The following is a 141,425-nucleotide window of genomic DNA, read 5'->3' as shown; positions in this document are numbered from 1 at the left end:
CTTGAATTAGGAGGCTTTACTGCTTTCTAAGATCGTGCCCGTTAATGCTCATCTCAGTTCTATTATTCTTCACTTAAATAGTGTTTACAGGGCAAGTCGGTTGCGTTTGTGAGACAAATAGTTGTTCAGTGGATTTGGTCTTCCCTCTTCGTCATGTCAAATAACCTGCAAGTGCTTGAGAGTATTTTAATCTGTTAAGCAAAATGCCCTGTTTAGATGTATTTCAGTGGTTCATTTAGACTGTTGCCACCCGCATAACGTGTGATGTATTTGAGGTGCATTATCAAGTGTCTTTTGTTCCTATGCGTGGTTTGGAATCTCTGTCGGGCTGAATGCTGTTTGTGTCAGCATGGCACACGGGTTCAGGGATGTGCTGACTCTTGATCCAGGCATGGCCTTGAACTGCTACAGACTGCAGGAACAAATGTGTCCTGTGCTCAAAGCCCTTGTAACCTGTAAGGGACTGTAAACCACAAATTCTGGTTTTCTGGATGATGCATTGTTTCCCCTCTAGTGTCTGAACCACACAGGAAGCTGGGGCTGGTAATGCTGGTAGAGCAACGGCTCATGTGATGGAGGCCTGTGATTTACTGAAGGCTTTGAGCAAGTCCCCACTGTTGATTAAACTTGGAAGGTCAAACACATTTGCTTCAGCTGCTTGACTGTGTCTATAGAATTTCCATTAATGAGCAGTTGCTTCTTGACTTTACACGTGTGTGATGGTTGATTGTGCAGGATTATCTTTCTGCAGCGAATAGACACCTTCTAAAAAGGGAGTAATCCTGTTAGAAGTGAAATCTCATCCAATTGTTAAACATGGTGTGCTTACAACCCACTTGTCAACTCTGCTTAATTCAGCATGCAGGTCTCTGTCAGAACTTCTATTGATTCATTGGGATTGCTTGGCATCTTTGTAGATATTAATCTTGTATGTGTGACAAGCTACTGGGCTATTTCAGAAGCAGAGTTGGTCATAAATGCTACAAGCTATGGTGTCTAGTTGATTTTGCGTAGATGCCCTGACTCTTCTCCTGTGAGCCTTCCTGTGTGGGTATCGGTACTCCTGCGGGGTGCACAGCAGCCAGCACGTGATTGCTTCCTCCTGTGAACAGGTTTAGAACAGCTCTGCTGTGTTCTGGGCTTGGTGCTGGTGAATGTGAATTTTTTTTCTTTGCTTTGTGTAACACAAGCGGGTAACTTTGTGGAACGAGGCTCTGGACTTTGTGTTACGGTGCAGGTCTGGCTGTGGTGTGTTACAGCAAATGCACCACTTGTGTGTCTGCGGACTTGTACAACTGTCTGGAATGCCGGGGTTTCAACCCCAAGCCCCAAATCAAGGTTGACATGTGGGTGATTCCCACAGCCCTTCCCAAGGGGGGTGAGGTTCCCTTTAGGCTTCCCCCCAGGGTGGGCCGGCCTGGCAGACAGAGCCATTGGGTAAAGGAGCCCCAGGGGTCCCGCAGTGAGTAACCCGAGGTCAGGTGTCCCCCCGAGGGATAAAGCTGGGACCCCTGCAGGAGGGGCAGTGTCTGTGTGTGAGGTGGGTGCCCTGTGCAGAGTTCCCTGTTGGGGAAGGACCTCCCGCCTCCCTGGGACTGGGCTCCACTCAGCTCTGGCTGTTGTAAACGCGGGCTGTGCAGAGATTCAGTCTGTGGCTTCCTTGGTCTTACGTGTTTGGCTGGTTGACTCGGTTGTCTCCCGTCCCTTCTCTGGCAGACTGCATGTCACCATTTATTCCCCCATTGCTGGTTGTGCGGTGTCGTTGTTGGGGTCAGTGGGATTGATGTCGATTATGGATAATCTGACTTGTTTGTACCCCCAGCGCTCACCCACGTGCTGACCCTTTTGTATCAAATACAATTTGGTTATTGGTTCATCTTTCTGCTGGCCGTGTCCTTCATGCTAGCCCTGATAATTGGCAAAACACTGACGTGTTTCATGTGCCTTAGAACTATGGTGAATACCCTGGTGGTCTGTGGAGGAAGGTGTTTCACAGGTGAAAACAGGCAGTGTGAGGTGACAACCAGTCTGTGAGCGAGGGGACAGCTCACCCGAAGGGGTCACTCGGGTTGGTGTTGAGTGAACATATCCAGTGGGGATTCGGCTCACTTGGAGCATGGGATTGATGTGATGTTCCTTGCCAGCTTGAGATGTCTCTGAGTTAATGAGCTCTCTTTAGTCATGCCGGTAACCCACAGTAATTGCTTCAAAGGAAAAATTCCTAGCGATACATCTCTACCAATTTTTCTAGTCAGTCCAATTAATCAAGGTGGCCACTCTGGTCTGTGCAAAGTAATATGTAGCTCTTGAACCTTTCATGTCTGTCCAGACAACTCTGTGCCCCTGTTGCTATATGGTGCTGCTTTTTGGAAGGAAGCCTGGAACAGTTTGGGTATAAGTCAGTGGTGCCAAATAGTCCTAAGCGAGGCTAGGATGTGGGAGAGTACCTGTGGATTTTAGAAACTTGCTTGTGAATGTAGTGAATGCCAACGGACAGAAGGCGAAACGTTCTCAGAGGTGCAAGAAGGTGCATCCTCTAAGGGTATAGGAGATGTCCTCCTTGCTGTAAACACACCTACTTGTAGAGGCATAGGGTACAACATGTCGGTGTTTGTCAGCAGACACGCTCTTCTGTGACAAGACTGTCTCTGACATGTCTTTGCATGCATTTATTCGAAGATGTCTGTGAGGGAGTATTGCAAAAGTTCTAACTCTTGAAGGATGAGAGGAGGTTAAATGAAAGTCAAGAAGTTGATTTTATCCAGATCTTCTGGGATTTTCCAGTCTGGCAGATTCATTACTTTCAGAAATGATAACTGATTGTATCTGAAGAGGTGAGGGGAAGAGTCATTTAGATGATGTCCATTACCTGTCAGCAAATAATGCTGCGTGCAGCTGTGAGGAATGAAATGAGTGCATCTGACTGCTACTACTGGTGGCTCTCTTATTTGACTTTTCAATGAGAGTTACTACTTGGGCTTATTTTTTTTTACACATACGTGTTTCAGGAAAATTTCAATTATTGTAGCTTGTCTCTTGGTAGGGAGAGGTACCTGTGGAATGCATACAGTGAGTGCTTATGGATAAGGAAGGGCAGTAGATCAACTTGTTTCATAGTAAATCTTACTGTAAACACCTATCTCCTCAGACACTTTAAAAACTGGCATGATGCAATATTCTGATATGTTAATCACGCTTCTATATGGCAAACAGCTTTCTGAAGTATCATTTGAACTCTAGCTCAAAGCAAATACATGTTTTTGAAAATAGCTAACAAAATATGTCCACATTTAAGTAGCTTCTGTTTCCCTGTTAACAGAAGTCATATATATTGCTGTTAATTAGTCATAGGAAGAGAATAAATACTTATTTGAGGGGATAGTTTACTCTGATTTCACTCCTCACTGTGTGCTTATACAGGTGTTTAGGAACTGATGCTGGAGAAGTCAAAAAGTTGAGAACAGGGTAGTTCTTGTACTTTAATCTCCTTCTGCCTTGTCCTAAGGATGCTGAGTGTGTTGGCAAACCAGCTAAAGTCTGACTGGAAGAGTCATCAGGAACACATATATCTTCCAGTAGAATGTGTTTGAGATTGCCCAGCAATTGGTGTGCAGGTACGCTGCTGGGTTTGGGTAGGCTCAGCTGTTAACAGCGGTGACAGGAAACCAAGTGCATCCAACTAGTTCTCCAAGAGGCGAGTGTCCACGGTGTTGTTTGAATTTGCTATAACAGGGGCCACTTAACTTCTCTGTAGTTTACTCTGCTGTTCCGTTGCGCTCTTCTAGTCCCCATCTAGCTTTGCTGATTGACCTTTGCCAGGTCCTGGAAATTTATTCTGTGGGACTAGACTCTTAATCTTCACATGTTAACACATGTGCACTGCGCTTTGTATAAGATGTGGTGAAAGCCCTTTCTGGCTTGCCTTTTCCCTCTCTGAGTGGAGTCAGGAGCATAGTGCAGTCCTGAAAAACTGCACTGTCAGCCTGAAGGGCCGATGGGACTCGCATTGGAACCAACGTGTTTTATTATGTCTGAATGTTCCAGCTCCTGTGTATGGAACTTGCCTCTCTACTCTTTTAAAAGTCAGATTTCTGCGGTGGTGCTGTGAGACTGATTAATAAGTACAGCTCGAAGTATTTTTCAAGACTTTTTATGGGAATAGCTCTCAGCAATCAAGAGATAAAGAGATCGTATTTTGGTTGACTTCCTTATGAAATAAAATGCACAGTATCTTGTGCTCAGTGTTTTGAGGGTGTAAAACTTGTTTACAATGTGTGCAGCTTGTTATATTGTATGTGCAGTTTTACTTTAGCAGTGTTTATGGAGTGAATATTAATAGAGAAATAGCTTTGAATAGTAGATGGCATAGTACAAAACACCGTCAGGTTTTGCAAGGGTTTGCATGGGACAGTTCTCTTGCAGAGGCAAAAAAAAAAAATTCTAAAGGGTCCTGGATTCTGTCAGCCTATTAAATGCCCAGATTTTGGGGTAGAGACATGTCAGTGTACTTCAGCAGAAAATTTTCCTCTTTAGTCTTAGTATTCTCCCGTTAAATGAACCCCCTAGCCAACTAGACCTTCCACTGGACTCTGAAATACCCGGCATCCATTCATTTAAATGTGACTGCTGGGAACGTGACATTTGCACAGTACATTGGAGGTCTACGTTAAGGGTTGCAGATCCAAATCTGCACTGTAGAACTCTTATGAAATAGAAATGACGCTGACAGACATGGCAGGAACAGGCGAGACACAGTTTAGCTCTTAAGGTTTGAATGTGGCATTCTGCTCATCTCTCGCAGGCTGCTCTCCTTGGCAGGAGGGGACAAGGAACGAGAACCTAGTGGTTCCTCTGCCTTCCTCTATCTCCTGAACAGCTTCACAAGGGAGAAGCCTGTCATTGCTGCTCCCATGGGCTCTGTTTGAAAATGCTCATGCTGTGGCAAGGGTGCAGATAACTCTGCCTTGGGGCATCTGAATAGGAAGAGTTACCTGAGGAAGAAGGGCCTCCATCTTCCCAGGAGACTGTGCTGAGCAGTGTTATCCTTCATATAGAGGAAGACCTCTACTCTTATGTGAATGGAATACAAAGCCACTTTGCTACCCATTCCATAATTCATTAATTGAGGTGAAGAGAAAGGGACAGAGAGGTGCATTTTCTAAGTGGGGGATGGAAAGCGGGGTATCTTGCTTTGCGTGGCAGCATTAAGGCCCTTGAGGAGGAAACCATGAGTTCATGAGAAAAGTGCCATTAGCATTTTCAACTTGAGATGCTGAAACTTCAGTCTATAGAAAAAAAAATATTGGTGAAGGTTTCATGGACTGGTTTGCAAACGAGCCTTGTGGTGAAGCCTGGATTCCCTTAGGATGAGGAGAGTGCTGCCAGGAGCATTGCTCCCGAGGGCAGCTCCTTAGCCTGTCCGTGAGGTGTGCTGCCCACACTGGCCAGCTTTGTCTGAAGATAACTGACATCCTGAAGGTGATTTTTGTCTTTAATATTTCTTCCCTGCTGCCTTTGGATGCTATTAGCACGACGTGGGATAAGGAGAGTGGTGGTATATGAGGAATATAAGTCAGAAGCAGTTGTTCTCTTGCCCTTGGGAGTCTTTCAGACCATACCTGAGCCCACAGGAGTTTCTTAGGTGACAACCTGTTTTGCACTTGTTCTCTTGTAGCATGCATTTACAGTTAATGATTAATGCTGATAACTCTTGTTTCATCTAGGGATCTCAAAACCATTTGGAAACATCAGCTAACTTCACCTTGTGAGGTGAGATTCAAGAGTAATATTCCCGAATTCAGTTCTCGAAAACTGGCATTACAGAAATGAGACGGATGGCTGGTAAGAGGGTGGTGCCTGAGCTGGGTAAGGTGTTTCTAGGCTCTTCAGCCTGTTATATGGGTGTTCCTGTCTTGTGCTGTAACATGACGTGGCCTCTATGCACGAAGGGTGGTAGGTATCCGTTGTACACCTGCAAAGCTGATGTTTTCAAACGTAACTTGCTGGAAACGCACCACGTTTGTAGCTCTGCCTGGCGTAGCCAGCAGTGGTGATGATTGTGGAAGTTACTATTATGTTAACATTGGATTCTAGCTGGGAAAAAAGTCTTTATTACACGTAAGTAGAGGTGCAACCTTAATACCAGAAAACAGTGAAGATGGAACAAATGTCAGCAAATACCCTCCTGCGGCACTGACAAAATGCAGACGTAAGTCTGCTCTATTGCAAATATAACTTTCTGCAGTAATGGGATTTTTTAAAGTCTCCCACTTCAGTTAGTGATCCAGTTTAAGTCTGTTTAGCTCAAGAGATCTCATACAGTCCCAGTGCATGGTAAGGCAGCTGGCAGCTTTGATGTTCAGTGTTGATACTGCTGTCTTTTTTAAAATACACTTGTGATGGAAACAGAGTGTTTTATAGAGGGCTGTTAGTATTACACTAATTACTGCTTGCTGTTGCTTACACAAGAGAGGGGAAGCGTGTGCCTCTGGGGAAACAAGCGTGGTGGGTATATGCATCTGCTCTCGTGAATAAGGAAAGGCTCAGAAGGGAACAATTGGCCAGGAGGAATGGGAGACCAACAGGACTCGTTTTCTGACTTGGTAACTCTGAAATTCTCTGTTCTTGGCTAAGATGGGTTTTTCGGTGCTTGAAGAAAGACTGTTAAAGACCATAAAAGCTGTAAGTTCACCTTCATTTACATGCAGGTAATGACCTGTTTCCATGGCTAGTTTCAGGTGATATGTGGAAGTGTTGCACGCTGACAAAAGCCTGTCTCTAGCTGTAAGGTAAATGTGTTAAAGAACATAGAAACTGTCACGTCTAGTAGCACTTCTAAGGCTCACTTTCCTCACCAGGAGCTGGCTCGAGATTTGCTGTAACATGGGTGGTTGGAGCACAGGGCCCAGTGAAGTGGCTGAGTAGCTTTGTATGAGGAGGGCCATAGGGCACAGAGCTGTTAGTTGTGTAATTGGTTGTAGCAATACGAAAATGATCAGATGAAATGCCAGAAATAGATTAATCTAACCCAAGAGGAGGTCTAAGTTGCCTTTAGTGGTGGCACCCTTGAGCACTGAATATGATTTGACCTATTCTGGAATTTTATTGTCATTCACCAATCTGTTCAGACATCTTCTGAAACTATTTTCCGGCTTTCACAGCATTATTTGGTAAACTATGTGTAGTAGGTAATACTAACTGTGCATGTGTAGTAATGTTGTGTGTGTAGTGTCAAGGACATTTATTTTTCCTGGTTTTTAGTATCCTACCTGATGTTTTAATGAGCTATGTCCTACTTTGCTTACTGTGGAATTAAATTCCCCATTTACCTTGCACATACTAGTGATTTTGACAGATGTCTGTTAAACCATTGTTCTTTAGTTTTCCTAGTGAAGTTTAGATTTTGTCTTTATCTTTCTTGAGACCAACTTTTCCAGTGAAGTAACCAGAGATGAGAATATTTGAGGGGGTTATATGGGCAAGGGTATTTTTTAAATGTAAACAAACAACAATAAACAAGCAGATTACCCACATGCATCTGTTATCCTTTCTGAGTATTTGAAGGATGATTGAGTGCAAAAGTACAAAGATAATAAATATCACAAACTGAGGATGGAATTCTGGAGTTGAGGGCACAGAACAAGATGGACTATGCTGGTGGCTCGTTCCAGCATGGCAAAGGAGAAGAATCATACTCTGCCCACGTAAGGCTGGAAAGTAGCTTTCTCCTGAATGTAGTATAGCTTTGTATTTAGTGAGCCTGAGATGTTTGGCGGAGCTGAGGGGGATTTATTTACATGCAATTTTATTTTCAGACTTCTCTTTACTATTTTGACACCTCTTGGCAATTTTCCTAAGTGCTTAAACTGCACATTACTGTGAAGAATGTTTTTAAGCAGCTACATGTTTAAATTGGGTAAGGCTTATTTACTGTTTGACTTCTGGCTCTGACAGCATTTATTTCTCTAAACGATTTCTGCTAAATGAGTTATTTTTCAGTTAGATTGAGCAGGTTCCCACTCTTGCATCTTCTTTTCCATTTGCATTTTCTTTCCTTTCTGTCAGTGTCAATCACGCAGCTCCCTAGGTAAAGGATGATCTTAGAAGTCAAATGTTGCTTGACACAGTGTGTGCAATAGAAGGAGCCAGAGGGGGCTGCAGAGGACCTTGCAGCCTTGAGCTATTGACTGACATAGGCAGCTGAATGGGAACAACTGTATTTCATTTAATTGTTTTGTTTTCTAATGAGTGAGAATGTATTGATGAAGCTGAGGAGATAGACACGAGCCCAAACAATGGTATTTTTAGAAAAACACTTTAGGTTGCAGGGAGCTTTCACATACCTGAGATCCTTACCGCACATCAGCACTGCTCGTGAAAAGAAATTGAGTCTACAGAATTGCTTAGATCTCATTTGAGGGGCTGATGGTGTGTGTTAGCCTCCCCTAGAGCTTCTGACTCCTCCTGCATTCTGGGGTGGAGTGCATACCAGCTTCCTTAGGACTTACTGCCCTTGGAGAGTTGAAAATACTCTAAGAATGATTCTCTTGTCTCTTCTGGTACTTAAACCCCCCCTGGTTTATCTCTGAGCTCCTCTTGCCTTAGATGCAAACTGTGGAAGGGTTCTTGCTAAAACAGCTCCAGCGTCACTCTGCATCTCATGGTGGGTTTCATCAGTGAGCTGCTGCCTTGGCACGGCCTCTGCTCCACGCGGTCGCCGCTGTAGCAGCGTGCTGTGAAGCTGAGCTTTGTACTTGGCCTGCAAGTTGCTACAAAAGACCTGAAGAGAGACGGTTTGGCTTGTAGCTTGTTTTATTTCAGTAAATTACTTTTTTATGTAAGGAAAAGCTGCTGCGTTGTTTCAAGATTATTTCTCCCCAGTGTGCAGGGAGGACTTAATCTTCATGCTAACCTTTCTGTTATTGTACGATAGATTCCTTTGCACTTCATGAGCTGAATTCCTCTGTTCTTGGTTCAGGAAGAAATGTGTTATTCAGTTCAGGCAGAAATGTACACCTAGTAAGTCATATTTGTTAAAGAGATGAAATAAACCAAACTTGAGTTCTCAGCGCTGTATGTGAGACTTGGCTAGTAAATTGTTTACTGCCTACGTACTATTTCCAAACGCTAAGTGAAAAATACTGCGTATCTAACAACGGAGCACGGCCTCCTAACTCAGGGTGAGAAAGATGCACTTGTTAGATGTTTCTGTTGAAGGCTTTACTGTCTTGTTTCCTACAGTAACCTCCCACACAGGATTTCTCTTTATGTGAATCCTATCCCTTCCCCTCTGTTACACTTTCAAACACTTAAAATCATTATTGGGCTTGGAAACATCTTGGGATAAGTCTGGGCTACTCAGAAGCAGGCAGATAACATCCATGTACCTCAGAATGAAAGCTGACCTGCTGTCCCCTTCAGGGATGGTATTGATTGGGGGTGGCCAAGACGTATTTTTTAGAACTGTAATTGTGATGAACCCTGTTTTGTTGTCTTGGCCAGAATATCTTTACAACCTGAGTTTAGCAATGCACTTCTACCACAGCATTGTACAGACCTGAGATCTCTTGCCTCCAACAATCAGAAGCTGAGCAAAGGAAAAAAGATAGCTTTTAAAAAGGCTCCCCAAATGCCAGGCTTGGGTTTTTGATTTTTTGTTTGTTTGTTTGTTTGTTTTCCTGAGTTTTGTCAGAAGAGAGCTTAAACTTCACGCTCCAGCTGAGAATGTTTCTCAGCAGAGGATGGACGGTAGGAGTGAGGACTCCTCTGTGTGGTGATGCTGCTGGGATTGAAAGTTTGGAATTGGTGAGTGGTGATTCTGAGAAGTCCCCTCTTGGCCCTCCCAGTCAAAAGGGGCTTCTGGCCTAGACCCCTGTTGACTAGCCTGGGAGGCCATGTCAGAGCACAGCTGCTCCCTTCCTCCTCCTGAGTTTCTGTACCGTAAGGAGCTTTTTCATTAATGGGCTGCCTGGTGTCAGGATGGGCCGTAGAAAACCCTCATAGAACTAGAACTTGCCTGATTCTGGTGTGGAGACAATGCCTGGATTTTGGCACAGGTAACTGTACACAGCAGCTGTAGGTAGAATTTACCTCCTGCACTTCTGTTGTTTCTCTTGCTCTTGTGGCACTTTGGTTTTGTAGAATTGTTAAATGCTGCTTTTGCTGTTACCTGTGAAGCTACAGCTTTGCAATAGCACCTCCCCGTCTAGGGTTCCTCGCTGATTTGCTTAAGGATAGTCTTGGCTCTAGTGAGAGTGCTCTGTGAGACTTTTAAGTTAGTTGTCCATGAGGACTCTGGCAACCTTCTCGGGATTTACTGCCTCCCAGGATGTGCTGTTCTTGTGGTTAGTCTGTGTTGCTCTTGGCTGACTGGTTAATTTTTGGCCCTATTTCTTATAACTGATTCTTTTCAGTGTTCCTGATCCCCGCTCTTTGGGGCATCTTACTAGTTGTGAGCTGTTACTCGCTTTTCCTGACCTGTAACCTTGCTTGTCCTTTTCAATATGTATAGGAGTTTAATGGGACCTGTTTCACTGAGCTCTGCTGTTCAGTCTTTACAACTACATTCAGAGATGTAGCTGTAAAGATAGGGGATTTATGGGCTGTTATATCCATCTGGGCTATAATTGTGACTCTATTAAAAGGAGCGCTGCTTCTTTAAGACTGCCTTGCTTAGCAGAAAAATATTCAAACTCAAGTTTTGAGCTAGGAAAACTCTGCTCCTTTGGTAATTGGAAGTTTGCTTCCAAACAATCAATAACAAATGTCATAAAGTACCGATCTATTCAGAGAATTAATTGGAGATACTTAGGAGAAATTAATAATGAATGTTCAAGTGATAGTTCCTTTTTAACTTTGCAAGAATATTAAGACAAAGTAAACATCAAAGGAATTATAGCAAAGCAGACAAACTGTGTGGGGAAAATTAGTATGCAAACTAGAGAACTGCATAAATCTGCATGTTATTAATTGGGGGAGAGTTCCTGAAATTATCCTATGGGCTGAATATTAAGTATAATAAACACAAAAATGAAACGAAGAGGTGCTACATGGGGAGAAAATGGTACCGTGTAGGGGAGGAACAATTGCAGGCATCCTTCAAAGGACTGCAGCTTTTCATGGTGATTGATAACATACATGATGTGTGTAATATTTTAAATGTATACTGTTTCCTGTATATGCAAGAAGAAATGTTCAAAGGCTGCAATAACCAGAGTAACTCTTTATTAGAACTTCCATAATCATAGAGCTATTGTATTTTACCTCCTACAAAGCAGGCTTTGTCTTGAGGAATTTTAGCTTAGAAGCGAGTAATTCCCCTTCTGGCTTGCTTCTGTGCGTGCTGAGAACAGCTCCTGCAGGACATTCTCTAAATGCTGCACCTGCTGAAATTTTGGAGGTGTTTTTTCAGGTGCTTAAAGCACTCCTTAAGGATTCAGTGAAGAAGGACCTTAATAAATTTTCTGAATAAGAAAAAAAATTTACCAAAAAATCTACCTCTTTGAGATTATGTGGATAGGATGCCTTAGAGAATATCTCCTCAGAGAATTCATGATTGTACAAAGGACTACAGTATGTTTTTAAATATTTTTTGTAAACCAGTCACTAGGCCGGGATCTATAATCAAAGCTTTATCTCAGGGCTTTGGTAGAATTGTCAGGTGTGGGATACCTTAAGTACAGTCTACATTCTACAGCCTTCATATGTTACTGTTATCTTGCACGATGTCATTAGGTTTCCTGGAAATGCTTGAGAATATCGCTGCTTGATAGCTGGTAAAATTCTATTTAAAATTCAGAGTTTCACTGAATCTTAAATAACGGTTCCTAAATAAATTGTAAAATTGCTCTGTCAGTTGTTACTGCACTAAAGCTGTTTGAGATCTCTGATCTTCATCAGCCTAGCTGATGAGTTCTTCCTGCCTCTTCTCTTCATATATCTCTTTCCCTTCTTCCCCCTTAAGGCACAAGGGTGTTTACTGAAACGCTGAAGGACTTGGATTTATTTCCAACCCATCATTTTGTGATAAACTTGCATAATTCATAAGGTAGCATCTTCCAATTTATCATTTGCAAATAGTGTTCTTCAGCAGATGCACATCGTGAGGTATCCAATAATGAAACTGTCATGCTTAGAATTACTTCTAGCTTGATGTTGTTAATAAGAGTCTGCAAGTGGCCCTGTCTTAATTCTTGTGTGATGAAGTTAAGCAAGGGTTTAGCCTGGCCCTCTGGAAATTCAGCAGAAGTGTTCTGTATTACAGGTGAAACTGGAGGAGAGACAAGTAGAGAGCTTCAAGCTTGGTGTGACTGGGCTGAATTTAGTCCTCTCTATTTGCCCGGCAACAAGCAGCTTTGGGCTTGGCTGGCATCATGTGCTGTGCATATGAATGCGGGACCCGGACCCCCGTAAAATGGGGACTGTCGTGTTGTAGCTGTTAGGCTCACGCATAGCAAACAGGGAATTTGCACACAAAGGATAGGAAATAATTTTCTCCGAAGACTTGTGGAAGCCTGCAGCGGAGCCTTGCCCTGTGCCTTAACTATGAGGCAGGATCTTTGGCTCTGGGGGAAAAAAGACTTTGTTTTGTACTGATCTAATTACTGTAATTGCTCTTCCTGTTGCGTAGGAAGATAGTAGTTCTCGTGCCCAGAAGTCTTTCTGCCTCTGAGACGTTGGGCCATCTGAAAGAATGGTTTTTACCATGGTCTTTTCATGCATCTGAAGCCCAAAGTCTCTCCAGAGCGCTGGGGAAATCTGGAGAGAGTTGTGTCCCTTTGACTTGTAGAAACACATCCTGTAAACATCTGAACCATCTTAGTTTCTGTATTGACAGCTGGGGGGGGGGGAGATGCTGAGTGTCCCACCTTCAGATTATGCTTTTTTGATGTTAAAAGTTTAAAATGGCCAGTAGCTGCCATAGAGTTCATTTTTTTTCAGAAAACCATTGGATCAAGCAGTAAGGGCACAGGACTAAGTCAGAGGTTCTGATCCTGTGTCTGCTTCCTTTTTGTTTTGTGACCTTACGTGTGTTGCTTCCCTCTATGTTGTCCTGTTTTCCTATTTGTAAAAATGATTCTCACTGTTCCAGGGCTGCCAAAGCCCTGATGGAAAAAAGAATGTAAGGCTTAACTACACTGTTACTTTTGAAAAAATATTATGTTTTAGCTTCTGTGATTTTGAGTGTACTTCTCTCTCTGTAACAGAGGAATACCCTAGAGATGCTGCTGGCCAGATCACTTACGTTGTTTTTGATTAATGGAATCATCTCCTTTTCTTGATGTTAATGTATTAGTGTTGCACAGCTTGCTTGTCTCCATGTTCAGACTGTAATTGTCGCACTGAACGCAATGGAAGTAAAAAGCTATTTAAGGGAGTATGGTGCAGCAAAGTACACAGCAAATGCCTGACTCCTGTTGTCATTCATAACTGGTATCGAATCTCCACATAGTATGTGTTTTTTCCAATTAAGTTCGAAGTATCGCTTTCATTCTTCAAGCATGTATCTAAAAACTGAACCTGCCAAATACATGGCTTGAGTGAACTCTTCAGGGAATTCTTTTTGGCTTTATGCATTCCTCTGGAAAACTTGCTTTTGTGAGAGCTATTGTAATTGATTAAACAGGAAATTAATGTGTGGATACGTTATAGTAAGTGTGAAGAGATTAAATTTCTGCTGTCTCACATTTCATTATGAGCTTGAAATATGACAGTGTTAAGATATTAAGGAAAGTGACATCAGGATTCGTGAGCAAGCTTCAGGAAGGGTGGGAAATAGAGCTGGGAGAGAGTCCAGAAGGGACCCTTCTTATTGGCATCATTCAGCCTTGCACTTGCTCTCCCCTTTTCTTGTTGGGCGCTGTCTGGCCGCTTATATCCATATGCAATGATGTAAAACTTACACTGCTTTCCTTTGACACAGACCTTCATTTTCTCCAACTGCAATGAGAAAAAAGGCAAATAACTCAGTAGTTTATTGGCTAGATGTCAACGCTTGTTTTGCATTTGCAAATTGAGCACGTTACAACATTGTCAGATTTATTACTGCCTTGATATTGATAGTTCAGAATGGATATCCTGCCTGACTATTGCTCCGTTAAGTCAAACAGCTTTGGGGTGGCATGTTAAAAGCAGTGGTGTTCAAAGTTCACGTTAAAAAGGGATGATTGATTATGCAGGGAGAAGTTTCTAATCGGACACCTTGTTGGACAATGACTCCTCTTAAAAGAAACTGCTGGGGACTTCTAATAGAAAGAAATTGGAATATATATATATATATTTATTTACTTTTTTAAAAATCTGATTTGAAACTGCATCTCTGGTAGTAATAGAATTGCTCTTCCTGGAAAAGCTTCATGTACATCCAATAGCAATGGCAGCACCAGCTGAGGTAAGTTCTGTTTCTACAGGTTTAAGAGCTACCTGACATCTCAAAGTCAAGCTTTCCCCAACCTTATTAGACCCAACCTTATTGTGGCTTTTGTGCATTGCACCAAATGCCATGGGGTGTGCTCATATCTCTCTCAACTGAGGTTTGAGAGTGCTTCAGTGTCACCCTGTAAAATGTAGAAAACACATAAATGAGGACAGGCATATCCAGGTGTAGGTTGAGACGACAATGGTTAAGTGTGCAAGAGGGCTGGAGGAGTTCTGGAACAAAGACAGAGGATCTGGTAACCAGCTGGCAGTGCTGTCGAGTTGTCTGTGTATCAGGATATCTAGTTGCTGGTTGTTCATGACAGTCTTGGATAAATGTCCCTCTCTAAGGGACTGTGCATCACTAGTGGTGCCGAGCAGCTGGTGTTGTATAACTAAGACAAAAACAATGGAAGACTTTACCCCGTAAGTTCAGACTGATCTATAAAATCCAGCTGCAAAGGTGACTGGCTGTCATCCTCAAGGATTCATTTTGTTCTCTAAATTCCAGGCATTAAAAATAATGTGAAGGTGTTGCAGCAGGTGAGCTATCATCGTGCTGGCAACACAGCCTTGAGAAGATCCCTCTTAGTCTTCCTTGAAAGGCTGCGGACCTGGAACCGAACTGTACGCGGGTTCCCACATGAACAGAGGAATGATGCTGCAGCACGAAATGGTTTGGAAGAGTTGAAGTGTAAGAGGTAAAACACGTTATGTAACAACCTGCACTATGGATTGGTGAACTGTAAGTTGGAAGTTTAGGTGCTCTCTCCATGTGCCCTAATTTTTGGCCAGTGTCAGGAAGAGTGGTTGAGTGGTTTTTGTTTTGCTTTGTTTTGGTTTTTTTTCAAGAGTATGAAGTTTTTTTATAGTTCTGAGAACTGGGTAATCACTTAAGAAGGTCAAGACTGTGCCTGAACGTGTGATGCTTTTCTGCTGCGTAGTCAGAATTCTATAGTGGCAAGTCCTGAGATTTGCCAAGAAAAAGTCACACAGTGGAACTGTATTTCCTTACATCTTTTTTAAAAAGATGAGATTCTCTGCTGCCCATTTGTGAGATAATTGACTTCTTGTGGCTCTGCTTTGACACTGAGTGGTTATGGCAAGGCTTAACCTTTCTCAGCTCCAAAAGTGTCTCTGAAATTGTTTAGTTTGCTATTGACTCTGTGGAGACTCTCCCTTACAAATGGGATAAAGAATTCACATAGTATTTTAATGTGCATTGCTTTTTTTTTTCCTTCTAATAGTTGTTTCTTGCATGGTTTAACTGGCTAATATGCCTTTTATCCTTGAGATGTTGAATGTCAGTGATCCCTTCAAACTCCAGCCTGCTTGAGATTTGGCCTCTGGTTTCTCTGCGCTGGATCTGAACATAGTTTTTAATGTAGTGTTAGAGCTGAATGGGTTTGGTTTTTTTTCCTACTGACAACACTTTTTTTTTTTTTTTAAAAAAAAGTAGCAGGAAGCACAAAAATACCTGGGGGGAATATGACTTTCTGAAGTAAGTCTTTGAACTATTTGCATTTCCTTTAGTCTGTCTTTCTTTGGTTAGAAGTTTGTTTTCTCTTAATGAACCCCAGAGCTTCCTGATTTTAAAAGAAAAAGAATGCTTTTATAAAGCCCCTGAGCAGGTATTTACTGTAGCATGGTGTAGGCTTTATATCAGGGCTTCACATTCCAGATAAGCCTCCTGAAGAGAAGTTGCCCTAGAAAAGTTCCATCTTTACAGGTTAGTGATTACAGCTTCAGAAGGAAATGTAAGCTGAGATAAAGGTAAGGACAGTACCCCTAAGCATCATCTTCAAAAGTGACCAAAATCCACTGATGTAAGTCTGAAGTGAGCTGCATTCAGAGACGTCAGTCTGGCTTGATCTCGAGTCCTTGCAATGAGTGAATGTTACACCTGGGAGTAAGACTCAGACCTCCAAAACACGTTGAGGGTTGCTTGATTTCAGACTCCACTTCATCCCAGGTTTTTCCTAGCAAAACACTGTAGACCTCACCAGTTTTGTGTAAAACTGCTCCTTCCTTGACTGTGCCAGAGATCTCTCAGCTCTGAGGTGGAGAGATGCAACGTGAAGGTGCAGGCTCTGTGGCACTGGATTGCCCCTGTGGAAACTAAAGGACCCCGCAGTAAATCCTGCAGGACTGTTTCAGAGCCTCTTGCCCAATGTTGTTCTCCAAATCCCTTTGCTGAAACGCTGTGCAATCCATCTGTGGGCTGTCTTGCTGGAGGTGGAACAAGGAAACAAAAAGCTTTTTTAGCTGTTCAGCATGCTGCCTCTGTTCCCCTGTGACCCTCCTGTAGCACCTAATGTGTTTGTAAAGAGAGAGCAGACCTGGGGCTTGTTAATTAGTGTCCCTGCTTGATCTGAGCGGCTGACCTTCTGCTTGTCAGGTCAGATAGGCTGTAAAATCTAGCAGAAAGTGCTGCCTTTCTAATGAACTGTTTAAAATAAGTACCAATTAAAGCATTAAACAAGCTCTACTCCTGAACCAGCCAGACATTTTTTTGTTGGTGGTTATTAAATTACAGATCGCAACAAAAACCATCAGCAGGGACCATTTGTAGCACGGTGGCGTTGCTCTTGGTTCGTGTTAGCTGAAATGGACAGGAGGAGAGATAATGGCTTGTAGGATCATGATTGCATGATTTCACATTTCATTGTAAGGCTTAACGTTAACTGGGCTAGAGTTTCTGTAATCTTTTAAAGAAAGGTTAGTCACAGGCAGTTGTTGCTTGGCTTGAGTTGGGTGTGAAAGATACACTTAGCGTTTGCCTCCTGAGAACTGAACTGTTGAAGCAGGTATTTAGTTTGTGATCTAAACTTACTCGGATGATGATAAAAATGCTGTCCGTTGTTGTTGAAAACCACTTGGCAGGCACGGATCAGCGACTACTATCCAGTGATGAAAATTCCCTAGTTTTGAGTCTTTCTGCTGTTTTATTGATCTTGTAGGAGCTGGCGTTGTGCTGTGTTCATCTGTAGCTGATAGCCATGGAAGCAAGAACAACAGCTGCTGTCCTTCACCCTCAGCTCATGCAACCTCTTCATAAGAGCCATTTTTCTGGCAAGGTTATGTCGGTCATTGTAACCCTTGCAGCAAATTGTTGTCAGTGCAGCAGGCTGTAAAAAAACAAAAAACAAAAAAAATCAAAACAAACAAAAAACCCCACAACCAACCAAACAAAAAAAAAAAAAAAAAAACACCTCAAAACCCCAGATGTTTCCTGAGGCTACTTCATTTAGATCCTGGGCTACTTTGCTTCTTTATTTTCAGTTGGATTAATACTTCAGAGGGAGTGTTTGACAGTGAGGAAGGGAAGAGATGCTGCTTGATGTTTTTTTCAGTTTGGTTGGACTAACAATTCTGTACTGTGTAAAATGAAAAGCTCACGTAAATGATACACTTGCTCCCAGCTTCTCTAGGCACCGTGCGTAAATCTTGGTGCACGGTTTGTTGGTTCATTTCTATGCCTCTACAGGCCACCATGTTCCTGTGCCTGAAACTGTACGAAGAACATGAAACTTTCTGGAATACCTCGTGCTACCTTCGGAAATTAGGCGGTTATATACACCGCTATTGCAAAATGCTGTGGAAAATTTATTTTTGTAGTGAAACTAAATTTAGTAGCTCGAGTGTGAAGTTGTTCTAACTTGTGGTAATTGAGCAGGAATTCCTAATTGCAGAGAAACTCTTCATTTGTGAATGCTCTTGTTTGGGAAGGTTTAGCAGGGTCAGGAGTTGTAATACAGGCAATCTGTTTTGTTTTCCTTTCAAGTTGATCATCTGGGAATACATTGCTTGTCTGATTATTTTTGTTGTTATTACTTTTATTTCTGTAGCTCCCTTCAGCCCAGTGTTTATTTGAGAGGAAAAAGAACCACAAAACAGAACAAACAACTTACAAATATGTATCTGCACAGGGGAAATAATTGTGGATAAATAACAGAACTGAGGCTTCCTTTCCTTTGCTAGCATGCTATCTCTGAAATAATGGACTGAGTTAATGCCACCAAATCAGAATGCTTAGCTTAGGCCTTTAGTACTAAAGGAATCGATTATGGTAATATTTTGTTCTCGGGATTGCTCAGTAATTTGCTAATGCTGCTCCAAACACAACAGTGTATCTGACTGCAGCAAGGAAATATGATCACATTCTACTTCCTTTAGTCTCTCTTCACTGGTTATCAGCTCATTTGCAGTTGATTTTGGCAGGTCTTTTAATTTAGATTTTACTCCGTGTGCTTGGTTTTGCTCATTTATCAGTTCCTGTATTATTATACAAAACCACACATTTATCAGCAAATGACTCTGCTGCTCTCTTGGAGCAGTAGTGAGGAGCAAGAGCCTCCTTCAGGACAGATACTTCACTGCTCCCTTGACTTCTCTGACCTGTCTGGAGCCATTCCTGGAGTCACCCAGACTTGTTTAAACTACCCATTCTGAGCAAGGACTTACTCCGTGTATGTATTTGGGTCTGACCGTGAAGAGATGAGACATGCTGAAGCCCATAAGGAGGGTTTGGGCTAACCTGGTCACAACATGGAGAAGTTTAATAACTGGGAGTGAAATTTGATTGTGATCTTGCCTTTACGATAGGGCAAGAAGAAAACTTCCACACTCAAGCTAGATTAGTTGGATCTTGTACTCTCTTCCTATTCTACAAATCAGTTTATTGAGCTCCCAGACCAGATTCCCTGCTCTCTGTATGTATGAAGGAGGGAATGTCGTTTTAAGGATATTCTCATTCGTTTTCCCTCATCCTCCTGGACTTTGTCCTTGGTGCAAGTGCAGGATTTCGGTGAAACTGTGCCAGTGTTCAAGTGCTAGGAGTGTACTGCTTTGTGAAGTTGATCTGCTGGACCCTTCGCACGCAGGGAGTGCAAGAATACATCAGTAGCCTTATTCTTCCCCTAAAGAATAAATGCAGAGGTTAGATTTCCCTAGGTTTTGCTGCTACATGATTATCTCGTGGTTTATTCTACTACAGGTAACTTACTCTGTGTTAGCTGGAATGCAGTGCACTCTCCAAAAGTAGGAGATGCACTTTTTAATTCTCTTTGGGCCCCTTGCTGCTGTTCTCTCCCCAACCAATGTGTTCTTTTGATTAATAATTGTTCTTGTTGCTTAAAAAAAAAAAAAAAAATTTCATACCTGATGTGACATTCAGGAAAATATAGTATCTTTCTTCTCAACATGTATTGCTTCTGTTTTGGTGGGAGTTTGAACTGTAATTTTCTTGTTCTAATGTATTTGATACTGAAATTGCTTTTGGGCTGGCGGCACATATCTTGATGTTCAAAAGTAGAGACTGAAGAAGAAAATAACCCCCCTTGCTTTGAAAATGATTCTCTTGTACTTCTCATTGAACACAATTCATTTTCTCAGGGTTCTTTCCTTGACAAGATTTCATGGACCCAGCTCTCAAACTTATGTTTTGTTGCTTTTGTCTCAATGTGGAACTTTCTGAGCTGTCAATTAGGCCGCAGTTCAATTTCATGAAGGGTCTCGATTCTTGACCTTCCAATGATTGCAATGTCAAAAGAAAGTCAGAATATGAAAAGAAGCAATTGAAAACATGAATCACCATGGCAGCCTAGCCATCCAGCATTAGGGCTTTGATGCAGACTGGCACTAGGAGAAGAAACACTTCTTATTTCTTTAAGCATTAGTCCTCTAACATGGCATATATTTAGGATTTTACAGGAATGTAAGGCATAGCTATTGGCATAGCTAATACAGCTTTTGACAGAGTAACAAGTAGCTATCAAGTACCTGCAAAATTGGCTTATTTTTCTGTTTAGTATCTTATGCTGCCTTCACTTCTTTTGTCATCTCTTTCCTTAAATACCAACTGCCTGACAACTTTTCAACTACCTTTAAAGGAAGGAGGTGATTTTGTGGGACCATAGCCTGGAAGTCCAAAAATAATTTTCCTTGATGTACTGTGGACACTCTGTGGGATTTTGGACAAGCCTGTTTAACTCCTTATATTAGTCCCCAACATGGAAAAGCCAGATTAACTGTGGCTTCCTAACCACCTAACCTGGGATATGCTAAACTTATATCAGGGGTACTCTCAAGACATAAGTACAAGGTATGTAAAACCTTTGTATCATGCGAGCTACAAAATGCATTCAGTTCCTAAATAATCCCTTCAGAGACAGGATTTCACAATGTATTCATTCTTGATTTTCTTAAAACATGAATGCTTTATTTCTCCCAATGTATAAAACGTCTGCCTATTTCTAGCTTGTCAGCAGCCACTTGGAAATCGAGCCCTGGCCCAAATGACACACAGCAACGCAGGTTTTAGCAAGTTAAGCTTTCCTCTGGTAGCAGGCACTCCTTTAGGAGCACAGACTCTCTTGGCAGCAGTTGGCTTAGTTGGAGCCATCGCGGTAACGCCTTCCTTGCAGCTCTTGCTGCAGTGACCTGTAGATTCACATGTGGAGGTCAGTGACTTGTGCTGCCTACTCACTCTATAACCTGCAAACCCTAGGGAGGAAGATGAAACTCAGGCTATTTGCACCGGGGTGAGTGGCAGAAAATCTGGTCCGGCAACCTAATGCTTCTGACGGGAGACTTCTGTATCTCCTGTATGTGTTCCATTTGCCAGTCTATAGTGAAGCTGCGTGTTATATGGCAGGAGATTTATTTATTTTTTTTTAGTCTTGCTTAATGACAAAAAAGTTTCGAGTCACTCCAGCACTTACTCTTCCAAGCTTTGGTTTACCGAAAGCAGCATATCAGCTCAGTTAATTTATGAGTAAGTGAAGAATTGGTTCTGTTATACGTGGGCATAGTAGTGGGAGATGTCCTTGCATACATATTGAGGGGGGCCAGTCTAAATGCAGTCCATTGATCTGCCTTCTAGTCTTTTGTCAGTTTTAGTGTGGCCTGATGACAGACAGGAATCTCCAGCCATACCAATGTGATGTTTCTGTTCAGTGACAATTCCTTTTTGCCAGGTGAGTGCCCTGACCAATTCTGTATTAATTGCTCTGACAAGGCTTAGTTTCTTAAGGCTGAGAACTTGATAAAGATATCAATTTTCAAATGTTGTGTGTAGCTATAATTCAGTTAGCTTGCAAGCCCTCTTTGACTGAAGGCATAAAGCTTATCTTTACTGTGCTTGCTTATTAACTGGGAAGATTTTCCAGACTATTGCTGAAGTATCACCCCATAGGAATGTGCTTCTTACTATTGTACTTCCCTGTCTTAAACTAGTTCATATTAATAGGAAATATTGTTAGCAAGGAACGAAAAACTGATTTGGAAGTGTTGGTGGGCATGAATAGTGCAACCTGCAGGTACTGATAATGTGCATTTAAAAGTGTCTATTATCTCTAGAGGTCCCTCCCGGCTCTGGGATTCTTTGACTTTTTTGGAGGGGAAGTTGAGGTTGTCTTAACTTCAGTGTCCTTCAGACTTCACACAGTTCTCTCTCTCAGCTGTGCTTCTCCTCTGCTTTCCTGAGTGCTGCTTTATCTTTGGTGGCCTGAAAAATAGATTTCTAGGAATGAAGATAGGGATTTTAAGTGACTTTGTCCCTTGATGCAGGAGATGAACTGTAGCATCGTAATGCCCAGTGGATGTTTTAATCGGAGTAATACAGGTGTTCCTGATCCTGCTGAGCTGATGTTTAGTGTGTTGATGTGTCTGAAATTGTCTGCTCAGAGAAGAGATAGCTCTGATTCTTTCTGAGATGTAATATCACACTTGGTATATCAAAAACCCTGGTAATTTGATAAAAGCTTTCACATTGATCTCATAATTTTCTGCTATTTAAAGAAACTGTAGTGGAAGAAGATACTGCTGCATGTTACTTGCTCTGTCTTGCAGGAAGTGATGCAGCTGGTGGAACCTATTGAGCCTAAAGTAGTGGAGACGTGGTCACAGTTTGCAGAAAACATCCTTCCTTCTCCATAAACCCACGTCTTGATGAACGAAATGCTTGGTGAAGGTTAAGAGTAGAGCAGCACGGATATGGACAAAGCTTTATTGTCCCCTTTAATTACTACAGAATCGTAAGCTGGGATGTACAGAGCATGAGCTGAGTGGTAGTAAGGCTGTGGGAGCTGAGGAAAGCAGTGGTTAAAGGCCACAGGAGTCACCCTTGATCGGTAGAATAGTTCTACTGCCAAGGTGTGTTGTGTCAGCTGTTGGGAAAGCAGCTCTGGATTTAAAGTTAAATACTTCTGTTTAACACTCCTGGCTTCAGAGCAGAGGCCAGTGATTCTTCAGTGAGGACTATACTCCAGGAAATCCTTAAAATCCCTGGCAAATTTCGTGGAGTTGTTTCATAATTACATTTTATAACCTTTTCTGGAGTAGAAGCTGGCAAAATTCCAGTAACAGTAGAAATGTGCAGAGCTGTCCTCTGAAACAATATCTTTTCTCCTCCAAACCTCCCTAGCCCTACCGTACCTTGATGTATTTGTCTTGTCTCAGTTAAGCAATGATTTTAAACCACTTTAGCACATAAGCAACTCTTCTTAAAAGCATTTGTCTCGCTGCAGTCAAAGCTACGTGTGCATCGAGTTGTTTGCATTTGTAAATTGGAGTGTGTTAGTCCTGTGGGACTGGGACACGTATGCCTCTAGGAGCGCTAAGCACATCAGAACTCCAATCTAATACAGCTTGCAGGGAAATGGTACTAGTCTTCCTCCTCGATTTATCCAGGGTTAGGGCTGTTCAAAGTCCTAATTCTACTTCAGGACTTTAATCTATGTCCGTTTTGGATTTGTTGTACTAGAAGTCTCTGTAAAGTCCTTTAAAACAGTTTAACCAGTGAACAGCTCAGCCAAGCTCTAAGCCTATGGAATAATTATTAGCTGACTCCTTTTGGCTAGCACAGATAAACTGAGAAATAGTCCAGAGTCAAAAACTTGGCTTTAAATAAATATTAAAGATTATGTTTTAAATGTTTTTTTGACAGTAAAAGCTGACTTTCAGTTTGTACGCGCGATGATCGCATCAGATAGAGGAAACATTGAGGTTGCACGTTGTTTCTAAGGCACTAAGGGAAGACTTGTTTCTCATCAGTCATGTCCCACAAACAGCATGAAACTTGACTCTGCAAAAATTGAGGATTTAACATTATTTTACTTTATTTTACTAGTACATTATTAGTACATATTGTACATTATTTTACTGGTGGTCACCCTGATTTAACTATGCTTTAGTGGAAGATGTGGCATAGCAAGTTCTCAGTCATGTAGTTAACTCCTTATATATTGGTCTACAATTTCACTTTTTCTGGGCAGTTTCCTCAGAATAAAATAATCATTCTTTTCAACCTAAAGAGATGGACAAGTATTCACTAATTTTAAAGGGACGCTTAGGTAGTTTTTAGTATTTTGAGAATCTGACATGTGTGCAAAAGCCTATTGATCGAAGACTATTTTTGAACTTGACTAGCAAATGTAATACTTGATTTATTTTTTCCTGATTCTGCAATGATAGCATTCCAAATCACTGAATTTTCGCTGGCTTTCATGTCCTGCTATAAATCAACTCTTCGCTTTAAAACGACCAAAACCTGTATGCCAGGTTTTACAAAAAAAAAAATAATCCTAGGGCTATGAAAGTTCTTTGAAACACAGCAGACTTCTGCTGAATTGGATCCAACTTCATAATAATTCCTTGAAATGGGGCCAGACTTCGTGTTTGATGGCTCAGTATGAGACTTTCTCGTGCTGCTTTTGGATAAGGGCTCACAACACCCCAAAATGAAAAAAGTGGAAGTGTGGTGAATATCTTACAGATCTCAATTTCATAATCCAAAACAAAACGTGTAAAGTCAAAACTGATGAGAATGAGAATTTCTGGAAATAAGCAGCTATATAGGGTCCAAATAGTTCCCTACTGTGACACATAATCCTTCACCGCACATTCTCCTAGTTCTCTGCATTTCTATCCACTTAACCTTTACTTGGCTCAAAATAAAGTGGTTTAAAGCAGTAACTTGCTAGATCATAAAATCCTGATTCGCATTCTAGTGAATGCCCTTCGGTAATGTTAAAAATCAAACTAATGAATTATTCTGATCTTGCAAGCCTTGCTCAAGCCAACAAAGTAGAACACCGAAGACTTCTGGAGAAGTGCAAAAGAATGCTTGAAAAGGGCAGCTGAGGGAACGAAGATGATATGGATAGCACCTTCTACTCTGCGCAGCCATTAACGTGCTTGGAAAAAAGTGAGCATGGGTCACTGAGTGTGTGTGCTTGTGGTGTCCTATTATACCAAAATAGATAGGCTCAAGTAATGGCAAACCTGGGACTGTGTTTTAAAATAGCCTTTTGTTGTCAGATGTGCGAGGGGAAAAAATTGCGTTGTGTACAGAAATAAGGGAATTCAGGGAAAGTTGAGTTTCTTCCTGGGAAATGTTAGATGCGGCGACTTGAATTGGGACATAACCAAGTTCTCTCTGTGTGAAAGGTGCTGGGATGACAGATCTACTTACTGGCCTCTCACTGTCTATTCATTGCACATATCAGACAATATATGTTTCATGTACTTGACTTTGACCTGTAATGAGAATTAAATTTCATTGATTTAGTGTTTGGCATCTCTGCTGTGTTTGCAGATTAAAACGGCTGATTGCTGCCCACTGCGGGGGAGGCAGTGGACACTTACCGTAAAGTTGTACCTAACGTCACTGAAGAGCTGTCGGATGGTAAAGCTTTTTGGTTACTGTTGCTGTGAGCTTCTTTCATTCTCGTGACCGTACACTTAGAGGCACCATGCCTTGGTGCCGCTCCCCTGAGCTTGTGAAGCCCTACACTAAACAGAACGTGTCACTTTTTTCCTGCCTTGTTGCTAACGTCAGTGCTGGTAGAGATGGTCGAGTGGGACACTTCCAGGTGTGGAGACTTGAGATAAAAGGGGCAGACATTCTGTGCTTTTCCTGGCTTGGAAAATGTTGGAAGGCAGCGCCAGTTTGGAGTTCTGATAGTGCTGTGAAATGCCAGCTGCAGTCTGCTGCGCGTCGGAATGGATCACAAAGGGGGAACTGGGTTGAAAGCCAAACTGGTTTTCACAACAAAAGCCACAGCAGTTGGTGGTATTACAAAGCGTTTTGGCTGTGGTCTGGCTTCACAGAGCTTTTCAAAATCTACAGTGAATTATTTGTGAAGGTTTAATCAATCAGAAGATTTTAAGATAGGAATGCTCTGTACCTTACAAGTGTCAGTATTACCTGATCCACTTTATGGTTGTGTTAGGTGAGAAGGGAACCTGAAGCAGAGAGGTGAGGTGGCAGATCTTCCCTGGCCTTGCCACCGCCGTGCAGAGCTGCACTGCAGAGCTGCTGCTAAACAAGGTACCTGCGATGCTGTTATACAGCCGGCTAGATCAGAGTGTGCTGTGCTACAGGAACATCTTCCCTGTTACCTTGCTCTGAGTTTGCAGGGAATATCTGAGCTCTCCGCTGTGCGGGATGGACATGTCAACTGTATCCTAGTGGCAGCAAGATCCACCTCAGACCTGGATTTCAGGTTTTGCTTGTTTGAGTGTTGGGTGGGATGTCCTATGGAGTAAGATGAGGAAAGAACCCATGAGCCTTATCTCTCAGCCAGCTGCTCAGCTGGCAAGCTGCAGATGTCCCCTAAGAGGGATGCTTTTGGAAATTTCATATGCAAACAATAATTAAAGCAATAAATGTTCTGAATACAAATTCTGTTTAGAGCTGGCTTTGAAAATTTTTTATTTTTTTCTCCTTGGAAGGGGGATGGAGAAGGGAGAACAATTAAAATGAAAACCATCTTTTCACAGAAAATTCTGTGTGAATAACTTTGTGGCTTTTAAAGGAAAACAGCACAAAAAAACCCTCTAAATACAAAATGCTTTGAATTTTAAGTGGAATCGACACACATTTTTCAAATGTAAACAAAATGGGTAAATATCTAGAGAGAAAACAAGGATGTCTGCTTCAGTCCTTCTTCTCCCTACCAAATGTTTTCACTCAGTGCAATTTCACTAAGTAATCTTTCTCTTGCTAGATTTTCTTACTTGAAGTTCCAGTATGTGACTGGTATTTTTCCTGGAAATTGGTGAAACAGTCTTTCTAGGTAAGCTGGGTGACTGGTAGTGAGTCCAGCTATTAGAGACACTGACATTTCTTCCTGTGAGAGATCTCCAGTCATGATGTCTGTGGAATCGTAACACTTGCAAGTCTTTCAGGGCTAAGCTGTCCAAATATGTTTGGGTCAAGGAATATGTGGTGAGGGAGAAGTCGTATCTGTAAGTTTTATTTTTTTTATTTTTTTTGACTAAAAGTATCCTAATGAAGGGGGAGTTTTAATAAATAAGGGCTCAAATTCTGTCATGCTTGCTCATGATGAAGCAGAATGGGTAGAAGAATAAGTAACAGTGGATCACTGGCCCAGATAGAGTTTCCAAGTGTTAAATAAAATGTCCAGATCCATTTCCATGGCTAAAGAACAAAGTGATCCTGGAGAGTAGGGAAGGAAAATATGGCTACCTTTGTTCAGCTGCAAGACTTCCTAGAAGGGAGATGTGATTCTTGTAAAGTCTGTGCTCGAGTAGAGGGCCTCCTCTACCTGAGTCAGACAAAATCTCCTTGGATTTTTCCATTTGTGCCAGCTTAGTAGAGAATGAGAATAAACTGATGGTGGCTGGAAGGAGAAGGGATCACAGCCTAAATGATCTCATGAGGAAGGTGGTAAGACAGGAATGGCAACGCTGTAACAGGAAGGGGCTGAATGAAAATAAATGAGGGGGTTGAGACAGAAGAAAAGAGTGAGGGGAGACTTAAGAATTTGAATCAGACTATGTGTCATGGTTGAACCCCAGCCAGCAACCAAGCACCACAGAGCCGCTTGCTCGCTCCTCCCTGCTCCCAGTGGGATGGGGAGGAGAAATCAGAAAAAGTGAAACTTGAGATAAGAACAGTTTAATAACTAAAATAATAATTTTAATGAAAAGGAATATAACAACAAGAGAAATAACACCCAAGAACAGACAAGTGATGCTCAATGCAATTGCTCACCACCTGCTGACCGATGCCAAGCAGCCATCGGCCCCTCCTGGCCAACTCCCCCCAGTTTATAGACTGGGCAATGACGTTCTGTGGTGTGGAATAGCCCTCTGGCTGGTTGGGGTGAGCTCTCCTGGCCATGCTCCCTCCCAGCTTCTCGTGCACCTGCTCACTGGCAGAGCATGGGAAACTGAAGAATTCTTCACTTAAGTGCTGCGTAGCAACAACTAAACCATCAGTGTGTTATCAACGTTATTCTCACACTGAATCTGAAACACAGCACCGTACCAGCTACTAGGAAGAAAATTAACCCTGTCCCAGCTGAAACCAGGACACTACAATAAGAAGGCAAATAATCTAACTTGGAGGTTTAACACTGTCACAACACTGTAAGATACAAAACTAAACACAATCCCTCCACTGTGTTCAGAAAAACACATGTAGTTCACTTTGTAAACAAGATGAGCTGCTCTGAAAAGAAGGTGTGTTGGTTTTGTTTTCCTAAGGAGGATGCAGCTCAAAAGGGAAAGACTCCAGACTGGGGAGAAGCAAGTACTTAGTTTGCATTTCACAGCAAACATGAAATTATAAAGAATGAAATCAGACAGACTTTGCAATAAAACGTTTTCTTTCTAAAAGGCTTACTTTGCAATCGAGAGCTGACAATCGTTCCTTCACGTTATATGCTGGTCTGTCCGTTTTGGTTTGGGGAAGCTCACCTACTGCCTCAAGTACACGGGAACCGCAGAGATGCGCTGTGGCAGGAGACGCTGAGGGTTTGTCCGACACGGCTGTTGTGACCCTGCTGATAATAGGGAAGCTATGGTTTAGTGTAGTCTTCTCAAACATAGCAAATTACCCAACAAGGAGGAAAAGTTGCAGTGGAATTAATCGCTACCTGGAAAACAATTTCATGCTAGGCTAAACAGGGATTAAAAAAAAATTTCTATGGTCTGGTTCAGAACCCAAGCCTTGGCTTTAGATAGAAAAGAGGGGGGATGAATAACAGAAAGAGTTGCCTCAAGGTGTGACTGCAGATCTGTCCTATAAATAAGACGTAGTTTGGGATGGTCTGAACTAACAAAGATCTGTGGGATGGTTGGCTACTGATTATAAATTTATTAAGTATTTAGCTTCCTGCAGTAGTTTCCTGGGGACATATGCAACTCGACTAGGGGAAAGGAGTGATAATGGAATAGCTCCAAGAGAGCAAATGGCAGCATATATTAGTACCTTGCAGATAAGGATGTAACACAAGGTCCAAATGTAATACACAAACACATAAAACAAAGTTAATTTACCTACTTGTTCTCTGAAGGGCTGTACAGAGTCTCTTGGCCGGTGACAATGTTTCTTCTTTATAATATGTGCTCTGACATTTAAAGGAGCACCTAGGAAAGGGTCTTGAAAATGCAGCGCTTCTGTGGCTTGAATGTTCACTAATAGTGTCACTTTGGGGCTGTTCTGATGTTGCTGGATGGAAATAGCTGGTTGTTTTGGGTTTTTTTTTTTTTTTTCCTTCTTCCCCCCCACCCCGAAGGGAGTGGTAGGGTAGTATGCGTTTGAACCTTGTGCATTTTATCAGGTGCTACGGTGAAATAGATAGCGGAGGGACCTGGTTACTTGCAGAATGTTTTGTTCACGTTAGCAGGAGATCCGTAAGTTCATGAGTTCTGGGACCCTGAGCTCAGTTCCTGCTCTGCTGATGTGTGTTTGGCTCTTGCCTGAGCTCAGGCATGGCACTAAAAGGAAGACCTGCAGAAGCTTTCAGTGTTGCATCCTACAGCACTGCCGCTTTTGGAAGGTAATGGTCATCTAATGGAGCAGAAGCCTCTCAACTCCAGGTGCCTTCTGTCTGCAATTTAAGGGAGATCACTGCAATTGGGTTGGTAGAAAAATTGTCAAACTGCACCAGTATGTCGCAAATGCCTGAAGGGTTACGTGTGTGCCTTGGTTGGCACATTATAGCATCCCCCCAAAAAAATTCTTCCTTTGATGTTTGTCTCAGGATCTCAGGTGTCAAATATAGTTGCTGCCCTGACTCACAAGGACTTTTATGTGGAGAATACTCTGGGTAACATGAGAGCGTTTGTAAACAAATATAATAGCTCTGAGACTACTAGAAACACTGATCCCTGCTATATGATCTTGATCTTTGTTTCTGTTAAAAAAAACCCCACCACACACACACACACAAAACCAAGAAAAAAAAACCCACACAAAAGACCAAAAACAAAACCAAGAGAATTTTTCAATGAGAATTACTAGAATTTAGAAAAGAGATTTTTCATGTTTCTTTTTGCAGAATTTTCCAGACCCGGTTTCTCCATTAAAATTGCCACCAGTTGTGCTTCTTGTTTAATTTTTTTTTCTTTTTTAAGCCTGCAAAATGGATCTTTTGGGAAAAACTTAAATGCACTTTTTATGGCTTCCTGAATGACAGTGACTCAACAGCACAGAGAAAACACTATTATATGCAGCATAGCCTTTGTTCAAAGGAATAGGCTATTTTAACAATAACTTTACAGCTGTCTCTAAGGCAAGAGAAGAAGCTTCATCTCTTCAGTTCCCTGTAACCAGACGGGATGTAGCCCTGGAGACTGTGCTATATTCCCCCTGGAAATAGAGTTGAGATTCAGCAAGTCAGTGGCAAAAGCTTAACAGAAGCTATGGGCAATGGAAAAGAGGTTTGAATTCAAACACTTGAAAGAATGGAGTCTGCACAACTGGACCAACCTTAAGATCTTCAAGTAATTTTTTTATAATTGCAAAAGCTGTCTGACACAAAGTAAAAGTAAGATAAAGTGACGCAACTATCCAGGTGCTTAAGCTTGGAAATGAGAAATAATGGGGTTTGCACATATTATTGTGGAGGATAAATCCATATTGTATATCTAAGACTGTTCTTTTCTTGCTCTTACTAAGACTGTTCTTTTCTTGCTCTTACTAAGACTGTTCTTTTCTTGCTCTTAAAGAACAATTCTAGTTAATGCAAGGCACTTCTTTAACTCACGCTGTACTCGTACAATGCAGCCTGCATAAAACTTCCAGGGATAAATAAGCATCCAAGCGTCTTTGTTCAGAGCTTGCAAAATTAGTCCAGGCCATAGACTGAAAAGACCCTTGAAATCAGGATCCTGTGGTGGTACATATCAGCTCCAGGAGGCTAAAGGCAGTATTTCCTCACAGGGGTTTAGTTTTAGTCTCAGAACAGAACAGTAGGACACGAATGCAGAAAGAAACTAATGCGGTGGGGTCAGTTGCCCAAGGTCATCCCCGTTCCCTAGTCAGTGCGTTCACAGGGCTCTGCTGAGAGAACCTGTTCCAGGAGGCAGCTGAGCAGTTGCTTGGAGCTCCATGGCCAACTAACTGTGTCCTAAGCTGGAAATCTGCCTGTGTCCTAGAAGGCCAGACTCTGCTCTTGACTCTGGAAGAGTAAATTAACACAGCCCTTGGAGTTGTTGCAACAAATGTCAAGGACACCTTTGCCGGCATAGCTGGGGGTGAGTGATGGTAGTGCTGTGACCATCTCTGGCAAATTCTGTGCTGCCCCAAGGCTTGTAGCACGGTCTGTGTCTCTGCGTTCAGGCAGTCAGACGCTGTGTGCATATTTAACACTTTTGACTTTCAATTAAACTCCTGATGGGATAGGACTGGCCTGAAGTTTCTCCTCCTGGATGGACATGTTTGTTTCATCTCTCCTCTTCTTCCAAAGCCATTCATCACTTTAATCTGAATCTGAGGATTCCATTAGAAGCATCTAATTTTTCAGTACTTTAAGATGAAGAGACTGAGAAATCACTGTGAGTGCCTCTGATGGGTTATGTGAGGTTCCTTCATATAAGCTTGCAGCTTTTGATAAATTACCAGCCTGATGTTTTGAAAGGTTTTTTCTTGTCCAGATTTCAGTTACTCTATATTCTGTTGCTGGCACTCATTTCTATCCCTTTTTTTTTTTTTTTTTCCTTTCTAGGCTTTGGCACTTGAGCTGCTAGTTCGGCCTTGGAGACTTCTGATACGGTCCAATTTCCCTAGCTAAAACCTTTTGCAAGGTCTTGGCAGGGTTTAAAAGGGGAGTTACTTCTGCTGCTTCTGGGTGACAGAATTGAGCCTGGTTACAGAAGGATGCACTAAGCTTTAAGATTTTTTGTCCTCTGGAAAAAGAGACTTGCCTTTTTTGAAGGGACAGGTGCCACCCTTTTCAGTATTTAAATCTGTAATGATTATGCTGTTGTCTTTGTTTTGGTACCTACTGCAGGACAAGTATGATTGTGTTAAGAACATAAGCAAAACAATAACGGGAGTGGCGGGGAACTTTCAAATAAAACTGCAAGTTTGAGTCAGCAGCTAATGATGGTTTTCTGCTATAGCAGCAATCTTGTTTTCCAATAACATGCATGATAGGGTCTCAAAAAAATATCTGGGGCTGTTAGAGCCTTTGAAGGTTGATCTTTTCTGGACTCTATGTCCCTTTATGCATATGCAGCAGTGGAACATTGGGGTTATCCGGAGTCCTGTTCTTTGTTCTTCTGTGGTTTGCTTTGTACTATTAAATCAAAGCTATGTTTTCCTAGTAGTGTTTATAGGCCTTTGGACTATCCTATTCTGAATCCATGTAGAGAGAAAGGAGGAGAAACAACACCCCCAGCTGTCATGCTCAACTGACAGTAGTGGTTTTGTTCCATCTTTATTCTACTGATTTCTTAGAAACTCACACGAAGGGACCACGTTTTCCCTGTATTCTCGTCTCCCATACCAGGTTTCTAGTCCTGCTCTGTGGAGAAAGGGAATGTACATACATCTGCTGTCAAGGATGGCGTTTCCAGGTGTATTTGAAGTGCAGCACACTGTACCCAGGCTACACTATTATAGAAGAGTCTACATGGAAGCAACATTCCTTCCCAACAACTGAAATATTCTTTCACCAGTGCCTAGAAACTTAATGTATTTACAGCTATCTGATGTACATCAATATAACAGATCTATGTTTGCTTACACCCTGGCTAATATTTGCCCATGGTTTATTTTGCCCACTGTACCCTATTCACGTGTTGAATCTGTATGTAGTCTGCAGTATTCAAATATCTCCTGTGATGGAAGCCAAATGAAGGTGTGTTTAGGTCTAATTTTGTTCATTCTGCAGCAAGTATGTCAGTCTGAAGACTTTCTCAAGGGACAGTTTTGGATATGCTTCACTTATTCTTCTGCTACCGTTTCCCATATGAACCTTCCGTAGAGTTTTTTGGGGCTATGATTGTTTAAAAATAAAAGCCAAGCCAAAATGATTCCCCCTTTCATGCTACAGTTCTGCAACGGGTTTTAAGGGGCTTTTGTTGTTTGCAAGGTTGAGAAATGTTGCCTTATACAAAATTAGTGAGCGTTTACTGGGAAAGGCTACAGGTGTTGGGGGTTCTCATTTGCTTTAGTGCTAACAGCAATAAATGAAGATCTACTGTTGTACTATAAACACAAAATGAGAAAGGTCTCCTGGGATAAACAAGCAGGCACCACTTCAGCAGCATCAAGTGTTTTATTCTCCCAGCCTGCTAACAGCGGAGATGGAATTAATCCCCGCGCCTGTTTTATTCAGCTCAGCCCTTTCCTGATCCTAATTTGTCCCAGCTTCTGATGTCCCAGCACTGCTCATTTTGCTTTGCTCTCGTGTCAACCTCTGGGTGCCATTGTCTGTCTGTCAAAACGATGCTGTTTATTACTGGGGAATGCTTAGGCTTGCCTGCCTGAGCTTGGACAAGAGACAGCAGAGGACCGGGGCCCTTGAAGCTTGCTCAGGGAGAAGCCAAACCACTCTACTTGACTGCAACATCTAAACAGAGTAATTTAGATGCATTATAGTGAAGCTGTAGAATCCCTATGTTGCTTTTCCAAAATGGTTTCCACGGTGCTGGTCTCGTTCCAGCCTGGGATGGCCCTGGCATGCAAGGGAGCTATAGCTAACCCCGTTTATTATTCTCTACGCTCAGAAATGCTTCCCTTGGTCTCTCTGGCAAGCCTGCTGCACATTTGTCCTGCTTCATCTAGCTAATTTCAGCATTTGCTTGGTTTGGTAGCGAAGCACTGTCCCCATTTCTCCGGGTTCATTTTCTGAAGAGTTTACAATCCAATTGTTCTGCTGAAGCAAGAGGCAATAGCGCTAAGTCAACAGCAGTGATTACATTTTTGTATATTTATTTACTTTTCAGCAATGCACAAAACACATTTGTTAAGCCACCTCCCCCTATGCCTTCCAGCACTGTTGCAGCAGTGGAAACTTCAGAAGGCAGCATTAGCTCTTGGGTGTGATTTCGGATGTCTTCTTTGACAACACACCTCTGTGTGATGTCAATCAGGCTCAGGAACTGGAAGGCACCAGGAGTTATCACTGCTGCTGGGCACACCTGGAAGTGAAGGGTTATGGGCAATCGAGATCAAAAGGGATTTAATCTTTCCTGGACTCTTCTCACTAGAGACTGTGCTGGTTTGGGCTGAAATAGAGTTAATTTTCTTCACAGTAGCTAGTATGGGGCTGTGTTTTGGATTTGTGCTGAAAGCAGCGTTGATAATAGAGATGTTTTTGTTATGGCTGGGTACGCAAAGCCTTTGCTGCCTCTCACCCCACCAGGGTGGAAGGCTGGGGGGGCACAAGGAGCTGGGAGGGGACACAGCTGGGACAGCTGACCCCAACCGACCAGAGGGATATTGCACACCGTATGACATCATGCTTGGCATGTGAAGCTGGGGGAAGCAGGAATAGAGGGGGGGATGTTTGGAGTGATGGTGTTCTGCCCAAGTCCCCATTATAAGTGATGGAGCCTTGCTTTCCTGGAGATGGCTGAATATCTGCTTGCTGTGGGATGTGGTGAATTAATTCCTTGTTTTGCTTTGCTTGTGTGTTCAGCTCTTGCTTTACCTATTATACTTTTTCTATCAACCCATGTGTTTCCTCGCTTTTACTTTTCCAATTGTCTCCCCCATTCCACTGTCAAGGGGTGAGCTTGTGGCTGTGTGGGGCTTAGTTGCCAGCTGGGATCAAACCACGACAGGACAATGCAAAGAAATAAGTTTTCACCAGAGTATAATTTTCATTAATTGCAGTATAATTATATAATCACTTTAACTAACAAATGCTGCCTGAATCCTCTCAGAGTGCATTTATTTAAGAAGGCGTCAACAGAAATATATCCTGTGCCAAAGTGGGCTTTATGAAATTTTGGAAGCGTTGTCTGCCCTGTACCACCATCCAGGGACAGCCCTGGGCTGTGTTTCATAAGTATACATTTCCCAGAGAACATCAAAAGCTGGGGGAGCGTACGCAGAGGCAAGGGTCAGTCTGTTCTTGTTTAGTTGCTTTGGCTCATCTCGTAATACAAGTGTTTTCTGCCAACCCTCGTCAAAAACAGGGTAGTGGGATAAATGCTCTGACCTGCCGTACCAGTTAGCAAAGTGTTTCAATTTGATTTGGGGTCGGGCAGGAGACAGAATTATCTACTCAGCAGGTAGGTATAGAGCAGACCGAGCACTCCCTACCTGTTTGAGAGGAATTAATGACTATGTTGTTATCAACATTTCTCACTTAAGCTATGAGCACCCGTGGTTAAGACAGCTTTTCCCGACTGAGCCTCTTTAGATGAGTGCCTTTGTCTATCTCCGCTGCCTCTTACGCTCTGTGTTTGTACCCGAACGCTGTGAGGTTTTGTTGATACAGCGACTTTTTGTTATTTGTCATTAGTCTTACTGGTCTCTCTCAAAAGTTGTTTAACGTAAGCAGGTTTGATACGGGGTGTATGCAGCTTTGTGTGAAATCTTAGCCCTGCAGAAATCTGGGAGTGTTTTGCTGTTGATTTCTCTGGGTTTAGGATTTCCCCTTTGTTTTCTGCCTCCTCACCCATCCCTGCTGCTGCTTTACACTCTCCTAATCCACTGTGGCCATCTAGACTGTGTTTACTGGAGATGGGAAAGATCTACTGTGTCTTAATCTAAATCGGTCTGAAGATCCTTCTGGTTTTCCGTGTCATAGCATTTAATTTTTCTCTCTGTAGTTTATTGCCTTTGTAAATTCAGCGTTTAAGTTTAGTAGGGGATGCAGTATAGCATACAAGATAACACGTAAAATAAAGCCATGGTGTAATTTTACACTGCTGTTTTATTACTGTTATTTCTCACAGATGGAGGGAAAAACTTTCAGTTACCCAGGAAGGATGGCGCAATGTTGTGTGTGGTTGGCATCCTGGCAGTGATGGTGCTTGAATATGTTTAATATGTCACTGAATTTGGTTGTCTCGGGTTAAATCTTCTATTTTTTGTCATCAGTGCTCAAATTGCTCTAGGACTGTACAACAGGAAAAAAGCCTCTGTATCTCTGCAGCCTCTCTGAGTATATCTGAGGGTTTTGTATCAGCAAGTGTTGTTATTTTGTGATATTCAGCCAGGTCTTTCTTATTCTCTGAGGTATTAACAGATCATTGGGATTCACACATAGGGGGGCACTACAGCAGCCCATGAGCCCCCGGTGAATTATGCATGTGCATAATTGGGGTTTCATGTGTCATTAGATGGGACTTGCATAGTTGCTCTTTGAGGTGTGCATGTTTATATATATATATATATGCATGCATGCAAGAAAGATGTAGCCCTGACTTTGCAGCTCTAAAAGTGGAATTTTAATGTATTAATCCGCAGGCTTCAGAGTACCACTGTCTGCATAATAATAATGAAAAAAAGGAAGAAAAGAGTGGGGGAAGCGGATGGGAGGAGGCTTCACCCTTAACCATCACTGTCATTCCTGCTGTTTTATGAGAAAAAGTGGTGGCTTTAAGTTGAAATGTACTTGCTGTCTCTGTACAGGAACCAATATGTCTTTTGATTCAAAGTCACAGATCTTTTCCTTTTGCGTTGAAGAGAAATCTCTACAAGCTGTTGGTACTATTAGAACTTAAATCTACACAGATAAATAACAAAACTCTTTCTAATGTGAATTCCAACTCCTGCATCATTCCTGCCCTCCCAGTTTTGAGCTTTCTGTGCCTCCTTTCCCCCTGACCTCAAAAAGATGAGCTGGAGGTGAAAGCAGATGTTCAATATTGAGTATCTACATATTTTTCATTTAGAAGATTGACGTTTTATCAAGTTTGATGGCTGAGGAAAATTGCCTACGTGGAAACGGTAACTGATTTCAGGATGACTGACTGTAGCTTTCTGCAAGGTTCCAAGATGTTCCCGTCTCTTCTGGTGCCTTTGCCACAGGAGGGCAATCTTCGTGCCCTAAAGCGGGTAGTGCTGCTGCTTACACACGCGGGAGGTTATTGCTATTGGCAGTGAGCTGAGCAGAACGGTTTTTTGGTGTTCAAATCAAGAAAAATGGTGCCTTCCTGTTTTGTGAAGGACTACTAATATTACAGGGCTGACTGGTTTCTTTAAGGCTGACCAAACGGTTCAAGAAAAATAGGAGCCTTTTCAAATATAGTCAGATCTGCTGAAGCAATAGTCAAGTCATTGGTGGAGAGAAGATGAGTGTGTCAGTTCTGGAAGCGGAGCTATTTTGTATCCCAGAGGAGTGAATATGCTGATACTTGGTAGGCCTCCAATGCCTGCAACTGAGGAAGGGACATGCCTATTTATTTTCCTTGCTGGAATAGTCTTCACGTTTCTGTGCATTGCATCTAACAGCCTAGATTTATAATTCAATCTGCGTCTATTTGTTTCTTGACAGAAGAGGATGAAATAATAGCAAGGCTCTGTTTTCTTTATAGCTAGGAATAGATAGCTATGGCTTACCATCAGTGTAAACTGTACAGGGTTTTGTGATGTTTCAGATGAATGATGCTACTGCTGTGCGAAAGTAAATCGCGGCATCCTGGAGCGAGTCCCAGGTTACGCTGCTGTTCTCGCAGCGGGTAATTTCTGTGGCAGCACAGTTGAAGCACACCGGGGCAGATCCTCCTTCTTGCTAACACCGGGAGGCACGGTAGCAGTCCAGTGGAGGTCAGAACCTGTTCTGAGAGGTTTAGAGTTCAGAAGTGGGAAGCATCAAGAGCTTCATGCTAATGCTAGCGGGCTGTGTGACGTACAGCAAGTCCCTGACCTGCCCAGAGCTCCGGTTCGGGTGATCAGAGGAAGGACCAACCATCTCTGAGCACAAGGTCAGCATTCCACCCCTCAAATGAGACTGCAGGTAAAGAGCAGACCATTTTTTGCCTCACTCTAGCACGTGCCACAGGGGGGAATTTGACCTGTGAGTTATCTCTGCATAAATCTGATAATTATGTAGTTAATTAGGGAACTGGAAACAAGACAAAGTGAATCTAACCGTTTATCTTATCTTTTTTGCCTTCTATTGCATCTTCCATCTTTTCTGAACTTTCTGAAGTTCAAGGGACAAGCAGGTCGAAAATGGGAAGAAAATTAGAAGCACTTGGCCTGGTGCCTGCCTTTACACTGTGTTGATTAGGTTTTAATTGGCAATTCTTGTCTGTAATATAAGATAATTGCAGAGATTTCCAGGAATTGTTTGTAGAATAGGAAGAAACAGACACATCTGAGTTCTACTGGAGGAGTTTAATTAAAGGCTTTATAAAGTGCAACAGATGGCGCTTTGCTAGTTATGAAGACAGGCGTGAGGCCTCTTTGTAGACATTCAGCCAGGATGGTTAGAGCTTCTGCTCCCTGCTGACTGGAGATGCTCTGACATAATCTTACTTTGGGGGACTTGAGCAATTCAAGGATAATGTGCGCTTTATGTTCTGGTCCAAACCGTGAAGATCGTTTTTTTGGAAAGCGAAGTTAGGCAGCCATAGAGTGCAATTCCTTGTGTGCGTGGCAGAAACACCCTTCCCGAAAGAGCTTGGCTTTCCTTGACCTCTGAAGTTGTCCTCAACTCCCTTCTGAAAGGTTTGCAGAAGTGAGAAGACACATCAATAGCGGTGCAGGTTTCTTTATAGATGCTCCAGTAACAGGGAGGAAGGAGGTTCTATTTGGTTTGCAGACAGCAGCACTCCCCAATAATTTCATGTGAGCCAACAACCAACCTTGGACTGGTTCCTGGACTGGAATTGTGTCAGTGTGAAACTTGGAAAACCGAAGAGTTTGGTTTGGTTTGTTGTGTGTTGTTTTTTTTTTTTTCTAGTGCCAGTAATCAAACTATTTCCAAAGCTCTCATTGGTCTCTGGCTTCCAGAATGTTATAGGGAAAGTGGAACAAAGAGAGGGCATTGTAATTTAGAGAATAAAAGATCTTTTCTTTGCAGTCTTCATTGGAGCAGGTAGTGAATCTTGTGGGTTTTTTTGTTATTTCTAAAAGCACGACAATCTGCTGAAAAGTAAAAAAAATCTGTTCTCAAGTTGCACGCTCATTAAATGTCTTTAGGGTATGATGTGCTTGTTTACTATTGCGGTAGAATTACGATTTCTCTTTGTCTCCAGCACTGCCATAGCTTTTATGAAATCTAGCCTTGTGCCTCATCAAAGAGTTATCTTGGAAAAGGAAAAATTAGTTAGTGGGTCGTGCACGTTACAAGGAAGAACCCTCTTTTAGGTAGAGTTTGTCTGGGTTTTCAAATTCCAGGAAGAACCCAAAATTGCAGAACAAAGAACCAGCAAAAAGGGAAAATTTCACCTAGATGTTGGGGAAAAAACAAACAAACAAACAAAAAACCCCCGAAATTTGTGGCCCTGTGGTGTCCTTTCCATGGGGTCAAGTTGTTGGGCAGCCAGACAGATCTGGAGGATGATGACAAGTAGAGTTTCATCTAGAGGATGCTTGAAAGGTATGCGCTGTCTCATGTCTAAATGAGTTTTCTCACTTTTTACCATCAGCAATGCTGCAGGGGAGTTTTCATGGGATTAACTCTTTGGCTTTCTTTTCTTTGTGCAGCTCAGTGTTCATTTCACTTCAGGCTGTATTGGAAAGTGATCACCTGGAAGGGATCTCGTTACACTGGGCTTCAACAAAGGCAACACCAGGTGCTCAAGAAACATTTTAAACATAAGCTCTGGGGTAGTTTTGCCTTTTTTTTTTTTTTTTATAAAGACATGTTTATTTGTCCCCATGGCTAATGCTTTGAGTTGCCTGATTTTGTTTTGTAGCCTTCAGATCTTCCTGAGAGGTGAGTGGGTAACTTTTTCATACAAGTAGACGTCTTTTTTTGTGTTCTTTTCTTTTTGTGTTTTTAATGGGTGCTGATGCTGTTACTTTCTGAAAGCTATAAGGCATTAGAGATGGCAGTTGTTTAGTTCATTCTGGTCATAAACTGATGAGCATGTCTGGCATTCTTTCAACAGCACAATCTTTTTTAGGAATTCATTCAGGGAAGACAACAGGTAGAGAAGGAGGCGGGGGATGTGTTCACCAAGAGGTTTAAATTTTCTAAAGAGAGGGGAAAAAAAATTAAACAGGTCAGTATTTTCAGGTTGTAATAATATCATGGTACTTATATGAGTATGGAACAGATTTTAAAAAAAAAAAAAAAAAAAGCCTGGAACTTTCCTCCCCAACCTGCACACTCATTTTCTTGTTGCTCAGCCACAGGCACACAGAGAAAGCCCTTCGTGAGGAACTTCATGTGAAATCCTTGCTGTTACCATAGTGAAGCTCGCTTTTTTTTTTTTTAAGAAAAAAATGAATTCATTAGGACAGCGGTATGCTAGAATCTAAATCTGATAGGCTTGCAAAATTAAAGAAAGAAATGCATAAGGGAAACAGGAACTCAGTGTTCATTCCATTTTTTTTAAGTTCAGGTTTCATGTATCTTACTCTTTGTCCAGTATTTATCACCTTCCTCTTGTAGAACGTGATGTTAAGAGACTTCCTAAAGCGGGATGGGTGAAAATGTTTTTACTGTTTAGCCTGGATAACTGAAGCAGAGAAAGAAGTAGCATCTTGGTTGAGATTACACAGCATCCCTCGGCTCTTTCCATCAGACTGTGCTGTTTGCACTCTCTTGAAAACTTAGGCTTTCAACTTTCTGGCAAATAAAATACAACCTTTTCAAAAGTTGATAAAGACACGGAAAAGGTTCCCTGCTACCCACAGAGGGTCCTTGGTTTCGTTTGATAAAGCATCTGAAATTGGGATTTCCGCTCTGAAATTTGTGCTCAGAATATTTACCTGGAAATCTTAAGGGAACAGATTTTAATTCGGGAGGAGAAAACTTTCCTTAATTTTAGTCACCAAAACTTAGGAGTGAATGTGATAGGACAGGGAAATAGCGTTGATGGGTGGAAAACCCAGGAATTCAGCTTTATTTCCAGCTTCGGTACACTCTGTGTGCCTTTGAGAAGTCAGCTTAATTCATGCAAGTGCAACAGTAATAATGATAACAAGGAGCTTATTTGATTGTAGAACGTAAGTTTTTCTGGTTCAGCTTCCTTAACAAGGTAGGCTTAGATTAATGTCCTGTTTCTTTTTCAGTCACTACACTGGTGGGATGCTGTGTCCCATTCACAAACACCACTTGTCTATAAAGGAAAAGAATTGTTCTTAATAGCAAAAATTATTGTCTAGGTAGTACTAGTGCCATTAACACCCGTGACAAAATTGTGCAAATATTACGTTATGGCGTAATAATAACTGGTCATTTAGCTAGGAGTCTCAAATGTTCAGTGTACCTTAAATTTTTTTTTTTTTTTTGCTTTCTTTTAGGGACCTCTTCCTTCTCACCAGATTGCAGCACAGACTGCCAGACCCACTGTCCCATAGACTGCAGGCAGGGACGTTACCACACAGCTGGCAACTGCTTGGAATGTCCAACAGGTTTCTAGTAAGTATCCTTCTTTCATCACCGATGTGCTCTGTCTTCCTCAGAAGAAAATCACTAAGACTGCTTTCTCCGCCACACATGGCTCATTTTAAATGAAAGTAGAAGTGGTCACTGAGGAGTTTTCAGACACGATTTCAAACCAGATTTACAAAAGGCAGGTTTTGTACAAACTTGTCTTGAACCCTAAATTCAGGTTACCACATCTCCGACCACGAATTCTGTCCTCGTGTGTGCAGCCCGACTGATACACCCTGAGCTCCTATGTATGAGTTAGAACCCTCTGAGGATCTGGAGGGCTCTGATCTGAATCCATGCTGCTGTGGCTAAAAGAGCATTTGTTTGAGCAGTTGGAGAGGAGGATGTTCCCGTACCTATACACACTCACGTTGACTGGTAGGGGATGCAGTTCCGAAGAAGTGGAACAACTTAATCTTGTAACTTCTTTATTTTTGTTCCAGTTGCCCTGGGGGTCAAGCAGCTCCAAGGAAATGCCCGCGGGGAACAGCCAATGAACTTACTGCTCAAGCAGACATCACAGCCTGCCGGGTAAGCTGAAGGACAAGGGAGGAGAGCAAGTAGGTGAAGTAGTACTTTTTGCCTCTACTACCATGTACTTTGAATCATTTAATTTCAGGCTTTTTCCCAGCTTTTGTAGTCTGCTTTGAATTTTTTTATTTTTAGGAAATTCCTGCATTGTGTTTGGCTCTGATTTGCCTCAGAGAAAGCAGGTTTTCCCTCCAGGTAGACAGCAAGCAGTACTCCCTCCATGTGTTGTTTACACCATTGACAGTAAAAAACATATGTTGGGAGCTCTCGAGAGTAATAGGCCGGATTTTGAAAACGATCCAAGATCCTTTCTTTCTGGCACTTGAGCTGAGGATGTCTGAAACTGCTGGTTTGCATTATTCATGCAAAGAATATGTTTCTGTGGAGTTGATGCTCGCTGTGATCTCGCTGCAGGTTTGTCCCGATGGCTACCTCAGCCTAGAGAGCGGAGCTGGGTGCCGTGCCTGTCCCGATGGCTATTGGTGTGACCCACGCAGTGGCGTGCAGAGGAGCTGTGGTCCTGGGCAGTATTCACCGGAGGGAGAGCTGGAGTGTCAGGAATGTCCGGAGACATACGTCTGCCCGGACGGACGGAGCAGACAGGTACACAGTGAGCATGTTGTTTTCCAAGGGCAAACTTTCTTTTGGACAGGCAGGGCCTGAACAGGAAAGTATTTTCAAGAGAAGACAGGCTTTCCTGGTTTAATTGTAGAATATGGACCTTTCTTCATCAAGGGAAAGCATTCAAAACCCTTCAGTGGTATAGTAGACCTAAGACCTTCCACAAGTGGTCTGTATTAAAAGAAATAAATATTTCTTGTATTCTGAGAATGTTAGTGCTCAGATTATCTGCCACCACTAAAACCCTCCGCCGAGGACTTGAAGCCTGAAGTACCATCTTCTAGAAATGATCCCTGCAGAATGGAGCTGGGAAGGGAGGAGGGGGCAGAGAAGGGGGAAGCATGAGGTAGAATGTGGTGCTGGGCTTTTTCCTGACTCGAGTCTCCTCGGGACACAGCTCTGGGAAGCAATGGCCCCCAGACCTGCTGGTGGTATGAATTTGTGTTCCTTCCCCTCAGCGTTGTTTGGCGGGTCAGCAGCCAAATCCAAGCCGCACTCATTGTGTAACCTGTGCTCCTGGATCCTTCTCAACCGAAGATGCTCTGCTATGCCAGCCCTGCCCAGCAGGTGTGTACATTCACGAACAGCTTCTGCAGTCACTAAAGCACAGAACTTCAGGAGACTGAAATGACACTTTCTTCTGGTAAAACTTAGCTGGCTGTATTTGGAACAGAGACAGGCTCCTTGTGTTACAGTAAAACGAAGTTAAAATAATAGTCCCCGACATAAAGCAGGTGCCACTCAGAAGAGTTAATAAAAAGCAGAAAATGAGAATAAGAGAACACCAAGAATCACAGCTGGGTTTGGTAGTCAGCACACTTGCTGGGTTTATGGGAGAAGTCCAGCTGATGTAGCCTTGGGACATCAACTGACGTGTCTGAGCGTGCAAGTGTTGCTGAGCAATGAGGGAAGCTTTTGTTTTCTTTTTCCACACAGAGAGCGCATCTCTCTCTTTGTGATTTTTAACCGATCATCTGTAAAATTGATTCACACACAGTTCTAGCTTTCTGCACTTCAGGACCTTGATTCACTGGCCATCACAAACACCCATTTATAGTGGGTGCTGTAAGCATTAGGAATCAAATAAGGAAAGGCACACTTTTTTTCACCCAATTTCTCTTTCTGCTTGATACTGTCAAAGAAATCCAGATAAGCCCACGTTTGGGAAATTGCAGTGTGTTGTCGGGGTGTCACAAAACCCTCACTGAGATGTTGGTGCAGAATTAAGCAGCAGGGAAACAGACTAGCAGGGAGTAGGTTTTTGTTGAAAAACTATTATCTTTTGAAATTATGACAGGCATAGAATGTATTTTCACATGATTAATTAGCCAAAAACATCTATCAGAGGAAGTGATGGAGTAACTCAGGAAGCCACCTTAAGTTACATTCTGTGAGTCCTTGCTATTTGTGAATAATCTTGACACAAAACCCCAGAGCTCTGTATTTGCCCAGGCTGGTAGCCTGCCACTCTTCAGTGAGAGTGCAGGTTAAGCCGTTCTAGTACCCAGTGGCTGCTTGGCATAGTTTCCCCACAGAGAGTTATTCGCTGCATTTAAATCCTGGCATGTCCCTTATCCATCCCAGAGCGTGAGTATAGGCCTGGTGAGGATTTGGTGCAGCCCGAGGTGAACTTTCTGTTGTGCTGGTTTCTTGTGACAGTGTGCTACATTAGTACCCCTCCGAGACCCTCTATGTAACTTCTGTTCCACTCTTCAATACGGTACTTGGTAAGAGGAAAAGTTTTTGGTGCTGCAGGTAGCAGCAGTATTGCTGATAATTCCCTCCACGTACCCTTAGACTTTAATTTCCTAACCCACCTGAACCCTAGCAAAAGACCTTATGGGGTGAGCAGGATTCCCAGCTTTTCCACAGTTCTTTACCACAGTTTGACTGACTTTAATTATATATGATCTGTAAAAGGGTATTTAATGTCACTCCAGGGGTGCAGTTTCTGATCTGCAGTCCTACCAAACTTTTCTCTCCCCTGTAAGCCCTGTACTGTATGTGAAGATGAACTATTTAATGAACAGAACAATTTCAGGTGCCTCCTGCAGTCACTAAACTCAGTAACTTGATTCTTATGTCCGTAATTAGAATACTACTTATTAAATAATAAAGAGTTCCTGCACTCTGGGTGCCTTACACATTACACAGTAGAAGGAGAAATGGAGTATCTAAAAAGATCGCGCTAGACCAAAATCTCAGTAGTTTAGATCCAGTTATAATACAAAGGTGAGAGAACAGAACAGAGGGATTTGTCTTATTTCTAGTGCCTGGGGCTAGCTATGAATAGCAAATAATTAATCTCTTGCAGGGTCAGTCATACATGGGAAGTGACGGAGGTTTTTTGGACGTGTATCATAATACCCTTATTGCTTAGTGTGCTCTGTGGAGGGCCAGGGAACTAATTGTGGCTCCATAAAGGAAGGAAAAAAATAAAAAATCAGGCAATGTTGGCTTCTTTGGACTTAGGGAAGTATTTATGAATTGTACTTAATCCAACAATTGAACAGGTGAACAGATAGGGCCATGTTAGAGCATGGATTTGAGTGAGAGATTTGTTACCGTGTTGTTATTGTTTATAGCACGAGATCAGCCGAAAGCTGCAGCCAGGATTCACCTCCGGTATATCAACCCCAAAACCTGGAGAGAGCAAGTGAAAAATCTCCCAGTAGACGATCAACAGGTTAAATATATGCAGAGTAGCCCAGGCTGAAATTCAGCGCTGCGGTGTTAAAATTAGTCCCTTTGTGTTCTTAAATCGGAATAAATCATCCAGCCAATTACAAAGCCCCTAGATGGTAAGGACTTGGGATACCATCACAAGCAGGAGAGGCCTGAGGATTCCCAGCTTTTCCACGGTTCTTTACCACAGTTTGACTGACTTTAATGATATATAATCTGTGTACTTAGCACTGCGTGCATGTGAATGAAGCGTCACTGCCATGCTGATACATAGCAATATATTTCAACATAGCAGTGGCACTTCCATGCCACAGTTAAATCCTTTTTTTATTTTTTCTTTTTTTTTTCCACTCTTCAAATATCCATCTGGAGTTTAGTAAAGCATTTGATAATCAAGTTCTACAAAATCCTACTTGGAAAGAGTAATTAATTCTAGCTGGAGATGAGCATTTCCTCACTAAATATACAACTGACAGAAGGATTTCGAGTGAAATATGGTGTATTGAACAGGGGAGAGGAATGTGGTGCTTAGAGCAGGAACGCTTCAGCTGATCTTTAATCTCCACGATCTTGGAGAGAACAGAAGAATTGGTGTAGAAAGAAAGAATGATTAACTCTGATGTTAACTAATAAAACTAACCTGGATGTTTAACTTGAAAGTTCACTCTATGTTTTGCATTTAAAAATGTCATGATGTGTTAAAGACTTGAATTTTCTTTGTTGGCTCAGCTTTACAAAAGGAAGAAACATTTTTAGACAGGAAATTAATGAGAATTTATTTTCCAAATCTTGTCAAAATTTCTAAAACATAAAAGATTTGGGTTATGTGTGATGTCCTGCTTTTAAATAAATAGAGTGGGCTGCTGTTTTCTTTCTTTGATTATGTCCATGTGTGTCTGCTTATATTGCAGAACTGAGCAATAAATAATCTTCACAGCAGCTTTGTTTGTTTTTGTGAAATGAACACGTTCTTGGATAAAAAACCAGTCAATCATTTAAATGGCAGCCTTCAACAAGCAAGAGCTGACTGAAATGCTATTGAAATTCTAGATCTCAAGGAAAATGTTCATTCAAAATTAAGCAAACCCAGACAAAAATGTAAAATTCTGTAACACCCCGCCCTTTTTTTTTTTTTTCCCAACTTGTGATAAATGCTTAAAATGATTTGTAAACTTAAATACCTGAAGTTTGAAAGTATTACTGAGTTTCAAAGCTTTCTTCTAATTTTTTCTTGGTTAGCTCTAGTAGAAAGTGATGCTCCTGGATTTCTGCCCTGTGCTGCTTGAGCTTTGACTTTTCTTGGTGTAAACACAGGAAGATCCTTTGTCTATTTAATGCAGTGACCTTTTGAAAGTTCAAGTGCTTTAAACATCTTAAAATGTCTTTTCTGGAGCAGGTTCCCTTGCTTCCTCTAGAGATAGCCCTTGCCCCCAATTTAGCTGATGATATATTGACTTAGTGAGTAAAAGGGTTGGAATTGAAGGGGCAGACAGACGCGAATGGGTGAGGCTTATCCATCTTTGACTTCACCTATTACTCAATTTTGCTCGCTGCTGTGGAAGACTATTTTGAAACAGCCTACTGGAATGGCCTCCTTTCCTTGCCTCTAAATGAACCTGCCATTAGGTATAAACCCCTTTTAATGTGTAAAGCAAGCACACTTACCGACCCACCGTCCTAAGCAGGTTGGAGGCTGTTTTCATCAGTAGTGTACCAGCTTTCCAGGGACCATCCTAGACTCGGCCGCTTTTGAGTGCACAAAGCTTAAATCAGCTCTGGGAAACTGTGTAGTGCTGTATCACTCAACATCTGCTTTATTTTACGTCACTACTACCACCTTAACTTTGCCTTGAGCTTGTACTAACAAATCCTTTTCAACTGGACAGCGTTTTAGCTCAGAGTACTGCGCTGACACAATCGGTTCTCCCAATTTTACTTTGGAGGTGGTCTGTATCCTGCCAGATCAGAGCACGATCATGTCTGCCTTCAGGGTGCAACATTTATACACCCTGATATGATTTAACCAGCAAATACTCGTGCTTTCCCATTTGTCCCCACAACACGCACGCACACATCAGCATCAAGAGACCCACCGCTACTCTACTCCGAGTCTGAGTCGTCCAGAATGTTGTTTCTGAACCACAGGTTGTTTTCTTCTCCTCCACAGGTCACTTCTGCTTTGATGGCCTTGCAGTCCCTCCATGCCCAGCAGGGAGTTTCAAGCCCAAAGAGGGACTTCAGACACCCAGCAGCAGCTCCTCATGTTTGCCAGGTCTGTGCCGTAAAATATCTTTATTATTGGATGGCGGGGGTAATCATTCTTGCTGTATGTACCATTCTTATGAAGGGGCTGGCAGTTACACTATGTATTACTAGGCTCTGGCTCAGGCAGTCCTAGAGCTCTGGACGAAAGGAACACCTGTGGAATCTCCTACGAGTCACCAGATTTGTGGTGAAGCATTTGGGAATTACAAAGCTGTTGCATCCAGAAGCACTTTGCAATTCCCTTATTTCACCAGAACTGCCTTTCTGGGTATGGACCCTGGTATTTATTTAGAGATCTGCCCTGTACAGAGATTTCAAAGAGGTTGTAATAGGAGGGAAAAGGTGATTATAGTGCTTTCAGCAGAAGGATGGAAAATCAAGAGCAATCTGAAATCGTGTGCTCAAGTCATCCAACAGGTCAGCTGTGAAGCCAAAGACAGAGACTCACCTGTTGTTAAAGCTTATTCAACTGCGTCAGTTTTGCATGCGAGATGCTTTTTTTAGCACTATTAGTTAACTTTGAGATGTGTTGTGCTGTAACACAGACTCATTTCAAGCTCTTTTATGAGTGGAACAGAGGACTAACATAATTAAAGTAAGTTGACTGTATGCTTTCCCTTTGGGAAGGGGTTCTTTATTTGTATGTGTATGAATCAATCACAACAGTCCCTGGCCCATTCTTGCAGCAAGGGGAAATTAGGTTACAGATTAAGCAAAACATTTTTTCTTATACCAGTAAAACATCACTAGAATTTATGCCTTTAGAAGCTGTAGAAGCCCTGCCCTTAAGAGTTTTTAAAATGCCAAGTAGACGAAGCAGCCTGTAATGTTTTGAAATGCATGTAAGGAGGTAGGCATGAGGCTTCCACAGATTTCCAGCTCTGTTTTCTGTGACGTTTCTTTCTAAATAATTTTGGTTTGGTTTGTTTTTTGAAATGGGTAGAACTTTGGTTTGCATACAGTAGGACTGAGTCACGCTAATGATTGGGAAGCTTGTTGGAAGTGACTGGAATTTGCAAGTTAGTAATGGATAAATTAATTTAAAAGGACAGAATAATAGAGCTTTGCTAAAGTCTTCTCTGCCACTAGATCTTTGCTTAGGTGTGAAAAGGGAGATCTGGCTTTTTGCAACAGCAATCAAATGTTGCTGGGGCTAATTCTGCCTGGTTTTGAACATTTCAGAGTATCTCAGTGTCTCTCATGGTTCTATAAAAAATGCCTCTTTCTCCTTAACAGGTCTGTACAAACAGGAAAATAGAGTCAGAGGGAGATTCAGGGAATGAGCTCAATTCACTAAAGTAAACCTTGGCTCAAGTCCAGAATGTTTTGTCCAGGGTCGCAGAGCACCAGGTTCCCTGCTAGGAGCAGCAACCCAGAGTTCAGTTGCTCAGTCTCCCTTTACATCTACTGGGCTCTTCCCCTCAGAGGGGTACATGTGCTAAGAAAATAATTATCTCCTACAAATCAACCCATATATTTTTCTATTTGATCATTCCTTTTCTAGCAAATGACTCAGCTGCTAAAGCGTCTTGACTTGAATGATTTTTTTTTTACTCACTAGTTAAGTTGAGGAAATTGCTGCTTTCCGCCCACTTCTGAAATTAAAACCAGAAGTGCGTTTACGTGGTGCAGCGAGGAACAAACCTCACATTTCATCAAGACAGCAGAATCCAAGAGACAGGGCCAGTGGCACCCGAACAAACACTGTAGGAGCTGCAAAGTAAATCGGAGTTTAAAAACTCTTCTGGCTTAATAAAGTAAGCTGTTACGCTATGCCCGCGCTACTTTATATAACGATGTTGTCAACTCTCCTAAGGAATGCTTGGCAAAGGTAGGACAATGCCTGCTGTAAAACAGGCAGGGGACACATGAATAAACTGTGACAAGCCATAGAATATTTCAAGTATAACACCATGAGGCAGATGATGGCTCGTATGGTATTAGCTGGCATCCACCATCTGCACTACAGCCTGTTGAGTGTGACATACTCACCCCGCAGTGAAACCAAGTTTATCTGCGTTACGTTTACTGCAGGCAAGTACATGTGATAGCCTGGTAGACAATAGATACAAATCCGTGCCCTGATTGATCTTGTATAAAGTGTCCAGGCAGCCACGCTATTAAGTCTGTTCTGAACTCCAAAGGGAAGCATCATCTCCAGAAATCGGGCAAGAAATGGAAATTTGATGTCCCTATGGCCAAGTGGCATGGATGCTGGTTATACAAAATGGCAGTGCTGCTGGATTTGCTAAGGGTGCAGATCCACATCATGAAACTTTTGTCAGCTTAAGGCAATTTTTAAAGCGTCCCGCAGCTCCGTGAGGTTGCGGCCCCCCTCAGGTGTGTTGATTCAGTTGCTGTGCTCAGAGCTGTGGAATGTTATAGTCTTAAGGAAGTAAAATCTTGTCCTACTGAGGTTTTTTGAAGCTTGCGTTCATCCATGCCATGTAGAGTAAATACAAGGGGGAACTAATGAGATTTTTCTGAGAGGTGGGAATGAGCAAGTGGGCAGAAGGCAGAGGGTGAGGGATGACCCTTAAACTTGCTTTGCACCCCAAGGAATCCTAATCTGGACGTACACCTTCAATCTGTGGAGGAGGAAACCTACGTTTTAATAAGTCCTGATCATTTTGGGGGTGCTGTAAGGCTGTACCCCAGCCTGCAGAGGCAGGTGCACACTAGTATATGCTTGAGCCTTGACAAGCATTTGGAAGGCAGCGGGGCTTCACCCTGGGAGTACTCCAGGGAGCCATCATCACCAACCTGTGTTTTTTCTTCCCCCTGAATTGCTCTATTTGCTTTATGCCGTTGAAAGGCCTGATGCAGGAGGTTAGCAACCACTCCCGTGCTAAATTTGTGTTTCCTTTGCACTAAGTTAAACATTTGGGGGCATTTTGTAATGAGACAAACATGGTAACACCATTAAGGGATCCTTGTTTTATTATGTATTGATCTTGCTCTAGCATTCCTCTAAGTTACAATGCAAGCATCTTTTGTTTAACACACGGGATTTTAGAGATGATCACATCTCAAACTAGTTGTCATTCAAGCAGGTATCCGTGTGTTTGTACTGAGTCTATCTCCAGTCTGTGAAACCTGTTCATCTCTCTCTGTATTCAGAATACAAACATGGAAACCAGCTCAGCTTTTGTGGAAACTCCAGGATCTCTTACAACTGAGGCCGAAGCATTGTGATGATTAAATATACCTGCATCAGAGTGTGTTTCCAGGCTGATATTTTTGTTTATTTTAAAATGTGTCTCATTTCTTGTGTTATCAGCTCAGAACACAGTCCAGATGGTTTTACTGCTTCCATCAGCCACTCCACTGCAGTAACATTCAGCTAATCCAACACCACCACCTTCTGGCTTTGCAGTAACTTTATTGTTGGTATGAATTAACCTCCATCATCCTTTCTTGCTGTAGGTGAAAGGAAAGGAATCGTATTTTGTAGGACCCTCGGTTTTGTCAGCAGGTCACGCTCCCTTTGGGACTTTAAAAGTCTTCTCTCTTTTCAGGAATTGGATTGTGTTTGAAGTGCCCTGCTGGGTATTTCTGTCCTGCTGGAGCAAGTTATCCAGTCCCGTGCCAGCCAGGTACATACAATCCTCTCCAAGGGCAGGACGAAGCTGCTGACTGCAGAGCCTGCCCAGCAGGGAGAGCTTGTACCCAGGCTGGCTTAGTCCAGCCTGACGCAGAGTGCTTACCAGGGTAAGACTGGGTTGGTTTCTGTGCTTCTAGTTATGACTGTGCATATATTTTTGCCTCCGTTGTTTTTGCTTTGTGCACAGGGAGGTGCAGGTGGCATCCTCTGCTAATTCAAGATTTAGTGTAGTTTCTGGTAAATCGGTGGCGTAGCCTGTTCTGGTGGAAGGCACTGCTGCCTGCTGTTGCTGCAGAATAGGTGGTAAAAATAGACAAAGATGAAGCCTGGCCACGCATCCCATGGTTATCAACAGCATGACCTGGCTGAATAACCCACTTTTCCTTTGGTGAAAAATGTATGACACATCCAGTCTCTTTACAGTGTTTTGTTTTCGGTATTTCTGCATTATTGGTTGTCGGTTACATTGCTGTCAGACACAGCATCAAGTGCTTCAGCTTCTTCCCAGCTGCAGCAATCATCCTAATGTTCTGGCAGGGCACAGAGTTTATCTCCCTTTTGCATCAAAACATTTTCCCCAGCTAGCCTGCTGTGTTTTGTTAGGTACGTGTGCCCAGCGGGGTCATCCAGCCCTCAATTTCCCAGCAACGCCTGTCCTCCAGGGACGGTTGGCAATGACTTCAACCTCTTTGATAAGTCCCAGTGTGAAATATGCCCCGCTGGATCCGTCTGTGTGAGAGGTAGGTGGCTTTATGACAAAGCAAACTGCTCTTTGCTACCCAGTATCACAGAGCCCACCAGTGAGTACTTGAGCAGGTCAGTGAGGCATCACGATGATGGTAAATGGTAAAAAAATTGCCCTTTAGCATTACTGCAGAGGCTGCTGTGCCTCTGGACAAGTTGATTTTAATTTTATTCTGAAATTTTCTCTTTATGCCACCTGTGGTTACTGTTTTCACTTTGAAGCAGCCAGTTTTTACAGTCTTCACAACTTTTAGCTTATGGGTGGCCTCTTCACTTTAACGTCTGTGGCAGCGTTGGACAGGGGCACTGGGCAGGATACCTGAGTCAGAGAATAATTGTTTCGGTAACCAGTTCTGTGGTAGAGCCTCTCATCAACAGAGGATGTAATTATTATTATCCCATTTTAAATAGAGGAAAGGTGCAAAACAAGGAGAAGACTTAACTCAGGGTCATCAAGCAAAAGCTGAAAACAGAAGGAGAGCTGGATTGCGTGAAGCCAGGATGCTACATCGCTTCTCTTAAATTTGTCTTTGTGTTTACAGGAACAGGGGGGAGGCAGAAGCCTCCCACTCGGTGCCCAGTCGGTCACTACTGCCCAGCAGGCACAAAGCACCCGAGGCAGCACAAGTGTGCCCCGGGCACCTGGAGCAATAGGACAGGCCTGGTCTCAGCAGAGGAGTGCTCTCCCTGCCCTGCAGGCTGGTTCTGTGTAGAAGGAGCCCGTAGCCCTACTGGGATGTGCAGCTCAGGGCACTACTGCCCACAAGGTAGGCAGCTTTTTGCAGGAACGAAGGGGATTTACTTTATTTCTGTCTTTGGAGATTTTGTGGACTCTGATAGGGTCACACATCGACTTGATCAGTATTTTTTTCCTTTTTTTTTTTTTTTGCACCAAAGTATTTCAGTGTGGAGTTCAATAGCAAATTGTCCATTCCGTGTAGTCAATACTTTAAATCTATAACGTTTGAACTGAGCATGGTTGGTGTCGTTATTTTCTTTCCCTTAATTTGCAAAGAATTAAAATGCATAATCAAGTGTCTGGCACAAGCACAATTCTAAATTTGAAACTTCCTGCATAGATTCTGCAATATTTGCTAAAAGGTATTTTGTTGTTGCTGTTCTCCGAGCTGTAATTTTTATTTATATAAATATGTATTTATGTGTGACACATGTAAATATTTAATGGCAAGAAAGAGCAGGGGGCCTTACTGCCTTTTGTTCTCAAGGGTGTACTAAGGATTAGGATGGTTCTCTCCTCTTTTTTTGGGGAAGGTTCACAGAGGGGCACGCAGTACCCCTGCCCTGCAGGCACTCACAGCACCAGGCTGGGGAATGGCAGAGTGGGGGATTGTGCTGCCTGCCCTGCGGGAGCCTTCTGTGCCAGTGGGACCTCCAAGCCCGTCCTGTGCCCCGTGTAAGTACACTACACGTGCTGCAGTAGTCTCGTGAGGACAAAAAGAAATATTTCTACATGGCGTTTTTCAGAACATCTCTGATTTTAAGTAATATCTTTCTCACCTTGCACATTACCGGATTTTTTTTTTTTTTATTAGACAGATTTTTGGCTCCAGAAATGGTAACTTTCCTCTATGCAAGACTAAGAATGCAGAGCAGAAGTGCACTGTCCTTTTAAGAACATGGACATGCTCAAACAGGGCCAGAGGAGGCCACGAGCATGCTCGGGGGGCTGGACCCCCCCCTGTGAGGACAAGCTGAGAGAGTTGGGGGGTTCAGCTGGAGAAGAGAAGGCTCCGGGGAGACCTTAGAGCGGCCTCCCAGGGCTGAAAGGGGCTGCGGGAAACGGGGGAGGGACTCTTGGTCAGGGGGTGTGGGGATAGGGCAAGGGGTGATGGTTTTAAACTGACAGAGGGGAGATTTAGATTAAATGTAAGGAAGAAATTCTTCCCTGTGAGGGGGGTGAGGCCCTGGCCCAGGTTGCCCAGAGCAGCTGTGGCTGCCCCCTCCCTGGCAGGGTTCAAGGCCAGGCTGGACGGGGCTTTGGGCAACCTGGGCTGGTGGAAGGTGGCCCTGCCTGGGGCAGGGGGGTTGGGACTGGGTGATCTTTAAGGTCCCTTCCAGCCCAAACCATTCTGTGATTCTTGGTCACTTCGCTGCTGTTTGTGACTCTCTCCCTTCTGTTGTGTTTTCTCCTGCAGAGGAACCTATCGCACGGAGCGTGGTGGGACAGCAGCTGCAGACTGCGCCCCTTGTCCGGGAGGGTATTACTGCCCTCAGCTTGGCACGGTTACTCCTCGAACATGTGGTGCTGGCAACTTCTCAGTAAGGAGCAATAACTTTATCCTGGCAGCTGTTCAGCATAGGGGATGAATTTTGGCAGAAAGGGGCACTTTGAGGGGAGGTTGAGGCTTTAAACACCTCGGAGGAGGTGCTGGAATGAGCCAATCTCCTTCCACGATGAGTCTGAGTCTGAGGGGTGATGGTGCAGTGTTTTAAACAATACTGGCCACCTGTGCTTGACCCTACAAGTAAGGAGTGAAAGTTTAGAGAAGGGACTGGGAATGTCCCTAAAAAATGAGGTTTGGAGCTGCTCCAGACATGATGCTAGAAGTACATATCGCATGTGCAATACTGCTTTTGCTGTTATTCTCCCCCCAGGGGCTTGCACTAGCAATCAAAGTACATCGGGCCTGTGCCTGGCAGTGTGTAGCTGGGGAGATACTTCGGGTTTTCATGATTTATTTTACCCTGGCAGAGAGCAGACACCTGTATTTAGTTCCTGCTCAAAAGGAAGAATTTGATTGTGAGGGAGTTAAGCTATCGGTCGGCTTTGGAAGGTAAAACAACAGGATGGAGCCACAGAAGAGCTTAACGGGGAATGTTTGATAAGAGCAGGGAGGGCCCTGTCATCAGTTCTCAAGGGCAATGTCTTTGGTCAATGGACCGTTTTATTTACTGATAGTGTTTGCTGTAGAGTTGGTTGCATTCCTTTCCTTTGTTTTGTGCCTCAACACGGCTTGCCGAATGTGCAGGGATTCTTTTGTGCTCTAGAATTGGAACCACATGCCTTTCATGTTGCAGGACCAAGGTTCAGCCTCCTGCTTGCCATGTCTGATGGGACATTACTGTGCCAGTGAGCACACCAGCCAGGAGATGATGCTGCTGGCCATGGTTTGCCCGGCCGGTCTCCTGTGCCCAGAAGGACAGGCGGTTGTTCCAGATGCCAGTGCCAATGCCTGCCCAAGAGGATACTACTGCCCCCAGGGAGATAAGGTAAGTGAATCTGCTTTGGTCCTTGGGATTCACAGTTCTCTCATCAACTCGGCATTAGGATTAGTCTTGCCACGGGAGACTTTCCTAATATTATTTTTACCGATTTCTGTACTCTTTTGGTGTTCACAGCTCTTAGCAGTATTTGTCCTATGTAAAACTGTTTGTAATATTGGGATAACATTTTCTGAGATGCCATATACAATACAGAAGATTGGATCCTCATTCTATCATACCATTTTTTCAGCATTCATACCTGATTCCTCGTGTCACTTTCCAGTGTTTGTGCCCAGTTACTGTAAAGAAACACTCTCACAGCTTCAGCTGCTGTATGTTTGCCTTGTGGGATGCAGCAGTCATATTAGTATGTTAAAGACCCATTTTTCTATTTCATTTCGAGGGCTTGCATGCTAAGCCTTGCCCAAATGGAACCTACGGAGAGCAGAGGGGTCTAAGCAGTGCTGCTGAATGCTCACCATGCCCCGTGGGGAAGTACTGCTACAGAGCTGGAATCGAGCCTCCAGGAATTCCCCACCCTGTGAGTAGTCTTGTTTCTCCTGACTTTTTTTTTTTTTTTTTTCCAAGGGCTGTAACTGTTAATGGAGCAGGCTTAATGTATGCTTTCTGTCTTTACTTTGCCTTGTGTCTGTTAATGCAGGCTATGAAAGAGAGTTCAAAGGTCAAGAATTGGTTGCTGCTCTGTCTCTAATGAGTTTGGGGATCTTTCATTGTGATTGTCTTGTCTCTGGAAGGAGTGAACTCTTCAAATTGTAATAGCTGTTAAAAAAAAAAGAAGCCTTTATTAAGAGTAAAAAGTGTAGTTGGATTCTCTTCAGTGTGGATGAATCCATGCTTCTATTTGAGAGCGAGGTGGTAACTCCTTTCAGTTACAGCTCTTTTTCCAAGTGCAGAAAAGAAAAAGAGCATCTTCCCCACAACTGTACAGGCAGCGTGTAGGGTCTGTCTCAACGACAAGATTTTACTTAAAAATCCCACCTGCAGTAATTATCCTACATGGTCAGAGTTTTCCTGATAAGACTGTGAACTTCCGTCCCTTCTTCTCTACCTCATTTTCCTGCAGTAAAAAAATTGTGGGTTATTCAAATTGTGGATAAAGCTTGGATCTTTATGTGTTGAATCTTATCAGATTCCTCTTCCCTACTCAGAAAAAGCCCACAAAGCCATGCCTGACTCTGTGTTTTGCTTTCCAGACAGGGGATTGCCCACCCGGCTATAACTGCCCTCTGGGGACTGGATTCCCCTTCTCCTTCCCCTGTATGCCCGGTTTCTTCTGGGATAATTCCAGCTTAGAGGATAAGGATGCTTGCAAAGCGTGTCCAGCCGGGTATTACTGTGACTCTCCTGCCATGTCAGAGCCCAAACCTTGCCCAGCAGTGAGTAGTCCTTTCCTGGTTCTTTAATGGAAGGAGCTGGGATGTGGGGGGTCTATTTAATAGAAGAGCTTTAATTGCTGTATTAAGCTGACTTTGTTTGGCAGGGCTTCTACTGTGTCAAGGGCAGCTCTAAACCCGAGCCCTGCCCGGAGGGTACGTACAGTGACAAGAAGGGGCTGTCTGGGCTCTCGGGGTGCCATGCCTGTGGCCGTGGCTCCTACTGTGCAGCTCCAGGACAGACTGGGCCAAGCGGTCCCTGCGAGGCGGGGTTCTACTGCCAGGGCAGGGCCCTGACTCCAGTAAGTCACGTGGCAAGTTTTTCTCCTTATCTAACCGTGCTCCACTGTGTGTGTGATTTGTTGTTTTTTAGTTTTTTGGGTTTGGTTTTTTTTTTTTCCCTTGTGTTGCTTTTTTATTAACCCAGTGACTTCAAGAGTCACAATTTTATGACTCATGCTCAAGTTTATGGCAGGAGGACCACTCGTGCTGCCCTCAAAGGGAGGGTAACCACGTCATATTTTTTCTTCTCAACGCTAACACCCCCTTAACTAAAAATGTAACTAGGTGAAAAGTTCAGCGGGTGTGAATCACAGTGGGATTGCTAGCGTAAAAAGGTCATCCATATTTATTCTTTTTGTGTTTGCTACGTTTCCCTTAAGTAGGTATCGTCTGTTCTCTGTACAACAGAGTATGTCTCTGTTTTTCTTTATTGCCTTGGGCCCAAATCAGTATGATGCCTAAAATAGTTTAACCCCGTTTATTCCTTTTTTTTTGAATGATGCCTTTTTCAATTTCAGTTGCCCACAGATGGTGTGACAGGAGACGTGTGTCCTGCCGGGGCATACTGCCCTCCTGGCTCTCCCTCACCTCTCCCCTGTCCTCCAGGAACATACAGCAATGTGAGCAGGTTGAGAAGTCTCCATGAGTGCTTGGACTGCCCACCCGGGTGAGTATCATCTTTGGAGAATGTGGCTCGTTTCTGTCCCATTACAAAGGAGTTGTTCAGACCTCAAGTCTGTTGCCACAGCAGCCCATCCCTGCCTTCAGCCTTCTAACAGAGGAGTCCCCTCTGTTCCCAGGGCTCATGCAAATGTGCTGCCTGCGTTCTCCATAGCTACATACCTGTATCAGTAGGTTTACAATAAGGGATTTGAATTGTCTGAGTTGTCCCCCAGCTTTTACTGTTCACTGGCTTCTGTCAAGACTCATTATGTCTGTAGCTCAGGATGGCTTGACCTAGCAGCTCTTGCTTAAACATTCTCATTAATACTAATTGGCTAGTCCCTTTTTATATTATCAGACAGTATAATTCACCACCCTGCTGTATTCCTTTTAACGATGCCAAAATTACACATCTGATTCTTAAGGAAAAGGTCTGGGTTGTGGTGGCTTTCCCCCCTCCATGGGCGTGCACTGAGTATGTGCAGCTTGTTGGGGCAGGTGAGGGACAATCTGACTTTCAGGTGGTCATATCTTCATGCTGGTGTGACAAATGGTGTGTGCAGGATCATCTGGGGATTGGTGGCACAAATCCTGTAATCTTTGTACTTTACTGTGAAGGAGGAGACCAACTGAGATGAAATTGAAAGCTCTGATAAAATCCAAATTCAAAAAATGATGTATCTCTTTTTTTACTTGTTCTTCACTTTCTGTTTACCTAGGAGAAGTAGGCAGGAAAACAGAGCAAGAGACTGCCCTGGAATTCATATTCTGTCCAGAAGCTGGAGGGAATGCCATCGAAGTCCCTTTCTCTATATATATTGTTAGCCCAAAGCTGCAGAGGTTTGAAGAAAACCAACATTTAGATGTTTGTGTGATTTTTATTCAGAAGTATATGCAGATGCCACTCCCTAGTTGTAGAGGGGAGAATTCTCCCCAGGATAAAGCTACCGAATCTGACAGGTTATGGTCTTTAAAAAGCATGTGTTGGAAACAATACATATCCTCTGCAAGGCCTGTAACCAACCAGGAACCATGTCTCTAAGTTTTCAGGTAGACTGCAGGGATTTTTTTTTTTTTTTTGTACTGGGACTGTGCTATCCAGTGACAAAAGGCACTATTGCTAGCCAAGGTTTTTGATTTTCCCCACATAGCCTGTATTGTGATGGGACAAATAACCAAGCTCCTTCAGGACCCTGTGAACCTGGCTACTTCTGTACAGGAGGTGCCAAAAGCGCTCTTCAGCAAGTGGTGATGGAGGGGCATTATTCCTTAGCAGGAGCTTTCAAACCAGAACCGTGTCCTCTTGGCAGCTTCCAGCCTGTAAGTGTGTTAGTATGCACTAATATACTTGTTGGGGTCATTAGAGCCCTTGGAAACTGTAAACTGTGTGAATTCATGAGGTGTTTGTAAGTGGTCAGCTTAGAAAAAGGGGCACATGGGTTTTCTCCTAAGTTAGGTAATCACCCTCTCCTTTGCTTTTACACTGCAACAGAAGAACTCTGTGCAGAACTAAAAAAGATTTGGGTCAGGACATCAGATCCATCAGTCCAGCACTGTTGTCATAACTCATCTGGCAGTTTTTCTTAAGTTTTAACGCATAGTATAAACTTAGAAGTGGGCTGAGAAGGCTTTAGCCTAGCATGGATGAATTAACATGTGCCTCACTGTTCTGTTAGATCAGGGCTGTGCCTGCCGCTGCTTTAGTGGGGCAACGTGCTACTCTGACACCACGGATCTGTTGCATTTGGGCTGCAGTTCATTTGCTTCAGGGTGTTTGTTTGTAGTAGGGAGTCTGGGACTTGGTAGAATGTGGAAAGTTTGTTCATTCACATGGTAAGCAGTGATACCCCACATCTGCCAAGTTCTGTCTGTGTTCCCTCTTTAGAGCCGTGGTCAGTCTCTTTGCAGGGGCTGTCCAGAGGGTACGTTCTGTAATGAGACAGCCCTGGCTGCACCCCGGGATTGTCCCAAAGGACATTTTTGCATGGCTGGGAGTTCTTTGCCTCTCCCGTGTCCAGTGGTAAGAATCAAATATGGACTCGTTTTTCAAGTAGTAATTTTCAGCAGACTTCCAGTCCCTTGGCAAGGAACATTCGCTGGTTCTCTCTCTTTGTGCAGGGAAGTTACACAGATGTAGTCAGGGCAGGTTCGTGCAAGCCCTGCCCAGCAGGCATGTTCTGCAGCATGTCTGGTCTGACGGAGCCAGAAGGGCATTGCCAGCCAGGATATTACTGCCTTCGAGGTTCCAGCACCTCCTCGCCTGTGAGTACCGACTATCTTGCATTCCTTTAGACCTTTTGGCCCTTCAAAGCTTTCATACTCCATATTCGTTTTATTTTCCTCGCTTCAGATGGGGCTTCCATTTGGAGATCTTTGCCCACAAGGACATTATTGCCCTGCTGGCACAACACACCCAAAAGAGATGCCGTGCCCTGCTGGCACCTGGAACGGGCAGAGAGGAGCCCAGGATGCCACTTGGTGCCTGCCTTGTGCCCCTGGGTTTTTCTGCAATATGTCTGGCCAAGATGCTCCCGTAGGACTTTGTGCACAGGGTGAGACAAAGCCCAGAACTTCTTTAGCTACATAGAAATTCCGTTGGTTTTGAATGGGAAACAGGACTCAAATGCTTTCTGCTTTAAGGCTATTACTGCACAGGAAGGACAAAGACTGCAAAGCCAGAGGATGGTACCACTGGAGGTGTCTGTCCTCGAGGCCATTTCTGCCCTGCAGGCTCAGCAGCACCTTCTCCCTGCCCCAGTGGAGAATACAATAATGCAACAGGTCAGGAACTGGATCTTTGTGACTTCAGTGTGGGTTGGAGGGAGATAGGAACACTGATTTTTTTTATGTGTGTGTGTCTGTATCTAAGAATGCCTTGATAGCTGCTGGCTGTTACGAGCATTTGGTATTGGGAGGATTGAATAGAGAAGCTGGTGATGTTTGTTGTGGTGTTTGGGAGCTTTGGTTGTTGTTTTGGCTTGGTGTTGTTGTTGTTGTTGTTGGTGGTGGTGGTGGTGGTGGTGGTTTTGGTTGGGTTTTTTTTCCTGGTGTCACATGGGGAATATATTTCGCCCCCACAGCAGCTCCTGCATTAGGATTGTAGCACTGAAGTGCACAGAGAGCTAGCAAGCAGTTAACCAGATTTCCTCGCTGTTCTGCCTGCCACCTAATGGTGAGCTGCGGAGGATGCTGGCGCTCTGGGGTCGGTGAGGTTGAGAAGGCTCCTGAAAATCAAACGCTCCTGGGAGAGGAGGGTACATGTCTGAAGGCCAGTTACTGCAGGAGGGCTTACAGAATAACTTTATTTTATAGATTTCTGCTCCTTCAAGCGCGCAACCTGGCAGAGGGAAGTTATGCACATGTATTTTTTTTTTCAACTGTATTACTCGCTTCCTTTTACTTCCTGCATTTCATTCACAGGTCAAGACAAATGTTTCCCTTGTCCTGCTGGGTTTCACTGTTCAAAAGGACAAAGACGTCGCTGTCCTCCTGGCTTCTATTGCTCTCAGAAAACTGGAAGAATTTTTACCCCTTGTCCCCCAGGGACTTACAACCCCTCCTATGGAGTCAGCCAGGCTGAGAGGTGTCTGAAGTGCCCTGCAGGTGAGGAAATGTCTGCTCTGATTGTCCGTGTAGGCAAGTGTCCAAGAGGGTCATCTCTCTGTACATCTCTCTTCCTTATCTGCTGATGTGTGTTGCGCCTCTCGGAAATGAAAACATAAAAATACACAGTCAAAGGAGGTGCTTTATCCCACTGGTAAAGTCCCCAAAGGAGCCACAGGGTTTTTTGAGGCTCTGCAGAAGTTTAGTTTACACTCAGGCTTTCCCAGAGGAGTGTGGTCTGAGTTGGAATGTGGTTTTGTCCCAGTTGTGCTGATGCTGAGGGACTGGCTCTCTCAAAGTCTTCCCCTTTGCCTTCCAATCAGTGCACGCACCACAGCAGCTCTCCTGTTATTTCTCCCAATTTACTGATACTCTTTTTCCCTCTGTGGCCTTCCAGGAATGTTCTGTGGAGAATGGGGATTATCCTCTCCAAGTGGTCCCTGCTGGCCAGGATTCTTCTGTACAGCAGGCAGGTATTAAATTTACAGGGCAAAAAGAGAAGTGAAAAAGTAAGCTGGGGGACTGCTCTGAAACAGCAGTCAACTCTACTGTGATCAGCATTCAGATCCATGCTTCCCAATGTGGATGACAGGCCTTTGAACTTCATAGATGCTCCCGATATTGTCATGTAAATAAAATAGCTTCTGTACATAGTGGCCCCTTCAGCAAACAGGCAATCTGGGGTTGAGCGTGGGAGATGGGCATTTGGGAACACTAACTCTTTGTCATGTGTCCTGGTGTCAGCTGGGACAGGGTTAATTTTCTTCCTAGTAGCTGGTACGGTGCTGTGTTTCAGATTCAGTGTGAGAATAACGTTGATAACACACTGATGGTTTAGTTGTTGCTACGCAGCACTTAAGTGAAGAATTCTTCAGTTTCCCATGCTCTGCCAGTGAGCAGGTGCACGAGAAGCTGGGAGGGAGCATGGCCAGGAGAGCTCACCCCAACCAGCCAGAGGGCTATTCCACACCACAGAACGTCATTGCCCAGTCTATAAACTGGGGGGAGTTGGCCAGGAGGGGCCGATGGCTGCTTGGCATTGGTCAGCAGGTGGTGAGCAATTGCATTGAGCATCACTTGTCTGTTCTTGGGTGTTACTTCTCTTGTTGTTATATTCCTTTTCATTACATTATTATTGTATTATTGTTATTTTAGTTATTAAACTGTTCTTGTCTCAAGTTTCACTTTTTTGATTTCTCCTCCCCATCCCTCCGGGAGCAGGGAGGAGTGAGCAAGCAGCTGTGTGGTGCTTGGTTGCTGGCTGGGGTTCAACCACGACATCCTGGTTGCAGCAGTGGGAACTCGTGTGAGCTGTTCTCTTCTGGGTATCAGCTCTCCTGGCCATAGAGTAGAGACTGATGGTACATGCCACAGAAGGATTTTGTGAGCTATAGTTAAAGCTCACGTTCCTGTAGTGGCTTAGAGGTAACTGCATCACGTGTGGCCATTTTCTCCTTCCTCCCTAACATCCCAGCCTTTAGAGCAGTAGGTCTATGGTGAAATAAAGTAAAAAGGCAGATTATCCAGATGCTTCTCTCCTCGATGGTACTTGCTGTTTATTCCATTCCACTGTCGATTTTTTGCTTTGTTGTCATAAGGAACTCAGCTGTTCTCTCAGCCATGGAAATGTTTCTTTAAGGGGGGACAGAGATGCCTATGAATAGCAACCCATGTCATTCAGGATCCCTTCGGTCTGTCTTCCTCATGTAGGAGCAAGTGTCCCAAACCCCAATGGAACCACAAACACGAGCACTAGTGGCCCGTGCCCACCTGGACACTTCTGCCCAGCCGGCACAAGTATCCCACAGCAATGCCCCGTGGGCACTTACTCGGACAGGTAAGCTTCTTGGCTCTGCTGATACTAACTTTTATTTTCCTTTTGGTTTTGGCTTCTCCCTTAGTCCTTCATGCAGCAAAGTGCAGCTCAGTAAGGCTCATTAGACGCATCTTTGCATCAACCATAAAAGCTTTGTGGTTGTTTTCACTTGGCCAGAGGTGTAGGCATCAACCTGCTGGGCTTGCACACTTGCCAACAGAACGCCTGCTTGTGTCCCTCACCAGGCTCTACAGCTGGCAGGACTCCACCTGCACAGTGTGTCCAGCTGGCCACTACTGCAGCTCTGCTGGCCTCACGGCACCCTCGGGACCCTGCTCAGCGGGACACTACTGCCTGCCTGGAGCCTCCTCACCATCGCCAGCTGGTGAGCTGCACTGGGAGAACGTCAGGGTCTTCATCTTCCTGTGTCCAATAATTAGGGGGTTTGGCAACACATAGCTTTAAAAAAAGCCACCTTTTTCCCCAGTATTCCTGTCCCTGCCTTCTCTCAGTCATCCAGGCCCTCTCATTAATTCTGTTTGAGGTAACCCAATGCATACATGACAAGGATGAAGAAGCAGTTGGTCCGCCAATCTGTGTTATCGAATGAGATACTTGCATTGAACGCTGGGGAAGTTATGGGTGCCTGCCTGATTCCCCCTTCTCATTTTACTGTATCTCCAAAATAATAATTGCTAGGGAAGCGTTCCAAGTCCCCAGTTGGTCAGTTCCTTATTCTCTAGAGTTACTGGTATATGTGGAGTGTTTAGAAAGCTGATCTGTTAAATATGGTTTATTCTGGCTTTGCCTGTGAAGCAAGGAGGGAAGCGATATGGTGACGCAGCACTGAATAATTCCAAAGCTGGGATACAGTTGTTATACAGTTACTGTGTTGTGCATCCTCTTGATTTGTCTTCTGACATCCCAGAGAAGACAAGATCTTCATCGGGGGGGGTGAGCTCCTTCTGTTGGCATTGTCCTGCCCTCAGCAGCTCCCTTTATTGGCCATATCTCTCCTACTTTCTGTGTTCTAGGTATGTGGGAGAAAGGAGGCCCTTGTCCTGTGAGCCACTTCTGCCCAGAAGGAAGCAGCTTTCCCTTACCCTGCCTTGCAGGGACTTACAACAACCTCACCAGACAAGCTGCGTGCTTCCCTTGTGCTGCTGGCTACTACTGCCCAGAAAATACCACCAGCTACAGTATGAATCCTTGCCCAGCTGGCTTTTACTGCCCCAAAGGTGAGACAGGCCCAGGGGACAATGGCCAGGCTGAAACATCCTCCTTAAAGGCAAGAAATGATCTCTGTATCTAAGTGTCAGTCTGGTTCTTTACAGGAAAAAAAACCAAACAAACAAAAAACCAAAACCACAGGCTTTTAAACCATAGATATGGCTGTTGCCTAACCCCCTCACAGGCAAGCTAAGCGATGCCCAGAGACTGTCTTGGCCATGAAGGCCAAGCTGTGCTCCGTGATCAGCAATGAGACACAGGCAAAGATGACATGAAGTAAGACAGCAGGGTTACTCGCCAAGATAGTACTTACAGTCCATGATAAATTCTTGCTCTCTTCATTCCAAAGGAACCAGGTTTGCCACTGAATTTCCCTGTCCCCGGGGCTACTATAACCCTGAGCCCATGACCCAGAGCTTGGATAGCTGCTTGCCCTGTCCGCCTGGGCACTACTGCGGGAAGGAGAACTTGACTGCTGCCTCGGGCAAGTGTGATGCCGGTGAGTCTGGTTTTCAGTCTGTTTGCTTGATTCACTTGCCAAACTGTAGGCGTGTAGTACGTCTGAAGACACCCTGGGCATCCACCTGACTTCCATCTGCTGGTTCGGATGGACACAGGCTTTATGTGGGATGTAGCTGGGAGCCACAAGTGGTTGTCTCTGCATCTGCCACTCTGAACCTGCTTAGGCAGCTGAATTGAGCCCTGTCACCATAAAGTGAAATTACTGAATTTAAGGTTGCAGGATCTCTTATCATCTTTGCTGACGTGGTATTATATAGAAGCCTCATTCCATGTACTATTGCATGGAAAATTATGCCACGGTGGTGTTAAACTTGGGTGGTATTAGCCTGATCACTATTCTGAGTGCTTATGGTTGCACCGTGCATGTATGTGCAAAGCCATCCCACCTCGTTTATTCATGATAATTTCTGGGACTCTTGTCATTGCTAGAGCTTCTCAGTCATGTTTTCTGTTCTCAGGCTGGTTTTGCATCTCAGCTGCTTGGACCTCACGGCCTTTTGATCTGGATAATTACACCAGTGCTAACTGCCTCTGTCCAGCCACTGCCACTGGAGGGAAGTGCATAGCAGGTTTCTATTGCCCCGAAGGAAGCCCTGAGCCTCTTCCTTGCCCTCCGGGGTTTTACTGCAATGCCTCAGGTTAGTGTCTTTGGAGAATAGGAGTGACCTGTTTTGAGGAGAGTTAAAATAAAGGCACTATGTGGGCAAAGAAATGTTTGCTATTCAAGAACTTGTTAGAGAACTCTAAAGCTAAGTTCTGCTTCTGATGATGAACCTGACTTTGTCCAGGATTTGCTGTGTGACCTCGAGCAAAGTCGCTTTGCCTCTGTGGCCATGTTCCCATCTTCAGAGGACCAGTGTGAACATGGGTTCATAGGCACAGAGGATCAGGGGCTCTTGTCAGACTCCCCTGTAGTCTCTGCATCTGCAGAGCCTGCACATGCTGGGATGCTAACTGATGCTTCATTTTCTCCCACTCTTTTTCTGTCCTCTCAGTATTCTTGCAGTGTGTTAAATTGGAGCTGCTTTTATCGTGATACTTCGGTAGAGCTGTAACTGCTTGCAAGATGCCTTTGGTGCCTCCCTAGACCAGCATAGAACTGGGCTCAGGTTATTACTTTGCAGTGTTTGCCCAGAAGGAGTGGTTGTTTTTCCCGCTTTTCTCCCTTTCTCTTAGAGCTCTGAGTGCCATTATGCTCAATGTCTTCCAGGTCTGTCTGTCCCCAGTGGGGAGTGTACTGCTGGGTTTTACTGTACAGGGGAAGCAGCTCTCCCTAAACCAACAGATGATGTGACTGGGAATATCTGCCCCATGGGGACTTACTGCAGTAAGTATCCAGCATCAGTCCAGACTAAAAATTTCATGTCTCATAATATCTGAAATAATGTAAATCTCATGTTAATATCTGAAACACTGATGGGTGATTTTGAGAGCAAGGTGGTGGCCAGCTAGCTAGGGCCTCATCAGAGTGCCCAAAGTCCCAGATTTTTTTCCCTAGTTCTTCTCCTGGCCTGTTCTTTGAAAGTGGTGACATATTTATATCAATGCCTAAGCTTGTCTGTTTTTAGAATGTAATTAGCTTCACCTCTGTTCCCTTCAGTAAAATGAACCTAATAATGTCTGTCCTCTTCCTTGCAGCAGTTTGATCTATGAGTGAAAAGTAAGACTTTGCTGATAACTGTTTCCATGCTGCCATGTACTCATCCAACCCCTGAATGCTCATTTACTCTTCCATTGTTCATTTTTCTCTGTCTTGCTTCATGTCCTCCCAGCTGCAGCATCAGCAGTACCCAAGCTCTGCCCAGCTGGCACCTTTTCCAGCCTCCTAGGGAGGAGAACGCTCTCTGAGTGCCAGCCTTGCCCCTCTGGCTTCTATTGCGAGGTGCCTGGCCTCAGTGTCCCAACTGGAGAGTGCTGGGAAGGTAAATTGAGAATTAAATCATGCTGCAAAATGTCTCTGGGGACATGCTCAAAGGACTCTGTGTGTGTGTATTGGACAAGTTCAAAATAAATGTCTTTCTGAAAGTCGCTGGTTTAGAGTAGAAAGGCCAAAGGTGGAAAAACCATTCCCCTGCTGGGAGATCTGACAGGAGTCAGAGGTGCTGTAGACTGGACAGGCATCTAGAAAATAGGAGTGACGGTCACAGTATCCAAATGTTATTCAGTGCATGCCTCACACAAGAAATGCCTGCCCCTTTTGTGACTCTTGAGCCTTCCTGTGGTTGAAAATTTATAGAGACTTGCTGCCTACCTTAGTGATTTCCTTATCCTGACTGGAGAAGAGCAATTTCTATTTCTGAGTGAAAAGGCCATTTAGAGGTTAAAGTAATGCTCATGTGAAAGCAGAACTGATAATGTTTGTGTATTCTGAACAGTTAAAATATTGGCAAGGGACAGCTCTGCGTTCAGTGGGAAAACGATGCGTGAAGGGTTTCAGTAACTGGAAGGAAACAGAGATCAGTGCCTTGTCCCTGTTTTTCTCTGCCACCTCTAAGTTTTGCCCTGTGTTCTGGGGACCACTGGGTGGTAAATTTGCTTCGAAATAGTGCAGCACATGGAAAGCTTTGGTGTGCCTTTGTCCCAGCAGCAGTGTGATTCAGATCAATCGTAATTTAAGGTCAGCAGTGTAAGGAATTTAAAGTCAGTCTATTTATCCAGTGGCCAGTGAGCTGCTTTGGAGAATCTGTTTTTTTCTAATGAGCAGCCCCTCACTAGCTGGTATCTCTCGGTGACTAATTTAGCTTTCTTTCCTCTCTTTTCACTGCAGGCTATTACTGTGACAGCCAACAAGGGCCAGTGATTGACTTTACCCTTTACCCATGCCCACAAGGTTTTTACTGCCCACCAGGGACAAACAGGAGCACTCAGTACAGCTGCCCTGCAGGAACCTTTGGACCAAGGCAAAAACTGAAAACTATTAAGGAATGTCAAAGATGCCCACCAGGAAAATACTGTGAATTCTCTGGACTTGCTGCCCCAACAGGTATGTTCTATTATTCTGAGCATATTCGGGGCTGCTAGAGAGTCTTGTCAGTGACTGATGGTTAGTGCCAGGAACCGGAGTCAGGACTCTCGGGTTCTGATCTCAGCTAAGGCGATCTGTACCATTTTACTTGTCAAGAACTTTCTGAGAAAGAAAAAGATTCTTTTTTTCAAAGCGAGAAGGGAGAGGAGGGCTGCAGAAACTAGAATTCTATGTATGATATCTCATCAAAAAAATCCAGTGGGGAGTTTTCCAGTGTTAAACCTGTCTGGCATCCTTTTGAGAATTAGTTTGGTTTTTTCAGCTTAGTTCCCGAGGAACTAATCCTTTGACGTAATTGATGCACATGTGATTCAGCTTAGCAGAGAAAGAGGGCAAAATACCCAGCAATGGCATCTCTCCACGTTGTGGGTTTTTTTTTTCAAGGTGTTTTTTTCACAGCAGCACTGATGATTTTTGCATTGCTCCTTGTCCTGTACACATAAAGTCCCTAATTCAGCAAAGTGCTTTATTAAAATCCTTAATGCTTCAGGCTTTGCTTAAGGATGTGTTGAGTATGTACCTAAAGAGAAATGCTGAAGTACTTGGTGAAATATGCAGGCAGGGCTTAGTCTGAGCTAAGTAAAGTGCTTCCTTATCTAGGAACTGTCAGTCTGGCAGCTGCTACCAGTTCTGCCCTCCTTAGTTAAAAGCAGCTCCTCTGCTTGATGATCACTAATTTGTAGACTGGCAGTGGCTCTGCATGATGGCATGGCAAATGACTGTATTTCAGTCTGTACTCTGAAATTTGCATTTATGTGCATATTATTTCAATACATTTATGTATTTTGTATATGATACTCTGTTTTCTAGGAGACTGTGCTGAGGGATTTTGGTGCAAAAGTGGTGCCCGAGTAAGAAACCCCCAAGATGGAGAATCAGGACTTCCTTGTCCTCCTGGTCATTACTGTCCTGAAGGTAGGGTGCTTTGCATAATTTTTCTTAATTCATAGAGGTGGCGTTTCCTCACACTGGTGCAATTGATTTTGCCAGGTGCCCCACTTCCATTGCAGTGCCCTCCGGGCACATGGTCTGGCAGTGAAGGCAGTGGGAGTTTGCAGGAATGCCAGCCTTGCCCTGGGGGATATTATTGCAATAGCTCTGGCCAGAGGGCCCCCTCCGGGCACTGCAGCGCAGGGTAAGTAGAAGAGCAAATGCATTTATGTGCTCTGTGTAAGGAGAGGTGCTCTACAAGGGGTCCTGTTCACACTCTTGAAATAAAGAGAGGATGTTCCTGTATTCTCGGCTGCAGGTACTACTGTGTCACTAGGGCCCAGACCCCGACGCCCACTGATGGCCTGTCAGGAGCTCCGTGTCCAGTCGGTCACTTTTGTCCTCTTGGATCCAGGAGTCCAGCACCGTGCCCCCCCAGCTCCTACTCACCACACATCCGTGGAGAGAAGTGCCATGCTTGCCCAGAGGGCGACTACTGTGTCCCTGGCAAGAAGCCACAACCCTGTCCCCTGGGTGAGTTAGGGTCACATTTCAGTGCCGGGTTTGCTTTTCATTTTTCAAAAACTGCCGATTCTGATCTGTTTGCTCTTTTCCAGGGTATTTTTGTCCCAAGGGCACAGCTCTTCCAACTGCTTGTCCGGCAGGGTCCTACAACCCTTCGCAAAGGCAAGCCAGCTGCCTGCCCTGTCCTGAAGGGTAAGAGCGAGACAGTGAGCTCAGCTTTGTAGGTATCAGTGAGGGACTACTGGAAATAATTGTTTATCCAGTCATCATGGAACAGCACGCGGAGGGAAGATTACTTATTTTACCACTGAAAAGCACTTGTCTCTGACAGAGCAACTACAGAGATTCGTTTAGGAACACTGTAGTTGATTTATGGGACCAGGCATAGTCTAAAACCCAGATACAACTACGCTGGAAGGGAATTTAGATCAGAAGACTATTCTGAGCAAGGAAACCACTGACACTGTAAACTTTTTTCATGTTTGAAGTAATAGCTGGTTCCTTTGGTAACAGGCTGGCAGAGGCTTGTTGAAGGGGAAGGAGTTCTTGTATATTCACCTGATGCTGAGTCTGGCTTTTCCTTGGGGGATTCATCTCCAATTACTGACTGGATTTGACCTTGATTAACTTTTACAAGTTGATGAATCACAGCCTGGATGTGTTATGACTCAAGATAAGAAAATTATGTCTCTGTGGCTTTTGCAATTATGCGATCAATTTGGCATATGAGGAAACAACTAAAATGTAGTAATATGCATAAGCAGGTCTCTTGTGGTCAGTACAGCACAGTGCAGCAGCCACGTTAGATTGGCTAGTCCCATCATTAAGTGGATAGAATATTGCTAGAAATTTTCTTTCTTTTTCCTTCTTCCTTTTTTTTAAATCTTTCTTTGAACCAGGTTCTTCTGCCCCAAAAATTCCTCTTCCTTTTTGGAGAATGAATGTTCAGCTGGCCACTACTGCCCTACTGGTACTGCTTCTGCGACTCAGTTCCCATGTCCAAAGGGGACTTACAACCCACAGACTGGAAGCAGCCTGATGTCTCACTGCACCCCCTGTGACCCAGGTAAAGAGCAAATAAGTGTATCTCGGCATGGTGACAGGAGAGAGTGTGTGAAAACGTGTATTGAATGGTCTTGAGCTTCTGCGGTTGAGTGGATGAATTGTGTAAGTATGTGGCTTGTTCTCTGAAGTAGCTTTCTGCTTTTTTTTTCTCCCAGTACTAATGGCATTGTGTTGCTTTCTCAGGGCACTACTGTGCACTTGCAGGGCAGTCGCGTGTCACAGGACCCTGTTTGGCTGGGTTCTACTGCAGGGGGGCTGTTTCTACTCCAACACCTACAGATGGTCTTCTGGGGAACACATGCCCGAAGGGAACTTACTGTTCTACCGGCTCTGCCTTTCCACAGCCGTGTCCTCCTGGTCATTACAGCAACTCAACTGGGAATACTGGCGTTGAGGACTGTCTCCTGTGTGATGCAGGTAGAGCACTGAAAGAAAGGACTAATGAGATTCTAACCAGACATCAGCATTTCTAGGGCTCTGAGAAACTCTCTGGTTCTAGAGTAGGCAGTCACGAACAACTGCTCTCTTGGAGACAGATGTTAAGCAGTGCATAGAGAGACTAAATCTGCCCCTTTTCCACATAAGAGGGTACTCACAGTGAGGTGTGAACTTCAGAGCTGTGAGCTGCCCTTCCCACCTTTTCTCTAGGTGCTTTCATCCCTAGAGATGGTATGAGGAGTGCTGTCTGTTCAGGCACATAAGCTCTGTGCTTGCAGCTATTCCCAGTGAAAACATCTCCAGGAGAATAGATGTGGGTGACATTAAACATGATGCTTCAGTCATTATTTCCTCATTACATATTAGCTGTTGTCTGCCTTGTGACCAATAACAATCAATATCGTTATGGTCTTTTTGTGATCCCTCTTAATTCCAGGATATTTCTGCAACGGGGCTGGACTTTTGTCTCCGACTGGATTATGTGAGGCTGGATTTTACTGTAGTGGAGGACCCATTTCTCCTAAACCTCCCAGGGTAAGTTGTGCTTGTGGTGTAAATAGTGTAAAATGTCTTATCTGACGTAAGGTCACCTTAGTTCTTTTGCGCCAGGTTAAACTCTCGCTTGCTACATTATCACCTGTATTAGATACATCTGGTTTATTGAGAGTGAAAGGGGCAAGAGATAGCAAAATACACCTGGCCTTCTTTTGGCTTTTACATATAAAATCTGACCAAAAATAGTTCTGTCTTTGTATATTGATGTGCAAAGCAGAGTGGGATGCCACATCAGATTAAAATTAGAGTTTAGGAATGCATGAGTTTGATTAGAATGCTGCATCTGTCAGCCCTCCTCCTAGGCAAAACAGAGTAAGAATTTCTAAAGGTGGTAAGACACTGGTTTTATGCCACGGCTCTCTACGGACTACGAATGAAGAAAGGGTGGTGCCATCTTCCAGTGGGATTTGTTATGGGCAGATTTCTGATCCCTTATTTTGGAAAAGGGTCGGTGTGCAGCCTTAAAGACTGAGGCGTGAGCACAGCATTTCATACTACATGCTAATTCTCTTCACCGCTAGAATCTGACGCAGATCTTTTTACAAGGCCACCCTTTGAGTTTGTAGACTCTTATAACTATGATGTTTTTCTTCAGACAACTGTCAGTGGAGGGCCATGTCCACCTGGACATTACTGTGTGGCGGGGAGCAGCAGCGCCCAGCCGTGCCCTGCAGGGAGTTACAGCCCATCCTGGAGTATGAGGCAGTGCTTGGCGTGCCCAGAGGGCTTCTACTGCACCTCCGCCTCCTCAAACTACACCGATTGCCCTGCAGGTGGGTCTGACTGCACCTACCCACTCCTGCTGGGAAATTTTATTTAAGGGATTAGCAGAGGCCCCTACAGCTATTCGGAGTAGATTTGTCATTGGTCTGGGTTGCATGAGGCACAAATCTCTTCCACCGGACAGATCAATGACTTTGGTCAAAGCACTTAAGTTCTTTGGGATTCAGTTCCTGTCTGAACGTGGAAAATGGTAAAGGGAGGAGTTCCAACAGTAGACCTTTATCACACGCTTTGAGACCCTTCCATTAAAAAACTACATGCTGTTAAAACTATTGCTAATCCTCAGCCCTGACCAGCTTTGTTTTATGCAGCAAATGTGACGTAGCTGTCACAGAGTAGTGATAAATAGCAGGATGAGCCCACCATCATAGCTTGGGCTCCTTCACAGAAAGAGATGAAGAGAATGCTATGTGTGCAGGCTGGAGATTCTTCCTAGGCTATTATCACTGTGTGCTAACCTTTATGAAGCTTGTCTTTTCTTTCCTAGGTCATTATTGTCCCCAGAATACAGAATTTGCCACGCAGTATCCTTGTCCCCCTGGAACCTACAGTGAAGCTTTAAATATCTGGGATGCTTCCAAGTGCCAGCTGTGTCCTCCTGGAAGGGTCTGTTCCAAGCCAGGCCTAGCAAGACCAGATGGACTGTGCATGCCTGGATGGTTTTGTCCACCTGGATCCACGTCAAGCAAACCAGTGTTTCCTGGAAATTACTCTGGTACGAAGGGGAACAATGAAGCGTGGTGATGATGATTATTGAGCAGGTGGTATTACAGAGTCTCCTAAAGGAGCCAGCCAGGTTCAGGATAGCTTACTTGTCCTTTTTCCTTTTTTTTTAATTCAGTGCTCTATGTCTGATCTTCATGAGTTCTTTAGGTAAGATAGAGTGCTTGCAGTTCTTGTGTTTCAACTCAGTCTGTGTCTTTTCTATTAGCAGGCATGGCAGCTCCAGCTTCTGGATCTGTTGGGTTGTGCCAGGCAGGAACCTTTTGTCCCGCTGGTTCGTTTCTTCCTCTTCCCTGCACTCCAGGTAAGACTTCCTGCACAAGTTATTTTGGGTTGGGTTTGGGGATTTTGTACACAGGTACTCTTCTCTCTTTTGCCAAGATGAGTAGGCAATCCCAGTCTTGTGCTGCGGCTGGTTCTGGTGTCTCTTACATGACAGCCTAGCCTCTGCCCCCTGCATCAGGTTCGTACTGTGCAACTGCAGAGCTGGCAGCTCCGTCGGGTCCCTGCGAGGCTGGCTTCTACTGCACGGGGGGCTCCACGCTCCCAAACCCCATGGATGGAGCAGTGGGAGACATTTGTCCTCGAGGCCACTTTTGTCCTGCAGGGAGTTCTTCTCCATCTCCATGTCCCCCAGGTAGGTTTGGCAGCTGCTGCACGCTGTCATTTCTCTTCCCGGTGAGCTGCTGAGCTTGTCTCAGTGTGTGCCGTTGTTCCGCAGCCCCTTGTCACTTCATGCTGAAGTGTGCCTTGATGTTCCCCAAAGGACAGCTGCTGTCTGCACGAAAGCTTAGCCTCTAATCCAGTGTTGTCGTATTGGAAACATCAGTTCTAAATGTGCATTCAGACAGTAATTGAAAAACTGCCCCTGGAGCCTCGGTCTGTGGCCTGCATGCTGCTGTGCCGCTGCGGGGGGATGCTCTTGGCTGAGCCCTCCTGAAGGAGACGTTGCACAGCCAAGCACATATAGGAGCCTCTGCCACCCTCCCTGCACAGGGCTGTTCTTTAACATCACCCTTAATGAGACAAAGGATTAAGTTGAATGAGAGAAACTGTGGAATACTTGTTTCTTTCCTGGGTTAAAGCTGGAATTACATTAAGCAAGTGATTGTACCACTTAGTCCAGACCAGAAATGAATTGGGAATTCACCTCAGCCAGCACTCAGGACCCATCTCTCGCAGACCCCTCCTACAGGAAGATGGTCACCTACCCTCCATCGGGAGTGCTGGGGACTGTGCTCCCTTTGAATTTCTTCCAACCAGCATCCTTTTGGCATCTTCTGCAAGAGGTAGCCAGGGCTAGTGTAGCTAGAAAGCTGCTGCATGAGCAGCTTGTGCTTCTCTCCACAGTCACTTCCAGCAGAGTCTAGGATCATGTCAGAATGTGCTTTTGGTGGCTTTTTATTTTCAGGCTCCTTTTTGGCTCATCGTGGTGGCCAATCAGCACAGGATTGCCAGTCCTGCGTCCCAGGGTGGTTCTGCTCTCAGCATGGTCAGAAGTCCCCGGAGGGCTTGTGTAAAGAAGGATGGTTTTGTCCAGAGGGCTCTGTGTCAGGCCAGCATTCAGGTAGGATATCTTTAGGGTCATTCTTTACTTACAGGAGTTGCAGTGGTGAGATCTTAAAAATCTGACTTCACTTACAGTTTCAAGTTATGTTTAGAAATGGCTAGATTAAAAAAATGTTTTTCAGAAATTAATTCAAATAACACAGGTTAAGTAGGGAGTAATTGTGCGTAAATATAGTAGAAAAAATAAGGGATCTTACCAAGGCAAAAAACAAGCTGGAAAAATATCCCAAGAAGAGTTTATTCCTTGTGATATTTTAACCTTTGTTAGAAAGAGCTAGTACTCAATTGTCTGGTCTCCCTTTCATAAAGGTGATGTAGGAATAAGCATAAATTAAATCCTGACATTTTAGAAACATGCAGGTGGCTGTAGGGATTAGTGTAAATGAAATCCTGAGGTGTTAGAAACACGCAGGTGGCTCCTTTGAAAGAGGAGAAGCAGAAAAAGGAAGCAGAGATGCTGCAGCCCCGTCCGCTTTCTGAAGGCCGTTAAGGGCGATCTGCATGGCTGCTCCCCTGCTTCAGTGGGACGTGGGGCTGGTCTTCAGAGTGCTCTGCATGGGCCTCCGCTGCTCCAATCTGTGTTTAGCAATGCTCTTAACAAAACCAGGGGTTTTTTTTTTTGTTCTTTATAAAGCTTTTATCTTATTAAATCTTCCAGTTCGAGGTTCGTGGTGATGCTTCCTCTGATGGCACCGTACAGCTGTTCAGGACATCAGCAGAGCAGTGATGTTAGAAGTGTTATTTCTTTTTTTTTGCTCCTAGACTGTTTGTGTCCTGTGGGTCACTATTGCCCCACTGGCAGCCCAGAGCCCATACCCTGCCCCTCTGGAAAATATCAGGACCAGGCTGGTAAAAGCCAGTGTGAAACATGCCCAGCAGGAATGTAAGTGAAATGGATTCGTTCCTCTTGATGCTTTTTGTAGGAATTAGTGTGTATTTCCCTCTGCCTTATGCTGCTCTGTGTGAGTATCTGATACACGAGGCTGGTTTCCTTGTTTCTGTTTTCATATTCTCTTTCCCTTTATTGTGTCACTCTCTGTACCAAAACCTGTGTATGTATGTAGAAAATCTGTCCTGGTAGGTCTGTCTGCTGGGATGGACACAATGATCCTGACAGGTTGCATCTTGGCTCTCCATTTGTTTCCTTTCAAGTAATTTCCTTTCTTTTATTGTGCAGTCTTAGGCTGTCACTGTTGGGGAGTAAAAGTTTCTTCGTCTCTGGCAGAACAGAGGGAGAGCATGGGCTGAGACAAGACTTGCGTTTTTGTTTTTGTTTTGTTTTTTGTTTTGTAGGTTCTGTGCCCTAAAAATTTACCCAGATGATCTCCAAGAGAACTTTTCACGTGGTGTGGTCAAACCAGTAGAATGTCCAGCGGGATTTTACTGCCCATCAGGAACAAAGGCTGCTGATCAGTACCCGTGCCCAGAGGGCACCTACAGCAACCAGGCTGGGCTGGGAACTCCCAGGCAATGCAAGCCTTGTCCTGGAGGCATGTTTTGTGCCGGTGCAGGTAGGAATCACGTGTGGATTAAGTAAAATCCTGGGCTGTTTATCATCTAGAGAGTAAAAATTCCCACTAATGGCTGTTCCGCACGCAGTTCACATAACTTTTAAGCAGCGTTGGTAGTGATTTCTGGGACCCCTTGAGTAGAGATTCTTTGTGATAATCTAAAAGATTTTTTTACAAACTATTTTTTGTGAGTTTAATTAAAGAGGTAGATTCACGTGGTTTTTTTTAGCAAAGATTATGAAACCAAAAGCCAAGCAGCTCAGGTTCCAGGCCTCATTCATTCTTGGTTGTCTCTTAGTGGAAAGACCGGTACTGATCAGCCCTTTCTGTAAAGGTGATCTAGAAGGTGGTTTAGGCCTTTAGTTATCTGGTTGTGTATGTAAATATGGAGACTGGAGACTGCAGATAGAGCTTTTAAGTAACAGCTAGTCTCTGGCCAGTAGACCGAAATCATTGTGATGACACGGCTTGTCTGCTTTGTTTAGTCTGGAAGCTGTGATTTATGTAATGCCACTGGATTATTTGACTTTACGCTCATTTTCTTTAGGACTCTCGTCCCCAAGTGGTCCTTGTTTGCCTGGGTACTACTGCGCTTCAAAGGCACGTATACCCAATCCTGTTAACGACGAGACGGGCAGTGTTTGCCCAGCAGGCCATTACTGCCCACCAGGTAGCAGCAAGCCAGAGCTATGTCCCACTGGCACGATTTTACCTCAGTCTGGGATGGGTCACCATAATGCCTGCCTGCCCTGCCCTGGGGGGAAGTTCTGCCAAGGAGAAGGCCAAGCCAGTGTTTCTGGTGCGTACTGTATGCATCTAACATTTTTTTGGCCTCCCAGTTGGGATTTTTTGATGTTTTCTGATTGCTTCAACCCAACACTGAAGCTTTTCCTTCTTGCAGGAACGTGTTACGCTGGGTATTTCTGTGAGCTTGGATCCACACAGCCAGATCATAAGCGCTGCCCTCCTGGTTTCTACTGTCCTGAAGGCTCTGAATCCCCAATCCCGTGTAGTCCTGGAAGCTTCAGCTCTGAGAGTGGAAAATGGCAGTCAACAGACTGTCAGCTCTGCCCAGCTGGATACTTCTGCAGTGGTGAGTGTCTGCTGGTGTCTTTGGGAACTGCAGGTTTATGCGATTTGCGTCAAGATAGACAATCACTACAGCTTTATTTCTTACAGGCTTGTCCTTAGCAGACACAGGAAGAACAAACTCAGTTAAGTGCCACCCATGATTTTTGGTATGGATGGTTTCTGCAGGATGTACACTGAGTATAAATGCCCTGAATCATTTGTTTCCCAAAACTCCTCTTGGGTTCTCAATGCCAGTCTCAGGTCACCCGTAACATTTCTTGCTTCTTTCTTCCTTGGCTTGGCCACCTCTTCTTGAAGTCTTAAATGACCTCGGCCTCTCAGGGAAACAAAATATCCTGGCAAACAGGCATTTGGTACTGGCTAGCAGCCAGGGTCTCTGCTCTGAGACAGCTGCTCCTTCTTGGAGGTTCTCACCCTCTGTCTATATAAGATGTTTATTTGCTACCCCAACACTGAAATATTTGCAGTCACACTGACAGTGACAGCTTCACCCATCACCTACCGTGAGACCGAAGCAAAAGGGAGGAAATGACTTGACTGAGCTAACATGGGTTTCTAGCAGAGCTGGAACTACAACTCAGTTGAGTGTTTTAATTGGAAGCCTATGTTTCCCCCAGGCATATAATTCAGAAGCAACTTTCCTGTGTGGTAGGATGTTCTTTGTCTAAGGCTGAGCTTCAGAGAACAGGTACTTTCTGACACACGTTACAGGTATATAATGGAGATCATAATTTCAGGAGATAAGGCTTTCCATTGTCTTTGATCTGGCAAAGGGAAAGGAAAGGCTTTATTTTCACTGTTGCAGGCCTGGGCAAAACCACTTCTGAAGGACCATGTTCTGCGGGCTACTACTGCCCACCTGGCCAGACTTCAGTGACTCCTGTTCCCTATCGCTGTCCACGAGGCTTTTACTGCCCCATGGGTTCTGCTTTTCCTATGCCCTGTGTGAATGGGATGTATCAGTCACAGGAGAGGAAGGACTTTTGTGACCTCTGCCCAGCAGGACTCTTCTGTGAACAGCCTAATGGAAGTGAGGAGTCTGGAGGGGGCTGTGTGTTGTGATACAAAGGGACTCCATGTCACTAAGGGCTGAGCCTTCCTGTTAGACCTAGTGGAACAAAAAGGGATTTTGAATGCTGTAGCTTCCTTTCTTCTGTTAAGGTTCTATTAAGTCAGTATTACATGGATTGGACTGGACAGGCAGGTGCATCAGTTTCTGCCAAGAATGAAAATGAAAACACATTTCAAAGAATATGAGGTTGTACGTGAACAAGTAGCCTGACACCGAATCTTTCTCCTGTTTGGGGAAAGAAACTCCATACCCAGGAGAATACAAGTACCAAAGATATCTCTGTGTGGCAGCTCATGCGTGCAACAACAACAACAACAACAAAAAGTGGCTGCACAGGTGTGATTGAACTCCTTGGATGAGATTAATAAAACTGTAAACATCTCCTTTATAGACTATCTGAGGTACTTTTCTGCACTCCCTCTATAGTCAACAAAGAGAAAGAGGCACTTCTGAGGTGCAATTTATCTTTCTCATTTTAGATGTCTGCCTTAGGATGAGATGAATTGCACTTGGAGTGCAGTTCCTCTGGAAATGCTGTTTCTCTCCAATTACTGCAGCAGGAATCTGAACAACTGAATTGGAAGTGTGCACGACGAATCCCATGTCCTGCCTGAACTAATAGGGGAGGAAGGATGACGCTGCTGCTAGAGAAATACGTTACCTGTCACCCCTTGTAATAGCTCCTGAGCAAGGTGCTATTCTTTGTATCGTAGGTTCTGGAGCCCACACACCTGAGGTGTGTCCTGCTGGGTACTTCTGTCTGCCCGGTACCACCTTCAGTACAGAGCACCCGTGTCCGAAGGGTACCTTTGGCCCCAGGACTGGTGCCACTAGCCAGGCTGACTGTGAGCCCTGCCCAGCAGGTAAGGAGGGACTTGGCACAAGACACCCGGGGGGCAGACAGGGGAAGGTTGAGGGAAATAGGACTTCCCCCTTCATGTTACTGACTCCTCCACTGATCTCCTGTGCAGGCCCTCACACTGAGATTGCTTTTCTCTTCATTTTAGGCATGTATTGCTCAGCACCTGGCCTATCCCAGCCTTCTGGATTTTGCTATCCGGGTTATCATTGTGCCAAGGGAGCCATCAGCCCAGCCCCCTTCAAACACAGGGTGAGTGGTGCCAGGCAGCAGCACAGTGAACCCAGTGACCCGGGAACAAGGACTCCACTGTCACAATCTCATAGCGTCTGGTAGATCATTTTCCAAGCATTACTGCTCTGTATGAGGTTGCTCATGCCTTTTATTGCTGCCCTTGAGAGCTCCTCGAGTGTAGTGACATGCTGCTCTTAGTGTCTGCTGGAATATGTTGCTGCCTACTAATAAATTCTGGCCAGATCTCAGTTTCCGTGGGTCGCACTGGAGTGTGCTAATATCTCCTCCAGAAGATGTCATCTCCTGGGATAGGACAGCCACTCCTCGGCAGCCAGTTGCCCCTTTAATGCCAGCCATGGTCTTCATGTAGCTTCAGTAGCAACAAACTTGTCGGGCTCGGCTCCTGTGTGCCCTTTCTAGAACCTGTCTCTGTAGAGACAACCTTCAATAACCCTTTTTCTCTCCTCTGTATTTTTCTGATACAGGTGGAATCTTCCAGCCTTGGTCTGCCTGGTAACGACATCTGTCCCGTGGGGCATTTCTGCCCCCGGGGTACAGGGTACCCCGTGCCCTGTCCTCCTGGATCCTTCTCTCCCACCGTGGGCCTGGAGGCGGAGGAGCAGTGCCAGCCCTGCCCGGCCGGGCGCTACTGCAGCGCGGCGGGGCTGGCTGGCCTGGCCCAGACCTCGCTCTGCAACCCCGGGTGCGGTGAGACAGTCGCTTGCTAGCGGCCGAGTACGGCCGGCAGGATTGCTGTGGGTTGGAGTGTGTCCCAACTCAAAGAATCCAGGCCTGAAGGTCACTTATCGAATGCCTCGTTACTAATTTTTATGCTCAAGGTTAATTAAACTGCAGACCTTGTTCTTAGCTCTTCGAGTGGGCTATACAGCATTCACTTGATGATCTCAGTAGATGTTTCGGAGCCATTTATGTTTGCCTGACATTCTGCCCCAGCCTTACACGCAGTTTTCACCATAGCTTTAGTGCATTCTAAATCCTTATTTAGCTTCATAATCACACTTGCTGAGAATTTGACCTGGGCATCCTTTTTTCCTTCTGTGTTTTATCTCTTCTCCCACAAGATGGTGCAATAACCAGTGACAAAGTACATTTCCAGCCAGCATAACGCAAGCAGAAAGTGATGTTAGCAATATTTGTCCATCTCATGAGTATGCCTCCTAGCAAGAGGCTACAGAAGCTCAGTTTATTTGATCTGTGAAAGAGAATCTTAGAGGTGATTTCAGTGTAGTGTAACGAGATTTTGTGGAGAAAGATTTCTGATAGCAGATAGCTCTTGAATCTAGTGGAGAAAATCACAATGAAATTTGGCTAGGAGTTGAATCTAAGCTCAAAATACAAGTAAGGGCTGTGTTTGGAATGGCTGAAAATAATTAGCCACGGAAACAGACTTCCTGAGAATAAGAGGGATTTGCCATATCTTAAGTCAAATGCTAAGCCTTCTCCAAAACTTTAACTCTAGTAAGATTCTAGAGCCTCTCTGCAACAGTATTTCTGGGTTTTCTGGGCTGAGTGATAATCAGTATCACATGATTATAAACGACCCTTGACTTCCAAAAGCTGTATGAAGTTCTTGCTCTCCAGCAGGTACAATTTGTGCTTTGCCCAGGCTGCTTCTCAACACCTCCACCATGTAGCACCCATCACTTCTCACAGCCTGCCGTTCAGTCTAGATAGGTCTTGCTTCCAGGCAAAAAAAAGTGCAGCTTTGCTGTTCTTTTGTTCAGTACTGTTTCTTCTTCAGAAACTACATCCTTTGAATCCTTGTCTACCCCATGCGATGGGACCATGCCTCTCATTTCCTTATTGCTTAGCTCTTACCATAGTAGTTTTTATATTTATTCGTCTTTACTTTTTGGGAGGGAAGTGGTAAAAGGAAGAATCAATGTAGAACTAAGTGGCATTAAAGCAGAAGCCTACAAGAAGACTGGGGATAAAAGGAGGCTAAGCAAGGACAGCAGGAACTGAACACATGGGCCCTGTGCTTACAAGTAAAAATTCCTTGAGTTTTCAAAGGCTTTTCCTTCCAGTCAGCTTAGTGCAAAAAAGCCTTTTACCAGGATTTTCAAGTGGGCACTAAATTACAGATGAGGGAGAGAACACATTAGCAAAATGGAAATAAACTGCATTTTCAAGAGTTGTTTCTTAATGTGCTGACCCTTGGTTCTTGCTCAGTGCCTCCTCATCTATTGCCTCCGAACAGAGCTGCAAACTCATTGTTTCAGTCCGAATTCTCTCTCTACAGGTATGTTTGCCTGGAAGGAAACTCTGTGCCCTGCCCTTCTGATGGGACTCATGGCTACAGGTGTCCCAGTGGCTTCTACTGCCCTGCAGGCACTGGGCTAGAAGTGCCCTGTGAGCCTGGCACCTTCAGCCCTGCGCCTGGGGCCAGTGCCTGCCTCCCGTGCCCGGCTGGTATGGCCTGCAGCAACGCCACCACTGTGGAGCCCCTCAGCTGTCCCAGAGGTGAGCAATACCTCATCACCCTCTACAAGTCCCTGACAGGAGGGTGCAGAGAGCTGGGATGAGTCTCCTGAACCAAGGAACAAGTGACAGGACAAGAGGGAATGGCCTCAAGCTGCCCAGGTCAGGGTCAGGCTGGCTCTGAGGAAGGATTTCTGTGCAGAAGGGGCTGTTGGGCGTTGGAATGAGCTGCCCAGAGCAGGGGGAGAGTCCCCATCCCTGGGGGGGTTGAAGAGTCGGGCTGAGCCAGCGCTGAGGGATCTGGGGGAGTTGGGAACGGTCAGGGTGAGGGTCATGGTTGGTCTGGAGGAGCTGCAAGTCTTTTCCAACTGAGATCATTCTGTGATACGTGTGTGCAGCAAAACCCCAAACACGTGAAGGGGAAGAGGCATGATGGATGCCCGCACAACTCAGGCTGAGCCATAGTGGTGGCTCACTCAGCGGGTGAGGTATTTGCCCATAGCTGGAGCAAGCTTAACATTCCCACCTTTTTCTCCTTCCTTTTTTGAGCAGTGTCTCATTCAGCTCTCAATGTGCAGGTTACTACTGTCCAGCTCAGACCGCTGTCCCCCTGCCATGCCCTGAGGGGACGCTGAACACCTTGGAGGGGGCACTGGCCCCCAGTGCCTGCAAGCTGTGCCCAGTGGGGAGGTACTGCAGAGGAGATGCCAACTGGGAACCTGACGGTGAGTTCGGTTAATAACACACCACCCACAACAGAGGGGTTGGAGATTCAGGGCTGAAGTATGCAGGAAAGTAGAAAACCCAATCTCAGTGAACAATTTACTACCTCAGTGAGGTAGTAAAGGCTATTGGAAGGCACCCTTCTACCCTGTGCCTATCAGTCATTTCTCCATTTCATTGCCTGAGCGTTTGTTTTGGATGTTACTTTCATGTTACTGCATTACTTTCCTTGTCCCCCCTTAGTTTTTTTCTGCTTTCTCTTACTTTGCTTTTAAGCCTTTTATTGCTCTTCTTTCTGTCCTTCTAAATCCTTCCCCTCCTATTTAAGCACAGAGTAATTGTCACTGGGCTGAAATGCAAAGGTTGGACACATGAAAAGAAGACATGCAGAACCATTTCCACAGAAAACAAAATACGGAGAACCAGTTAGAGAAGTGAGAAGGTAAGCAAATGCCAGATGAGGTCAAGAAAGGAAGTGACAGAGGCCAAGGATTGGGGAAGAAGGAAAGGCAAACGAAAGGCGAGTGGCCCAGGATGTCAGCAGGGATATAACAGGACGAGGATGGGCTTCAGCTTCTCTGAGTTATCTGCCTACTTCGAGGGTTTGAGGAGGTGCCTCTTCACTGACCACGGTGCCATGGGATGGTGATTGCAACTCTCTGTGTTTTCCCACGCAGGTCTGTGTTCAGCTGGGTACTACTGTGAAGGAGGAGCCACTGATGCCATTCCACGTGGGACACCAGTGTTCCCACTCAGTGGGCCCTGCCCACTGGGGCACTATTGTCCAGAAGGGACTCATTTCCCAGTTGCCTGCCCACTTGGGACCCTGAACAATGCCACAGGTGAGTGTGACTTCACCCACAGGTTTCTCCGCTGGCCCACAGGAGGGTGGTGAGGGGGTGCCCCTTGGTCACTGGAGGGTGTTGGTACACTCAGCCAGGCCTGGCGGTAGCAACGTGTAATCAATTCACATAAGTGCTGTGACTGTACTGGGTGTACTTTCATCTCCCTCTCTCGTTGTACTTGACTTTTGTTTTCCTCTTCAGGTGGTACCTCCCCAGAGAGCTGTGTGCCTTGCTACGCTGGGTCTTTCTGTGCTAGCGTTGGTCTGAGTTCTCCGACAGGACCTTGTACTGAGGGGTTTTACTGCCCAGCCAACTTCAGCTCCATCAGCCCCACGGCATTCCTCTGCCCTAAGGTACTGCTTAGGGCCAGCTGGGCAGGGAAGGAGGTGGGTCTCAGCTCTGGGCAGGAGGTGTTCACCTTCCACGGTGGCCAAGGGTCACACACGCCTGATTGAAATGTTGATTACGTCCACACAGGGTGTTGCCCTAAAGGTTTACCCTTTACACAGACCTTAAGTTTGCCACGATCTCCATGAAATCCTCTTCCTTCTCTGTTATTGCCAGGGTCACTTCTGCCCATCAGGGGCAGCCCACCCCACGCCGTGCCCTGCTGGGGAATACCAGCCAGCCAGGGGCTCTGCAGCCTGCGTCCCGTGCCAGAGGGGCTTCTACTGCCAGGAGCTGGTTGCAGGAGACCCCAAGCGCTGCCCACCACACTCCTACTGTCCTACAGGTACACTGAAACTCACATACCAGCTACACCAAGGATTCAGGGCTTGTGTGACCCCAGAGTTGTACAAACCTAATGTGCCCCTTCCTGTGGGCCAGGTGATGAGGGGGTGGCAATGAGCAAATGTGGCATAGTTGCCACCTTGCTTTCTGGGAGTCATGTGTTACATTCTGATATAGTTCTAGAGCCTTGTCAGACCTCAACAGTCTTCCTAGGGTTTTTTATTGTGTTTGTGGGCTCCCTTTCAGGCACACAGGTTCCTCTCACGTGTCCTGAAGGCACCTTCACTCCTGCAAACATGACTGGCCTCTGGAATGAGAAGGAATGCCTGCCGTGCTTACCTGGTCACTACTGCAGGTTATGATTCATTTCAATCTGGCCTTTTTTCACTTTGTTTTAAAAAGTTTGGCATTCTTGTTTTGTGCTGAGTTGATGCTAAGTTCCTCCCAGCTTCTCTACCACATTGCTCTCGTTCAAAGAAAAGAAATATAAGCTCAGACACAGCTTTTGGGTACAGATGTGTTGGATTTGTGAATTTCAGGAGGCATCTCAAAGCAGTCTGTCATTGTCATGCTACAAAGAAGCATCTGAAAGAGATAGTAGGTAGCATGTGTGAAAACATGGAAGTAATCCAGAAAGTCAGCACAGTGGGAAATCATCCTCAATTTCATCTAAAGCAATTTGCCCACATTCATGGAATTTGAACTCAAAAGTGCCGGGCTTGTTCTACTCATCTACATGTTTTTATAAGTGGAAAAGGGTCTATTTTCTCTCTTATCAATGCAAGAAGTTATTATTTTCTGTTGCAGACTTTGCAGAGTTCATTGCATCGACACTTGCTCTGTTTCTGCACCAATCACTAGCAGTAGGTCGTATGTGAATCCTTATTGTCCCCTCTGCTCCAGGCATGGGCGGCTGGAGGGGAAGTGTGCTGCTGGGTACTTCTGCCTTGCTGGGAGCTCTCAATCTACCCCCCAGGGCCATGGCTTTTCCTGGCGCTTCCCATCTGGGTGCCACTGGGGGCAGGTGTGTGCGGGGCTGTGTCCTGCAGGTGAGTGAGAACCTCGGTGGTATTTAAAGTATAGAATGTTGACTTGCTTCTAATCAGCTGGAGAGTATCTGTTATCCTGCATAATACACTGTGATCCCTTTTTTGAAGTTGTCATTTTTTCATTGATTTGCCTCTCTTCTTACATCTGTTGAACAAAGAAGTGTGCCTGACCAAAAAGGCCACCTTGAATTTACGGTGCTAGTCCAGAAAAGTTTGCTGAGCGTTGGTTTGGCTCTATATGCACAGGAGCATCTCAACAGCTGTGTAGGTGTTAATTCTACAACCACAGGAGGCTCTTGCTGAGTCATTTTTGACCTTGGAGGCTTTTGCATTTTACTTTCATCTCTTTCCCATCCATTTCTGTAGGTTTCTACTGCCTGGAGGGATCTGAGCTACCTTTAGCATGTCCTGCCAATACTATTAGAGCAGTTCCAGGCGCTGTGAAGAGGGAAGACTGCCTGCCCTGTCCACCAGGCCACTGGTGCAAAACAGGTTGGAACTTGGGAGTAAACAGTGAGGAGGGGGAATGGGAGTTGTTTTTCAAGAGTCATGTGTATCCCTGAGTCTGGTGAGGCTGGTGACACCACGTGCTGCTTTGTGGGCTGTCCCTAGCGATGAGTTCTAATGTCTGCAGAGAAAAAGAGACATTTAATACTGTTAATTTAATGTGCTGTTCCAGCAAACATTGGAAATGTAGGAGAACCTGAGATCACAACCAGTCTCCAAATATCCCTGTGTGCCACCTGTCAGGAGAGGGGCTTGGACTGTAGAGGTGGACTGTACACGTCTGTGCAGTAGTTTAGGGAGGACCAAGAAGAAAGGTTTTCCAATTACAATGAAAAGATGACTCCTTAAAGCTCTGCTTTCTGCTTGTTAGGGGATTCGGAGGCCTACCCGTGTCCGTCAGGACACTATTGCTTTGGAGGCAATGGCAGCGACGATAGCAGTCTCCTGGCACCTCAGAAGTGCCCTCCGCAAACTTACCGCAAGCACCCGGGAGCTCAGAGCCTGACAGATTGCCAGCCATGTCCTCCAGGCTACCACTGCCCTTTATCAGGTAAGTGCCAGGTGAAAGTCAGCCCTTTTCCATCTCTGGAGCTGATAACAGAACTCCTTAAGGTGAGATAGAAAGGGAGAGGTAGTTCATGTTCACAGTGAGTGAAAAGCTCTTCTCTAAAACCCCTGCTGGCCATTCAGCCTCCCTTTCTTCATTCCTTTCTCTTCCTGACAGGTCTGACCAGGTTTGAGGATTACCCGTGCCCCCCTGGTTACTGGTGCCCTGGTCAAGGGGACACTTTCCTGTGTCCAGCTGGTACTTCCAGGATCCAGCCTGGTGCAAAGTCATTGGAAGAGTGTGATCCCTGCTCACCTGGATACTATTGCCCGGATCCAGCGCAGACAGGGCTGCCTAACACCCAAGGAGTACCCTGCAAACCTGGCTACGAATGCCCAGCAGGTGACACGACTGTGCTCCTTTGTTTTCTTTATTTCCAAGTTTAGATGGCTGAGCACTGTGCAGCGGGCACAGCTGTAGAATTTAGCTGTGACTCTAGTCCCATTCTTGCAGCAGCCCTCTTAGGACACAGTTGCTGCTGGAGTGGTTTTAGAATTACATTACCCTGAAGCCTTTTCCTGGCTTTTGGCCTTTGAATTCCTATCTCCTGTTCCTCAGCCCTCCCTTTCTGTTTTCATTTAGCTGAGGTTCCCAAAGAAAGTCTTGGTCTAGAAAAGGATACAAAACCTTTTATCATCCAGGGTTAGGAATTCAGGTGTTAGTACTTCATGCTAAATAGCAAACTAGTTCCCCACAGATCTGTGCCCTTTTGTGAGCCACAGGAAAAGTGCAATGTTTATGGACAGTGACAGTTAATAAAGCCCCCTTGCTCACTGCCTCACTAACACATACTCTTCTGTTTTGGGAATGTCACATAATCACTGTTTCCCCTATTTTTCCACCAGGTTCAGTAAATCCGAAGCCTTGCAGGCCTGGATTATACTGTGGTGCTCGCACAGCCGTGCCTTCCATGTGCCCTGCTGGGTATTACTGTCCTGAAGGATCATCCACATATAATAGCCCTGAGCAGCTGTGAGTACCCAGCATGTTTGGTGCAGCCACATTTAAGTTTCTAAAAACTCTGAATATTGTGAAATGTGCCCGTGATAAAACCTGAGTTAATGCTTCGGCCACAGTCTTTGTGCATTGTGCAAAAGCAAAGTTATCTTTGTAATTACAGTTCTGGATGTGGTGACTGCTAAGACTGAGTTAGGGTGATTTATGATTTCTGCTAGTTGGCTTGAGCCTGGAACTAGATAAGAACCATTTCTGATTTTGCCCTCCGTTTGTACTGGCCATTGAATCCAGAAATCAAAACCTTTTCACAGCCTTTCTTCCCTCTTCCTGCCTTGTTTTGGCTTCCAGGTGTGTGTTTCCCTACTACTGTCCCCCAGGCAGTGGCCATCCACTGCCTTGTGAAGGAGGGTACATGGCCATCAGCTCTCCTGGTCCAAGGGATTCATTTGAGAAATTCTGCAGAATCTGCGACGCAGGCACCTATCGCAGCGACTCCCTCATCACAGCACCCTGCCAGCCCTGCCCAGCCGGCTTCATCTGCCCCCAAGGTAACTGGAGCTGCCACGGAGGAGTGGGGCAAGAAACAGCAGCTTAAACTGAAACCAGAAAGTTTTTTGTTCTGTGTGGGCAAAGCCCTCAAGCCTCTACAGCTTTAAATCCCTGGTGGGGGCTGTCACATTTAGTTTCTTGAGTGTTTGTTGTGGTTGGGTGTTACGAGAGTTTAGAGAAATGGGTCAAGAGTGGTTTGGATACTGGTGTCCTGTCTCTCAGGGGATGACCTCTCAGGCCCTTGAGAGCCCTGTTTTCTCTGATTTGGGGGCTTAGTTTGAGAGGTCTGGAGTGAATGTGTTACCAAAAGTAGCAGAGTGAACCTAGGTATTCCCAGTTTGCTGTGTTGACAGCCACTGCTGCTTCAACCTGCTGGGTTAGGAGGCAGGAGGAGTAGCTTTACAAGCATCTGAAAGCCTCTGTTGGATGGGATCCTGGGCGAAGTTCACTGGCGTGTTAGCTGCTGCTGGGTAGTGTGGAAGAGATCATACCCTACCTGCTTTTGCCACTGCGTTTGTCCAGTGAAATAGCTGGGACAAAGAAATCAAGATTTATATCTAAATAGAAATTACATGGAAAAATGTTGAGTTGATTAACTTCGTATATATATACATGTCTATATATAGATTTGTTTGTATGAATGGACACATATATAGGGGTGTGTGTGCACGTATAACTGGGATAAGTGGTCTCTGCCTATCTCAGCACTTGCTTGAGTCCTTGAGCAGTGTCTGTGTCTGAGAGCCCACACTTTCTCTAGGCAGCGAGAGTTACCACAGGAAACCTTGCCCCAGTGGTCACTACTGCCCTCCCCTGGCATCTGCCCCCCTGCCCTGTCCCCCGGGCACCCATGGGAGCAGCAGCTTTGCGAAGTGCATCGAGGATTGCCAGGCTTGTCCTGCTGGCTCCTTCAATCACCTTCCTGCTCAGGCTGCCTGTTTCCCCTGTGGCAGCTCTTCTTCCTCTCAGCCTGGTGAGTTGCTGTGTGCAAGTGAAACTTTCACCTCTAAAAGAAAGACTAAACAAGAAATCGCCTAGAAATGTGATTTCCCACACACAGTTTCACGATGGACCACAAGCCCTGGGGGCCTCATGGTGCTTTGTGTGCTACCTGCCTGGCTGCTCTTTCTCTGTCCCAACTAGGAGGAGGGTTCAATTTTAAAAGCTGTCTTTTCTTTCTTTTACACCCTGTTAGCTGAGGGGATTTCATCTCCTTCAAAGGAAGGAAGAGATGAGCAGCTCTACTAATTCTTGCTCTATCATTGCTTTGGAAGCTGAGTTTCACCAAGAGTACTTTTGCCTTGAGTTGGGGAGCTTGCATTAAGCATAGGTGGGCTTTTGGACCAAAACCGGGCACTGGATCATGTCCAGTTTGGGCCATGATAAAGTGGGAAAAGGCTGGAAAACTGGGAGGTAGGTGCCTAAGCAGAGGAGAGAGTACATATGCCTGCCTTGGTGTACTGTGCACCAGCATCTCAAATCAAATGGGCACAAGAGAGGGGCTTGGCAGCCTTGTCTGACTGAGTCCTTACCCTACCCTGTGGCCTAATGTACAAATTAATGGAGTGCTCGTCAAGATGCTGCCGTGACAAAAGACCAGCTGGGCCTTTCTGCATCTCTTGTTAAACGGACACTTCAGGAAACGGTCTAATGATTGTGTTGGTGGAGGGAAAGGCAGGCTGGCTCCAGCTGGCGTTCCTGTTGGCTCAGCTCTGCTGTGCGTGTGGGGCAGCAGCCTCCAGGAGGGTCACTAAAATGAGCAGTGTGATTTGGGCAAAGAGTATTCAACACAGCAACTGCTCCTTTTTAATGAGCACAGTTTTTACAAACTATGTTCCCTACCCTGCTTACGTCTCTAAATCCAACCTCTCCTCTAAGGTGCTACCAGCTGTACCTGCCATGGGCTGAACCGGGCTTTCCAGCACTCAGATGCCTCCTGCATCTGCCAGGCAGGTTACGTTTACTATGATGAGAGGGGCAGGAAAGACCCTGACAGCAACAGCGATCAGGACTGCCGACCTCAGGTAAAATTTGGCTTCAAAACAAAGTTGTTGTGTGACATGCAGGAGAGGGAGAGTAATTCAGTGCTTTGGGTCCTGTCTCAGGGTGTGTGCATGCGTGCACTCCAAGTTCAGTTCTCTGGGCTGCTGCAGACACAAGCAAGTCCTTTTGTTTGAGACCCTTGACCCTTCCTTTAGGATAACTGCACTTGTCTTTACCAGAATCTTCTGAGGCTAAATGCATAAGGGGTGGAGGCTAAGGATACTTCCATGCTAGGGCAATGGGGAGCAGTGCAGTGTCTCAGATAAATTCCTACATCTGTCATCTAAGCCTGCATCATGGAGTTCTTCATCAGGCCTGCTTGAGAAATTTGGATGGGAAGTGAAATTGTTGTGATCTTTCTTCCATGCTTTCCAAGTCATCTTTTAACATCCCTTGTTGGATTGCATTTACACTGAATGTCAGCAGTGTGGGTGAGGGAGGAAGAGAATTTTCGGGGTGCTGCATCTCGGTTGAAGTGGTAGAGCTTGTCTGGTTTCCCATGTTGGATGAGTGTTGTTCTTCCAGGTGGACGAGCAGTGTGCTCCTGGAGAGGTCCGTCTGGCATCTACGCGCCAGTGCGTTTTTCCTGAGCGATATGACTGCTCTCCTTCTTGTGGGCCTGCAGGTGGAGAGATTAACGCAGAGCTGGGCATGTAAGTCTGAGCCCAGCCTCTCATTAAGAAGCACTTCACAATTAGTTCCGACTGGCTGAGTTACTGATCCCATGAGGTCATTGCAGGGTAGGGCTGTGGGATGGGTTTTTGAGAAAATTTCCATTGCTGGAGCTCCTTTCTGGGGAGATGGTGGCCTTCAGTCCACATTCACTGGCCTCATTCCTCTACCTGGAGAGAGTGCCTGTGTTTTCAGTGATTTTTCAGTGATTTTGTATGCCTGGGTGAGACACCAGAATGAACACGGAGTGACAAGGTGAAGGGGGGACAGAGCTGATGTTATCTGAGGTAGACCTTTGCGATATACCTCAGGTTGAACCCCCTTAAAGCAGATGATAGCTTTACTAGATTTAGACCAGAACTGACAATCCTCATTCCAAAAATCCTCATTGCAAAATCTCCTCCTGACTTGGGCTGCACAGAAATCGAGTGCGTTAAAATTATACTTGCTTTCTTTCAACCATTTTCTTTAAGCAGAACTTTAGGGAGGGATGCATGATGCTCTGCTACAGGACTGAAGTTGATCTCTATTAGACACCAGCAGAGGCCTGTCAGGGAGTGAGGTATCACATTTGGGCCTTTCGCGTGCACTGAACAGCAGACACAGCACTGGATGAGATGGACTGTGAGTTTGCTCCATCCTGTTTTCTATGGACATAGAGTAGGCCTACTCATTGTGTAGGTTGTAGGATACTGGGGCTAGCCTCACCGTCAGTATGTTGTAGCTGTTTGCTCAGGGATTGTAAGTGATCGAGGCCTTTTGTCCACCTGATAGATGTCACTGCAAGCAGTATGTCTCTGCTGAGGAGCTCTGTGATCAGCTGTGTGTGCTGAGAGCCCCACAGATCTCCTTGGGATTTGGCATCAATAGAGAGCTGCTTCTGAGGATGAATGAAGGAGAAGTGAGGGTGAGTATGGAGCGGGGGAATGCTTCCTCAGCGCGCAAGTCTGGAGAGAGCCGTTATAGATTACAGTTATGTGAAGAGTTTCCTGGGGGCTGAAGTTAGAGAAGGGTAGGACGCTGTGAGCAGAGAGGAAAGGCTCAGTCTGTCTCATGACCCAGAGTACTGATCAGGCAAGCAGGTTGGTGCATTACGAGAAATGACAGTTCCTGAATTGTTTTTGGGGAAAAAAACCTCACTAGAATGGTCTTGTACAGCTGAAGGTAATGTTGATCACAAACCAGGGTCTGAGTCCAGCGTTGATTATATCAGTGATTGGTGTTCCCCTCTGCTTTTAATAGGAAGTGCCAAACGTTCTGGGCCCAGATGAACACGTGCAGAAAAGCCAGCGGGTGCGTTTGGTTCTGTTTAGTCCCAGCGGAGTGCTAGGTTTCATTGTCTCCAGCACAGATGTTCTGGATGCGTTTCTCAAGGGTAAGGCCTGAGAGCCCCTGAATGGGAATGGAAGTTCCAGCCAGACTAAGCCATTCATTTTCTTTCAAGTTGGCACAGCAAGTGGACAGCAAGTTGGCACAGAGGGAATTTATTCTCAGACACTCCAAACTATTTACAGAGTAGGGAGAGATCTGGTTCTATCTGGGAGTAAACAGTGTGGACCTGAACTGGCTGCATGGTTACCTCCCTGGGAACGGGTCAAAGCCTGCAGGATGATTTGGGCCTTCCCATGAACTAGAAGGAAACTTCATTTGGAGGCAAATCTGTTGGCAAGTGTGTGCTGTCTCCTGATTCCAGATGCTCCTCACTTGCGGTAGTGTGACTGAGAGCAGGAGTTGGCCTTGTGAGCTCACAGATACCGAATAAATAGTTCTCCATTGCCAAGGGTTAGGTATTTTCACATGCTGCTCATTTTGCAGAATTCATCCTGGTTTGTTCTGTTGCCTGTGGCAGGAGATTTTTCGTCAGACCAGTTGCTGCAGAAGGGTCGTCGAGTCCAGAGGGCTTCCTCCAAAGGTATCCAGGCCTTGCCCCTTGTTCCTAACCCGGTAGTATGTTTGGAAGCAGGAGACACGATCCTTTTCCAGCTTCACATCGATTCCCACAGTGAGTGTTGTGGGTCTGTGTGCTCTCTGCAGATGTATGTGTCCAGGCCTGTTTAGAGCAATGACTCCACACTTGGTAGCGCTGCATGCATGAGCACATTCCTCCACCTCCCTGTCTCTCTTGCCTTCAGGGGATTCTAGAACTTTAGTCTGGGCTCTGCCAGTAACTTACCTGGTGTTTTTTACTTTTTGACTGGATTTCAGTAGAATGGAGATAAAATTTGTCCTCTGTTAGAAAGCGTCTTTGGGCAATAACGCATACCTCAGTTAAATGAGTTAATGCTGCATGGCCCTATAAAAGAAATGCAGTTACATAGTTCTTTGCCAGTCAGCTGTCTGAAGTGGGTCAGAGTTGCTGATACTGTGCTGAACTGTTCCCAGATCGTGCATCCAGCCATTACCCTGTTTATCAGAAGCAGCATCTATATAACAGCAACCCAAGCTGGGATTTTGGAGCCTTCCGAAGGCTAGACCACCTCATCCAGGAGACCCACCTCAACATCTCCTGGTAATATCTGGTGTGATTAATAGCACGTGTGTTACGGGCAGGACTTGAGAGCGAGTCTTTCATGGAGTCAGTAGGTCCTTGGCAGTGAGCAGTGTGTCAAAAAGCCAGTTTGGTGTGTTCAAGTCCCTGTGTTTAACCATCATCACGGCTTGAGGCTAAAGGAAGCTTGGATCAAGCAGAGCCTTCTTTCCTTCACCCTTTTAGGTTCGCCCATGTTTTCCTGGAGTCTGGGACATATGTTTTCAGGGATAGGACCATTCAGGAACATTTCCTCATTGTGACGGTGAATGAAGCAAATGTGGGCTGTGACCCCAGAGATGTGTCCTTCCAGCCCTCTTCTCTGTTCCAGCTGGCCAGACATGGAGTTTTGAAGCAACAGGATCTGAACTTGGCTCCTAACTGGGCTGCTATCACAGGTACACCCAAAACACCGTGATACCTACTTTGATGCTTAGCCATGACCTTTCTTGTACCTCTCTGGGTGTGTTTAAACAAGCATTTTTTTTTTTGGAAATACCATCAAACCACTGGCTTTGTCAGCTTTAATCCCTTTCTTTCGTGAAGCTTTCCTTCCCAAACTTCACTGCTCTCTAGCCAAGAACCTGCCTGTGTAGGAGCTGAAGAGGGGAGAAAGGCAAGGAGCAGTTGTACGTTTTCCCCACACCCTGCTTGAAGAATTCAAGTAATTGAGGGCTTTGTTTTCCTTGGCTTGAAAGCAGAAAGTGCTGGTGCGTTTCCGTGATAAACCAAACTGAAATTAAATGCATTGTTTAAAAGTTCACTAGAGGCTAAGCACAAGGGCAGTTAAGGTCTTTCCTCAAAGCCACCTCCATGCAGGTGCTGTGCGCATGCCAGTCCCTTGTCCATGAGTGAGAGGACAGTAAAGCAATAGAAATGAAAATGTGGCTCTCAAGCATGACCCTCAGCTCTGTCACCTTCAGCTTTCAGAGCTGACAGTATTTTGCCTCCTTGTCTGCATGCACCAGATCAGCAAGGGGAGAACCAGAAGCCCATGTAATGCCCATGAAAGTTGCTAAATGTTAGGTTTGTGTGGGAAGGAGAACGTTTAGTAAAGTGTAAAAGGGATACTGTGCTGTTGAGACTGTGTTTCTCACTTCTTGCCACCCCTCTTGGCTTCCCCAGTGGTCCTCTTTGTTCTGGGCTTCCTAACTGTGGTGCTGACAACTCTGGGTATAGTGCTCCAGCCTGCTGTCCCCATCATTAGCCCCCTGGAGAGCTGGAAGCCAAGGTGGAGGAGCCTGGGTGAGCCACATGTCCCACCAGAGTGCATCCTCCTTAAAGACAGGTAAACGGCCTTTGTGTGGTAGGTACTGGGAGCTCAGACCTCGATAGGACAAAAGCATGTCCTACTGCAGCTATTGACTCCGACCCCAATGCTGCGTGTCATGCCAGCTTTACAGTGTGCTGAGCTTCTAGCTGCACAAAGAATTCCTTGGAATTACCCAGGAGTTCCCCAGTGGCATTCCAGCTTTCTTCCAGTGTAGTGTATGACAGCTCTGTTCTATCTTCTGCACAGAGTATTACTGCCTGCATTACCTGGCCTCGTCTTCCCCTGCATGTTTTGACTTCAAAACCTAGCCAAGAAACCTATCCATCTGCTTGAACTAGGCAGGTGATCCTGCAGTATCTGGTTTTGCTGAGAAGAATGAGATGCTCTTCACCCTCTTCTGTCGTTCCCTCTAGCCTGCAGTTCTATCAGACAGTTGGCCCTCATGGTTCTGGAGAAGATGCTGGCTTGGGAGACAAAGGAGCTGTGCATAATGCAGGTGAAGTGCTGTGCCAACCCCAGCTGTTCTCCCCTTGGCTTCTTCCCACTTAGTCCCCATTCTGTTGTCTTCTGTTAACTCTCTAGTACGATATTTTGATACCTGCTCACCCAGGAATTTGTACATGCACGTGAGGTCACAGAGGCACTTTGGCTGCTATGCACTCCCATGTCTGCGCACATTTACACACACACACTTCCCCTCTAGGTTCATTTGATCTCTTTAGTTGGGGAGTGTAACCTCCTGTCGTTGGAACGGGTTAGTGTTTTCTTCTTTAGGGGTTAGGAGGGTAAGTGGCCAACTCTGAAAAGTCATTTAAAACAACAGTGGGTTCAAGTGACTAGTGAAGAAAATAAACAGCTTTTGAACTATCTCCTTGGGTTCTTCTGTTGCTTCTTTTATTCTCTGAAGGCACATAATTCATGGGCCTTCTTTGCCTTCTGGAGATGACCTCATCTTGGGAACTTCAGGATGTTCACAGGGTTCAGCAAGTCCAGAGCCCAGCAGATAGCACCATCTAGTGATGCTGAGATCAGCTTGCAGAGGAGCAGCGGCACCCTGACAGTTTACTGGACAAATTAGGAGCTGGTAGTAACGCTCTGTCATCCTCCCCCTCACTGAGGGATGAGGCCTTCTCTTACATCTCTTGTTTCATCCCTTTTCCTTCCTCACAATGCACAAAATGCTATCGCCTCCTATGGACAGGCAGTGCCCCTTCTGGGAAATAAATTAGAATAGACTTATGGCCGGTGCTGAAGTGTGAGACTTGCCTTGTGTTTCAGAAGAGCATCCTACACTGAAGGTTCTGGAGGATTTCAGTGTTCGCACCCTGTATGATAAGCTGGAAGATCAGAATTTGCACCTGGCATCTCAGCTGGCAAAGCACAGGACGGACGTGCTGGTGTTTTACAACGGAATCAGCCAGTGCATCCAGAGTCTCATGGTCAGTGTGAAGAAACAATTGAGGGAAAGGAGCCTTGGAACCATGATGTTTGTAAGATAAAGGGTTCCCCTGAAGTGACAGTTTACTGAGGGATAAGTCTTACTCCTTTTGGTACTTATTTTGCCATAAAACAGTTACACTAATCTCTGCTTTGGTGTGAGGGGAAGAATGTGGAATGGGTGGATTGTGATGCTCTCAGAGGATAATACAGCTGCTTTCTGTCAACAGAACATGGTGCAAGCACTGGACTCTGAAGGCCTGAAAATCTTTTCCAGGCAAAGGATTTGTTGGCATAAACATGGAGATAGCAGCTGGGCAGCAGCAGGTGTTGAACAATGTGATGAATGTAGTAACAACTTCCAAGCAGGTGAGAGAACCAGAGCACAGAGTAAGAGGGCAGCAGCAGTGAACTGGTTAAAAAAAGGCATGTCTCATACACATGAGAAGAGATCCCGCAGGATTGTGTCTTCCAGCGGTGGTGTAAGAGCTGACAGCCTGTCTTCACGTGAGCTCAGTGAGGAGACAGGTCTGTCAGCTCAGGAACATGTAAGCACAGAGTCATTTGGAAATGTTAGAGCATGAGGCATCTTGGAGCCATCTTGTGGAATTTCCACAGAAAGATAATTATAGGTCTTTGCTTGGTTCTGTAGAAGTGCATCTAAATTGCTTGTTGGGTTCATTAGGTGCTCCCTGGCAAGAGGCAAGAGAGTTAATGAAAGCTCTGGAAATGCTGCTTGGGAACGCTCGGTACAAGAACGTAACTGCGAAACGAGAGATGGAACAGAAGCTCCAAGGACAGGACGTGGTGGCAGTTGCACCCTCACTGGACAGCTTAGCCAGTGAAAGTAAATCACAAGTAGTGGAAGGGCAGGTAAGATAAACGGTTCCCCTGAAGGGTGAGTTGCAGCTATCTGTTGTTGGGCCGTTTCTCACCTTTCTACTCGTTTTTCCACTTGCCTGTTTCTTTAACTCTTGGGCCCTTTTTTATCCCTCAGGATCATGAGCTGCCTCAGCAGTGTGAGCTCTTCAGTAGGAAAGACGTGTTGTTCAGCTTCCCTGGACATGAAGAACACGGTGAGGGCAGTGACTTAGTTGTGGGTGCCATGAGTACTTTTCAGAGATCACAGTAGAAGGTTGATTCAGTGAAGTCTAGAGTGAGAGAGGATATGTGTGATTGCAAACAGAGCAAATGTGTAATTACTTTTTCCTATTTATGCTATTTCACATAAGTTTGGGTTTTTTGCTGACGTGGACAACTGAAATTTCTCCAGTTCAGGAAAGCCTCTTCTGCCTCCTCTGGAAGAGGGAAGTCAAGGAGCTTTTGTTCCCATAGACCCTTTACACCTATACATTAAGAGACCACCTGCAGGGAAGAGACTGAGTGTCATTATACTAATTAAATGCTGATATAGAAGAGGCCAAGGAAATTCTATATTATCAGTTGTGTGATCCCCACAGCCTCTGGGCAGACATTCTCTCTGCTCAATACAGCATTTCCTTGTGGCAGAGTGTATGTTGCAGTCACCCAGCCATGAAGAGCCTCTTCTTCCTTTAGGCTTAAAAATGCCCCCCTGTTTTCTTCAGGTTTAGATCTTCAGCTGGCTTATCTGACTGAGTTGGAGGTGGAGGCCCTGATAGCAGCTTCCCCCCTTGCCAAGACCCTGTGTGAGATCAAGCAAGCTTTGGTGAATCTGCAGCAACCTTTGGACCTTGTAAATCCAGGTAACAAATCTTTAGGCTGTATTGCAGTTTCTGGCTCCTTGTAATGGAGAAGATGTAAGATTACAAAATGGGAGGGAGACAAGTTGTCTCTCATCCGTGGTGCCCCGATGAAATGCACACACAAATGTCTGCTGTTGAGCAGCAGGTCGTTAAACAGAAGCGACCAGAAGGTTGATAAGCAGACCAAAGTGCTTGTCTAATTCACATCTGTAAACTTCTTTCTCTCAGCAGGTACTTACACAAACAGAGGATTTTTGTTTCTTATTAATTCATTTGTTAAAGCTTTTCTGTTCATCACAAAAGTTTTCTGGGGAAAATGCTGCAATACAGCCACGACCTGTCATCTTAGGGAGCAATTCATCAGGAAGAGAATCGGCGGTTGGTTCTCTTCATGCGTGCTGGTTTACAGCAGGGAATAAAGCAAGAGATCACATAAGTGGGATGTCTTCTGAACAGAACGTTTTCCTCAAGCTGTTGCTGAATTTTTAGACCACGATGCTTGGAGTTTGGAATTACTAATGGTGTGGTTTTGGTGTGATTATGGGTGGATCATCTGCATTAGTTTGAAATTGAGATGCAGTGAGCTCTGCAAAGGGCTGAGTGTTTTATCAGTGTGCATTGTGCCGTTTGCCATGTACTCTAGAGTCACTCACTCGGTGTACAGTGCTGGCACCAGATCCTGTGCCGGTTTTTTGCCCAGTGGACTAGGCTGCCTTAGTGCTGGCATAGCAGTCCCTTGATGCTGTCCACTGAATTGGCACTCTGCTTTTGTTTTGAATTTCCGTAACAGATGGGAAACATCAAACAAGCGAGGGGAGCTCTGCCCTCTTCTGAGCTGCTGGAGTCTTGGACCACAAAGAGGGATGAAGTTCTGCTGCTGGAAATAAGAGGAGCTGCATTGCTCAGAGGATTGATGAGATGGAAGCAGAAGTATTTCATCTTCTGCAAAGTAAAATAGCCACCAGCTCGTTTCCTTGAGGAGCCTAGCTAATCCTTGGCAATGGCTGAAGGTGGACTGTGGGAGAGTGTGTGTGTCTGTGGACAGACTTGCAGTACCTGAAGTATCAGAAAGATACATATTTAGTTAGAGATGTACTTGGTCAAATATATAATGAATAATCCATATTACGTTTGCTTAACCTGGTTGAATACTTTCACACCTTGAAATATCCATCATTTGTAGGCTTGAGAAGGAAGCGGAGGTTCTTGATGTTGTTTACTAATTTTATAGGTTTCATTGTTAAGTCAGTAAAGCAGAAAACATGTGAGGCCATGGGCGGTAACAGAGCCCCTGCTACCAATGCGTTCTGTATAGCCTCTATGTTCTCCAGTGTAGAGGATATTTGGGAGGGTTTTTCAATTATAGTTTGGAGCCATATTTCTAAGCCTTGCTCAGCATCTCTACGTTGCCTGTTCACGTTTTAGATGTACTCATGTTGATCTCGGGAAGGCCTACTGGTAGAGAGCTTGGAGGTCTCTGAAAATGTGATTTTTTTTTTTTTTTGTTATTTTTTTTTATTTTTTTGAGCAAGAGTGCGTTTAAACTATTTCGTGTAGTGGTGACTGCAGGGATCAGTATAGCTGCTGGTGTCCAGTGCTCTGCAAGCCTGACTTATAAACTGAAAATATCCTTCCTACCATTCTTTTGGCCTGTCTATATGAAGGCAAGAGAGCCTGGCTGTGAAGAGAGATTTGCTTCTGTGAAATGGGAGTGGAATCAGAACACCTGCTCCATCTCTTCCTGCGCAATATTCCCTCAGCTCCAAGTGCAGCCACACAAAATTTCTTGACTGTGAGCCAGCACAGTACCTTGGCAGCCCCCACAGGTAGGCTTCAGCCAACTGTTTCCAACAGCAAAGCCTATTCTCTTCTCATTGCAATCTTTACTGAATTGCTTATGTGTGAAGGGGTTTGTGAACCCACTCCTTCCTGGTTCCTAGACACAAATCCATTTTTTACTCCTCCTGCCTTTGCATAACCATAGTGGGTATTAAGAGAGTGAGACTCCAGCTCCCAGGAGCCAAGGCAGAAGCTCTCAGTTTTGCTTCCATTAACTGGTGTCTCTGGTGGATCTAGAGGAACTGCAATGTCTTTTGCCCACATCTACTCCTTTTAGTAGTTCCATGTTTTCTGAGCTTGCTCCTAAAAACAAAAGGTTTTGTTCTTCTGCAGCTTCACCTTGGCATAATTTAGGTACTTACTGACACTTTGAAGGGACTTTCAGAAAACGGGAAAATACAGGCAAACACTACAAAACACCTGTAGGTCACTCTCTGCGATTGCCTGTTCTAGAATATAGTAGTAAAAAATACTGTCATTGCTCTCCTCGTTGCTTGCTTTTCTGGTTAACAGCAGATACGCTTATAACTACTACATGGAGGTAAGCGTCTTCAGTGATTGCGGCCTTTGTGATATCCACAGGGAAACGTGGTACCCAGGCAGGTGATAAAGTTATCTCTGTGACTTGTGGTTCCAGGTTATATTTGTAAAAGGCAGGGTGGAATCAGCAGTAAATAAAATATGTCAGATTTTTCATTGTAACAGTTTTCCAATGAGAACCATTTTTTGTTTTGGATCAAAACAAAGATATGCCTATGGAATTTTGCTGGAAGTTTTCTTTTTTTCCCCACTGTGGTTTTCTTAACAAGTACACTTCAGCTATAAGTAAACACCTTTGAGTTTCAAAATGTTTGGGGTCTTTTTTTTTTTTTTTTCCTACAAACCAAAACAATATCAATGAAAAGAGCAGAGTTTTACACAGTGTTTCTTTTCATGATTTGTTAAGAGTTTTTTGGAAATGGAAGAACAAATAAAAAGAGGAGTGGTGCAACCATTGTTTTTGTTCTACTTCTGAAGTATTGACTGTTTTTCTAGTGGTTTATGGAATCTTCTGGAAGTCCAGTGCTGTCTGGAGCAGCTGTGAAGTCCCCTCACATTCAGAAGGGTGCCATTTCCCTGAGACTGCTGATAAGAGTGATTGGGTGCAGGGTCACTTAATTTGGAATTTGGAGCAGGGTCACAGGGCTGTTGTTTTTTCTTTGGTTGCTTTGACTTATGCCTCTTTTAACAGAAGATGAAAAGGTCCTTTTCAACATTCAGTGTAAAGTTCAGTTTCTCTTGGAGAGCATGGAACGCTGCTGTGGCCATGAGAAGGAAGGTACAGTTGAGTTCCCTGGAAAGGAACCTCTTTGGTTTACGACTGTGTGTGGCTCTTGAGTCCTGAGGTGAGCTGGGTGGTTTCTGCTGCTTCTCTCTTCTGGTGAGAAACTGTCGTCAAGCCTCCCAGTGTGTTAACAAAGCCAGATAATGTTCCTGATGGTGTTTGTTGCAGTTGCTGAGGCCACCCCTGGCTGTGCTCATTATCTGGTTAATCGCTTATACGGACACAGCTAGGTAGAGTGCTTTTAAATGCTGTTAGAATAAAAGGCCCAATGAAAATGTCTAATGAAAATTTCCATCTGAAGAAAATGTCCCATGCGGATTTCGTTCCTATGTCAGCACGATGAAATGTGCTAACAACCCACATGTGCTGGTGGATTCTTTGCAGGTTTTCACAGTCAGTCCTTGAATACTGTCATGTTAACTGAGCCTGTCAACTTGCCCTTAATGGCTACTTACTGAATTCTCCTCGACTAACAAGTGCAGCGTATTACGAGCCAGCTTACCCCACAGCAAAGAGGTTTGCACTGAGTTGTTCAGCCTAACTTTAGCCTTGACAAAAAGCATGTGCATCGATGTAATTTAGCTGACTGACCACTAGGATGAGAGGCAGATAATTATTCTGAGCTGGTCCAGAATCATAGTACTCAGCTAAAACGCACCCAGACTTTGGGCTGTTTTTCAGATGTGGATCACCTTTGCATAGCTGAGACACGTCTTGAGTTTCATTGCCAGAGCTCTTCGTAGCTTCCTGCCCTTGAACCCTGACCTAGACTTCTGTGTGTTGCAGGTGACGTTGAACTGGCAGATGAGAATGGCCAGGTGAAGAGTTTGCTCCAGAACCAGGACCACTACACATCACAGCTCCTGAGTGACAGAGACTTTTGTGTACTACTCAGTCACACGTATTTGTAAATTTGCAAATCTCTGTGTTGGAGATGCTTTTATTTGCCTCTGTAGCTAAAGAAATGCCCACACACAGGTAAAGGTTGAAAGTTAAAGAGGTTTTTTGTTCTGGATTCCTAGCTTGAGCCTCTGAGCATCCTTAGCTCCACTCAAAGCCAATAGAACCCAATGATGTAGAAACACTTCCTGAAGACAGAGCTAATATACCAGAAATTGGACACTGAATTAAGGCTGCTTTAGAAAATGGTCTAGTGGAAGTTAAGATTGCCTCTGTGTAGGACAGAGATTTCCTGATAGTCCCAGTTCCACCTCCATGAAATGTTCTTCTGAAAGTTCCTTGTTTTAGTATTGTTCTTTTATTCCTCACAGGCCATGAAGATTCCCAAGGAGCTGTTTTTACACCACTGCAGAAAGACCACAACATTGTCACTCCAAAGTTCCTGGGTAGGTAGCCTGAAGTAGATGTTTCTATAATCTTGCTCCCAAACATCAGAGGAGAGAATATCATATCAGTTGTGCTTGTAGGGGAGGAGTAAAAGCCTCAAGTAAAGAAGGTTTTTTATTTATAGTCAGAATGGGAAATCTTTATTTCCATAACGAAAAACACTAAAACAAACAAAAGAAGAAAATGCTTGTTAATATCTTTCCATTGTGCATGAAACACTGGAGTTGTAGATGACCTGGTGTGTACCACAGAATTACAAGAATTACATCTGATCTTCTCTTATCAGCTACTTTTATCCTCTTATCTCTGCAGTTAAAAAAATGGGGAAGTAGGAAGATTCAAAAGTGTCACCTACCAGAGAGAAATCCAGGAAATATGGCAAATGAGCAATCTTGCTTTTGGAAGTTCCAGCCACAGAAGGTGAGTCCCTGACCTGAACGAAATTAATACTTACACTTTTTTTGAGTCCCCAGCACCTATCCATGAGGATACTGTGTTTCTACCACAGGTAAAAGGAGTCATTCACCACAGGGCAACAAGAATAAAACTGTGGCTTCCCCTTCCAAAGAAACTGGGGAATTCTAATAATGGCAAATTGAAGGAGTTGCTCAGTGCTGAGCTTTGGAGGCCATGTTTATGCTAGTTGGTTTATTCCTTGACAAAGCACTTAATGTGTTATGTTGTTTCCAGAAGTCTGAAATACTAAATGCCTCATTTCTATGAGAAAAGAATAGTCTCACTGAGCTAGTTCATCAGTGAATCAGTTTGAAGCCAGGCATGTGCTTAATAACTTTGCCAAATGAAGCCTTGCTCCTTGCAGATACTGGGCTGGTATGGTGAATCACAAAAATTGGCAGAAGGACAAGCTTCAGCCCTAGGTTGGTTCATCTTTAACTCAGTAGTTTTATTTCTGGAAGTGTTAAAGTATTCGATTAACAAGTCCTTACTACTTTTATCTCAGCCCTTACTACTTTTATCTCAGCCCTTACTACTTTTATCTCAGCCCTTACTACTTTTATCTCAGCTTTTACCTGACCAGCTTCTATAAATAACTTTATAACTCCTCAAGTGAGTTCATATCTCCATGGGATGGACCCTCTCCCATCTTTCACATACCTGTTGAATCAGTAATCCTGCTGATTTGCTGGGCTAAGTGCTTGTATTAAAGAAATGTATTAAAGCTGCATATAAAAATTTATATAATCTTGCAAATGCTATAGATGAACCTTTTTTCTTCTAGGTTCCTCTTAAAAAAAAAAAAAAAAAAAAAGAAAGTTTGTGAAAAAGGTGGTAAAACCTAATTGGTGAGAACATAGCTTTTCTCTATACAATACCCAGTGGCACATTGATCTCAGATGAATTCAGAAACAATTTTAAAATTGCAACACTTGGTTTTATGCAACTCTTATGTTGCTGGAAAACAAAAAGATTTCCAAGAATGTATTTTTTTTTTTTTTAACAGCAGCCCACAGATTAAAAAAGGGCTATTGGAGCTCTCCAGTAAGATTCCCTAAATCATGATGATCTTACACTGAGATTCACCTGTGTCTGTTTATGTGAGAACTATATGAGAATTTTGGAAGTATTCAGCTGTTCATGTCATGGGAAAGTAGTGTTTTCCACATATTTTCTACAAGGAACCGATGCTTTGAGGAAGATCTCAGTCACCCAGCAATTCAAATTCCTGCTCCTGGCTTTAGAAGTAAAAGTAGCAGCTCCTTTCTATTAAATTCAAGGAGGAAATCTGTGGTTGTGGACACATCGTGTTCCCCTGGTTCAAATCCATTCAGTATAATGTCTGGTTTATGTGTTCCATTTGTTCTGATATATTTTAAGGCATACTTGGAATCCAGCAGGTAGCATCTCTCTTTTCTGTGAGATGTGCAGAAGTTTTAAGACGTGTAATATTTTGGCAATGCGGGAACAGTCACTATAAATCCTGTTACTGACTCGCTGCGTTGTGCATTGCAGTTGCAAGAGGTATGAAGCAACGGAGCTGCCAAATGAGATTGTGCTGATACTAGGGAAGTGTGGAAGTGGTGCCTGCTTTGGATTTGTGGAGATCTAAAATTTGGTGGGACACAGCATGTTTGTAAGGGTAGCATCAGAGAGGACAGTTACTTCAGTGGAAAGTCTCTTTTCTCTGGAACATACAGAATTCAGTCTTGCAAGAAGTCTGGGAAAATGAAAAGGAAGAGTTACCCCTGCTAGTTTTTCCTAGGAAAGGAAACGGATAACCCTGAAATAGTAGCAGATAGATAAGATAACTTTGTAAATTAAGCAGGACAAAATCTTCTCTTAAAGTCAGTCAGGTATCCAGTCTAGTCATTAGAAGAACTGGAAGAAACTTGAACTGAAGAAGAGGAAACTTGGTTTTCCTTGTTACATTTTACTGACTGGCAGTATTAGACCCTGAAAAAGAGAGACCTGGAAAACCCACTTATATCTACCAAAAGCAGCAGGCATTGATTCCCAATCTCCCCCTCGCCCATCTGTCAGCCAGTGTAAGTTCTGACAAATCAGAGCCCAATATAGCACAAAATATGCACTGTTCTCTGTGAGAAATCTGCTGCAGCCCATCACTCCTACACCTCCGAGCAACAAACTACTCTATATTTTGTGATTCCAAAACCATACCAAGTGTACACCTGTGGTACTCTTAATGGGAGAAAAGCTGCTAATAAGCCTATTTCTTGGAGCAAATTTGCCAAGCCAAACATAGATAAAGTGAAGAACGTGGCATTAAAAAAAGCTGGTGGTTTCCAGGTGCCCAGCTCTTACTAAATTCTACTGGAGAGCCATTGTGCGTAGGTCTCACAGGTTGGCCTTTGTAAATGGTGCCAGGGGAGGTACTAATTGATATAACTGGGTTGTGGTCAACAAGGAAGTCAATATGCTGTAGAGGTCGAAGGCCTCTTGTAATGCTGGATGTTGAGGCCAGTCACTTTTGGGCAGGTGTAAGAAACAGTGTTTTCAAAAGCAGCTTGTCTGAAGCACCAAGCTCTTTAGGATCCTCAGGCTGAGCTATGCTGTGACGTTAGAAGGCAGGAAGGGTGAATTACCACAGTCCTACATGTAGAGCCCGGGCTAACAGCTTTTTGGAAAAGGGCCAGATAATGAATATGCTCACATGTGATACCAGGGGAGGAGAGATAAGGAGAGAAAGTGGGTATTTGTGGTTTGGATTTGCATTACAACACTGCTGAAGAAGTTAGAAATTAAAACTATAAAAAGACATGATCCTCTCTTATTATGTGCTACTGTGAAGTTGGATTTACTCCACTTACATGAAATTTCCATATAGTTTGCTATAAATGAGGTCAGGACATGTGGGGCTTTTTTGGTCTTGTCAGAGAAGCCAGAGTTAATTTTTTTTCTTCGAGCAAAAGAAGTGTTGTACACTAGGGTAAACAGCCCTTGAACTCTTTCCTGGAGAAATAATTTTAAATTTAAGATGTAAATGTTACTTGATCCATAGTAAGTCCATCAGAAAATGTCCCCCATCAATGATTTACCACCCTAACGAGTTTTCCTGCAGTGTATTTACCCGTGCTTCATAGGTCAGCAGTAACTAAGAACAACGAAGACTTTGTAGTGTTACAAATCCTTTGCTTACCTTGGCTTCTCCACCCTCTCTTAGCAAACTGCAGTTCCAAAACTCTTAGCTAAGCTCAGAAAGGAAGTATTTGTGCAGCAGAATCGCTCCCCTCAGATTTTATTCTTTTGTGGGTTATTTTCTTCCCGTCAAATTCACCTTCTGGACTGGGAGGAAATTTAAGACTGGATTGTGTAGATCCTAGGCTCAAGGAGAAACTCACCTTGTGGAAGAGTTTAATCTCGGCAACGAGCAAGCTGGATCCAGCTGCCATCCGAACAGGAGGCTGTGGAGCCAAGCAGCTACTTCCCCTTGGAATTTCTGTTCATACTGTGTGGTGCTGGGGGGGGGGGAACAGGGGGCAGCTCCCCTGAACCCCAGTTGATCTGCCCTGGCGTGTACCCTATAAAGAAATCTCAGTTACAGCTGGCCAGCTGGGAGCGGGAAGATTTGTCTTGGGAACTTTTTGTCTGTTCAGGGTGGAATGAAGTTTCCTCCAGTAAAATCATACCTGGCTATTCCAGACAGAAATACAGAGTAATTCAAGTCTAATCAAACAGAGCTGACTTGACCCCCTCTGGGTGCTTAAAGCAAAATTCATTCCAGCCACGATGAAGAGAAGATACTGGTTCTAGCCAGGGCTGTGCTGCTCCCAGCACAGCAAATGAGTGGAGAGGGTTAAGACACAGAAATCACAATATGTTTTACAGAATGAGTGACCGAGATGCCTGAAATGAAATAGCAATACAACAGCATTGTGGTTCTGACCTCCTGTGAGGACTTCTGTATGTAAATAGGGAAGTTGCTATAAGTTGCTGCTTTGTCCGGTTCTGCTGGTAAATGATTTGGGGTAAATCTGTTAATGTTTGTGCTTTGGGAGTCTTTTGAACCCTGGTGGAAAAATCAGAGCTGAGGCTGGTTGGATTATTAGCACAGGTTTATGCTCTCTTTTCTCCACAGCTGGTTTTTAGGTAAATGGAGCAGCTGACAGCATTAGATCAGGTTGCTTCTCCCAGTCTAGGAGGAATTCAGGCTCTCTATTCTAGAGAGCACATGGATCTCCTTAGGTGAAAGGCCTAGCACAGAGCAGTACTGTAGTTAGCAGTCTCCCCACCAGCACATCCAATCATTATTTCTTTGTGTGACAGTATGCTAACTTTCAGAACTCATTAAAAGCCTGGGTTTTGAGCCCTTTCACATCACACTTATTTATGTACCAGAAAGAAACATATCCGTTTTCCTGGGATAAAATCTCTGCCTGGACTTCAGTTACTGTCTGCTAGAATCCCATAGGAAAATACATTTGAAATGAGCTTTGTCTTAAGTCACTCTTTTGAGGTGACTCTATCTGGGGGATGGAAAATCCCACCAAAACAAAACCCTGCACGGGGAAAAAGAAGGTCTTCATGGATAGATTTGGTTTACTAGGGACTGTGAAGATGGTTAAACAAAGATCCGATGGAAGTTATTAAATTGCTGCAATTTAGGAACTGTCACTCTGAGACTGGAATAAACTGAGAGAATGTCCCTGCACTGCCTTTGGTGGGTTGTCTCTGTGCTCTGTTGTGAAAAGTAATAACCTGATTCTCCTGCTAGCACTCTTTGTGGCCAAGGGACCTTGCAAAAGCTTTTGCTGTCTCCAGGTTGTTCCCTGCAAAGTTTCATTTTGATTTTTGTGATCCATCGCTGTGTACCTCTTGATCTAATTTGCCATTTCTTTGGCTTTTGCCCTTGTTCAGGTCTATATAGTCTTGTCCTTACATTTCTTGTCTTGATAAGGCAGTACTTAAAAACTGAAATTCTCCTCTCACGAGCCAGCCTTTTCTTTTTTTATTTAAGAAAGGTGAAAGCTACAGGAGCTAGCACTGTGGCCATTATTAAGTTTAAGAATAGCTATATGTGTATTTTTCTTCCTCTTTCTCTCATGTAGCAGCCATGCAGAATCATTACAGTTTCCATCTCCCAGCCGTCCCTGCAGGCAGGTAGCAGAACCAAGCTCAAAATCAAACAGACATTTTTCAAACAGTGTTGTGAGTGGTACCTGAACTTTAACTCTCCCCCTTCCCCAGTTCTCTGGCCCCACCTTTTGCCCCCAGGAGAAGTAAATGTAGCTTCTTCAGGCTGTTGGGCTTTCTGCTTTAGGGGAATTCCCTGCGCTTTGTCTTGTGGTTCTTATCTGCTCTCTTACTCAACACTTTTTTTTTTTTTTTTTTTTTTTTATTTGTGCAGAACTTCTGATACACTGCTGAGCAGTTTCACATAGTCCATCCTTTCAGCACACCTTTGCGTTCCTCTCTCTGTCCAACTTTCTCCCTGTCCTCGTGGCTACGATGACTCTGCATTTCTACACTCTGTTTAGAATTCACAGATGCTGAAGTGCACACTCTTTGATTTGCAGACCACTCACGCTGCCAGGGAAAGTCACTGAGATTTTGACTTAATGCCTGGAAAACAGGCCTAGAGACCAAGTGAGATAGGCCAGGAATCCTACCAGCAGTAAGTTTACTCCCATGATACTGTTAATGGGGTATGTGCATGAGCAGTGAACCCTTCACAGAAGTTACAGCAGGATAACTCAATTCTGTCTTTCTTTCTTTCATTTTCTTCCATCTCCCCGCGGTTACTGACGCTTGCCATGTGTTTGTGTCTCCCTCCTTTGTTCTGTATTTTCATAATTCTGGTTTTCAGCTTCTTAGTGCAGTTATCTTAGTTTGAGTGATCCTTTCTGGCGTTTAACATCTGTGAACTGCTAGTGTCAGTCTGGTGTGATAAAACTGATATTCCATATTCTCTCCCTAAACCTCTACTTGTAATATAGGAAGCAGACAGTGAAGTGTCACACAGTCACCTGAGCCATTTTGCTTTGTTTACTTCCCCGCTTAGTGCAGAGTCTTCGTGTCTGCCAGCTGTGGCTGGGAAGGATTTTTCTGTGCTGCTGGAACTTCACCTCTGCTGACTCAGCCTGCGTGACAGGGAGGGACCAGGGAGATGTCAGAGCCTGGGGCAGCACCTGTACGTGGTGGTACCAGCAGAGAAGAGAGAGCACAGCCTATCTGTGCATGCAGTCTCTCCTTCCCTGATGGTACCAGCACATTCTTACTCAGGTTCAGGCTGGTGCCAGGTTTTTTTTTTTTCCTCCCTACAAAATAATTTGGGTTTTTTTACAGTTAAAATAAAAGTCACGCCAGCTCTTAAAGCTGAGGGATGCCTGTTAGTGGGAGCCTTTTCAAAGGCATGGCTCTGAGCTGTGTCCCCTTCTGTCCCTGTCCCACAAAGGACACTTACAGGGGAGTCTTTCAGAATGCTGTTGGCTAGTGTATTATTGAGATCAGCCTCACATTGTATGTATTATTAGCAGAAGGCCAATGTATCTAGGCAAAAGAGAAGCTAAATGAGAGATTCTTGAGGAAAAGAGAGAAGTTTCTTATCTAGAAAATTAATTGTTGTCTGGAAATGTATTTTCCTTTCAGCCAGGGGCTACTTTAGGCGATCAGATTGTTTTCACAAAGATAGATGTGCGGTGTGTTTTCTTCCTATTCAATCCCTTGTGTAGTGGCCTGATCCTGTAAATCCTTTGTTCAAGACAGACAACTAGGTATTATGCTCGCGCAAGATTTTTCAAAACTGCTGTGCATGTTTTTTTGCCGCCAAACTGCAGATCTGTGACAGATCTTGGCAGTTTTCAGGTATATTCTTGAATTCACAAAATAGCAAATGGTGATGCTTCATGCGAGGCTGAGCGGATTCCGGAGGGATGTGACCCTGAAAGCATTAGCGATGCCTACGAAATCGAACTGGAGTATTTTCTGAGTACACAAAGCAAACTGATGTACTGGTCTAAATAAGGCCAGCAGCTGAGATTATTGCAGCAGTGTAAGAAGCAAAGCCTGCAGGTATCAGTTGCTCCACTGGGAAGCTGGCTCTGGGATGGTGAAACAGTCTTGCAGGGCTTCAGACCTGGCAAACTGACAGCATAGGAATTTCTGCTTAAGAGGCTAGGCTTGTACAGAACAATGTGGTTTTTCTTGTAGTTTCTCAGTTGCATAGCCCCAAAAGTTGTCTGTTTTCCAGTTTTACGAGAGTGGTGGCTGGAGAAGTATGGGGACTATGTAGGGCTGGAACACTGGGACAGAACAGAAGTGCTGTGTGCCTGAAGAATTAATAGATTGGAAAAATAAATAATGCAATCACTTCCAATATTTTTATTGTCAAGATAGTTTCAGGTTAGGGCATTTCTTGCATGGTGGTAGCAGGTTACTGATAAAGCACCTTTTGCTTTTCCCATTGCAATTGGGATGAGGTTGGGCCAAATCTAAGAGTGGTGTTCCACTCCAGTGTACAAAAGGGCCCGTTACAGACTCTTCCATGGGGTGAAATTTGGAGGAATTGAGGCTTGGCAATACTTGAGTTGTGTGTGAAGCTTCAAGGCCATGCTATTTGTATCATAGTTGTTATAAAATCACTATTTTTCTCCGTGTTTAAAAAAGGATTGGTTAAGTTGAACAGATCTCAGGTACCATCATAGTGCATTGGTTTGTTGACTTGCAGGGGAGAGATTTCGTAGTTGTCAAACCCACTTCATTTGGCTGAGAAATCTGTTACCATTTTTACTGGGTTTTATCTTTTCTGCCTATTTTACACCTAAGTACATGGTTCTTGTCCTGAAGAATATTTACCACGTTCGTTTTAGAAGCCCTAGGGAACACAAAAAAGCTTCTACTTTATGGCTGTACATCTTGCCAGGTGCACGTACTCCGGTTTTGTGCTTTCAAACAGCTTCAGCTGGGCTGTCTGCCTGCAGGGTGTTAAACATCCCGCCAGAATTAGAGGCTCCATTTTCTTATTGCCCATCTTGCTGCCTTCTCTCTGCTGACTGGGAACGGGCTTGGGTGTTCTGCTCCTTCCTTCTAGAGAGCTCTTTGTTTGGACTCGGTAGAAAAGCCTGTCTGTCTTCAGTTAATAACCTGGAGTATAAATACTGAAATGTAGCTGTTCCAAAGCGTTTTAATTTAGCAAAACACATCACTGAGGAACTCGCCTGCATGGGGGTTGTGTGGGAGGGCACAGGTGGGGTGTGTGGGTGCCCCCCAGCTGGGGTGGCTGTGGGCGAGCAGGGCAGGGCATTGGGCACAGCTATGGGGGGACATTGCCCAGGCACCCACCCCTGGACAGACTCGCTTGTGCTCTCAGGAGGAAAGGAATATTTGACTGTGCTGCTGAAGTTGTGCTTTTCGGGCTGTGGTTGCGGTAAGCCCTCAGGCAGCCCTGGGGGGGTTGGTGGCAGGGACTCCTGTGGGGACCCCTCACCTCAGGGAGGGCTTGGTGAGAGATTGGCTCGGGGCCCTCTGCCCACCCTGAGCGTAGGGGGAACAACGGAGCACAAGCTGTCTTTATCCATGGCACCAGCTGTGCCGCGGTGATCCCGGTGTCAGGATATTTTCTTGGAAGAGCTGTGGCTATGCCAGGCCCCGCAGCGGCTCCCTGAGGCCCAGGAGCCTCAGACTCAGCTCCTGGAGGTGCGGTGGGGAATTTGCTGTTGTTAAACTTTTAGCAGTTATTAAGCTCACTTTCACAGAGTTCTTGATATCATTCTGCTTTTCAAGAAAAAGAACAATAGTTTTAGATTTTTTGACAAACACGGATGGAATTAGTCTTCCAGGCTCTTCAGAAAGAATCACTGCCTGTTGCAATATTTTTTCCAATTAAAGTGCCATTAGTTCAAAAACATAGTGGTGTTTCAGAGTAGATTATTAAATAAAAGACATAGCTCTAGACTGTTCGGCATTTTTGCTGCTTTGCTATAGGGGTCTTCTGGAAAATTCATGTTTGTCCTTAAATGCAGCATACTGTGGTGCTCTGACTGGACTAGTGGGCATTCTGCTTGAAATTCCTGGCAAAACACTACAAGGGTTTAGCAGCACCAAACCAGCTAAAGGTGATTCCAGTTGAGCTTTGTTTCCTAAATAGCATACTTGGTAATGTGAGCATTTAAACGATGCCAAATGAGCTCTGAAGATAGAATCTCACAGGTAACAAAAGGTAGCTTATGCTGCTGTCGTGATTATGGTTAGTCCAGAGAATCTGCTAGTAGATAAGTAATGGAGGTAAATACCTTTGCATTGAGCATTTCTGTGGGTTTTTGGCCTTTTATGCCCTTGAATTTTGCACCTTCAAATTGAAACTCTTCTTACAGCTGAAAAATAAATGTCGTTTCACAATGTGGCATTGAAGAAAACTCAATTACAGTCTGAGCAAGAAATTGAGCGTCATTATGAATGCAAACTACGTTGTTCTTTCTAGTGCTGTTACCTGGAATTAGATGAATTGAGTGATTATAGGGTGTGCAGTGCTGCCAGAAAATATCTGCTCCCAGGGGGTCTTTCACACTGGTGGGTCTGGACCAGTTTTTCAGTCACTGCAAAATAATGTTTTGGAAAAAGTTCATGAACTGACCTGGTTAAAGCAGGCATAAAAGTCATGACTTAAGGTGTTTTTCCTCTGTAAAAATCTCTAGTATTAAGAAATGAATGCAGCCAGCCTTACAGTGGCTTTGTCAGAGGATGGGGCTGGAACAAATCACTGGGGTCTCTGTAAATCAGGATGTCCCTAGGTTGTGTCATGCTAAAGAAATTCCTGAGACTGCGTCGAGGCCCAAGAGCAGCACCTTAGTCATGCTCTGTAAGTGCAGTGTTGTCTCTCTCCTTAGGGCTTACATACGTGTTTATGTGAATTGACTTTGTCACATCACAGATCTGTAGTAAGGCCCTTCAGAACTTGTTACGTTCATGAGTAGCCAGCCCGGAGTTCTTTGTGTGGTGGTGCATCAGCAGTATGGTCTCTTGAATTACAAGAATAAGTGGACTGTGAGTTGGGTGTGTCTTTCTAGCGGTGTTGTGATCATTTTGATTTTCAGTAAGTGCTGACAGTGTGGTGAAAACAGCAGTTGTCTGCAAATGTTTGCAGGAGAGGATTAATATCTGTGTTTTCCTTCCTTTTCTAGGGGCCAGCAGTGTCATGGTGTCTCCTGAAAAGGTTCCTTGTGCTGGAGGTGGTGCCACCGGATAAGGTAATAAGAGCATTTTTCACTGTATAATGTGGCTACAGTTTGTGTTTCAGATGTGAACCCTGCCTATGAGTTAATGGCAGTGAAGGCACTCTCCCAGCCTCATAGGAATAAAGTCAGTCCTGTATCCCCCCGGCCTTCAGTGAAATCTCAATATTGCAAGCTCTCTCAAACAGTTCTTCAGCTCTTGTGCCGTATTACGTGGTTAAAAATGTAATACTGAGCACTTCTAGTTGTTAACCGTTTTGAGAGGGGATGAGTATCCTACATGAATGAAGTCTACAAAACTGATTTACAGGGAATGTGCTCTACGTATCGTCGTCACCGAGAAGTCCACGTACTAAAATATTGCATGTGACGACTCTGCTGCTGCCAAAGTCAGTTCTGAATTTGAGCATAAGGGAAAATTCAGACCTGCCACACCTAAGAAATTGAGCTCTTACAGCTATGGCAGAAGGTAGGTATTACTTGTTACCATCTTGAAACTTGACTCACCCCAAGACAAATTGCTCATAACTCAGTTCAGAATCTGTGTGGTAGGAAGTATAATAGAAAATCCCACTGACTAACTCTCGTATGAAGTCTTGTTATGAATAAATTTTTGAGCAACGTCCAGGCCCAAGAGACAAACCTCACGACTGAGCAGCTAGTACAATTTGCCTGCGTACATAGCTTTATACGTACTGCATTGCACAGCAGTGTTTGCCATCCTTAAATTCTCCCTTACCCCTTTGCTGCAGAGTAGCACTTTGCCTTAAGCCAGCTCTCCCTTTTCATCTTGCTTGTCTCTTGACCAATTCTCTTGGAATTGTCTAGTAACATAGCAGGTGAAAGGGGAAAGGTGTTTGGGTTTTTTGGAGGCGGGAGGGGGAGATGGTGAGAGCTAGTTAAAACTAGAGAAAACTGTGTTGTTAAAAGAAGCAAAAGGAGGTAAAGGAAAGCTGTGAAGTTCAGCGTAATCAATAGGGACATCTGACCTGTCTGGTCTGGCTGAGGCTGGTGCAAGAAAGCACAGTTTTGTGTTAAAGAAAGATTTCTCAGTTTATGAGCTAGTAAATTAACTCTTTCCATGCTTGCAGCATAGTTGTAGGCAGAAAGGAAGCAGCCTGCTTGAAGGTATATTGTTACAGTTGGAAATCTACTTTTCTTCTTTGCATTATTGCTTCTTACTTGGCTGAGGGAGAACAATGTTTATTCCTGTCGAGGCTGCAGAACTGGCTAAAGGAATTTATAAGTAAGAGCCGAGTGGAGGAATTGCATTTTCTTTTTGGTTTAGTATTTAGCACAGGAGTATTTTTCATGATCCGTGACTGTGGTTTCTAGATGTCTTCTCACCCCTCAAATGATAACAATAATGACGGGATGTATGTAGCAGTAAGAAACCTACACAAGGTTGAAGTGTCCTTGAGATTAAGACTAACTGAAAAATTAGTGCATAGACCTGACCAGCAAAGTAAATTATCTTCCCAGCCTGCCAGCTCAGTTTTTCAGATTGTGGATTACAGCATGTGTATTCTGCCCAGATTTGGAATTTAACTGAAAGTCTATAACATTTTTGATTTGGGAGGCACCAGAACATGAAGATGCAATGCCATGCTGCGGTGTATATTTTTAACCTGCTCACAAATGGGACACAAAACAGATTAAATGGGATCAATGATGCAGCAGTAAGTGTAAGAATTGATGTGTGATATTGCCACCTAAATCCCCACTGTGAGAGCGGAGGGAGGAGGCCTGTGCGTGTATTTGAGTTGCTCCAGTTTGCAATGGATTGTACCACCCGCTTTGCACTTTTTCTTATGAATAGTCTTAACTTTTGTTTGATGGGTACAGCCATGTTCTCTGAGTTTATCGGGTTAAATGAGGCCTGTGTTTGAGGACAGTTCCACATCAGATACCGTACCCTCATGCCTTAGATGTCAGCAGAGGATGGTTATACTGGACTGAGAGGTCCTACCTGCTGTTTCCCCCACGTGCTGTTATGCAATGACCTGTCTGGTCTTATGCAGTAATTCCCAGACTTACTAGTTCTAACAAACACTATGCATGCCAGTGAGCAAATGTAGAATTCATTCTTTCCACGCCTATGGCCTGTTTGTCTATTTTGCCTTCGTGGGTTTGAGATCTTTTGTAATACTGGAAAGTCTGTTAGATTTAGAAACAGTGAACCTGTCTCGAGGCGTTCATGGGCTTTGCCCTTCTTGGAAATGATGTTAATCTTCTGATTTCTTAACTTGTCTCTTCAGTTGCTTTGCAAACCTCTGATTTGGACTTTCTGCTCAGATACTGATGCAGTAAAACAGATTGTGAAGTACATCTTGTCCTCTCAAAGAAAATGTTGGTGTGATGGAGTCACCGGCAGCCAAACTCTGCAGCTGTTGGGTGGCACGCTGCTCTCAGCTGCTGAAGAGGCCTTTGAACTAAAGCACCATTTGAAATGCAAAGGAGTATTTGTTGGCAACTCTTGCTAAAAGCAAAACTGGCTCTGCAGGTAGAAGAGCAGACTATTTCAGAATCATTTGCTGATTTTGAGGTTTTTGCTCCAGACCAGCTGGAGTGGTTTTTTCCTTTTTTTTTTTTTTTTTTTTTTTTTTCCTTCCCTGTTACTGATCTTCTAGGTGGCTTTTTTTTTTCCCCTTAAAATGATTATACATGGGGGAAATGTCATGCTGCAATTCCTCCCCACTCACTCTTGCACAGAGGGGATATGGAGGCATACATTTGCTAGTTTTCTAGACATTGCTATGACAGAATTCATTTGCTTTACTCTCAGGAGCATATGCTGATGCTAAAATGGATGCATCACATCCATCTTTTAAGTATTCCTCTCAAAACCTCTTTTTTTTTTTTTCCTTCCCTCTGTGTTGTGTTTTTTCCAGCTTATATTACTTTGATTCCTCTTGATTTCTTTGTTTGACTCTTCTTCAAGCTAAAGACATCCATGTGTCAAAATTCTCTCTGATTTTGGGGAGGATGCATTTGTCAGACAAATACTGAATGGTTTGTGACATGGTAAAAGACAAATGTTCCTAGAAAAATAATGCAGAAGAATAATTAACTTCCAATGTTATGGTTGTAACACTGTCACTTGGCCTTGAAATCTTGGGAAATTCTTCTTCTGTAGCTCTGTGGTTTTGTCAGTCTCTCTGGCTGTGTTGTGAGATTTTTGGGTGTACGGTTTCTTGGGTATGTTTTTGTTTTGCATTAGCAGCAAAATGATATGTTGACTGTGAATGTAGTCAGAGGTGCTGAGGCAACAAAAGGAGGCCAGAAACAAAACTGTCGTCCCGTTGGCAGTGTTTAGAGATAGTACTCCTGTTCAACCAGTGATGTGTTTGAGGTGATAACCATCAGGAGTTAGAGCACAGAAAGAGAAATTTCCTTTTGTAAGAATTTGTTGTAGATTCAGTCTTCAACAAGTGAGAGAAAACAGGCTCGTTACTTTAGAAGGTTTTGCAGGGCAACCACTGCATTTCTCAGTGCTTTTAGCAAACAACCTGTCCAAGTTATCTTTCCCACTTTTTTTTTTTCAAGAAAAAGTATTTTGTTTTCATAGTAAAACATGTGTAGTTATATATTTTCCTGGTTCTGTGCAGTAACTGCACCCACATTGTGCAAAATATGCCTCCCCCCTCCCCTTTTCTTTCCTCTTCCTGATGGTATTTGAACATGACGTTCTGGCTAAGCACTGCAGCTCTAGAGATGGTGGAAAGTGGGTTGTGTTGCTTGCCCATACAGCTTTTCCTCTTATTTTTCCTGTCTTTAAGCAGAAGACAAAAACAAATCAGTCCTGACTCCTGACAATATGACAAGATGTTGAAATGAGTCACCTTGGCACCTCACATACTTGTTGTTGGTGTGTTACTGAGTTGCATTACCAAGTGATAAGCAGCACATATATCTGGAATTTGGACTCACCCATTGTTTACATGCTTATTTTTTTTGTCGCTCTTCCTTCTTCCTTTGTAATTCCTCTTCTTCATGTCTATATATGAAAGACACTGATATCCAGAATAACTGATACAATACCCAGCCGAGTATTAAGGAGAGGAGTTTTGAGGAGGGAGGTTCATAAAATGGAAAGTAGCTTCTAGCACACAAGGGTGTGGACTTTCGGGAACAGGCAGGGTTTAGGCTGGAAAACACTCTTCTTCTTCCTCTCCCTCAGTTCTTCTCTTGGTTTCTTTCTCGTTGGTAATCCCTCTTGCTGTTTGCTGCAACAGGAGTTCTCTCTCTGCCCCTGTTTCTTCTCTAAAGCTCGTCTAGACTTGTATTTAAATGTGAATATCAACATAAATTATTTATCCTTTGCTTTAAAATTGGTAAAGCCTCTGTCTAAACAAGATGTGGTACCTACTGGTTCTTGATAAAATGACCATATTAAAGACATGTTTACAAACAGAACTTTCACTGTAGCTGTTTAATGCATGCTAAGGTCTATTTTGCTATAGAGATTGTGGCCTTTGGAAAGTGAATATAGCATTTGGTAGCTCAAAGTGTTCAAATCCACTGGCTGTGCCTTGGCTTTCAAGATGCGTTTATCAAAACTGAAATCAAAACTGAAGGGGTATTTGAAATATGTCAGTCTGTTAATAGGGAAAATAAAAAAAAAAAAAAAAGCAGGTGTGCACTTCTTTCCTCTTTGACCTGGCAGAGGTTAGGTCCTTTCCTGTTCCACACAGTTTGTTTTAGACTTTATAAGAAAATAAGATGGAGAACTGTTTTCTGGAAAAAGTTTTATTATCAAATTATTCCTATACAGCATTTTTACCCTTGGTAAGGTATTACAGATGTATCCACTCACTTGGAATTCAGTTCCACCAAAAAAAGAAAATTAACAAACACCACCTTTAGTGCAAATTAACGCCTTAGATTATATTCATTTCTGTCTTTTTTTTTTTTTTTTTTAAATTCATGTTTTCCTCTTGGGGTACTGTCCAAGTTCATCTTTGAATGAGGGAAAATTGTGCTTGTTACAAAAATAGGTAGCATTTCAATTTCTAGACCAGTTTCAGCTTTACAGTACAGTGGGAGGTAATTTATCAACCTCAAAAAGTCCTTATTTCTTCATTAAATTCATGAAATTTCTTCACCCCTTCATGGGGCAAACCCATGCTTGATATTGCACAGACAGGACATTAAAGCAGCAGAGGCTGTGTCAGTGGGGAAGAAGTTCTCCACGGGGAGGAAGACAACCAGTGACAAAGACTGTTTCAATAATACATGTTCTTGTCCCACCAGCCTGCAGTAAAAGAAGGGAGAGGGGAGGGAAAAAATCAAGGTTTTTTTCTTCAGAAAGGAAAAGTAATCACTGGGAACAAATGGTCCATTCTGAAGCAGTCTGCCTGCCAGCAGCAGCTAAAGTAGGTGTATGAGGGAAAGGTCAGGAAAGGACATCTTAAAATGCTAAACTAGAAAAATCTACTTACTTCCTGGGTATCTCCTGATAAACAGCTTGCGGACTTCATCGTAGACCCATATCAAGATGGCAAATGGTACAGCCACAAACCAGTACTGAAACCTGGGAGAGGGAGAAGAGGTTCTCAGTCAGACACATCTGACCGCTCTGCTGGATTTCTGGGGTCTCTGTGCCATCAGATAGCACAGAAGAGAATCTGGCCTTCTTAGCTTTTTCTCCTTTAATTTAAGCACTCAAATGGTTAGAAACATGATGATGTGCATGTAAGCCTCCCAATCTTAAGTAGCTACTAAAGTAATTTATCCCAGATACTCTTCAGAAGGTAATGTTGCCTGGTGGTATTGCAGTCTCTGAAGATGGCAGAAGAATGGAAAATTTCTGACAGTGGCATACTTAAAACAAAAGTTGCTTGCATAAAAATTAGTGAAATGCTATCTAGTCTCTCCAAAACACTGGGAATCCTGGAAAAAATATCAAAATGTTTGTTCTACACCAGTAGGTTGCTGGATCCTTGGTAGTAAATCTAGTAGACATAGTAGTGTTTTGGGTTGTTTTTTTTTTTTTTGTGGAAACTATGGAAATAATTCCCTTTTTGGTCAAGAAATTGTCTACCCTGTTCTTCATAACAAATATTCTTCAATATTTATCCTGGAATTGTGCTGCATGGGCATCCTGCTCCCATTTGTCTGTTTCTGGCAGAATGGTGAGTCCGTGTCTGTCTAGATGTGGGGGACGGGGGAAGCACGCTGGCATCAAAACTCACCTCAGCGGCGTGAAGTTCAGGGCTGTAACGTGTCCGAGACCGTAGGTAAGAATCAGAGCAATTCCTATCTGGGAAAATATACCCACCCAGATGACTTTGTTCCTACAAGAGAACCGAAGAGGAAGGGTTATGCAGCGTCATGCAGCAGCTGCACCACGCTCGGGGCTGGGGTTGTGCTCTGGTAGCTCAGACATGGGAGCAGGTGGAAGACTGTCTTTTGTTGTGTAGGCCCCTGTCTTTCCTGGGAGTGTTCCTGACCTCCCTCGACTAAAGCAAGCTTTAGGCAGACACGGAGTGTGCATTAGTCATGTCTTCTATTGCGCCCTGAATGCGCGCATTGTGACTCAAATGTAAATGTAAGGAGGAAATATACATAGGTGTAGGCTCTGTACCTGCAGATAAAGAAAGGAAAACTATTTGCTTTCCCATCGGAAATACTCTAAATGCCAGCTTTTACATGTGGCCTCCATCCCAATATGTACTTTTAACTCCCTGGCTTCCATGGGATTGAAGGGTGCGGAGTGTTCTGCAGAGGGCAGCCAGCACTGTCCTAGGCAGTCTGACCAGCTGGTATCTCCTCTCCACAGAGACTAAACTTATCTCAGAGAAGCCCAGTTGTGCTATCTATTGATAACTACACAAAAAATTTAAGAAAATAATCTGGAGAGGAAACTCCCTTTTTTTGTAGAAAACATTTTAATGAACGGAGAGTTAGTTGTAAGCTGATGTATTTTCAGAGTAACCAGTACAACGTCTTTCTTTAAAGAAAACCCCTACCATGAAGTAGGAAAGGGGATGGGGGGAGGCAGAATAAAATGTTTGTCTGAGATTTGCAGCTGCTTGAAGTCGGATTTGGTCTTTGTTCAAAGGCTGAATGCAGATGGGCTAACTCGCTGAGCTAACCTTCTTCTAAAATTAGCACTAGGCTAACTTAGCCCCTCATGTCATGTAAAGATTCTGCAACACTTACCTGAAAAGACCCTGCTGGAAAATGGAATTTCTTCGTGTTTTCCTGATGATCAAATCAGCAACTTGCTGAATTGTGATGCTGACAAAAAACGCAGTATAGCCAGTCCACTGCAGGTACATCCTCTGGTATTTAGTCTGCAAAGAGACAGAAAAATCAAATAGTGTTCTATCGGGCCCTCACATCTTGTGCAAGTGACTGCAAACCTCGATAGTAGGATTTTAGTCAGGAAGGTGTAAATGCAGAGTTATTCCAGATTTAGATACATAATGATCAGATTTGGGCCAGTTGTTCTAGTCTGCTAGGTACTGTGGATGAGTCATGAGGCTGAAGCATGAGCTTGGTGTAAGGAGGTATTTATATTGATTTATTAATGGCTTCTGTGTCTTGTGACTTCTGCAGAATGAGTGGGGGGGAGTGAGGAGTGAAAGGGGGAGGGAGAGTCAGCAAAGTACTTTACAGTAGTGCTGTTCAGAATCAAGGCTGAGAGATTATGTTGGGTCTGAACATAAAGTCCAGAGAAGAAGGTCCATCTCCGGAGACTCTGAATCAGAAAGTGACAAATTGTAGAATGAATGACTGAAAGAATGGAGTCTGAATGAAAGATCTGGGTGGCAGGAAGCTCTAAAGAGTCTGTCTTGAGGGACCATTAGATGAAAATGAAGTATTTTTGCATTTAAATCTTTCTTTCTATATTCCTTTATTTTGGAGAAGAGTATAGAATTTTTAAGAAAGTGTTGGGTGAGACACAGTGCGATTTACCCATTGCTGTCCATACGAATCCTCAAAATCATTAATGCCATTGTTTTCCCAGTCGACTCGCACGCCAAGCAGCGTGGAAGGGAGGAAACCTTGCTCAGCATACACAGTAAAATAGGTTATAAAGGCTCCCACGGACTGCATGATACCTGTAAAAGCAAAAAGGTCAAAATCAGGAAGAAGTAAAATTTAGGAGGGCTGGCGATGTGCTGGATTTCAGTGCTGATCTATCTCCTGTGGCGTGAGACTTGCCATGAGTCTAAAGGTGGTTTTGGAGCTGTCGGTGCTCTAAGGTTCTTGACCTCTGTAGATAAAAACCTGTTGTATTGTTGAATAACGAACAACAGAAGGGAGTTAGAAGTTTGCGTAGGAAGGCAGAGGAAGGAGTTGAGCTTCAGCTCCCCCTTTTCTTAAAAAAATGAATCGACTTGAGTCTGTCTTGGTTTGCTGATACAAGATAGTGTTGCAGAGAACAGGCCAACCTACCAATCTGCAGATAGGAGTACACAGCAAGCTGCTCGTTCACCAGCCTGTCTTTCCTTTTGTTACGAGGTCTCCTGTTCATAATATCACTCTCGGCTTTTTCGTAGGCTAATGCAACAGAGGGGATCTAGAACAGAAATAAACCATCAGTCTTGGTGGCAACATTTGCCTGCTGCTCGGATGCTTATCAGAAAAGTTTCAGCTCTCGGGTAGTTCTGTTCCCACACCCTGCCTCTTCAGTATACAGAGCAAACAAAAGGATCTGTGTAGCGTTCTCTTGAGATGTATAAAGGATTTGAGGCAAGTCTGAAACTGTATCATAGGTTTGATGATTGTGTGACAGTACAGAGCGCTTAGAGAATGCTGAAAACATTAAGGGGTCTTTCAGGTCCCTGGGCCTGGGCTCTGATGAGATGCCTGGTATTCATCCCCTGTAGCGACTGCAGCAATCTGTATGATCTCTTGATTGAAACGCACTGTTATTTTGCACAGCGCTGAGTTTTGCTTGTCAGTATGGATCAGAAGTCTTTTCTTTTTGCTCCCCCTCTGCAGGTTGTTTTTCTACTCTTTTCTCTATGCCTGGCTGCTTTTAATCTAGCCCTCTACTCTTTTTCTCTAGCTTGTTTATTCAGCTGCAGGGTAAGGCAACAAAATCTTCCCGTGTCGTGCCTGTCCCTTTGCCCCTAGCCCCTCTCACTTGTCATGATATTTCTGCAGAAAATAACTTAAAGGACCCCAACTTACGATGTCTGTGCCCAGGTCAATGAATAGGATGGTGATAGTGCCAATGGGCATTGGAATGCTGGCAATAATGTAGATGAGAAAGGGACAGAGCTCGGCAATATTCTTAGTCAGGGTGTAGGCAATTGTTTTCTTTAGGTTGTCAAAGATCAGGCGACCTGGAAGAAAAGGAAACGCTTCTGTAAAAGCTAATTCGCAACAGTGTTTTCCAGAAAAAAATTTCAATATTTAACTAAATGAAGTGCAAACACTGCTTATGTCTGCTTTCCTCATACATTTCCTCATACATTTAGGTGGTGATTATTTTTAAACTGCTAACCTACCTTTCCTTAGAGCCTTCTGAAAATTCAAGTAAAAATAAAAAAAAAAAATCTCTTTCAATGAAAAAGATTGAGGAAAAAGTCCTGTTCAGCAGTACGATGTAATTTTAATGGAAAATAGGAGCTCGTTACGGTGAAAGAAGAGTAGCACGTGTGTTACTGTTGTAGGTGGAGCATGGTGAAGGTGATACGTGAGCAAGTAATAGAGTGAAAACTTAGAGAAAACAGTTTGTACCTTGGTGAGGCTCAGCTGTGTAGGAGCAAGATGAGAAGCGCTTTTGTCTGGAGCTTGAACGAGCAGTGAGAGCAGACCGATGCTGTGTGTGTGAGAGGGGGACGAGTTCCTTGTGGTGTTTGTCATGTGCGTATAAATGGAATTAATTTCCAGTTTTTCCAAATATCAAATCCAGAAAGAAAAAAGGGGGGTGGGGGGTGAGTGCAGGAGGGGAAGAATCAGGAGGACCCGCTGTCGACAGCAGCTTTCAGCTAAGAAAGAGGATAGCAATGTTATTTTTACCTTCCTCCACTCCTGTGACAATAGAAGCAAAGTTATCATCCAGCAGTACCATATCAGCTGCATTTTTAGCTGCGTCAGAACCAGCAATACCCATAGCAATTCCAATATCTGCTTTTTTAAGAGCGGGGGAGTCATTGACTCCGTCTCCAGTCACGGCAACAACTGCTCCCTGGAATACACAAAAGGATCCAGATGTGGGTTTTTTGAGGAGATGGTGCTGTCTTCCCCTAAGGACAGTGCTCTTGGCACACTCTCTGTCTTTAAATCTCTAGAAGAAAAACGCTGAGATGAAGTTCTGAATCCTCTTTATACCCACATAAAACACAGCCAGTGATCAGAAAGACGCTAGATAGGATTAATAGGGCAGCCTCAGGCTTTTGTGTGATAGATGTCTGTATCTGAGTTTGTCATCTAGAATCCCTTCAGAGCAGAGAGAAATGAGAAATTCAGGGATATGATTTACTACATCCTAAAGAGCAGGACATCTAAATTAGACGCACTTAAAATGCAATTAATCTGATAATTGCTTTCTGTGGAATAGAAGGGGGCTTAAAAATTTAGACATCTGTCTATAAATATATGGTCTATCCCTGTCTGGGCAGACCCAAGGTCATCTCTGTGGGAGATTCAGTTGACACGATGTGTTCTGTCCTTGTTTTTTTTGTTTGTTTGTTTGTTTTGGGTTTTGTTTGGGGTTTTTTGTGTTTTTTTTGCTTTTTGTGAAGTGCTTATAGAATCATTCTGTTTTCATCTTAACTGTAAATTGTGTAGCTGTTCAGTTAAAGACTATTCTCATCCTATCCCAGCAACTTCTGGTCATTGCCAGTCTATGCTAGAATTGTGCTAGTAATCCAATAGATGGAAAACTGATTATTCAACTCAGCTTCTTTGTTGTCTTCCAATGAAACCATCTACTGCAGCTAAAATAGTTTCTGTTATAGCTGATGCAAAAGTTCATGGCTTGATAGCAATACAGAGTGTTCCAAGTGGGGAAAAAAAGCCTGACAAACTGATTAATACAAATACTGAATGTCCTGTCCCTGTGGGGATTTAGCACAGTGTCACTACCTATAAATAATGCCATGTACAGAAGGGCTTCTAAGCTCTAAATACTAAACATAGCACGTAGACTGGCTGGCTTGAGTTGAGGCAGGGAGGGTGTTCCTTTTCATCCTTTAAAGAGACAAATCTACAATCTACTAGGAGGGTGGTGGGTGTCTAAGCAGTGAAGAATACATTCACCCCGATCTGCCAAAGGCCACCCAAAAAGAAAATAAAAACAGAGATGAAATGGAAAGATTTTATCTTTTTTTTTTTTTTAACTCTCCTGAAAGCAGTTCAGGCTTAAATGCAAAGAGCTGATAATACTGATTGGAAAGCTTAGCTCTGGCATAGTTATAAAAATTAAATAATATCTTCTGACACATCTCCTTTTCAGGTACAATGGTAGCGTGGCTTTCAGCTCACAGCATCCACTTGGACGATGCGGTATCTGAAGGGAGAATCTTTTAATGACAATTTGCATCTTTTTCAGACCTCTACACGTGTCATTTCTTTCCTTCCTGCCTCTTGTGCTGGCGGCACTCCACGGTCCTTTATGTAACGTTGCCCATGGATGGGAAAAAACTCTCTTTAAATCCTACTTTCTGTGGGTTGTTTTACAGTCTTTGAAAGTAACATAGATAAGGTTTGGTCCTACATAAATCATGCTATGGCATTTTGTGGGATTCATACTTTTGCTTCTAAACATTCCTGTGGGTGGGAAGTGCATAGATCTAAACGGCCACAAGAGATAAGAGGAGAGGATGTGGTAACTTGTTGCTTTTATCTGGGTTTAAAGAATTCCTGAGGGAAGGCTCCTTCCCATGCAGTGTCCAGCCTCTGCCCAGGTGGCTTTATGTACAGCACAGCAGCTGCTTCTCAGAATTATATGCAAAAGACAGGGCCTCGGTACAGCTCCAAGCCAATCAAACTTGGGAAAAGCTCATTTTGTCAATAGGAGTTCAGAGCCTGTAACAGGAATTTGAGTAGCTTGGATTCTGTCCAGACAGCGTTTGTGGCAATCTGTTAGATAATGTTCTTGCACAGTGAAAAGAGTATAAACAGAGCTTAGAGAGCATTGGAAACTGGCTTCCACTCTCTCGTCTCGGGGATGGTACCTGCAGAAAGCTACTGCCTCACAGAATCAGCTAGGCTGGAAAGGACCTTGAAGATCATCTGGTCCAACCGTTAACCCAGCACTGACAGTTCCCAACTCCAGCAGATCCCTCAGACGAGTGCCCTATAGTTGTATCTGTGTATGACCTTTTACACCTCTTACTCACCTGCCTTTGGCAGCCTTCAACTATAATCAGTTTCTGTTGGGGCGATGTCCGAGCAAAGACTATTTCTGAGTGGTTACACAAGATTTCATCCAGCTGCTGCAAACTCATATCCTTCAGCTCCATCCCATTAACTACTGCTGCTGTAGCTTCTCTGCAAGAGCCAGGGGAAAGCTGGGTAAATTTTCAGATCAAAAGGCTGAGATAAAAATAGCACACTCATAGAATGTATGGGGCTTGATAGTACGGAAGGCAGCAAATTGAGTTAATTTCAGAAGCATTAGTTGTTAATCAGCAGGTGTTGAATGAAAGCCATTGTAGAAATCCAGAGTGAATTACAGTTACCTAGATACAGAGGGGAGTAATTGAAGCTTCCTCCTGAGCAGATATAACAGCAAAAAATGCATTTTAAAGAGGACTCTGAGTGGGAGGGTGGGACAGTGGAGGAGGGAGACATCTTTACAGAAAAAAGCTTTTATCTTTCTCTTATAATGTTTTGGTTTTGTTTTTGTTTTTTTTTTCCACATTTAACGGCTGAAAGAGGAATTTGGACTGATGGTCCTTGGGTCACGTGCTCTTAAATTTTGTTTTTCATGTGTGTGCTTTGTCAAACGGACAGTGACAGCAAAGTCCAACATGATTTGCAAAGCATAATTTACTGGGTTTTATTGAAGGGGCAGTGAAAATGGGAGCCACTGACCTAGACGCATAGTTACTTAGGTAGAGATGACGCGATGGATGGATGCAGTGGATGGGAACGTATCGAAAACCAGAGAAGCAAAAAGCAGCTGTGATGCAGAAACGGGTAATAAGAGCATTGTGGAGGGAGAAGGGATGGAGTTCTAAAAATGACCCCCTGGGTAACCCCTATAATCCGTTTGCTCTTACCTTCTGTTGACTTGCTCAACAGGAATGTTGAGGCGTTTAGCAATATCCTCCACGGTCTCGCTGGTGGCTGAAATGATGCCTACGCTCTTGGCAATGGCCTTGGCCGTGATTGGATGGTCGCCAGTGACCATGATAACCTGAGGAAGGGACAAGCATTCAGCCAGAGTGACAAATGTATATGCAATGGCTGGCCTGAGATAAGGGGAAATAGCTATTGTTGCAGACAAGGAAGCAGTTTAGAATCCGAACTGGAAAGCTGCACTATGTACGTAATAATGACAGATTATGACTATTAATTATTTGGCTTTATATTGACATCTGTTCTCTACCTCTTGCTACAGGTGCTATTTTATCAGGGCTGTAAAGGAAGAACTTGTCCCAGGCAGCCACTTTAGAATACTGCAGAATAAAGAAGCCTTTATATAAGAATTTATATTGGGTATACTTAAAGGTGAGAGCTTGTTAGAATATTGCATCTTAAAATGGATCCTTGTGACTGAGGTGGCCTGACAGATAAAACAGGTTTTTTTTCTTGTTTTTCTTGAAGAAAAGTTGCCAGTTGCCAGATCTGTCTTCAGACTACAGAAAATTTCATCAGGGTTGGGACTCGGGGTTCATCTCGTGTAAGATCAGTAATTCCGAACACAAATTTTCCTTTATGTAACTAGATTGCCTCTCTGCCTAGACCTGACAGTTTACTTGTGGGTGCCCTTGGAATGAAATTAGAAGAATCAATGCTTCAGCTTCAACTTGAACAGTTTTGAGATCCCTGTGCACGAAAGCTTATAATAGGTGCAGCCCTGTATCCTAATGCCTTCTCAAGAACTGTTTGTGTTACCTTACTCTGCTTAGAAGTAAGTAATTCTAGCTGGTGTTGTTTCTATATTCTAGAAATGGATCTGATGAGACAGTATCCGAGCTCTTCCAAATTAGGATTTCCAGTTCTGGGGTTCTGCGCACTTCCTATAGTCTGATTCCCACTTAAATTAAACTGATTTGCCTCTCAGGACCTTCACGCATTTTCTTTAAGTTACAATTGTAGAATAGTATTAATGAACGTTTAGATTTTTGGAGCTGTTGCTAGAAACACACTTAATGACAACATAGTGGGAGATCATAAAAGTTATGCTATCATGAGTCTTTCTGTAGAATCCCTGTATTTTTCATTGTAAAATCCCTACCTTGATCCCAGCACTGCGGCATTTTGAGACAGCGTCTGGCACTGTGGAACGAGGTGGGTCAATCATAGATAAGAGCCCAACAAAGCACAGGTTGGAGGTTGGGAAGTTCATGGAATCTGTGTCAAAGGGGTAGGTGTCGGGAAACTCATCTTCAGGCAGGTACAAATGACAGAAACCTGAAAAGAAACTTAGGTTGATGCATGGACAGGAAATCGTGGGAGAGAGAGGATGACTTGCTATATAGCATCAGGCTTTGCTCTTGTCTGTAGAACTCCAGTGAATTTAACCGTTCGCTTTTCATGGAGGATTTTTTTAACCTGCCGTTGTAACCTTCACATCAAAGTTCATAGAGAGTCAGTGTTTCTTGTGCCAGCAGGGAAGTGTTTTCCTTTGTGGGTTACTCAGGGGTTTGTGCCACTCAGTGTGGCAGATCAGCATCAGTATAGAGCAGTAAGGACATCCCTGCCGCAGCACATCAGTGTGGTTCTAACGCGCTGCTAAGGAGGCTGTACACTTCCCCTTTTTCCCTCTACTGCAAGAGGAATAAAGGCCAAACATGCTGGATTGTACCAGGATTTAAACCGCCATTTTACACCACAGTTCCCCGATAGTCCCTCCAGTTGGACTCACCCAGCACTCTCTCTCCCAGGCCCCCCAGCTCCATGTATGCTGTTTGGAAAGCTTCTGCCTTTTCACTGTCCAGTGGTTCTTCTTTGCCGTTGATCATGATGGTGCTACATCTCTCTAAAATCCTCTCTGGGGCACCTTTCATCACCAGCAGAAAGCGTTTGTCGTTGGGATCGTCAGTCTCGTGAATGGAAAGCTGTGTGCCACAAATATGAAATTATTTGAAAGAGCATACATGATCCTCATTTGTTTCTGGGTTTTGTCCCTTTGCATGGAAGTAATGTTTCTTCTTTTCCTTGAGGATATCATACATTCCATCAAATGGAATGAACTACATTTATAGTAGCTTAAATTTCCTCTGTCATTGAATTTACCCCATTCAGATTTCTTGCTCACAAGTAGTTGCATTAAAGCCAGTGATAGAAACGGTTTAAGTTGGAAACAACCTGGCATAATTTCCAAAAATGAAACGCACCTGGAATTTGTTGGTAGAGTTGAAAGGAATTTCAGCCACTTTCCTGTTCCGTGCTCTAATACTCATAACGTCACCCAAAATGACTTCTGCAAATTTCAGCAGAGCTGTTTCAGAGGCATCACCTACTACAACTCTCTGTATGCACAAAAGAAGAAACAATGTATAGCACACACACTTCTGCACTTCCATCGGGAGAGTTTGCATGATACTATAACATGTTGTATGCTTAAGCAGCAACGACTCTATACTGCTATATTCAAGTTCCCCTGGAAAATTTATTACAGTAAAAATGTAGGACATCTGTTTTGCACTTGCTGCTAGAACTAAGCTACAGTGAAGAGGCAAAATTATTGTTTGATTCTGTGAAAGCACAAGATTTGTGATCACTTCCAGGTTCGTGTGGCAGCTTTTAATGCAGCTCTAGGGGAGCAGCAGGCATGTACTGGGGAGCTAACTGGAGCACGGAACCGCATGACTTTGAGAAAGGCATCGATGGAGTAAACAGTAGATATCAGGGATTTCATCTGGTATTCTGGTCACCCGAATTTACTACCTTCAGCACTCATGTGTAAAGGCATGTTTACCTTTGCTATATTAAATTAATAGCGTAGCAATTACTAGTGTAGTAATTCTTGCTACTTGAATTGCCTTCTTCCGTGGTCTTGTACCTTTTGTGAGTGTAGAGCAGTAATACTACTGTTAAAAGTAACTTAGAAGATTGGCATGGTAAAATGGAGATTACTAAAGCCAAACAACACAACTCCCATGTATTTTTCTCTCAGAGGAAGAGAAATAAGCCGATGTGAAGTAGGCAGTACCTTCATTATTGGGACATTCTCCTGTCCTGGTCTGAATTCCGCCCGGTTGCAGAGAGTTACAATTTTTGATAATGCTGTCCATGATGGAGAACTTTGATCAAAAGGCTGGGCTGAGAGGAAGCAAAATACACATTGCATCCTTTAGCATATTATGGGATAGAAGTAGAAGCTTAAGTTTGAAACAACAGGATTGAATTATTTGCAGAAGAAAATTGTTCTTTTGAGAGATTCTGTTATGGAAAAACAATTTGATGCAAACCTCTATGTCCGTTGGTTAGCAGTTCTGGCAAAGTTGCTTAGATGATGTTTCTCTATTTCCCTGCTAAATTTACTGTTGGCAAAAGGGTTAGAACCTCCTTCAGACTTACTTTCCGTGAGTGGAGTTCAAACAATAATTCTCTTTTTCTCACCTCTACCTGGCTAAGAAGGGACTTGGCTGTTGCACACTACACTTAGTGGAAGGATGACATTTCTGGTTCAGCTATCAAAAGACATTCCCATTGACAGCAGTTTGACAGCTGGCAGTATGAAGCATCACAGGTTCGATCCAAGTAGTTGCCCCTTCCCAGATCCCCCATTGCCATATTTACTTGTTTGATCTTCGCTGGTGTCAGCTGAGTAGATCTGATTATCAAACCAGAGGTGAGCAACAGTCATCCTGTTTTGTGTGAGGGTCCCTGTCTTGTCGGAACAGATGATGGAGGTAGAACCGAGTGTTTCTACAGCTTCCAAGTTCTTCACCAAACAGTTCTTCTTTGCCATCCGCTTGGCTGTCAGAGACAGGCTCACCTGGCAGAAGTAAAGAAGTTCAGCTCACTGTTAGTGAGGTACAGTTACAGGATGATGCAATGAGGTTACATATTTCTGCTGGGCTTTTTGAGTTGGGTTGTTTTTTTTTTAGGAAGAAAACATTTTTTAAAATCGTCTTTTCGTTGACTGCAGTGCATTTTTTGGGGGTGTTTTTGAATAGCGTTATTAAGGTCAGAGGTTTCGCTGTAACTAGCACAAGTGCACTTGCTGCTGAGAGGAACCTACTTGCCTGCTGATAGGAATAAGAGTGATATATCAGTTAAGAGGCTGTTTTAGATGGAAGAACCTACAGTGGTGGGGGGGAGGTCCTAATCACCAAGTTAATGAGCCTTGAAGTGATTCTCTTCATTATTGCAGTACTGCTGGTTGTTTGTTGCTGAGTACTTTACAGCTAACAGTGCTTAGCAGGTGTGCTGTTTCTCAGCCAGGGATTTTAGTGATGCCTTATAGGTGTTAGTCAGTAGAATTTTCATATGACTTTTAGGGTGCGATATCCTCATTTCCAGATAGGAACAGGTTGTGGGGAAATGAGTCACATCATTCTACTGGTTAGCTGTTGAGGGAGAACGGTACTTGAAGAACCTTATTTCAGACTGGATTGTTGTGCTGCAGCTTTTAAAATTAATAGCTCAGTTATGCCAGAATTCCCAAATGAAATGTTTATGCTTTCAGTTTCATGGAGAACACCACCCCTATTTCATACTCAACTCGGCCAAGTCACTTAACAGCTCATCTGTCCTTCACTGGTTAGCGTTGCACCGTGATGACCTTACGAGTGATGAGCCGTGGTCATGGCTGAAGGACTGAAGTGACAACCAGTGAATTCAACATAGACTTACCGTTACTGTGGCTAGCAGTCCCTCTGGCACGTTTGCCACAATGATGCCAATTAGAAAGATGATGGAGTCCAGAATCTTGTATCGCATAGAAACAGATATAATGAAGAAGAGAACGCCAATGGAAATGGCCACTCCTGCCACCAGGTAGACGAAATGTTCTATCTCAATAGCAATGGGTGTTTTCTCGTTTCCTACTCCCGATGTGAGAGAGGCAATCCGCCCGATGACAGTGCGATCCCCGGTGTTGATTACAATGCCAGTAGCAGTGCCTGCAAAGGAATGAAAGACTGTCAGCCCTGGGAAAGACCAATCCTGTCTTCTGCACTGATTGTTGAAGACCCTTTTCAGCCTTAATGTGGCTGAGACTTCACCCCGGAATTACATTCTTCCCCTTAGGTGAAGGGAAAGGAAGACGTAAGCTATTTTCATTAATTAGAGTCTTTTTTGATTGCATTGCAGTAGGAATGCAGTGTTATCCTGGGCACTGTACATTCTCATAGCAGGCAGGCAGGCAGGTATGACCCACACCTTTAAGGGCTGAGAACAGGAACACCGTGTTTATGTGTGCAGAGCCCTTGCATGGAAACATCCACAAGTACTTAGAGGCATCTGCCACTTGACATTCCTAGAGATAGTGATGGAAAGACCACAAGGAAACTGCAATTATTTGATTGTTGCATGTGTAACCAGGCCAGGTGTTAAAACAAATGTCTCACCGGTTGATACCAAGTATGGCCAGCCTGGTGCTTAGGGCTGTATTTTGGTGCTCTTGTGAGCAATTAAACCTTTCTGGAATTCCTTGAAGGAGAATGGCTGAAAATGAGTTAGAAATCTTACGTAGCACCCTGTGCAGGTGACATTTCTGGAGGCCCTTCTCTCTATACACACCTTCCACACAGGTGGTGGAGTAGAATGCAATGTTCCTGGTCTCCAAGGGGTTCTCGTGGGTGAAGTCACAGGAACGGGACTGTGGTTCTGATTCCCCTGTGAGTGAAGAATTGTCCACCTTTAATGAAACGGAGACATGCCCATATTAAAGTTAGTAACACGCAGTTATGTCTAGCCCAGAAGGGAAGACGGCAGCACGTTTAACAATCAGTGAACAGGGCCATAATCTCTGCCTTTTCTCCAAGAGGGTTGCCGTTGTCACTGAGAGAATCTATTGGGGGTTTAGTTCAGCCGGTGCTCTGTGTGTGTCGGTGAGATTTTCAGTAGCAGCCTGAACGAAAACGTAGTTTGAAGATCTACCCCCAGGTCTGTGGAAACTTAATACCGTGTTGGTATTTCTGTCCTGGCAAAGATCGTTGCGAGAACATGGTGTGGACCTAATGGCTCCTTTTGATGTTTGGGGAGTGGAGATGTTAGTCCTAGATGAGCTGGGCATCACAGTATAGCTTCTGCGCTCTACGATTTAGTTAGATTATGTCTAATTAAAGCTCTTATAACCCATACTGGGGGCTCAGAAATTCTTTATATGTAATAAAAGTCTCTAAACCACGTTTTTCCTCTTTCCCCATGCTCTTCAAAGTACTGTTTACCTTGCAACCCTGAGTAAAGATCAGACGAATGTCTGCTGGGATCCTGTCTCCACCCTTTATTTCCACGATGTCTCCAACCACCAGCTGGTCTGCTGGCAGTTCCTTCTTTTCTGCGTCTCTGATGACAAGAGCTTGCTGAAAGACATAAGTGTGACAGAAATTGGCATTGTGCCATCGTCTAAACCTCCTACCAGCAGCTACATTCCAGTCAGGCTTATTGTGCTTTTGTCATTTTGAGGTGCGTTATTAGAATGAACTTTTCTCTCAAATGAAATGCATTGGTTATTCCCACCTGTGGAATCATTTTGCTGAAGCTGGCCATGATGTTTGTGCTTTTAGCTTCTTGATAGTAAGCGAAGATACCAGTGAGGATGACAACCAGTGCCAGGACTACTCCAAGGTAGAGCTAATCAATAAAAGACATAATCTGGTTAATTTAAAATAAGGTTCAACAGTTCTTCTCCTAGAATAAGTCATAGTTGTATGTTGGTTCAGGAGACTCTTAAAATGAGGTGTTGGTCAGATTAAAACACAGCTTAAGAAAAGAACTTTCAAGTTTTGCCCTGCTAATGGTCAAGTTTTTTGAGTATGAAAAGGGCTTTTAATATCAAGTTTCCCAGCTCTCTAAAAGCCTTCTCCATTCTATACCTGACACAAACCCAAAAATTATATTCCTAGCAGAGTGTAACTCGTAAGGGGATTCAATGACTCTGGAGTCCTTTGTGGACTTTAATGTTGCTCTTATGAGTACTCAAGTATTATGATTATGGGTAGTGGTTATAAAACCTTTGGATAGGCACTCTGCGGTGGAAGTGGTATGTCAGGTATTTGAGCATTTATCAGAAATACTCAGTCGTAGACGGAGAGTCCTGAAAGAATAAAAAGTCTCCTTGTAGTTACTGAATAACTGTGAAGTAGTACGTAAATTACTTAGGTTGTCAAAGGGTCAAATACTCATTTTGAGGTTATTCAACTACTTACGTTGTCAAAGGGTGATTCAGCTCCCTGGGCAAGCTGAATGCCAAATGAAATCCAGGAGAAGACAGCTCCTATCCATAAGAGGATGGAAAACCCTCCCACCATCTGCTTGAGGAACTTAACAATTTCAGGGGTGGCTTTGGGAGGAGTGAGTGAGTTGGGACCATCCCGAGCTAAAATCTCTGCTGCTCTTGCACTAGAGAGACCCTGCAAAAATAAATGACATTTTTTAAATGAAGTCACAGAAAACCAGATTTTTATCTCAACTCAGAACAAACTTCCCATGCTGTTTTTCCTTAAATATTGGTTGTCATGGATCAGCTGCAGTAACCTGCATCTTTGTTTTCCAAACTTTCTCATTTCAGAGTGGCTACTATTAATTATCTGCTGTGAAGAAACAGATATTTCTTTACTGGAGCATTGAATTTGGGGCTGTGTCCTTTAGGAGTTGTCACTTATATACCTGTACTAAGTGTTTGGAAAGCTGGGGAAAACCAGACATCACTTTTTCTGCCGTTTCTGTATTTCCACCGAGACCTTTGTAGTCCATGGGTTTCTTGAAATTCTTGTCTGTACTCTGGCCACGTTGCAAGGCTGATAATCATTCTAATGTTAGGTGTCAAAGGGACTCGGGTGTATAGTTTCTCAAATCTAGTGTTTCCTTCAAGATAAAATAATTTCCAGTGTGCAGTCTTGCTGTAAATTGTTACAGATACTGCCAGTGAAAAAAGTAATGGTAGTGAAATCAAATACCAGATAAAAACTTTAGAAAAACTGAGGTCCTGGTGCCAACTTTGAGGCCATGTTTTGTGCAGGGCTTTTGAATTCCAAGACTTCTTCAGACTTGAGAGAAACTCCAGTTTAAATCCAGGTCAGTGCTGCACACAGACTTGCTCGTTTAGGCTTTTTTGGGAGTTAGTGCATCGTACTTGTGCATGTGTACATCCACCCATACATCTGTGTGTGAGTCTGTTGATTTGGATGCTTTCCTACTGCCTCTAGGAAGCTTTGGGTAAGCCAGAGGCAAAGTAAGGCAACTGATTCAGGCAGTGTCTTAATGATGCCCTACAGACTTACTTTGTTGATGCTTGTCCCATACTTTTCCTCCAGCTCTGAAGCGCTGAGTTTGTGGTCATCCTGAATTCCAAAAGAAAGAGAAAATGATAGTGAGTAGAATGTCAGACTGATGAAGTTTTTACTTCAGGAGCTGGAGAATGTTCAAACTGCCTGGATCTGGGACCATGGATCCAGTTGCTAGTATGACATCTCACTTTCATGAATAGACAATGTGCATATTGATAAGCAAAATATCTTTCACTGGAAGATATTTTCTTTTGGTTTTAGAGCACTGTTGTAAATAGCTCCCTCCTCCAGCAAATCTGTCACAAGAACAAAATGGTGTTTTCATGTTAATACCGTTTGTCACAAATGTCTGGGCTTCTTTTAGATAAATAGTTCCTCTTTACATGCGACAGGACTCAAACGTTCAGTACCATCGGCAATATGTTGATAGAAGGAAAGGGTGTGGTGTCAGAATGTGTGTGACAGCAATCTTCGCACATGATTGACAAGGTAGGGTATGTGAAATTATTTGCTACAGTCTTGTAGAAAAAAATAGCAGGTTCTAACCACAGGTAAAAAGGGTGTGGGAGAGGGAAATCTCAAAGCTCTTCTCCTTTCCCTGCAGTGACACCTCTGTGGTATCATTGACCTAATTATATCTTGTGCTGAGCTGAGATTTAGAAGCCAAGAGCTTGAGAGATCTCACAGTTGTTTTCACAGAATGATTCATTGGTACTTGGATGAGTCAATTATCTTGTCTGTGCTTTGGTTTCTCTTTAGAAACATGAGAGTAATGTCACATCCCCTGGTGGCAAAGATAAGATACACTAAGAATTATTTAGCTAGTCCTGGGTAGATCTTGGAAACGCGATGGGTAAACTGATGGTCCATTTTGGGGTTTTCTTACCTTTGAAATACCATCTAGCCCATAAATAGCCTCTCCTTTGAGTTGCTCTCAAAGCAATTCAGAAAGGAGGTCAGTATAATTACCTTCGTTTTTCAGATTGGGAAACTGAAACATATAGAGAGGAAGAAACCTTTCCAGTATCAGCCGGCAGGTCAGTAGCGAGCCAGAAGTAAAATACAGGTTTCTTGAGCTTAGTGCACTGTCCTTGGAATACAGTGCAGTTGGTTTGGGGGAAAATAAAAATAAAAATCCCCGTGCTTAAAGTTGAAGGATGCTTTTAGATCTAGAAAGCTGTGGAGCAAAATGTTGTGCTTCTACCTTTCCCTCTTTCCTGGCTGGCTGTGCAAGTGACAGCTCACAGAAAATACTGATTTACAGTTATTCCATCTGGGGAATAACTGCTTTTTGGGGAGAAAACGTTCTGTACCACAGGGGCTTAATTAATTTGTTACAGGCATGCACAACTTTTTTTTTTTTTTTTTTCTGGCACGCTTCAGGAGCGTGAGGAAGCGAATCCTTCCCTGTGTTAGGATTTTCAGCACCACGTGTCTTCTGTTAAAATGACAATGCAGAGAGCAGGGAGAAGCGTCCTGCCAGCTGTAATGGGACCTTAGCAACTCACCAGCTCCACTTCTTTCTTAAGGTCTTCTGCCTTCTTTTTTTTCTTGTTGCCTTTTAAGTCTTTGTACTTCTCCTCTTCATCTCCAATATCTGTTTTTTCTAGATCTTTTGTCCCACAAATCTCAACCGAGTAAACATCGGACTTTTTCTGTAAAAGAAATAAGGTTTTGGTGTTGTGGTGAACATCTGGGACTTGAAGGAAACCGTAAAAAATACCACAGACCAGTCAAACTCTGACAAATCTTATTTTATTTTATTTTATCTTTATTTTAGACAAGCTACAAATTGCTACTGTCTCTTTTTTCCTGGTAACTTAGAGTGCTAGCTCCTCTCTTACCCTGAGATCTCTCCAGCGTGTATTACAGTGACGATAGTCAGGTCTTCAGCAGATGTAAATTACAGCGATTTCTTTAGAGATGTGCAACTCTCTCAGTGGTTTATGGTCTAACACAAAGTGTAGGAATACTGCCCAGGATCTCAGCATTGCTAGTGGAAGCCCACAAGTCATTTATCAGCTCCAAGAAGAGGTCAGTGCAAAAGGAGAAGATTTTTTAAATGAAAGGAGAGGTAAAAATTATTCATTGAGAACTTGTCTGTTCCTGGAGCTTATTAGATATATGACTTCCAGGTTTACTTTTCTTTTAAAATTAAAATCAATATTTATATTTGGAGATTGACAGTTGATCACGTAGCGAGGATGGAAGCAAACACCACACTGCTAGCCAGAGAGAAGCAAGGCTGGTTCTTTTCATGTAGAGCTCAGAACCGGCAGGGAGTTAGCAAACTCTTCACTTGGCTTTGCCAATCTAGTACCAGGTACAGGAAACTGTTAACCAGGGCAGCTGCTAAACCTCTGACAATGTTTTGCTTTTATTGATAACTTGGGGTTCTGTTGTTTCCCAACTTTAAGTTAATACTGTAGTCTGAAGGGCAAACTTCCCGTGGTGCTAATTTACCAGCTTCTATAATCATAACGTTCCAGATCTTAATTATCTTGTAAACTACATGCCATGCCTTGGAAGAACTATTGGTTGACCCCATTTCAGAGGCTTCCTTAGAGATTAACCACCAGAGCTCATGAGAGTCATACTGGATCTTATCTGATGGTGTGCTATACTAGTGGGACAGATGAGCTCGTAGGCTGCTGCTGGCTGTCTAATGAGTACATACGTACTCTGGAGGGCATTTGTCAGTGTTTGGACTCCTGCAGAGGTAATATTTCAGATGAGTTGAGAGCAGACATATTAATTACATACAGACTAAACCAGAGCACTCAAGTAATGGAAACAACAGGGGAAAAAAAAAAAAAAAAAAAACAAACCAAAAAAAAAAACACCAACCAAAAAAGCAACCAAAAACCACAAAAAACAATGGATTGGGACATCTTAGTACTTAATATTATTCTGAACTAAAAAGCGTTATCTTGTCCTCAGATGCTCTTTAATTAGAGGAATGTTTAAGTCTTGATGTTGTATCTTGAGGAAGGGAAGGCCTAAGAGCTGGTAAGTAGTTTGGGGAGCTAAAAGTCTGAAATCCTTTTCCTAAAGTACTTGAATTTGCATGATGACACATTCCAGATAAAGGACATGTCTGTTTACAAGAAGTTCTATTTTTTCTACCTTGCCAAAGATTCACAATCTGGTTTATCTATTGGGATTCTTCCTTCACTTTCCTTCTTCTCCTCCTTCTCTCTTCAACTATCCCACCCAAAAATCTGTTCAGCTCTTCAACTCCCCATAAAGTAGAGAAACCATGAGAGAAAGAAAACAACTATCTGTTGTGAGAACTTAGCAGATGGAGGAGAATAATAAAGAAAATTAAAGTAGTTAGTAAAATCTATTGATCGCTTCTATGCATCATGTATGTTTAACCTGCACTTTTTCATAAAATCTCAGATTTTGGCATTTGCTGAAGGGATAGTGTTCATGAAACTGTTGATTATGAAACTAGCCAGTCCTAGAATTCTTCCCTATCCAATCTGATGTCTTTTCTTTTTAGGATTAAAAGTGCATACCCACCTACAGTGAAAATTTTAGTCATTACACTGGTTACCCAACAGTGTCTAGTATTAGTTCCATTTTTCACTTCGCTTGTATTTATAATACACATATGCATATTAAAACTTAAATGAATACTTGTCCTTAAGAAGAAGCACACATGCAGTAGCAGCAATTCCATGAACAGTACACTCACCTTTACCATCTTGGTGAGTTTATTCCTTTCCTGATGGAGTGAAACAGCCAAGCTAAAGTCTGAAAAGCAAAAGCCCAACTGGAGAAGGAAGTGGCTCAGAGCAGTTTTGGCTATTGGAGTGCACAAGCTCACAGAGGTTATAGTTCCCTCTCAGCTGGCAAGCAGATGTTAGCTGGAATCCTGCTTGCACTTCGGCATCCTTCAGGCAGGGCAAGTTCGGTGTCCAAAGCCTGTGGAGAAAGAGCACTGTTTGCTAGTGCTTTATAAATCAGCATCTTGTGCTGCCACTCCACCCCTCCCCTTCCAGGTCCAGCCCATCTTCTGTTTCACCTGTAGTAGGTGGAAAAATACCACAGTAATGGGCATGTGGGTTTCAGGTCAGATAGTTTCTAATTATTCCTTTGTAGTGTTTGCTCACAACTAGGGAGCAGGTGTATTATTCATCTTGCTAGAAGCAAAGAGTTTCTTTCGGAGACTTTCCAGCATCAGACTCCCCTTATGATTTCCAGCTGTCGTGGCAATGTGCGGTGGGGTAAAGGAAATCCGTGCACCTTTTGTCTCGCCTGTTTGCATGATGTTCTCTTTGCCTGCCCAAGGTCCCTAAAAGTCAGGTCCCTGCCCTGTTTAGGTACTAACAGGGATGTGGTGGAGTGGTGCTCCTTCAAGCCTCCTCGCTTGGACTTCACTTTAAATTCTTGCATTGCATTTGTTGTGATTTTAACCTTCGTGCTTAGCTGAAAAAAAAGCACTTCCTGGTGCATTTTCAGCAAGAGCACTTATTTGAACAGCTTAAGTTGTTTGTCTTGCACCAACTACCAGCTTCCATACAGGAGTGATAATGAGATTTATGACACTTTTGATACGTGGTGTGTCTCATCACTTAGAAGTAAAGTTAAGTTCTTCCTTTGCCTCTGGAATTTAAGTGATGAAAAACTAAGTCAAACGCGGTGAAAGATTTTTTTTTTTATACTTAAACATTGTTTGGGGGAAGACTGTCTTTCAGCTGACAGAACGGGTCTCACTGAACAACATAGCATTTCAGCAGTTGGTCTTTTTCATTATATAATTCATGAGCTTCAAATTGCATCATTTGAGATGCTGTGAGGTGCCGCAGTCGCTAGCAGATGACTCAAATTGTGGTGAGAGATAAAACCTGTTAATGGAGATAACTAATGTTGACTGTTTCAAGGCATGTGTATAGCTGTTAGTGTAAGGAAGACAACCAAGAAACATCCTTTACTATAGAAGCATGAATAAATTCGTGTTCAAATTACAGATAGGTTTTCAGTGATGGAGTATCATACCTCCTTAAATTATATTAAAAAGCAAAGCTATTTCCACTTCTCAGTTTATGTGTATGGGTCTTTTTTCCATGGTATTCTTTAATCTTAGAATGTTATGCAAGGTACAAGTGTATCTGGAAAGGTTTTGCATTCAGCTTCTGTTGTTTGTTGTACTGAGAACTGGATTGTGTCCTGGGGCTTGAATATAAACCTTTTCATATGTATATAAGTATTGGAGATTTCACAATATGTACCATATGCAAGAGCAGTAACATAATGACTGCATCCAGTGAATCTGCCTGTATCATGTTACCTTTTACTCATCTTCTCTACTGCAGAAAAGATACTAGAGCAGGGATGATCAAGAGGTACAGTGAGTGTCTTTGACATCAAACTAGACTGCTGAGGCTGGAAGTGGGAGGATATGTGAAAGGAGACATGGGCTTGGAAATAGGGAAATGCCTTCCAGGAATGCAATTGCATTGTCCCGTCAGATCTGCTGGTAAAGACAGTGGGCTGCAAAATGTGAAAACAGGGCTAGCGTACTTTTATCTTGTTCATTTACAGTTTTTTAACTGGGAACTGAGATTTCTAATCCAGTGGCGAGGAATAGCTGGTAGGTGGAAAACAATAATGTGTACCGGTATATCCTGCTGTTCACAGATTTGTAAAAACAACTAGCCTGTACTTCGTAGTAATGGTTTATGATTTAGAATGTTATCTGGGTCATTTGGGCAGTTTTTGTATTTGTCTTGTATAAATCATGACTACTTTTGCCTGGGGGCAAATGTTAGAAATGCAAATTAGAAAAGCGTTTGGCAACGAAGTACCCCATACGCTCTGGTTTCTGTGCAATATTTACACAGATATATCTGTCATCTTAAGGGTATGTTTTGTAGCAAATTAGTTAAACTAGGAAAACCCTATAGGCAGTGCCATAAGTTAATATTTACAAAGTATTGAGCTGGATTTGCTGCTGACAAATGGTCTGTATTGAGTTGCCAAGTTCAAAGTGCTAAACTGATGGTTAAAAAGTTCTGTGGCAGAAATTTCATTAATTTTGTCCACTGACGGGATTGTTTTCCCATGAGTTACAAGGGAACGATGAGAAAAGCACTGTAAAAAGACAAATCTCTCATTCGCCACGAACCAACATACCGTGGTTGGACAGCGTAACACCCCAGTGCTGGGAGGAATTATCCTGTTAGCCACAGTCACTCACCACCCAGCTTGTGTCCTGTCATTTGCCCCTGCTGAAGAGATGCCAGAAGTAGAGCCCACGTGGGAACCCGGGCTGCAGCTCCAGACAAGTGCTTGTACACAACTGAATCCTGCCAGTGAAGCACTTGTGCCTTGGTTTGGCAAGACGTGGCGTGTAGACAGAGGAATATACTTGGGTCTGTGCCAGAGAGCTGTAATCATCACGTGTGTGCCTACTGTGTCTCAACATCCACAGCTGAGCCCTGTTTAGAAGGTAAAAATGAATGAGTATTGTTCCGATTGCTAAATATCAGCCTAGAAAAATAACATGTCCCTTCTGAATTATTATGTCTCTCGCACTTCTTCACCAGAATTAAGACATATTTTGATCCTATTCTGAGTTCCTATGTGTGTATGCAAGTCCTGTCAAAAAAAAAGAAAAAAACAAAAACAAAACCAGCCAGGAGAATGTTTTGCTGCTGTTTAACACACAGAGGCCACGTTTCTTACCTGGTCGTGTGTGTGAAGACTGCAGGTTGCCAGTACCTGTGCTCAGATTCTCAACTTCGTTCAGGTCGTGAAGCCAAGGTGTAAATGTTTGCGATGGCATTTGCCTGCCGTTTGCCTGTTGAACTTTGCTGTGTTCTTTCTAGGCCGCCTCTTGTATGAATTGAAGCCTGCATTAGCAAAACTGGCAGCACGCAGCTTTAGAAGTACCTGAAGACGCAGGAGTGGGTGGTAGATTTATACTTACATTGGGTTTGACAAGGCGCGGCGCAGCCTTTCCTCGGGGAGAGCCGGCAGAGCGCAGCAGCCTCTGCTTAGCGCTTTCCTTGTTCATTCATTGCTTTCACACCAGCAAAAATAAGATTTCAGACAACAGAGTGTGTGTGTCTTAGTGTCCTAGCACAGGCCTGTCTCCACCGATAGAGAAGTGTTTCGGGTTTGCCTTTTTTTTTTTTTTTTCTTCGAGGCCAAGGGTAAAACGAAACCTGAACTTCGGGTGATAGTTTCGTGGTGCTGAAAATCATCTTCCAAGGGTGGGATAGAGCTGCAGGTGAGCTAGGTGTGTACTGGCAGGTACATACATGAGCTCTACAATTTCCTTCTCCTTCGAGTAGCCTTGAAAACAAGGCTTTGCTGCCAGGTATTTCCAGTCGCAGGCAACCTGTTAGTGAAGGCAAGTAGAAGGGGCTGAGAATGTGTTTTGGGTCCATCCATTAGCAAAGGTGAGAAGCTTTGAGGATTCCTTATTTCCTTACTCAGTGGACAGGAGAAACTCCCTGCTCAGCCGAGGGAAAAACTAGTGCTAAATCTTACCTTTTTTTTTTTTTTTTTTTCCTTCTTCATTTAACCCAAAGATGTTAAACCGCAATTCACAGGCCACAAGTGATGAACCAAGCACTTGTATAGAGCTCTCAGGAGTCAAATTAAAACAAAAGCTTAGGCCGTATTTTCACACTAGTAATTTAGGCATTGGTTTTAAACCACTCCTTGTCTGAGTGCCTACAGCATTCATCTTCCTCTGACCGGGGAATTGCACATTCTCTTTTACACAGCACTGTATGGAGTTTGTGGAAAGGTATCTTTCTGTGGTTTTTCTCTAATTTTCCTTTCTTGCTAATCAAAGATGAGTAGGAAATTAGAAGGAGAAATAGGCTTAATTCCCAGCTTTCAAGATGGTATTTTAAATGGTGAACTGTAG

General features: G+C 43.9%; 3 protein-coding genes and 1 long non-coding RNA gene across 4 annotated transcripts; 3 read left to right on the top strand and 1 right to left on the bottom strand.

Moving 5' to 3' along the window:
- Positions 1-70,171: 70,171 nt before the first annotated feature.
- Positions 70,172-73,219, top strand: LOC141970581 (uncharacterized). The gene is made up of 7 exons (XM_074927197.1): positions 70,172-70,336; positions 70,794-70,891; positions 71,508-71,685; positions 72,183-72,410; positions 72,630-72,722; positions 72,882-73,055; positions 73,140-73,219. Exons 3-7 carry the CDS (start codon positions 71,610-71,612, stop codon positions 73,217-73,219), a joined length of 651 nt encoding a protein of 216 aa, XP_074783298.1. The 5' UTR covers positions 70,172-70,336; positions 70,794-70,891; positions 71,508-71,609.
- A 1,539-nt stretch (positions 73,220-74,758) lies between these two features.
- Positions 74,759-76,125, top strand: LOC141970764 (uncharacterized). The gene is made up of 3 exons (XR_012635222.1): positions 74,759-74,870; positions 75,281-75,498; positions 76,046-76,125. It is a non-coding gene; the product is annotated as an uncharacterized LOC141970764 (long non-coding RNA).
- Positions 76,126-76,163: 38 nt separating this feature from the next.
- On the top strand, positions 76,164-99,529 carry LOC141970580 (uncharacterized). The gene is made up of 33 exons (XM_074927194.1): positions 76,164-76,297; positions 76,400-76,591; positions 78,376-78,525; positions 78,670-78,773; positions 79,255-79,458; positions 81,019-81,239; positions 81,776-81,922; positions 82,598-82,762; positions 82,967-83,118; positions 83,330-83,498; positions 83,744-83,852; positions 84,401-84,546; positions 84,913-85,038; positions 85,424-85,603; positions 85,778-86,002; positions 86,506-86,632; positions 86,966-87,165; positions 87,927-88,139; positions 89,045-89,190; positions 89,735-89,862; positions 90,656-90,788; positions 91,124-91,256; positions 91,731-91,883; positions 92,264-92,390; positions 92,595-92,806; positions 93,534-93,696; positions 94,095-94,177; positions 94,960-95,120; positions 95,349-95,487; positions 95,804-95,991; positions 96,116-96,194; positions 96,705-96,842; positions 97,633-99,529. The coding sequence occupies exons 1-33, from the start codon at positions 76,235-76,237 to the stop codon at positions 97,674-97,676; spliced, it is 4,920 nt and encodes a 1,639-aa protein (XP_074783295.1). The 5' UTR covers positions 76,164-76,234; the 3' UTR covers positions 97,677-99,529.
- A 17,612-nt stretch (positions 99,530-117,141) lies between these two features.
- On the bottom strand, positions 117,142-137,246 carry ATP12A (ATPase H+/K+ transporting non-gastric alpha2 subunit). The gene is made up of 24 exons (XM_074927186.1): positions 137,238-137,246; positions 136,001-136,160; positions 135,046-135,236; positions 133,532-133,591; positions 132,458-132,661; positions 131,769-131,882; positions 131,477-131,611; positions 130,827-130,944; positions 129,939-130,207; positions 128,880-129,078; positions 128,290-128,399; positions 127,472-127,606; positions 127,000-127,192; positions 126,370-126,545; positions 125,189-125,325; positions 124,304-124,454; positions 121,980-122,148; positions 121,146-121,300; positions 120,405-120,528; positions 119,922-120,067; positions 119,163-119,296; positions 118,193-118,294; positions 117,440-117,531; positions 117,142-117,252 (listed from the first exon to the last, which is right to left on the bottom strand). The coding sequence occupies exons 1-24, from the start codon at positions 137,244-137,246 to the stop codon at positions 117,224-117,226; spliced, it is 3,312 nt and encodes a 1,103-aa protein (XP_074783287.1). The 3' UTR covers positions 117,142-117,223.
- Positions 137,247-141,425: the final 4,179 nt, after the last annotated feature.

Source organism: Athene noctua, chromosome 26 (assembly GCF_965140245.1).
Source record: "Athene noctua chromosome 26, bAthNoc1.hap1.1, whole genome shotgun sequence".
In the NCBI taxonomy this organism is placed as follows: domain Eukaryota; kingdom Metazoa; phylum Chordata; class Aves; order Strigiformes; family Strigidae; genus Athene; species Athene noctua.
Note: the sequence above shows the minus strand (reverse complement) of the source record. Positions and strands in the feature narration are given on the sequence as shown.

Excerpts from the sequence above, each read along its gene's own strand:
- LOC141970581 (XM_074927197.1), top strand. The coding sequence starts at position 71,610 with ATGAGGCAGTGCTTGGCGTGCCCAGAGGGCTTCTACTGCACCTCCGCC. Across the intron at positions 72,411-72,629 it reads GTTTCCTGGAAATTACTCTG|GCATGGCAGCTCCAGCTTCT; the intron begins GTACGAAGGGGA and ends TTCTATTAGCAG. Across the intron at positions 73,056-73,139 it reads TCCATCTCCATGTCCCCCAG|CCCCTTGTCACTTCATGCTG; the intron begins GTAGGTTTGGCA and ends GTTGTTCCGCAG.
- LOC141970580 (XM_074927194.1), top strand. The coding sequence starts at position 76,235 with ATGCCTGCCTGCCCTGCCCTGGGGGGAAGTTCTGCCAAGGAGAAGGCC. Across the intron at positions 76,592-78,375 it reads AGCTGGATACTTCTGCAGTG|GTTCTGGAGCCCACACACCT; the intron begins GTGAGTGTCTGC and ends TTTGTATCGTAG. Across the intron at positions 94,178-94,959 it reads AGGAGCTGTGCATAATGCAG|AAGAGCATCCTACACTGAAG; the intron begins GTGAAGTGCTGT and ends CTTGTGTTTCAG.
- ATP12A (XM_074927186.1), bottom strand. Across the intron at positions 128,400-128,879 it reads CACCAGCGAAGATCAAACAA|CCCAGCCTTTTGATCAAAGT; the intron begins GTAAATATGGCA and ends GCTTCCTCTCAG. Across the intron at positions 117,253-117,439 it reads TATCAGGAGATACCCAGGAA|GCTGGTGGGACAAGAACATG; the intron begins GTAAGTAGATTT and ends CTTTTACTGCAG.